Consider the following 127,530-nt stretch of genomic DNA (forward strand, 5'->3'; position numbering starts at 1 on the left):
CACTTTCTTCAAAATCTATATCATGCCATGTTGTCTGCATAAAATTTTTAATATCTTTGGGATTAGGACAATCTTGAGCATAGTGTCCTAGACCTCCACAGTTAAAGCATTCAACTTTCTTACCTTTAGAGGAACCTTTTCCTTTCTCGTTGGATGATTGTTCATTGGGTCTTTTTCCTTTTCTAGATTCTTGGTTCTTGTAGAACCTTTTATTCAATTTCATGACCCTTTTAATCTTTTTAGCTATATGGGCCAATTCATCACTTCTTATATCATATGGTATTTCTATATCTTTCTCCTTATTCTCAAAAGTCTTAAATGTAGAGTTTTTTGGCTTTTGGGAACTAGGGTAATCTCATATGTTTGAATGGAGCCTACAAGTTCATCAACTCTCATGGAATCGATGTCCTTGCTCTCCTCTATGGTAGTTACTTTAGGTCTAAATCTATCTGTAAGAGATCTCAATATTTTCCTAACTACCTTTGAATCTAGAATAGGTTCTCCAAGGTTAAACAAGGAATTAATAATATCACTTAATTCAAAATAAAAGGAAGAATTTTTTTTTTCTTTTCATGTATCCTAATATTCTTAAATTTAATAGCAAGCATTTGCAATTTAGAAATCTTTATAGTAGACGTACCTTCATGATTAGTTTGAAGTATATCCCATGCTTCCTTCGTACATTTGCAATTTGCAATCCTGCAAAATTCATTTGGACACTCCGTTAAAAATACTAAATAAAACCCTAACATTGGCTTCACTACCTTCATTGTTGGCTTTGTCCCATTTGTTTTTAGGTTTAAGTTCTCCTATTGAGCTTCCTTGAGCATCAAGGATTAATAATGGTCCCCAACCATATTCAACTGAATTCCATACCCTTTCGCTTTGCATTCTAAGGAAAAAAATTGTTCATGCTTTCCAATTGGAGTAATTATTCCCATCCAAGTATGGTGGACTATTCAAAAGAGCACCACTTTTTTATTGCTCCATATCGGACTTACAAGATCAATAAAAATTTGATTTTTATCTTATGTGATTAATAAAAATTTGATTTTTAAATAACATGATCAATAAAAATTGAATTTTTAATTAATAGGATAAAGAATCGATTATTTATCCCGCTTTGATACCAATTAAAAAAATGGTAAAACACTTAATACCACTTGAAAAACAACTGAGAGTCCGATAGGGAGCACCCAAAGTGGGGAGTTGAATGGGTGATTTAAAAATTTAAATAGTGATTTATATGCTATATGAAAACTTTATCTTAAGAGATATCAGGATGTCCCAAATAACTAAATGGTTATACCTAGGATCTTAAGGTATATATATAAAAAAAAATATATAATTTTTAACTTTTAGGGATTCCTTGTAATTGGTTAGGGATAAAAATAATATAATTGTTAATATCCAAAGTATACTTTAAGAGATGCTAGGGAAAACAATAATTGATTATAAGTATAACAACCATAACCTCCAAGAAAACCAACCCAACAATCTCAATAACTAACTAAGCAATCAATCAAAAGGTTTATCACTATCATTAACCAAAATATAAGCAGTAATAAAAAGATATGCTATGAGGTACAAGATTTTTATGTGGAAAACCCCTACAAATTGTGGAGATAAAAAGCCACGAGGTCTAAGACCTAGCAATCTAAATCCATTATTCGAAATGAAATTACATAGAATTACTTGGTGGCTTTACCCTAAAGACTTAGTCTCCAACACCTACAACTTGATTCACGTCTGCAATGTTGGAACTCCTTATTGCTCTTTAGTAGATCATTTGGCCACTTCGAAGGGATTAAGGCCTTTCACCCAAAATTCAAAGATCCAAATCTTTGAATGAGAGATTGAGAATGGTGTGGCTATTAGGCTTTCTCTTAAGGAGTCATTCTCTTAAGAATGAGAGGTATCTCAAATGATATATTTTCAATCTCCTTAAAAACTCCACAATCTCTAACCCTCAAGGGGTTATAATGAGGTATTTATAGACAAATACCAAAAGAGTCTTGGTATCTTAAGTTTCCAAAATAGAGTTTTAGTGAAATTAATGCAAAATTTGTTTCTAAACTCGATAAGACTGTCATGACCACTTGAGCAGACTTGGATTGCTTGAGCGGTCCTTATCGCCAACAAAAATTCAGAACAAACCACATCACAAGATAAATCATTAAAAAAAATATCAAGAAGTTAAATTTTTACATAAAAAATTGAGAAATAACTAAAAGGAGTCTAGTTTCTAGTTCAATTAGCCAAATTCACAAATCATATGTCAAATAGCACGAGCACTCAAAACAATCAAATTGGTTCAAAACAGGATTAGTGTACAGGGCATGTAAAAATGATTTTTTTTTTAAACCTATCTAGGATTGCCTAATATTTGAGCTAAAATTCATAAACAATATCTAAAATGTCTATTTCAAAGGGCAAAAAACACCAAAGCATAATCACACTTCTAACATATTTAAAATCAATTTAACATTCAGAATTTCCAAAGAAGAGCATGTGTATAAAGTACCTAAATATGAAATTATATCTTATGCTAGCAAAATCCAAATTAAGTGATACAGGTGCCTAAAAATAAATTTAGAGAGTGTACTATCAGGGAAAAATAAATATGAATCAAACATGTTATCTTATAATTTAAATTCACAGATCAATCTCGAGGATACAAAATAGAGCATTGAAATAAGCCATTACTTGAAAAAATAAGATTTTAAAACTTGAAAATGAATGTGTAGGGAGACCACTTCCCAATTTAATTTGAATGAAATTTTCCATGATTAAAGAACTCCATAAGAAGCTATGTCCAAATTTCATTGCCATGAAAAATCACAATTCATTTTGAAAACAATTTTGAAATGTATACCAATGCAAAAAGGTAGCCTTAATGTTTTTGAAAACTCATTTTGAGCCTATGGAACTAAGATGGTATTAGAAATGAGAATGACATTTTTGAAAACCTTAAAATCATTTTTGAAAGTCTTGAAAACAATTTTTCACAAACACATAACCAAACAAGGGAATCAAAATTAGTAAAGAATACCTATTCAAGCCAAATATGTGTATTAGTGTGTGAAATGTGAAGATCAACATGCAACTGTATCTAGCTTTATTAGTAACCTAAACATGCATCTAAGATTAATTCAAAGACCCTAAACATGTTACTAAATCACCAAGCAATCAATGACAACAAAAAATTCACAATTAAGCATAACACAATTAGTGTAGGCATGTGAAAGTGTCTTAATTAAATAGGAGGACACCAAGTGACATATCAAAATGAAAATTAAAAAAAAAAAATCACAATTTCAAAATAGACTTTAAGCCAGTTATCATTAACATATCAAATGGTTTTCTTAGGTAACATAAAAAATAATCTCAATCAATCAAAATTGAAAAGCTAGAATCCACTAAACCAAACAACAATTCAATATGATAACAATCAATCAATTTAACAAAAAAAATCAACAATTAATGGTGGCCTTTTCATCCACCCCAAATTTAAATCTAAACATGACAAATTATCAAAACAAAAGAGAAATTGAAGAAATAGAAGCATGTACATAGAATCAAAACAAACAAGATTAATGAGCATTCTTTGATGTCTTCAAATTTACCAATAGAGCAGCCAATTTTCAGCAATTTGAATCCAATATGCAGCCACAAATAATTCAGCAACAGTATCTTAAAGATCAGCACATGCAGCACCGAATTGATACTTGGAAAATTCAGCTCCTCGGTCACAAATGGAGCTTCATTTATCCATGGGTGAATTCTACATAACCATGAATCTTCTCTACTCCCTTCTCTTCTCTCCTCTTTCTTCTTTCTTTTTTCCCCTCTCAAGGATGCTCTCTCACCTAATGACTTCATACTCCCTTTAAGCTTCTTCCATCCCCTATTAAGTCTCTCCCTCCCTAGAGACTTTTTTCTTTTTCTCTCTATCTTCCCATCTCTTGCCCTTCAAGTCACTACTAACCTACATCACTTCACCCACCTTCTAGAGAATTTCTAACGTGGTCTCAAAGCTCTCCCTATCCTACACACTCATCCTACTAACCTACACACAACTCTCCCTAACCTTTACTCAACTCACTAACTTATACACAACTCTCCCTAACCTTCACTAACACTTAATCTAATTCTAACTAAAACTCTCTAGTCTCATCTAAGCTCTTAACCAAAGCTCTCTAACATATTATAAGACTCACTAGGCTAAACCAAACTCACTAAACTAATCTAACCTACTTTCTAAACTAAACCAAACTCAAAGATCTCTTCTAAACTAAACTAAACCAAATCTAAACTAAACTAAACTCAAAAAACTCTTATAAGCTACTACTTCTAATTAAACTAAACTCAAAGAACACTTCTCAACTAAACTCAAAGAGCTCTTTTAAACCACTTCTAAACTGAACTAAACTCAAACTAAACTAAACTCTAAGAACTCTTCTAAACTAAACTAGACTCAAACTAAACTAAACTAAACTCAAAGAACTCTTTTATACTAAACTAAGTCAACTCCAAACTTACTAATCCAACCTAAGACTTACTAACTGGAACTAAAACTCTCTAACTCAACCTAGGATCACCAAGAAATAAACAAAAACTAAATAGACCAAAACCATACTAAAAACTATGGAAAAGACACCCTAAATAAAAAGGACCACTAGGGGACTAAAGCTAAACACAACCTAGGATCTACCTAAAGCTAACTTAAGAGAAAGAAAACAAGGATGGGGGAGGCCTCTAATAGTCACGTTAGGACTTGAAATAATTCACTAATGGTCTCCAAAATGTAGCTAAAAAATCAATAATGAGCCAAGTAAACATAGACTAATGAGGGATAATGAAAAATTGAGCAAAAAGGGTTCCTAAACACGAGCTAAAAAAATAACATGGTGAGAGGAAAAATAATAATGATAATAAGTGCATGCTAGGGACAAAATACAGGGTCAACACCTGCATACTATAAATCTCTTTATTGTCATTAGTGAAGAAGACACCTTAACCAATAGGATGGTATGCAAGAACAAGATGCCTTTCACGACAATTGTATAATTTTTTTATTTATTTGAAATCGTGTAATAATGAATATATAATTCCATAGTATAGGGTGCCAATAATAAATAAATATATTTTCTTCAACAAAATCATACAACCACACTATAATCATGCTTATTGCTAAGAATCTAGCAAGACTCATGATTCTCTTAAAATGAAACCTACAAGACTAATGATTCTCTTGAAATGAAAAACTTGTTAACAAATACTCAAAACTTTGACATAGCTTTAGATAGGTGTGTATTGCATATTAAACTCATACTTTGCATATTAGTTTGTAATGTTGGAAAATAAGTCACAAATTGCCACCTAGAAAATAAAATAGCGCAAATAACACCATTTAAGCCTTGTCATAGTCATCATAGACAATAAAAAAAAAAAACTTGATTATTTGAGTTATCATTGTTTATAGATATATCAAACTCTCAAAATACATACTCAACAAATACATTAACATGGTTATCAGTTCAAACAAAGAAAAGTACATTGGAAGCCTTGGGAAATATTATTTGAATTACATGTTTATCAACAAATAGAACTTCTAATATTGTTTTGCTAAAAGAGAAAGGGAAAAAAAAAACTTTTCTCATATAACACGTTTGTCATAAATAAAATACCATACATCAATTGATAAAATGTACTTCAAATATTTCTAACATTTAAAAGATATAATATAATGGGGAAATACAAGAACAAAAGTTATTCTAAAACAATATAACATACTAATCAATAGCTCATAAAGAACTTTACTAATATTCGTATTACCAATTAAAATACGAATATTCACAACTTGAAATAAAATGATTTTTCCAATCATTAAAACCAAGACATAGTTATAATCATGACATTTATAATAAGAATCTTGAACGTTCAACCATAATAGAATAAGTTTAATTGCAGATGAAGAAGAAATTTGAAAACTACAATGCTATAATTCGATGGTTCAGAAACAGTTTTAGAGATAACACAAATAATGTACAATTTTAATCATAATCTACTTTCTAAACAATATGAAATACTGCATAATAAATGAAATTCCTCTTCACATCCAATATTTCTCTTGAACCTTTATCCATCCTCAGAATGGAAAAGTAATAACTGATTTTGTTTTTTCATTAACTCAACTTTTTATTAGGTGCTAAAGTATAGGCCTTGTCATGCGACTCAAAAATACACTATCATGTAAGGGCAAATTAAATTCCTTTCCACTTAGATCATAGATTATCATGTAAGGACATCTATTCCTTCCTCATGGTGATTTATGATCAAAACACCATAGAAACATGAACAAACTCAAAACACTCAAAATCATATAACCTTATAATGACTTAAAAAGTTCCATGTGCATGCTTTCTTATTAAAATCATAAGGACATATTTACTTTTTTCCCACGAAATTCTTAAGTAAAGGATGAAAAAAAAGTTACACTTACTGTTGTTGTCAACGGTTGAAATAAATGATCACTTTCCAAACCTACAAAGCCTAGAAATTTTTTCCTCTAAAAAAGAAGCTATAAGGAAGCCATGAATAGGATGAGAATATAATTTTGAGAAGTACAATGAAGAAAATTTTTTAAGAACCTAAACTTACCCAAGTTGATTTCAAAAAATTACATTAGTATCCCATTGATTTCACAATACCTCAATTTCCTTTCTAGCTCAACTCTTCTCACCCTTCATTCCACACTAACTCTGATTTTCTTAAGAGCGCGCCAAATGACTACCACAAAACCAAAAGGGACTCCTTTTGACTTTGTACAATCGGGGTTTCTACAAGTGTTGTTTGATTAGAAGCTTTAATAACTTTTTCTTTTAGTCTTAAAACCCTATTTTTTTTTAAAATATTCTTAATCTTCCTTTGTTTTGTTCTCAGGAAAATGTAGGGAAAATACCCAAAGAATGTTTTGGGTTGCATTTGAATTTTGCTGTCCTTCGTTTTGGGTTGTTGTACTTTCTCTAACATAAAGATGGACCTTTCTTTTCCTTCGTTTTTCTCGACAACCAAACGAAAGTAGCATCAATATATTATGCTTTTCCTCGACCACGAGCTCTATGTTTTTTAGGCTTCCCAAAACTGAAAATCAGCCAACCAGGTGCTCAATAGAGTTCACACTTTACTTCTCTTGGATCCAAAATGATGAAAATCTAGAAATTTTCCTAGCCTTTCTTGGCAAACAAACAAGAGTACCAATGTCTTGGTCACCTAGAAACCCAAAATAGGTAGTATTAAAAAAATATCATAATCTTTGTGTTTCCATTTTTCCTCTATTTTTTTTGGGGATAATTACCTTTCGGACCTATCTGGGCCCAAAAATTAAGATTTGGCCCATAAAAGTTGCATAATTGAGGGGAAAGATATAAAATATAAAAAAACCTATATACCCTTAAAACTATTATGATGTTTGACAAACTTTTTTATCTTAATTTTTTAATAATTATTTTGAAAATTTATTATTTTTAGAAAACTAATTTAAAAAATATATATATTCTAAAAATATATCATTTAAAAAAAATTAATTTTGATATGTTTTTAGTTATTTTTTACATACATAATTTTAAAAATATATATTTTCCAAGATGTTTGATTTTTAAATAATAATAATAATAATAATTTATTTTTATTTTTTTGGAAAATGGTGTATTTTTTTTTTTTCAAATCACAAAATTAAATTAAATTTTATTGAGGTTTATAAAAAGAATAAAATTTAAATTAATGTTTTTCTACTTGTTTTTTCATAGCCAACAAAGATCATTTTTGGAAAGATAAAAAATTCATATCCTTCTTCTTAATTTTCATATTTTTTTTAGGTCTTGAGCTTAAATGGTGAACTTATATGGACCAAAACTTAATTTTTGGGCCCAATTAGGTCCAAGACACAATTGTCCATTTTTTTTTCCAGGAACCAAACAACAAACTAAATTACAACATTTTACTTGGTTCGATACCGACAACCCATGAAGCAAAGCTCCCAAAAGTAACAATTCAATGAGAGATTTTAGGGATGTTGGTTGGATTTTCAGAACATGAACATTCGAGATTTGTAGTTTGAGAGTTTTAGGGACTTTAGGGATGTCGGTCAGGATTTGGGAGTTTGAGATATTTTAGGGCTTTCCATTTATATAAGGATTTTTCTATTTGTTGCTCCTCCTTCATGGTTATTAATGTCACATCAAATTTGGGGACTTTGCCTCACCTAAAAAAAAAAAAAAGTCTCTTAAGGGTATTTTAGGTATTTATAGTTGATACATTAGTCTTATATCCTCCATAGTAATCTCATAACTTCCTTTAGCTTTCCACACTACTTACTGCAAAGTTTAACCTCTTTAGAGCAATTTTCAGTTTCATCTCCCCCTAAAGCATAATTCTCCCTTTCTGCAATTCAAAGTGTCATAAAAAAATTCATGCCAATACATACATAACTTTTAATTATGAAGCCAAGGTAGACGTGGGAATATTTTTATGCTCGTAAGTGAAGCATTGGTGTTGTTAGTTTGATGGGAAAGAACAAGAGGCAACCAAAATGTGCATTTGAATGGCTGAATGTCGGTTTGAGGCAAGACTCACTTTTTCCAACGTCATTGAGAATACACAAGTGCTTATTAATTTTACACTCTAAGAAGGAAAGAAAGATACTGAAGAAATGCTGGTCAAGCATAACAACTTTATTCATTCATCCAAAGAGTACACAGAACCAAAAACATAGTGAGAATTAACTGCCACATGCATGGCCAGACCTACAAATTCAATTTTCCATCAGCAAGGTGAATTGGCCATTAAGCAATCACTACAGTGTTATTCATGATCTATCTATATGATGAACAGACAGGATGTGCCTCCAGTCCTCTGCTGCACCTCTAGAATGAAGGAAACTCGATGCTTGAACCACATTTCCCCTTGGGCATCACTGGACATTGGATAAAATTTTTCCCAGAAGTGTCCACGCAAACGTAAACCTGGTAGAGCTGTCTGTTACCCGATGGAGCCACATTGCACTGTATCCAAGGTATGAATCCAACTGCATCTTTTATAGCTTTTCTAGTTTTCTTTAAGCAGTATGATTCTCCATTTGGTTTAATTCCTGTCACGTTTATCTGTTTTCTTAGTGTTTTCAGAAACAGCTCGCCGTAAAGAATAGTGTAAAACATGTAAAGGAATGTGGTGAAAACAGATGCGTACCTGCTTTCTCAAGAATTTGGAGGAGATCTACATCTTTCTTGAGGCCTAGAGCTGCTTTAAAGTACTGGTGTTGGCTGAGGACGGACTTTGAGCAGGTCCCATGTTTGTTCCATTCATGTGCCCAGAACTTGGTGCCGTTGCCGCTTGGGCAGGCCAGTGTTGGCCAATTATTTTGCATTAGAATGATGAGGTCTGAGATCTACGTACACCATGATGATATACACTAGGATGCTTATTAGAACTACCAGATGAAAATATAGGCAAATATTATTCTCGAATTTGTTCACTGCAAATAAACTTTACACATTTGTTTCCCCATTGCTATCAAACTTGGTGATTCAATTAGTAGCCAAATTCATTATCACCAAAAGTCCCCTAGATCGAGGTGACTTTTTGTCTACTTATTGTAGGGACCCCTCCCCCTGATGACACGTGGCACACATTTCTATCCGGAGCAACTCCATCCGGATTCCCCCAAGAGGACACGTGACGCGCTCCCCTATCCGGACTCCCTCAGTGAGAAGCACACGACACTCGCGAATATCACACCCGGACGATAGCATATCCTATCCGGATATGTTGTCCGGATCATTGGCTAAAGTGAGCAAGCCTTGCTTCGTCATTCCGACAGCCTGACACAGCCCACGTTCCGCCGCCTGCAGAGCGAAAGGACAGGAATGATGGTCAGGCGCCTCCCACGATCTCTGACAGCCGCCCGTAGGGTGATGATGACCCTGCCACCACCTAGAGGCATCATGACGAGCCAAAAAGTCTTCCCATCATTAAAGAGGGAGGTAGAGCCTCTGACACTATATAAAAGGGCCTTCACACAAGGAGGAAGGTAAGCTTGCTATCTCTGAGAAAAAGACTGATAACTTAATCTCTCTAGCCATGGCTAACAAAACCATCGGAGGGTGTGTCCGGACACCCTGTCCGGACATCTTTTGCAGGGAAGACTGAACTAGAACTCAATCTTGGTTGAAAGCGTGCGTCCACTTAGCAGCTACGTGGATCATTGGGACGCAAGGCATCAACACTTATGTCGGCTCGGTCTTTTTTATGCTCCATAAAAGGAAACAGTAAGAAATGCTGAGCAAATGGAATATTCTGACAATTAGAAAAAAGACACATTCCTTATGTTTCTTACGATTTTTGTTTGTTTCTTCCTAATATTTAATGCGATAATGATTTGGAGGATCAAATTGAAATTAACGAGCAAGTTATTGTTCAATGGCTTGCTTTTGTAATCAATAATCGGCTATAACGCACTTAAAATCAAGGCTCTGTACTCAAAATGTGTTTGATAGTATTTTGATGTGAAGTACTTTTAATGGAAGAAGCACATATTAAGTGCTTCTATGGTTAAATTTATAAGTGGTTTTTTTTTTTTTTTAATTTTTTAAGAGTATTTTATAAATTTCGTTAAACAAACGTTTTTTTATATTCTAAAATTGTTTTTTTTTTTAAAAAAAAAAAACACTAACAAACCGACTCTTAGAGTTCATTTGATAACGTTTTTACTCAAAATGTTTTCAGTGAAAGGAGAAAGTAAATAGTACAAATGATATTTCAAAACTATGAGTAATTTTTCAAAAATTTAAAAGTATTTTCTAAATTTTATCAAATAATTAATTTTTCTTCAACAAGACTTAAGGGTCTAGAAATGTTTTTTTAAAAACACTACCAAACGGACTCTTATTAGTAAACAAGAGTTCTATGTGTTTGACTTTCCCTTTTTGAATGTCCCATTCTTTCTTTTTTGTTTATTATACATATTCCTTATGTTTCTTATGATTTTTGTTTCTTCCTAATATTTAATGCAAGAATGAGTTAGAGGATCGAATTGAAATTAGCGAGCAAGTTACTGTTCAATGGCTTGCTTTTGTACTCAATAATTGGCTATAATGCACTTAAAATCAAGACTCCATACTTAGAATGTGTTTGATAGTATTTTTATGCAAAATACTTTTAATGGAAGAAGCACATATTAAGTACTTCTACGGTAAGTACTATAAGTGATTTTTCAAAATTTTAAGAGTATTTTGTAAATTTTGTTAAACGTCTAATTTTTTTGAAACATTTTTTATACTAAAATTGCTTTGTAAAAACACCACCAAATAGATTCTTAGAGTTCATTTAACAATGCTTTTACTCGAAATGTTTTTAGTGAAAGGAGAAAGGAAACAATACAAATGATCTTTCAAAGCTATAAGTAATTTTTAAAAAAATTAAATTTTTTTTCTAAATTTTTTCAAATACCTAATTTCTCTTCAAAAACATGTTTTAGGCTAGAAATATTTTTTAAAATCACTACCAAACAAACTCTTATTAGTAAAAAAGAGTGTTATGTGTTTGGCTTCCCCTTTTTGAAATCCCCATTTTTTTTTTTTTTTGTTTATTACACACATTCCTTTTGTTTCTTCCTAATATTTAATGCAAAAATGAGTTAGAGGATCTAATTGAAAGTAACGAACATGTTATTGTTCAAGGGCTTGGTTTTGTACTCAATAATCAGCTATGATGAACTTAAAATCAAGACTTTGTACTTAGAATCTGTTTGATAGTATTTTATGCGAAATACTTTTAATGGAAGAAATACACATTAAGTGCTTCTATGGTAAGCACTATAAGTATTTTTTTAAAAAAAAAAAAAAAAAAATTTTAAGAGTATTTTGTAAATTTTGCTAAATGTCTAATTTTTTCAAAATGTTTTTATACTAAAACTGCTTTATAAAACCACTACCAAATGAACTCTTAGAGTTCATTTAATAATGTTTTTACTGGAAATATTTTTAGTGAAAGGAGAAAGAAAACAATACAAATGATCTTTCAAAACTATAAGTAATTTTTCAAAATTGTAGAAGTTTTTTCTAAATTTGGTCAAATACTTAATTTTCTTCAAAAACACTTTTTAAGCTAGAAATGTTTTTTTAAAAACACTACCAAACAGACTCTTATTACTAAACAAGAGTTCTACATGTCCGACTTCCCCTTTTTCAATTCCCTATTCTTTCTTTTTGTTTATTAGACACATTTTTTTTTCTTATGATTTTTGTTTCTTCCTAATATTTAATGCAAGAATGAGTTAGAGGATCAAATTGAAATTAATGAACATGTTATTGTTCAAGGGCTTGCTTTTGTACTCAATAATCGACTATAATGCACTTAAAATCAAGACTTTGTACTCAGAATGTGTTTGATAGTATTTTTATGTGAAATACTTTTAATGGAAGAAACACAAATTCAATGCTTTTATATATGGTAAGCACTAAAAGTGGTTTTTTTTTTTAAATAATTTTTTAAGAGTATTTTGTAAATTTTGCTAAACGTCTAATTTTTTCAAAATGTTTTTTTATACTAAAACTACTTTATAAAAACACTACCAAATGGATTCTTAGAGTTCATTTAACAATGTTTTTACTGGAAATATTTTTAGTGAAAAGAGAAAAAAAACAGTACAAATGATCTTTCAGAACTATAAGTAATTTTTCAAAATTGTAGAAGTTTTTTCTAAATTTTTTCAAATACCTAATTTTCTTCAAAAATACTTTTTAGACTAGAAATATTTTTAAAAACACTACCAAATGGGCTCTTATTAGTAAACAAGAGTTCTACATGTCCAACTTCCCCTTTTTAATTCCTTTTTTTTTTTTTTTTTGTTTATTAGACATATTCCTTATGTTTCTTATGATTTTTGTTTCTTCCTAACATTTAATGCAAGAATGAGTTGGAGGATCGAATTGAAATTAACGAGTAAGTTATTGTTCAAGGGCTTGCTTTTGTACTTGATAATCGACTATAATGCAGTTAAAATCAAGACTCTATACTGAAAGTGTGTTTGATAGTATTTTTATGCGAAATATTTTTAATGGAAGAAGCCCATATTAAGTGCTTTTATGTTAAGCACTATAAGTAATTTTTTAATTTTTTAAGAGTATTTTGTAAATTTTGTTAAACTTCTAATTTTTTCAAAATGTTCTTTATACTAAAATTGCTTTCTAAAAGCAATACCAAACAAACTCTTAGAGTTCATTTAACAATGTTTTTACTTGAAATGTTTTTAGTGAAATGAGAAAGAAAACAATACAAATGATCTTTCAAAACTATAAGTAATTTTTCAAAAATTTTAAAGTGTTTTTAAAATTTTGTAAAATATCTATTTTTTCTTCAAAACTACTTCTTAGGTTAGAAATGTTTTTTAAAAACACTAACAAACCGACACTTATTAGTAATCAAGTGTTCTACCCAAATAATTTTTGTTAGATTGAAATATTTTTTCTTAATGAACGAGAAAAATTGATGATGGGGGAAGACATTTAGTCTTTGTTAGCCTATATTTCTTTATATGGTATGTATGTGACATGATTAAGCTCAACAAATGAGCCTAATGTAGTTACAATATTGTTGAGTATATGAAGCCAAGAAGATAAGTTGTATTGCAAGCAAGTTAATTAAGCTGTAGTTTGAGGCAAGTAGTAGAGAAGTCTGGAGGGTTGGAGAATCATTTGTTTTCTGTTTATATTAGCCTTTTCTCTTGGTGTTTTCACATTGAAAAGACTATTGTAAACACCATGGGGATCCAAGAGCTAACAGATAACTGAATCCCTAAACTTGTTGACATTTCTTCTTCACATCACCTGCGTTTTGGTGGTATGTTGTCTTTTTAACCCAAAAGTTCCTCGTTCCTAATGTAATGGTGTTGATATATATAAAATATGGACAAAATAATAAGTGAAATGTCCTTTGTTTATGTAAAATAAAGGGAAAAAAATATTTTTTTTTATTGAATTATATTATTGAATCAGACAGAGCTTTATACAAGAGATTTCCTACAATCATGTTAATCATGTTAATCTATTCTTGGTAGTCTAAGTATAAAAGGCAACTAATCAAATATACAACTAACACAATATGGCTGGATATTTTTGTCAATGGAAAGCCAGATGTCATTGACCTTCTCAACACTCCCCCTTAAGTTGGAGAGTAAATGTCAAGAACTCCCAACTTGCGCATCATAGTTGAGAAAGCTTCCTTTCCCAATGGCTTGGTGAATGCATCTGCAAGTTGATTCTTTGAAGCAACATGTTTGGTTACAATTGAACCATCTTGTATTTTGTCATGAATAAAATGGCAATCCATCTCTATATGTCTAGTTCTTTCATGGAAAACAGGATTGACTGCTATATGTAATGCGGCTGTGTTATCACAATACAACAATGCTGGCTTCGGATGCAATATTCTCAAATCTATCAATAACGAGTGCAACCAGGATAATTCACAGCATGCACCTGTCATGGCTCTATATTCGGCTTCTGCTGAGGAGAGAGATACGTTTTTCTGTCTCTTTATCAGCCAGGAAATAAGAGAAGATCCTAGAAAAACACAATAACCTGTAGTGGATCTACGAGATATTGGACAACCAGTCCAATCCGAATCAGAAAAAGCTCATAAAGATAAATCATTATGAGAAGGGAAAAATAGACCTTGTCTTGGACTACTTTTCAAATAACGCAACACACGTAAGGCAGCAGCTTCCATGTGTGGTTTGCGTGGTGCATGCATGAATCTACTTAACATATGGATCGAATAAGTGATATCTAGTCGTGTAATAGTCAAATAAATTAAGCGTCCAAAAAGTTGTCTATACTGAGATGGATTTTTAAGCAATTCACCTGAATCTGAGAGCTTTATGTTTTGTTCCATGGGAAAGTTCACAGGTTTAGCACAAAAAAACCACCATATTTTAAAATTTCCAAAGCATATTTTCATTGTGAGATGGAAATACCTTTATTTGACCGAGAAACTTCGATGCCCAGAAAATACTTCAAATCACCCAAATCTTTAATCCGAAAATGACTATGAAGAAATTTCTTGAGTGCTAATATGTCTTTGACATTATTACCCGTAATAAGAATGTCATCAACATATATTAACAAAGCTGTAAAAGATTTGCCTTTCTGACACGTGAATAACTAGTAATCGACTTTGGATTGAGTAAATCCAGCAGCTTGGATAACTGTAGAGAACTTGGCAAACCATTTTCGGGAAGCCTGCTTTAAACCATACAACAACTTGTAAAGGCGACACACTTGATTCTCCCCCTGTCGCTGAAGACCAGGAGGTGGAGTCATATGAATTTCTTCATGGAGATCACCATGAAGAAATGCATTGTTGACATCAAGTTAGTGAAGAGACCAATTTTGGGCAGTTGCTAAAGCCAATAAACAACGGACAGTAATCATTTTAGCAGTGGGAGAAAAAGTGTCATGATAATCTAAACCTTCCAGCTGTGTGTAACCTTTCGCCACCAAATGAGCTTTGAAACGCTCAATAGTGCCGTCTGAGTGCCGTTTGATTTTATAAACCCAACGACAACCAATAGGCTTTTTACCAGGAGGAAGATGAGTGAGGGACCAAGTGTGGTTGGCGTCTAAAGCAGCCAATTCAGATTGCATTGCTTCTTGCCAATGGGGATGAGAGACTGCTTCTGTATAAGAGGTAGGCTCAATATTTTGACTGACAGTAGCAATAAAGGAGCGATGTTATGGTGAGTAACGATGATAAGAGGGCAAATGGGATATTGCGTACATTTTTCTGGACTTGATGACAAAGGCAACAAATGGTTGGGAGACGTCACTTGGTTGTAGACATAATCATGTAAAGCCGTGGGAGGGTGATGAGGTTGTTGAAAACGACATAAAATGGGACTAGTAGGTGATTGCGAAGACAAAATTGGATTCGGTGGTGTGGGTTGTAGAGCGCAAGCATCGCCATATTCTTGAGACAACTCAAGTTTTTCGTTTTCAAGCCCATCTTCCTTTACATTTTTGGGCAGAATGTGTTTTTACTGCTGTTCATATCATTAATCATTTGCCTACACTACTCTTTTCTCGTCAAACTCCTTTTGAGCGACTCTATGGAAAAATTCCTTCTTATTCCCACCTTCGAGTTTTTGGGTGTCTAGCATATGCTACTGATGTGCACGTTCCCCATAAATTCATTTCTCGAGCCAAACGTTGTATTTTTCTTGGCTATCTAGCTGGTCAGAAAGCTTACAAGCTCTATGACCTTGACACCCATAAAATGTTCACTAGTCGTGATGTTGTTTTTCATGAAACTATTTTTCCCTATGAGTCAATTTCTTCCATTTCCTCAAATTCACTAAGTAATAAAGTCCATCTCATTGTTCACCCAAACCAATCATCGTCCTCGTCATCAAGTCCTGCAAAATACACCAATGAGGGAAGAAGGTTATTGAACAATTGAGATCTCTTGTAACGTGACTCACAGACATTAAATCCACATTGAAAGATGGCACAACAAGCACATTTTTTAAAGTAATATTGGAATTCAAAGGTAGATTTCCAATGGATGTAATCGGAGCTTGTTCTCCACTTGGCATAGCAACTGGTGGCAAATAGGTGTTCTTACTACTGTTGACAAGCAAGGTTGGAGATGAGGTAATGTGGTCTGTTGCACCACTGTCGATAATTAATTGATGGAGATACAACAATGTTTGTAACAAACCTAAAGAAGTACCAATAGCATCAACTTTAGAATTGGCAAATTGTGTTGTTCTTTTACCCTGCATGATGGATAAGATTTGCTGAATTTGCAAATCAGAGAGCCCATTTGTCACCAATGGCACTTCCTACATCATTGGACCCTCCTTGACATTGTTTAGTGAAGGCTGATGGCTATTGTTGCACTTAAAATGAGTGCTTCTTCGATTGGACTTGTTTGATGCATGTTTAGGGTGTCCTGGCGGGTACCCATTCAGCTTCCAACATGTTTCCCGCACATGATGGTCACAGTCACAATAAGAGCAATGCAAAGGTTTTCGATTAGACAAGTTGGAACGAGAAGAAGAACCTTGTCCATGTCTAACAGCCATAGCCACCAGTTCAGTCATTTGAACAACCATGGCTGAGTTATCTGTTGTCTCACGTGCAGCCCCTAGGCTTCGTTGCTTCTCTTCTTTTACAATGGAATAGTAAGCCTTGGCAACATCAGGTAGTGGATTCATCAATAGAATCTGTCCTCAGATTGCATTGTAGGACTCATTAAGCCCCATGAGAAATTGTATCAATTTGCGTCTCTTATGATCCACCCCACAAGAGCAAATGGTGTCATTATAGGATCCTAGTTCATCCCATAATTTTTTTAGCCTTGTGTAATAAGTTGCACTAGTCATTTGATTTTGAGCAAGACAAGCAATGTCTCTTTCAATCTGAAAAATACGAGGGACATTACTTTGAGAAAAACGATCTCGAAGGTCTTCCCATACTTCCTGGGCGGTGGTTGAAAAAATGACACTGTCTACAAGATCCTGTGTGAGTGAATTAAGAATCCAAGAGAGGACCATATCATTGCATTTTTTCCATGAAACATAGTCATCTGGTTTGGTTGTGGCAGACGACATTGTGGTGGTCCCGTTTATGAAACCTAACTTGGATTTGGCATTCAAATAAAACATCATGGCTCTACACCATGTCGAATAATTATCCCTATTAAGAGGCTTGGAAATAAGCATCATCTCTGGATGATCAGAATGGTGAAGGAAATATGGATTGATAGCATCAAGCTTGCCTCCATTTGAATATTGCTCATTTGCCATGATAATAAGAAACAATGATAAAAAAAGAAGGCAAAAAAAAAAAAAAAAAAAACAGAGAGCTAAGGTATCATTCCCTGCTCTGATACCATGTAAAAAAAAGGGAAAAAATATTTTCCTTTTTATTGAATCAGACGGAGCTTTATACAAGAGATTTCCTACTATCATGTTAATCATGTTAATCTATTCTTGGTAGTCTAAGTATAAAAGGCAACTAATCAAATATACAACTAATACAATATGGTTGGATATTTTTGTCAATGGAAAGGCAGATGTCATTGACCTTCTCAATAGTTTATCAATCCTTTGTAAGATAAGGTATTGAATCAGTTGTATATCGAATTTTTAATTTAGTCCATATGAATGGTTGCTTAAAAAATACACTCATATAAATAACTTTTGCCAACGTTTGATTTTCAGACATGCTTCTGGCTTCCTACTTTTTATTCAACATTCTTCTTCATGCATGTCTTTGTTTTATCAGTTATATGGCTTGCTTGTTTTGTAATGCAAAGTGATTTAGTACCATCCTCTTTGTTTTTTTTTTTTTTTTTTTTTTATTTCCTCTTAATATTTAATGCAAACTAAGGGAGTTGGAGGATCGGAGTGGAGTTAAACGCTACAAAACACCATCTTTAACAAACTCTTGGTTCACATGCATTTTACTGTCAATGGAGTTAGTCATGGTGCATAAAAAAATTAGAATGAGTTTGGTACTGATTCTAAAAAGTGTTCTGGATTTTTAATGCTTGAAATTTTTTATTTTTCAAGTATTAGAAAAAGTAAAAACACCTCTTAAAATCACTACCAAACACACTCTAAATACACTAGATAGGATAAGACTGCATTTGAATTGAATCAAGTCCTGCCAAATAGTTCTTATCTCTAAATTTGTATAATAGTAGGTGTCATCAGCGGATAACACACATATACTATTAACCAATAAATTTTCAAAGTTTGTTTTTAATTATTTGATAGAAATTACAAATAAATAAATGAATAAAACAACATTTTTAAAGATATTTATGAAATTATAATTAAAATAATATAATTTATGATTAAGTATAGGAAAATTATTAATTTTCATCTATTTCATGGTTGTGAGTGAAGTTATTTTAGGGAAGTTATATTTAGTAAATGGTTACATTTGTATACATATATAAACACCCAAGGTAATACCTAGTGAAAGAGTAAATTGTACAAAAACTCAAAATAATAAAGATATTAGAAACAACATATATAGGTTAAAAGAATAAATAAATTGAAGGATAACTTAAAATTCTAATACAATATTTATAACTTGAAAGCAAGGAACATCTTAATAGTCTTGTAAGGAGAAGTAACCTATAATGAAGAGATATGAAATAATTGAGAAAACCTCAAAATTAATAACTAAGGAGGTTACAATATATTATTCGAGTTATGAATATTGTATTAGAAAATCATAATGATTAGAAAACATGAAAGCCACATCAACAACATATTTCAGCCTTTTGCATGCATTAAGATAAGATTTCATACTTTTCTACCTTTAAGCATAAGTTAAAAGATCTATAGCAAAGGTTGATAAGATTCTCCAACGAAATTACTTTTGCCTCAAACTCTTTTCAACTTTAGGTTAGAATTCCTAATTGCCCATATAAATGATGTTTTAGTTTACTCTTTATAATCCATAGAAGAACACTACAAATATCTTAATAAGTTTATTCAAACTATTAAGGAAAATGGTTTAAGTTTATAAGCCACTAAGATTAATCTTTTCCAAACCAAAGTTGCATTCCAAGGACATCATATTTACCAAGAGACTATAACTCCTATCGATCAGAGATCGATCCAATTTGCAAATAAGTTTCTAGATGACATTAAGATAAGAAATAATTATAGCATTTCTTAGGAAGCCCTAATTATATTTCAGAAGTTCTCAAGAGCATAAGCTAATTGTGTATATAATTAAGAAAGATACTCAAGAAGGTGTGGACCCTCTATAAACCCTTCATTTTGTCTTCTTAACACATGTAATGCTAAGTGTTTTCATGTACTTCACTCTTAATTCGTAGTCATCCATTGATGGCCTATTGATCTTCATATGATATATATTAGAGCCACTTTCAAAGGTCTTTTGTTTAGGGCTCATCTAGGACCTCCTTGTGACCTTGGCCACTCTTCGAGTTTAAGTTAGACTTCACGTAGGCACTTTTGACCTAGTTTATTTAAGTACTTTTTAGGCTAGGTTCCACTTGGTTGTTTTTCTAAGATAGGATCACTTAGACACTTCACTAAGCTTAGCTCACTTAGGTTTGTTTTCTTGATTTGTGATTGATTTATTTTTTATATTAGGTGAGTATTTGGTGTGATTTTTATTTTTTTGATTGCTCTAGATGAATTTTCGATAATTAATTATATGAGTTCAATATTTTTTTAATTATTATATATTGCATTAGTCGAATATCTTGTTTCTTTCAGTTGCATACACGATATTTGTATTTTGGCTTGTTTTATTTATTTGTTTATATTATGTCATATTATATCATATTTTTTTATTTCTCAATTACATGATTTCTAACTTATATTTATTTTCTTCTATTTTACATGAGGAAATGGACTGCATGTTTTGGAAAAAAGAATCAAGGTAAGAATTTTCTAAGGAAAAGTAAGCTCGACAGGCTTAATATTTTGGGAATGGAGAATCAAAATGGGAAGAAAAGAGTATTTGAAAAAAAAAAACATCTATGGATTGATCAAGTTGGGGGAATTCTTTTAAAAAGTCCACACACATGATTCTTGGGAGGACTTTCCAAAATAATAGCTTGGAGATTTCTAGGAAGATCTCTTCGAAGGCATCTTCAACAAGACATGGGGGGTCAGGTTAGAAGGGGAAAGAGAATGAGAGAAGAAAAAAAAGGGAAGAGATATAGTCTACATGCATTGTAGAGAGGAGGGGAGCATAATAGAGGAAAAAATGGGAAGAGTCCACATGCACTGTTTGAGCAAGAAGAAAAGAAAAACATTAGAGGAGAATAAGAAGCTAGTAGGGGTTTTCGCTGGTCTTGGAGGAAGAGAGAGTGCTTAAAGACGAGCACACCTTGCTCGGAGAAGAAACTTCTAGGTATGGTCATTATGATCTTCATGTCTTTCATTTTCTTTTTACTCTGTTTCACTCTCACTTTCAGTTAATTTTCTTGGCGCTATTTGTTGTTTGAATGATTACAAGAAGATTACATGATGTCTTACTGATTTTGGATTGATTGCAAACCTCACATTGTTTTATTCTTCTATTTCTTTTGGTTTAAATCTGATGATGAATTTGAATTAGGACTTATATTTGACACTATGTTTAGAGGTTATACCTAGTTTTTGTCTATTTATTCTGTTTGTCTCACCTGTTTAGACCTATTGATTACAACATGAAATGTGGTCTTGTTTAATTGATTATTTGGTTCTTTTGAGTATGCTTTGTTTCTTGAGACCTCATTTCTTGCTCTTGAAAAACCTCAATCATTATTTTATTTGGAAGTTTTGAGATAGTTGAAAAATGCATTCGACTTCAAATAGCTTTTGGAAGTGCTTGATATCCCTTGTACCTTTAGAAAATTTCCATAAGAAATTGTTGGAGCTTAGATTAATGGTCATCATGGTGGGGAAGTGAAAGTAAAAGATGTGGGAAAAAAGAAAGATAGGCCAACTTTAGCTATGATCATAGATGTAGAAAACAAAGAGTTGATCACTCCCAGGAAGGCTATGTTGATTGAGCTCACATAGAGAAATACAAGGATTAACATAACGTTTATGGCGACCATGAAAGGGTACAAGATGATCTTGACCACACTTTCCTACACAAGCTCAGAGAGGAAATAAGTATAGAATCTTTGGCAATTACAAATGATGGTGAATAAAAGCTTGCTCAATCCCACATCTAGATTGAGAACTATCATAGTGAATATCATTCCTTAAGCATTCATGATAATGATACTCAAGTGAAGGCTTTACAAAGTGAATTTTTTAGGGATAAGAGTCACTGATCCAAATCAAGGAGTAGTTTATGTTAAGGTTGAAGTCATCCCACATTGGAAAAAGACAAAAAAAAATAAGAGCTTTCTTGTCATATAAAAGAAGGTCTCCACCCTCTATACTATTCAGCCAAAAAAGGTTTTTCTTTCTTTTGTTAGCTTTTATGTTCTTTCCTCTTAATTGATAGAGAGGTTGTAATTTTGTCTTCATATAGTTGATATTTTTTTATCTTACCCCGTGGAGGTTTCCTTCTTAATTAAGAGGGTTTTACCATGTAAGTACTTTTTCTCATTATTTTATTTATTGCTCTATTTTTCTTTTTATTATTCTATTTTCAAATTATTGTTGCTGGTATCATTTCATAACAATGGTATCAGAGCCTAGATTTAAGACAGTAGATGGTTACTTGTGTGGTTAATACATGTCTAGGAAAGATATGTCAAAATCGTAATAAGAGCCTAATGAAAGCAGGTTTTAAGCGGGACCATTGTGACCCCTCTCATTTCTTGGGGATTTTCTTGGTGTATTTAACACAAGCACTTACTACTATTTTGGGTTGTTGTTCGTTGTAAAAGTGAAACAAATGACAATGAAATTTAAGATAAAAAAAAAATTCAATAGGAGCAAATTTAGGTTGTGGAAAATGAAAATGAAAGCCATCCTTAAGAAGGAAAATTGCCCAGAAGCAATTGGTGAAAGACCAGAAAATGTTGAAGACAAAAGTGGAAGCAAATGGATGGAGATGATATTGCTAGCTTACATTTAGCAATAGTAGATAATATATTTTCAAGCATCTTAGAATTATAGTCGGAAAAAGAAATTTAGAATACTTTGACAAACTTATATGAAGCCAAGTTGTTGCACAACAAAATCTTCTTGAAAAGAAAACTTTACACTGTTCAGATGTTAGAATCTACTTTGATGATTGAACACATCAACACCCTAAAAAATTTATTCTTTCAACTATAAGCTATGAAACATAATATAGAATAGAAAGAATGTGTTGAACTTCTATTCCAAAGTCTAACCGATTCATATGATCATCTCATCATAAATCTAACCAATGGTGTTTTGAGGGCAATGCTAGTCTTTAATGATGTTGTGACTATTGTACTTGAGAGAGAAAATAGGTGTAAAAATAAGGAAAACATAATATCTTCTCAACAAACTGAGGCTCTAGTGGAAGATCAATAGAATGTGGTTCTAGTGGGAATAAACCGAATAGGTCAAAGTCCCAAGGTAAGAAGAAAGTTAAATGTTATCATTGTGGAAAGCAAGGATACAAAAAAAAAAAAAAAGTATTGGTACTATAGAGAAGAGAAAAACATGAAAAAAGAAATAATCTGAGCCATCAAATACTCAAAGTTGTGTAGAAAGTACTTTAGATGAAGTTGAAATCTTATATAGTGAGACAACAACAATTATGAAGGGCAGAAAAGGATTTGTTGAAGTTCGGTTAATTGACTCAACAACAAAATGGCAAATGACTTCTCATAGAGAATGGTTTCAACAATATGAACCTATATCAGGAGAATCAGTGTACATGGGTAATGATCATTCCTTGGAGATTTTTGGCATTGGTTCCATCAAAGTAAAGATGGATGATGGTGTGATTCACACTATTCTAGAGGTATGACAACTAGACGTTCATTGGATATGAATTCCAATGATAAAAGAGCATAAATGGCACATTGTATATGAATATGAATTCCATATGACAACTATCAATAGGACAACTAGATGACATTGGATATGAATTCCATGATAAAAGAGGAATCATGAAGCTTATCAAAGGTGTGCTTGTGGTGATGAAGGTAGAGAATATTGTTGCAAATTTCTACATGTTGCATGGGAGGACATATTAGGAGTGGAGACTTCCATTGGAAATGTTGGAGTAAAATTAACAATGAGGTGGCATTGCAAACTTGGTCAAATGTTAGAAAAGGAATTGAAAATTCTAGTTGATCAAAAGTTGCTTCTTGGACTCAAAACTATAAGTCTACCATTCTGCGAGCATTGTATTATCAGTAAGAAGCATAGATTAAGATTCAATAGATCTACTACAAGAAGTAAAGGCATACTAGACTTGGTTCACTCTGATGTTTGGGAATCATCTATCACATTTCTTAAGGAAGCGAACTATTTGGTGTTATTTGAAGATGATTATTCCAAAAGATGTTGGGTGTACCTCATCAAGAGTAAGTCAAATGTTTTTCCAATATTCAAAGCTTTTAAAGAACAGAGCGAGCTTGAAATATGAAAGAAGATTAAATGTTTAAGGACAAACAATGGAGAAGAATTTTGTAGCTAGGAGTTTGATGCATTTTGTTGTCAAGAAGGCATACAACGACAAAAGACTATTGTTTACATTCCACTAAAAAATGGCGTAGCAGCGTAGACAAATAGAACTCTCACAAAAAAAAAGAGCTATTTTGAAGATTGCAATACTACTCAAAAAAATATTGGATTGAAGCAGCCGAAAATGCCTGCTATATAATTAATAGGTATCCATCAATAGTAATTGAGATGAAGAGACATATAGAGATGTAGATTGTATGCCAACGAACTATTCCTCTTTGCACATATTTTGGGTGTCCTGCTTATGTGATATATAATGACCAAGAAAGAACAAAACTAGATCCAAAATCAAGAAAATGCATATTCTTAGGGTATGATGATGGAGTAAAGGGGTATCACCCGTGGGATCTTACTACCTGCAAGGTTATCATAAAAAAATATGTCATCTTTGTAGAAGACATACTACAAGGGGAAGAATGAGATAACACCCTGATGAAAAATGCAGGCACTATAAGTTTCATTGGAAACAAACAATTAGAACAAGAACAACCATAATCTTTTGAAGTATTCTAGAGCATGAGGAATAAGTACCAATTGAGTCTGAGATACTTGAAATGCGGTGGTCAATCCGAGAAAGAAGAGAACTTTCCTGCCACTTAGAGTTTGTTATGGCAGTCAATGTTGCATATTGTCTTCTTACAAATGATGGAGAACCTTCAAATTATCAGGATGCCATAAACAGTTCAAATTCATCTTCATGGATAGCAACAATGCAAGAGGAGGTTGAAACCTTGCATAAAAACCAAACATCGAAACTTGTGCCACTACAACCTAGAAGAAAAACTATTTAAAAAAAGTGGGTCTATAAGATCAAACATGATAGCAATGACCAAGTGGAATAGTATCGTGCAAGACTAGTATGCTCAGAAAGAAGGTGTTGATTTCAATGAGATATTTTATGTAGTTGTTCAACTTACATCGATTCAAGTAGTCTTGGCTATGTGTGTTATATTTGATTTACACCTTAAGCAATTAGATATGAAAAAACTGTGTTTCTTCATGGAGAGCTTGAAAAAGAAATTGATATGCTTGATTACTACTCCAAAAGTGCTATTTGATAGCTTGTAATTAATCCTTTTAAAAACTTTTGAGTAGTAGTTATTGCCTTTTAACCCAATTAACATGTTAAAGCCCCTTTCAATCAATTTTAATCAAATTGCCTTAAGTTTTGGTGTTTTGATAGCTTTTTGATCACCAAAGCAATATGAGATTGAGGAGAGTTGTTTGGAATCCTTGGCAAAGCAATGGGAAGCTTAGAGGTATGAAGAACCAAAGCTTTGAAGCCCTTTTGCCATAAGCAAAGTGGAAATGCAAGGAGGGGAAGCAAAGAGAATCCAATCCTGAGGCATTCTTGATGACAGTCATTTCAGCCACTTTTGGAGCACTTCCTGGAGTCCAAATTATGCATGCTATATGTCATTTGAAAGCTTAGGAAGTCAAAAATCTAATGCTTCAAACCGTGTTCGATTTGGAGCTGAAATGAGGAAGTTACAGCCTTTGGAAGACAACTGCTCCAAGCTGAAGGAAGGCTTCAGAAAAGTGCTGCGAAATCACCATTTTGTTGCGGAATGATTTCGCAGCCTTTTTGTACAGTACCATGGATTTCCCCTGAAGCTTCACAATGCGATGGAAGCCAAACACCACAAGATGAAAGCCAACTTTGCAGAAGTGCGAAATCAGCTGGTTGCTATGAAGAAATTTCGCAGCCCTTGTGGTTCATCTGCGAAATTTCGCAGACCTCATTTTTCTCCTGCGAAATGGTGCTTAGTGCTTCCTGATATTTGTAACCGACACTTGGAGATATTTTTCATTAGATTTTTGTTGCCTAAATCCCCAAATTCTCCTTGTAAGCCACCAATTATATGATTCCTTAGCTTTTAAGTTAGGAATTTGGCAAAATATCCATGTAATAGCCATCAATGTAATTTTGGTATAAATATAGCCCGAAGAGCCTGTTCTGAGTGTGTTGAACCTTTTGTAAAAGTTTCAAAGGAAGTAAAATACGGAGCTTGAGCTCTGCTTTACCTTCTCACTTTGATTGTGTTTTTTTATTTTATTTACTAAGTTATGCACTCTTTGAGGAGTTTTCCCCAGAGAATGAGTAACTAAACCTTTTAGTTCCTTGGAGTTAAGGTTGCCGGGAAAGGTTCCAAGTGCAAGAATCAGAAGCTTTGTGGTTTCAGCTATGAATGAATAGAAAGTGTGTCCTATGAATGGTTTCTACGTTTTTAGTTAACTTAAAACGCCTTGGAGTCACCTAGGCCAACACTTGGTAAGGCAAGTGATCTCTAACCATGGAGATGCACTAGTTTACCCCTTGCGAGCCTCTGGTAGGTGACTTAAAGGTAGGATTTTCTAGAATTGCCAACACTTGGTAAGCTTTTGGACTCTAAGGAGACATCCATTAGTTATCTCTTGCGAGCTTTTGAAGGAAAGTCCAAGGTTAAAGATCACCTTGAATGGTAAAGGCTAGTGAGAGGCTCAAACCATTGCAAGTTGCATCAGCGAGAGAATTAAAGCTGAAATCCAATTGAGGGATGCATTTGTGCAGCACCTGTTAGAGAATTGACTTTATGTTAATTCTCTAATGTGAGGAATTGAACCAACTAACCGGAGCTATGCTATTGCATGAGGAAGCTCCCCTGTATACCTGAATCTCCAAGGAATGCTTTTCTTCTTAAGTAATTTTCATCACTTGTTGTGTTGTTAATCTCAGTCCAAACCTTTTTCAACCAAAGTTTGTGTTTTATTTCTTAAGCTATTCTTGAAATGAAACAACACCAATTCACTTTGAATTGGTATCATTTTTAGTTTGAGTACCCTTCCCAGTGAACGATCCTAGAGCCACTATGCTATAATAGCTTTTTCTTTGCTACCCTAGTTCATGGTGTTGTAGGTTATAAATTTTGTTGATTACTCCTGCCATCAAGGAGCACCAACTGGACACGAATCAGCTGAGACACCAATTAGGCATGAATCAATGCTCTAACCAAAAGGATTTGAAGAAAATGGGAAAGAGAACTTGGTTTTCAGGTTAACCAAATCTCTGTGTGGAATAAAACATGTGTCAAGATATTGGTACAAGAGATTTGATTCCTTCATATGGAGCCTTGGGTACAATGGACTCGGTTCAGATCAAAATAAATATTACAAAAGGTTTGAGAGTAATGATTTTATTATCTTGCTATTGTATGTGGATGACATGTTGGTTAAAAGCCCCAACAAAAATCAAGTCCAAGAATTAAAGCCATAATTGGCTAAGATGTATGAGATGAATGATGTAGGACCAGAAAATTAGATTCTAGGCATGTAAATTAACTGAGATAAATAAAGCAAGATGATTTGGCTCTCATAGAAAAATTATTTGAAGACAATTTTGCATCGTTTCAACATGCATGATTGTAAGCCAATTTCTACCCCACTTCCTATGAATTACAAATTATCCTCAAGTATGAGTCCTAGTAATGAAGCGGAGATGATGGAACTATCTCGAACACTGTATGCATCAGCAGTGGAAGGTTAATGTTTGTTATGATTTGTACAAGACCAGACATTGCACAAGTGATGGGAGTAGTAAGTTGATTCATGGAAAATCTGGGGAGATGACATTGGAATATAGTTAAGATGATCCTTAGATACATCAAAGGGACCTCAAATATTGCATTATGTTTTGGAGGATAAGAATTCATCGTCAAAGGCTATGTTGATTCAAACTTTGCAGATGATCTTGATAAGAGCAAATCCATTATAGGATATGTGTTCACATTTGCAAGAGGATCTGTGAGTTGGGATTCAAAATTTCAAACTATTATGGCTCTATCTACGATAGAAGCAAGGTACATGGTAGCTACATAGGCTTGCAAATAAGCTATTTGGATTAAAAGGTTATTGGAGGAGCTTGGGCATAAACAAGAGAAGATTTCCCTATTTTTTGACAGTCAAAATGCCTTGCACATTGTAAAGAATCTTGCATTTCATTCCAAGACTAAGCACATAAGCGTTCAATATCACTTTTTCCTAGAAGTGTTGGAAGAAGAAACCATGGAAATGCAAAATATCAATACGAAATCCAATCTAGCAAATGCCTTGACAAAACTAGTTTGTATTGATAAATTCAATTGGTACAAATCCTCTTATGGCTTGGTAGTAACATAAGCAGTATGTGATAGGGCAAGAGATTGAAGAATGACTTCAAGGAGGAGAATGTTAAGGTTGAAGTCATCCCACGTTGAAAAAGGATAAAATATATATAAAAAAAAAAGCCTCATTGTCCTATAAAATGAGGTCTCCACCCTTATACTATTCATCCCAAGAAAGGCTTTTATTCTTTTTTAAGCTTTTATGTCTCTCCTCTTAGTTGAGATAGAGGATGTAATTTTGTCTTCATATAGTGAATATTTTTTTATCTTACCCCATGGATGTTTCCCTTTTAATTAAAAGGGTTTTACCACATAAATACTTTTGCCCATTATTTTATTTATTGCTCTATTTTCAAATTATCATTATGGGTATCATTCCATAACAGTTTATGCGGTGAAGACAAATGAGACTGAAATGCATAAGGAACTCGGTAACAAGTTTGATTATGATGGTGTTTTTGGAACTGCACTTAATCAGTTTTGCATTTAGGCTATTGTTAGACGTCTACTTACTGTGTATGGAAAAGGGAGTGGTTCCTAAAGGCACTAAATTGGATGTGAATCATGCAGAATCAGTTAGATAGTCTATATTTGAAAAGAAAAAGTCGAAGCTCTTTTTACCTAGTTAAATAGGGAAGGTCATGTAAATGCTTGCATCGCAAATGATAATGATGCATTCCTTTTTGGGGTTAAATATGTGGTAAAATGACTCCAACCCAATTGCTAGGGCTAGAATACATTTTTGTGAAGGGGAAGGTTGAGAGGACTTGAATTTTGGTTGATGAGTCTCATGCACCTAAAGGTTGTTTTGAAAACTAAAAGAAAATAAACATGGTCAACTGAGAATAGCTTGATCATATTCAAACTACAATATGTCTAGAACCTTTGGAATGTTACCACATGTCAAATATTGAAGCTTACTCCTGGTGATCCTTATAGTACAACTAACAATGCACTTTTGAAGGTTTCGAGAGTATCTTATACAAGGTCAAAAATGGAGCCTACCCCAAGACAATTAGAAGTTTTACTCATTCTTTTTTACCACTTTCATAGAAAAGACTTATCTCTTTCATTGTAGGATGAGAGTAGTAATGTTTGGATGGAATCTTAGATTTGTTCATGGAAATCGAGGAGAAAGATTTTAGTAATAGTCATCTTGATAATGGGAAAATAAGAGCTATCACACAAATACTATTGATGCCATCGGGGTCTAATACTGATTTTTTTTCAGAAGAAAGCTTGCACTTGATGTAGGTGCAACTGGTCCTCAATATGTGAATGTTGCATTTGGTGTGGATAATCAATCAGTAAATGAAAACTTAGAATGACTTTCAAAATATGGACAAAGGTGAGATTCTAAAGGTTGTTTGGTTTTACTTTTTAGGTATGGAAGCTATTTCATGATCACCACAACAGTTCCAAAGACTACAAGTTGACAATAATTTTTTCAAGAGGACACTACAAGGATTGGTGCTCGACCTCATTAGGAAAACAAGTAATACCCATTCTGAGTTCATTTGGAGTTTTGTTGAACTGCAAGTGGTAAGAAGGACCAGAGAATAACATCATATGCAACCTACTCCTCTCACGTTGTCTCTCAGGCTAAACTTTCCTCACCCATCACCATCTCCACATTACCTTTAAAATCCATCTTCGGAATCCTCCCAAACTCTCTCAAAACCTCCACCTTACCTTACATTTCCCATTCCAATACCCCTATACTAGTTTGTTGAGGAAACCTGGAAGACATTAGTAATTTCTCCACACAACCCGATGTCCTGAGAAAGAAATTGGAAGCAAGAATCCACCTCATTTTCTTCAAAAATTGTTGTCCAATAATATTAGAAAGCTACGAGGAAAGAAGCTTCGTACCAAATGAATTTGGATTTCTTGCAAAACTGTTCCCAAACATTTACCAACAAACCCAAGATTGGTAATGTTCCTTCACAAGCTTTGATTATGGATTCTACATCAGAATCTTGTGACTGTGATGATGGACAGAAAAAGGATTAAAGTTGTGATTCATCCAAATCTAAAGAGTTGCTCAAAGCGGAGAGTATGGTTGTAGAGAAGGACTTGGTTAATCAAATTGTTGAATCGAGGTTTCCTAATGTACCCAATGTACAATGTAAGAGACATGGGTTGAATGATCAAATCAATGTTAATACACGAAAGGGACAGTAAGGGAATAATTAAGTCTAACTTTGTTATATCATGTCTTGCTTTTAGGGGCTCAATCCCAACATGAGATTGGGTGGTTCTTAGGTATTCTAAATCTATGATTATTCTTTATTTTTTCAAGAGCGTCATCAAGAGATACATCTTCATCCATGTTAGGATCAATGTTTTTTTTAGGGATATCATTAGGGCTTTCTTTTATGATCTCCAAGTCTTTAGGATTATCCCTAATTGATTTATGGGTTAAAATTTGACTCTCAATTATATCATGATCATACCCAATATCATTTACAACTACATTAGAAGACTCCTGGATAATTTTTGAATTTTGATTATAAATACTATAGAATTTACTCATAGTAGAATAGCCTAGGAAGATACCGAAATCAGATTTAGCATCAAAATTTCCAAAGTTCTCCCTATCCTTAAGTATATAGCACACTGCCAAAATTCCTAAAATACTTAAGGTTAGGTTTTCTTCCAATCCATAATTCATAAGATGTCTTATTTATTCTAGGCCTAAGAAAAATCCTATTGGCAGTATAACATGCCATATTGATTTCTTTTGTCCAAAATTGCATAGAGGTATCATGCATATGAATCATCGCCCTAGTCATTTCTTATATTACTTTATTCTTTTTCTTCAGCTACTTTATTCTACTAAGGAGTTATAGGGGCTGACAATTCATGTTTAATTCCTTTTGATTCACAAAAAAGGTCAACATCTACATTGTCAAATTCTCACCCCTATCACTCCTAATCCTTGCAATTAGATGACCTATTTCCACTTGTATTCTATTGAATAAAGACTTTAATTACTCTATGGCCTCTAACTTCTCCCTAAGAAAACTCACAATAGAGTATCTTTTGAAATCGTCTACCACTATAAGGACATATCTCTTGCCATCTCTACTTTCAGTTCACATTGGACCCATGAGATCCATGTGAAGAAGATCTAAAGGTTTAGCGGTCCTCATTTCCTTTTCCTTTTTGTGTGAACTCTTAGTTTGTTTTCTTTTCATACACTTACCACAAATGGGTTTAGGTTCACCACTAATTCTAGGGATACCTCTAACTTTTTTAGTATTCACTAAGTGCATAGGGTCCCTATAGTTTGTGTGATCTAGTTTTCTATGCTAGAGCTTAGTAGGATCAAGCTTTGCCTTAGTGCACATAAAGTGGTTTTTAGGACATTAAGTTTTGTTTATATGTTGATAATTTTGTTCTAACTTATGTTTGGTCATAGAAGTCTTTTTAGATAGTGACTTGCTCTCTATTGAAGATCAAGGGTAGCTATTCGTCCAAACAGAAAGTCACATGTATGTCTAAAAAGGTTTCACTTATGGAATATAAGGCTTTTTTGAGGTATAAAAAGGTTCAGTATCATTATAACTAAGCATTTTTACACACTCCTTTAATTCTTTTCCACTTCTTACAACATCATCTTTCTTTCATCGATTTCAACAACTTCAGATGACTTGGGAATGTTAAAATATGCATTGTGTTTCACTATTCCTTTTGCCTTGACTTTGTCAGAATACTCAAATGTTTTCAAAGCATGTGTCAATATATTATTTGGACCACTAGTGAGAATACCAAGCTTCTTGCCATTAGCAACCAACTCATCTTATAAAACAATATAACAAGTTAGCTTCAATATCATATTTCTAAGCATTATAACCTTGAATTTATTGAATAAAGTTCTAATGCCTAAAGCTTGTACTAATATTATGCTTTGTTTTCTTATCATAGTTGTCTTTTTTCTCTATGACTAGTTTTCATAATTTCCATCTAGGCACAAGTTTCCTAAAGCTATGTTTTTTAAATTGTTGCATAATATAATGACTTCGATAGGTATTACTATTGTACAAGTTTGATTGATATAAGATTCTAGAACAAATCATTTCTATTATAAGATTCTATAATATAAATAAAAAACAATTAATATATATATATTTTTTGAAAAAATTCTATTAGAAATAATTGATATATTTTTAATAGTTATATTTGTGTTAATTTTTTTTTTTTCTAGAAAATAATTATCTTTACATCCATTTTACTAACAATTTTTTTTTTTTTTTATAGTTTGTCTCATTAATTATAAAAAAATTCTCTATCACATCACACCTCATACATTATAATTGCGACATTAAATTTTCCCTACTTGGCCAAGCATAAAAGATAAAAAATGTATAAATCAAAACAAGTGTGACTTATCATATCTTGCTTTGTGATTGCATAATATTTTCTACTTAATTGATAGAGATAGATATTCAAAGACTATTTTCATTTTTATTCTTTGACTTTTTTTGGTTTGAAAGCTTATTCATGACTAATTTCCTTCATATCTACATCTCAATGTAGTTGTAATAAGGTGGGGGTTTTTTAAGGTGTTCAAGATCATCCTTCGAAGGCATAATATGGTATTTTGTAAGACAGTTTTTGAATGATAAGTTTTTGCAAGTGTATTATTCCTACTATCTTCAACAACCATGAATGCATTTTGCAAATTCAATTAGTTTTTGGTAAACATGCATATAATGAATTGAATAAGATGTAGAAATACTATTTAAATAATTATTTCATATTGAAAAATGTCTCATAGCTTTTCTTTTAACTCATTTAGCTCTACCTACCAATCAAAATAGTTTACCAGAACTAGGTTCCTTGCAAGAATTTGATCAAACTACTATATTGCATAGATTTTCAACCTTGAGAGAAAAATAGCTAGTGTTAAAATCTTCAGTGATTTTGATTTATGAATGAGATCCTAAAATGGTCATATATTCCCTATGAATTGGATCATTGTTGATTAAGGTATGTGATAATAGATATTCTCAAGGTAAACACCATAATATTTCATGATATTAAAACAATGTGCTCTTTTAGGTAATCCTAAGGACTTGTGATCATGAAATCAATGACGCTATAATAATTTCTTAAGTTAGATTTGATACATGTCCTTTTATGGACTAGAGTATATTAGTTAATTATATAATAGGAGGATTTGAGACTTGAGAGTGGTAAGGCAATCTTAAGAGGTTAATAGATTTTTTGCTTTATTAGATTATGGATGCTAATTCATGAAAGTCTACATGTGGTGGATAATAGGTCATATACCATAAAAATGATTAAATTGGATTTAATCAAGCTTTATCTCAATGTAATTTCATAGAATATTATAGTGTAGTTGACTTTTTTTTTTAGTGAAATGTTGAGTCAACTTCAAAATTGGATTATAAGGAAAATAAAACTTTGTTGGTACAAAGTTTTGAGGATTTATGGAGAAATAGGCATTAAGGCTTTGGTTTAATAAGAATTTATGATTAATCAATTTAGGTTTTTTTTATTAGTTTAATTAATTAATTAGAGTCCATTAAGACTAATTAAATAATTAAAGCCCAATGTGCTAGATTAAGTGACCTAAGCCCATGTTGGATCGGAGTCATTTAATCACATAGGAGAGTTTATATAAAACCCTTGGGTTTTAGTTTTAAACTCTTTCAAACTAGTAGTCTTCTAGAGACCTAGCCTTCATTTCTTTTTCTTTTCAAGGTATGAAGTCACTTCACACAAGCATCATAGATCTAAGAAGAAGCTATCAAAGGGGAAGATCACGAGGTTATTGAAATAACTGCATCAACTAAATTAGGATCTAAGAACATTTAGATCCAAAGGTATGATTTTTAATACCTAGATTTAAGATTATTTTTGTTTCTTTTGAGTTTAGACTAGTAGCCCTAAGATTTAGAGAGCATATAACCCTATGATCTAATATTCCAACATGATGTTCCATACAATTCTCAATCAAGCTGTTATCATCCTCTAAGATGAAATGGTATTTTTTAAGCCTTGATAGAACAAGACCATCTTGGATCAACTCGGTCTTCTACATAGAATACTCATTAGGCCTAGGTTGCCAAAATAAAAGGATCTAATTTATGTCCTATCTTTTTTAGATCAATTAATGTGAACTAAACTCATCAACTTTGGCACTATTCTTGTTGTCAACCTTATCACATTTAAAAACACACAAATCTTGAATTCAAGGAGTCCTTAATTGATAACAACTTAGGGAATTCAACCTTTAATTTTGATGCATCTATTTCATTAATAAATCGAGGGATTACAAGTACTTTAACCTGTTATTCCTATATGAAGTTGACCCACTTGATTTTGGGGTCAATATACTTCATATACATCTCCACAACTTCAATGTAACGATCCATGACCAACCGTGTAGATATTGTTCGTTCTAGGCCTAAAGGGACCTTCACGACTTTAAAATGCTTCTACAAGGTTAAGAGAAGTCCATACTTATATAGCGTTAGGAACTTTCCTCTCTATCCGATGTGGGATGTCACAAACATTCCTCCATGTAGACATAATGTCCTCGTTGTGTCCCATAGGATTGTGGGGCTAAATAGACAAGCACCCCCTTATGGGGCCAAAAAAACCCCACACTAGGGTCAAGGATCGACTTTGATACCATTTGTAACAACTCGCACCCAACCATGTAGATATTGTCCTCTCTAGACCCAAAGGGATCCTCATGGCTTTAAAACACGCCTATAGGGTTAAGAAGAGCCTCTACATATATAGGGTCAAGAACTTTCTCCCATATCCAATGTAGGACATCACAAAACTTTTGATATAAATTAATTTAATAAAGGTAAAAAGGTCTTTTCATATTTAAAACCCTAGGTATAAATTAGATTTGTCTTATTTTATCTATTCAAAAATCCCTTTTACACAGAGATTAGAGAGCGTAGAGCTAAAGGTTTGGAGGTCTAGGGTTTGAAGTCTAGATTTTCCAAGTAAGATTTTAACCCTTAATTTTATTTTATTTTTAATTCATTCATTAGTTTTGATCCATTTAAAAATTCTTTAAAATATTTCAATTTTAATTAAGGTTTGTTTATTTAATATTTTTAGGTCAAAAGATTGAAAATTTATGGATGCATATTAATTTATTGATGAAGATAGAAAAATTCTAAATATTCAATTGAATGAATAAAAATAATAATTAAATAAATAAAATAATTCTATTATATGGGCTTTAGATTAAAAAAATAAAAATAAATAAATCATTGAAGCTTAGTGTTTATTAAGAGGTTGTAGATAGAGCCCTTATAGCGGAAAATGATAATAAGGAGCTTTAGTAGTACAAAGAGCAACAAAGGAATAGGAGTAGGAGTGATGGTGCCCATGATAACCAAGCACCAAAAATGTTTGTTTCAACTGAGAATCGGAATAAAGGGGAAATAGTGCAAAATTTATATATGACTTATTCTATTTGTGGTAAGAAACATTAGGGTAAGCCTTGCTATAAACAGTCTGAAGTTTACTTTGGTTGTGAGAATCATGGACATGTGATTCGAGGTTGTCCAGAGAATAAGAAGTTTATAATTGGGAAGCCTAGTGAAGAGAATAAGGAGGATAAATAGAAACCCAAAGTCTAAGGGCGAATGTTTGCTATGACTCATCAAGATGCTCAAGCCACTTCTGATATGGTGACAAGTATCTTTTGTTCATTTGTTGGGTATGTTTGGACTTTGATTTGATTGATACTACTCATGTGGGACATTATATTGTGGACAATATAATGTTTGAAGGTTGTCTTGTGATGATTGGTTACGAAGAGATATCAACTGACTTAGTACTCCATAACCTTCAGGATTTTGGTGATAGATTTGTTAGTTTCCTGTTATGTCTATGTTGATTGTTTTAGGAAAAGTGTGACTTACCATATTTCTGGTAAGCTTGAGTTTAGTTTGAGGGAAAACATGTAGATAGACTATTGCATATGATCTCAGCCTTGCAAGTTAGTTCCTTACTCAAGAAAGAGTATCAAGAGTTTTTGGCCTATGTGGTGTGTGATTGAAAAGATACTACGTCCTATTATTGTCAGGTTGATAAAGGTCTAGTAAAGCAATCTTAGTATTCGAGAAGTCACTTATAGAGAAAATGATACAATAAAAACATCCTCATTTATGTCAAGACTCATGTATCTCAAGTTTAGAGGACTAAACTTCTATTAAGGAGGAGATAATGTAATGCCCCAAACCCAATTTAGGGGTAAAATTGTAATTTAAAAATTAAAAATTAATTAAATTAATTCAATAAGGGTAAAAAGGTCTTTTTGTATTAAAAACCCCTAGGTATAAATTAGATTTTTCTTATCTTCTCTATCCAAAAAACTCTTTTACACATAAATAAAAAAATGTAGGGCTAAAGATTTGGAGGTCTAGGGTTTGAAGTACATATTTTCCAGGTAAGATTTCAACCCTTAAATTATTATTTTTTAAAATTCATTCATTAGTTTTGATCCATTTAAAATTTCTTTAAAAGATTTCAATTTTAATTAGGGTTTGTTTATTTAATTTTTTTAGATTAGAAGATTGAAAATTTATGCATGCATATTGATTTATTGATGGAGATCAGAAAATTCTAAATATTCAATTGAATAGATAAAAAATAAATAAATAAAGGAGTTCAATTATACGGGCTTTAGATTAAAAAATAAATAAATAAATAAATCATTAATTGTGAGATTTTTTTTTTTTTGAAAAAGAAAAAAAATTGAATTATACTATGTCAAGAAGGAAAAGAAAATACAAATAAAAAATAACTATAATAATAGGGACGTGGAGTGGCAGTGTAGTGAAGGGTTAAAAAAAACATGGAACAAAGAAAAAGGATGTGTGTGCCCTAGAAAGGAAGTTGGGTAGTAATGATGACATGGGAAGAAACTTTGTTTTTATTTTGGGTTTTGTGTATACATTGAATTTGAAAATTAATAAAAATAATAATTATTATTATTAATAAAAGTTTTAATTTAGTTTAAATATATAAAAGAAATAAATTGTTAGAATTAGATTAGAAAGAAATATGAATTTTATAAAAATTGGAGAACTTATTAATTTAAATTATTAATGTTTAGGAAGTTGGATATAATAATAAGATATAATAATATTGAAATAGGAAATTAGTTAGGATTTTTAATACTAAATAAAATATTTTTAAAATTGTCAAATTTAGACTTTTAGATAAATAATCAATAATAAATGTTGTGTATGATATTATGTTAGGTGAGGAATAAATTCTTTAAGCTAAATTTTCCAAGGTTTTTAAGTGTTTTTTTTAGGTAAGGGAAATCAATGTAGATTTTATTAAAAAAAAAAAAAAAAAAAAAAAAAAAAAAAAATTCATTTTTATATTGTATTTTGAAATGTGTGGAAATATTATTTTTATTTCTATGCATGGATCAAATATATGTTTTGTATGAAAAATATGTTTGAACATTTTCTTTGTTTATGAAAAATGAAAATTGTGGAGATATGATATTTTGTTTTGTAAATTTGAATTAATGAAATGACATGTTTGACTTTGGTTTTCATGACCCTAGTCAACAGGTTATAATTGTTGATATATTCAGTCATAATCAATAGATTATAATAGTTGATGTTATATGACCCTAGTGAACGAGTTATAATAGTTGATTTTAAGGTCCTAGTGAATGAGCTATAATTATTAACTTTTGGTTTTGTTCACCTTAAATGAAACAAATTTGAAACTAGCCACTTATTTGTGGAATCCCACCTAACTGGGAACCATTTGTTAGTCGATAACCAGAGTAAAGATATTTTGAATGTATTTGATTTAGTTTTGAAGAAAAATTGTTTTGAAATAGATATGAGAAAGTTTTGTTGAAAAGTTTTGAATGTATTAGTACATCAATGTGGCTTAAAACACCAGGGTAGTTAAAGTTCCGTATGCCCTTACAATTCCTTTTAGTCATCTCAATTGACATGGATAAAAGCTCATCCAATATATACTTATGTTGGGAATTTTTATTATATCCATTGATTTTTTTCTTTTGGGAATTTATCCATATAATTTTTTCTTTTCATAATAAAGTTGTGTGTATTGCTGAGATGGTATTGGCATTCAAACTATCAGATGTAGATATTGTTGTATTCTTTCAAAAGCTTCTCAACCTAACATAAGAATTAACAACAAAAATAGAAGAAGAAAACAACAAAACAAAACAAAACAAAGATCAATATGAATGAACATATAAATCAAAAGTTGTGAGATTGTTTAAGAAATCAACATGGCTTTGGATTTTGAATAGAAAGAACTAGTGAAATTGCATTTGTCTTCCTTCTTAAACACAATATATGAATCTATAGGATGTGCAGCATTGTACTCAAAAGTACAATGAGAATCATAATACATCATTAAGATAAGGACCACTATTGTATGTTACCTATGCACCTGAATGGAAACTTAGGCAATTCAATATTATATTTCCTCTCATTCCCAAACATGGCCAAACATGTAAGTTTTATTCATGTGGAAATTTTAATTTTCAAAATTTAGAATTTACTTCAAGTAAATTAGCAAACACAAATAATAGCAAAATCTCCAAAAATTCTCTAATTCAACAACAACTCCTAAATCCATGTGAATATTTTTTTTATTTTCAAATCAGGGTTATAATACAATATTAAGAATTTTTATGCATAATTTAAGTCTAATAAGTCAATCAGATTCAATCCCCTCTATTAGTTTAATGTCTTATATGGTAAATAGTTGAATAAGACAAAAAGGCTTACAACTTAATATTAACTAATCCTAATTTAACATAGAATTAAGGTTAGCACAATTATGTACATTTTATTTATAGTATAGATTTATTCATAAAATGTTTAGAAAATAAATGGTAAGTTCATACAATATTTATTAATTTGAAATCAAAAAAATATATATTTACAGGATAACTGATTAAAATGGACAAAAATTCATCAATATTGTAAAACTAATCCCCTCCCCCCCCCCCCCCCCCCCCACACACACACACACTTTTAATAGCCTCCAAAATGATCCAAATTAAAATACCCCTCAACTACATCAACTCCTTTTTCCCCCCATTGTAATTTTATTTCCCTCCCTTCACCTCTTTTTTATTCTTTCTTCCACTTTTTTTTTTTTTTTTTTGCCTTTTCTCCTATTATTCCCGTTTATCTCTTTTCAGCAAATTTCTTCAAGTTTCACACATAGTTTCTCTTCAAATTTCTTCAACTTAAAGCGCTTAAAGTTGTGGCTAGATAAATAGTGCATAAAGTTATGAATGGATAAACATTGTACGTTTATTTTTTTTTTCCCATATTTTTTTCTTTCATGTTTTATTTATTAAATATTTTCAAACATTTAATGAGATGTAGTAAATATTTAAATAAGTTTGAAATTGTTATAATTTTTTTAATATCATTTACAACCATGAAAAAAATGGTTAAAAGAAGGAAACAATCAGCTTAAAAAGTGTAGTGTGGAGAAACATTGTCCATATGAAAAAATCAAATGATGGTAAGTAATAAAACTTATGGAATTTTATGATGGTTTTGGTATTATTTGCATATTTGTTCTTTATATAGATATAAAAATATTGTGTTAATAGGGTTTTGATATAATATATAAAGTTTTTTTTTTAGTAATATACCAAAACCTTACGGATATTAAGTTGAACTTGACGTAAGTTAAGATTATATATAGTTATTTTATAGTAACATTATATTATTGTTATTTTATTTAATTATACTCCATTTGAGTTGAATCATTTGCAAATTACCCTTGACATTAAATGAATTACAACATAACCAATCTTTTAGTAAATAAATATATTTTTATTGTTTAAAATAGTTGAGAGTTACAATATCTGAATTTATTTAATAACTATATACATTGTATTTCTATCACATTATTGGTATTATTTGAGGCAGTAAAGATGATTAATAATATTATTTATTTGTTGTTTATTAAAAAAATAAATATGTGTAATGAAATAATATGTATTTAATCATGAATGAGTTTTTTAAAATTAATACCCAGTTATTGATGGTAATGTTATGATGTAACTAAAAAATATTCTAATATTGTATGTTGATGCCAATAATTGAATTATTTTGTTATTTAAGTGGTTGATGAAGTAGGAATAATGCTTTTATATGAAGGAGAATGGGTACGAGATGGAAATGATTTCTATTTTGAAGGAAGTAAAGGTAAAGGCATTGAGGTCTCGAAAACTATATCATATAAAGAGTAATTAGCGGTTGTCCATTATATTCTGAAGCTAGATCCAATGAATTGTTTTTTTTCAATGAAGTATGTATTCAATGCCAACATACCCACAAGTCCTATACAACTAACTAATGATGGGGATGTGAAATTCTTTATTGGTTTAAATTGTACAAATGGTAAGTTGTCTGTTCCATTGTGCATCACAGTTGAAAAGAGAATTGATAATCATAATCATAAATCAATTTGAAATTCTTATTCCGAAAATCATATGTCTTCTGAGATTGATAAAGAATTGAATGGGGACTCAATGTTGATGCATAAAAGTACACACATTCATTGTGAGTCAATTGAAACTCTTACTGTTGATGGTGAAAATGGACTAAGATTTCAAAATGAGTCACTTGAAGGGTATAAAGTTCATGATTGGAACATGAATGAGACTGCAATTAATGAGGAGGATTATAGGATGGATATTAACCCTACTAATGATAAGCAAATGACCCAAATTGGCTCATTCAAAACTGGTTCAGTTCAAAGTGTAGAAATCTTAACCATGATTGATACAAATGATGGTTTCATACATGACAATCCCACTATAATTGAAGGTGTAGCAAATGAAGGACAAAACATGATGCAACAACCTATAGTTAGTGGAATTAGTGATGACCATCTAGAAGAGCACCAAATATACTCAAGTAAGAAAGAATTACAAAGGAAGTTGCATATGATGGCTCTCAAAAGGAAGTTTGAGTTCAAAACAACTAAATCCACTACTAAGTTATTGATTGTTGAATGTTTTGATAAAGAATGCAAGTGGCGAGTTCATGCTACCAAGTTGGGGATTTCCAATATGTTTCAAATAATGAAATACTATTCAACATACACTTGTCAGTTAGATATGATGTCTTGTGACAATCAACATGCAAGTAGTTGGTTGATTAGTGAGAGTATAAGAGAAACATATCAAGGGGTTGGTTGTGAATTTCGACCAAAAGACATTCTAGCAGACATTCAAAAGTAGTATGACGTTCAAATCAGTTATGATAACGAGTAGAGAGCCAGAGAACTTGCTTTAGGTTCTATTAGGGGATCACCTAAGGAGTCTTATAACACTTTCCATCCTATTGCTATGTTTTAGAGTAAAAAAAATCCTGGTAACATTACTGATATAGTTATTGATTGTGATAGTCAAATCAAACACTTTTTTTATATCGATTGGTGCATCTCTTGCTGGGTTTCACACATCAATAAGGCCTGTGGTTGCAGTTGATGAGAAATTTTTGAAAGCAAAGTACTTAGGGACTTTATTTATTACATCATGTAAAGATGGCAACAATAAGATATATCATTTAGCCTTTAGGAATGGTGATTCAGAAAATAATGCTTCATGGGAGTGGTTTTTACAAAAATTGCATGATGCAATTGGACACATTGATGATTTGTTTGTGATATCAAATCGACATGGTAGCATTGAGAAAGCAGTATATAAAGTATTTCCCCATGCAAGGCATGGTGTTTGAACTTATTACGTTGGACAAAATTTGAAGACAAAGTTCAAGAATCTTGCAATTTGTAAGTTGTTCCATGATACTGCCCATGCTTATCATGTTTCAGAGTTTAATTTTATATTTAGGCAACTAGAGATGATTGACCCAAGAGAAACAAGATATTTGATGGATATAGGAGTTGATCGATGGGCACGTTCATATTCTATCGGAAAAAGATATAATATCATGAAGATAGGGATCGTTGAAAGCCGTAATGTTGTGTTGAAAAATTTTAGAGATCTTCCAGTTTTGTAATTGGTTGAAGAATTGAGAAACTTACTTCAAAAATGGTTTGTGACTCGTCAACAACAAGCAATGTCAATGTCAATTGAACTTACCATGTGAGCTTATGGAGAACTTCGTTCAAGGTATAATATGTCAACAACATATCTAGTGGAACCTATCAACTCTAAGGAGTGTAATGTTAAATATGCTGGCATTAGTGCTCAAGTGAATTTAGACACTCGTTCATACATATGTCGACAATTTGATCTTGATCATATTCCATGTGCACATGCTATTGCCGCTTGTAGATTTTACAACATTTCATGTTACATTTTGTGCTCCCAATATTTTACTGCTAAAGCATTGTTATTTTCATATTCATAGTGTATTTATCCAACTGGAAATGAAATAGATTGGGTAATACTGATCACATTCATAACAAAGTTGTGTTACCACCTAAAACGAGACGGCCAACAGGAAGACCCAGGAAAGTAAGAATTCCTTATGGTGGAGAGGGTAAGCGTACATCTCGTTATAGTCAATGTGGTCAATATGGGCATAATCGAAAAAATGCAAACGACCAATCCCTTGATATCATGATAGCTTTGGCACTCTATGAACTTACATGGAATGAAAATTGTAATAGTGAGTTTTTTTTTTTTTTTTGGTACCCATGTGAATGGAAATGTAAGTTACTTTTTTGTATAAGGTGATAGGATAAGCACATAGATGAATACTGTAATAATGATCCTTTTTTTTTCATACCCATAGAAATGGAGATATTTGTTTCTTTTGTACATATATATTATGATGAGTTATGTATAAATTATGAGTGAAAATTGCATATTTATTCTCAAACTATGAACTCAATTGTCCTCACGTTTATTGATAAGGAACTTGACAATAGTTAAGTTCAGGTTTTGTCTTAAAACTGTGGACTTAACTATCTTCAAGTTTGTACATAAAACAACTTGACAATAATTAAGTTCAGGTTTTGTTTAAAGATTGTAGACTTAACTACCTTCAAGTTTGTACATAAAACAACTTGACAATAGTTAAGTTCAGGTTTTGTCTGAAGATTGTGAACTTAACTACCTTTAAGTTTGTACATAAAACAACTTGACAATAGTTAAGTTCAGGTTTTATTTGAAGACTGTAAACTTAACTACCTTCAAGTTTGTACATAAAACAACTTGACAATAGTTAAGTTCAGGTTTTGTCTGAAGACTGTGGACTTAACTACCTTCAAGTTTGTACATAAAACAACTTGAAAATAGTTAATTTCAGGTTTTGTCTGAAGACTGTGGACTTAACTACCTTCAAGTTTGTACATAAAACAACTTGACAATAGTTAAGTTCAGGTTTTGTCTAAAGACTGTGGACTTAACTACCTTCAAGTTTGTACATAAAACAACTTGACAATAGTTAAGTTCAGGTTTTATTTGAATACTGTAGACTTAACTACCTTCAAGTTTGTACATAAAACAACTTGACAATAGTTAAGTTTAGGTTTTGTCTGAAGGCTGTGGACTTAACTACCTTCAAGTTTGTTCATAAAACAACTTGATAATAGTTAACTTTAGGTTAAAATGGCAACTGGAGACACAACTTCCTATGAGTTTATACAATATCAACTTGATACCTGTTAAGTCCAAATTAAATATGTTATTCTGGAATAGACTTCAACTTAATATTTTTCAAGTTTGTTCAGAGTTAACTTGATAGTAGTTAAGTTTAAGTGTTCTCTTAAGATTGTGGACTTAACTACCTTCAAGTTTGTACCCAAAAAAACTTGACAACAGTCAAGTTTAGTTTAAAAGGTCAATTTTATACATAACTATCGAACTACATTCATCAAAATATCCAAGTATATCAAGTTGTCCAACTACATTTATCAAAATGTCTAAATACATATATCAAGCTATCCAATTACATATAACAAACCATCCAACTACATTATCAAAATGTGAAATATCAACATGAATTCATTACATAGGCAAGTATTTCATATCGAATAACTTTGCTGCCATCTTTTCCTGAAACCAGTCCATTCGAGCACTTGTTAATGACTTCAATGGATGGTTGTGCATTAAGTATTCAACATATTTGATAATAAACATGTCACAGTCACCACTATATGGTACACATATAATCAATGTTAGAGTTATTATTAAGGATTAAGTATATAAGATATGAAAGTAAATTTATGATCACTTACTCATGTTTCTATTGAGGAATATCTTGCAGTCATTCAATTTCCCATTCCTGGTAGTTAACTTTTGTGTCACCATGAAACCCATACTATGTTATGGCATTCAATATATGCGGCAACAATTTGGCTAATGGTTTAATGGCAACTTGCAATCTTGCATTATTATTGATGCCCATCAATGAGTCATATACATATATAATCCTTTGACAAAGGAGGACAACTCCTAATACTCAATGACTAGCCCGAACATTGATGGGGACATGCACAATGTCAACATCAGGCCATTTGACATAATAAAGAGGTTGTGAACCATTAACATAATCAATAAGAATGTCATTCTCTGGTAATTTGAATTGGTTCCATTTCTTGCCATGCTTAATCCATCTTGCTTGAGCATTTTGCTACATAAAATAAAGTTAGCTTGCATAAATAAATAATCAAGATCATAAGATTCATTATTACAAAAAATTAAAAAATGATAACTAAAATTCAAACTACTCATACCCAAAACATAATATCCATTGTAGTAAGCTTTTGGGAAAAAAATATGAGGATTTTCTATTCGCCGCTTCCGGAAAAAGAAGAAGGCAACATCAATGTGCTAACAATTACAATAAACTAAATTAGTTATATTATTTGATTGTAAGCTGAACATAATAATAAATAAAAATAAAAACAAAATGCAACATTTACAAACCGTGTCAGCAAACCATGAACCATGATTAGACAGTGATTAAAACCATTTTTTTTTTATCTATATGTATGTAGTCAATGTCAATTCTAACATTTGACATCAACGTAGAAAAAAACATTACTAATTTTATAACTTGTGAAGAACACAAATTTACAAGTATGGATTTATACAACTCACCCTTGGTCATCACTCATCCATTTTCGAAAGGACTCTAATGCTGCTTCAGATGTTGGACGCAAAGGATTAAATAAAGTTAATGGTTCCTTAATCTCTTTTCTTAGTTTCTTTCTCTTGGTGGGATTTGTAAAAGGGTGTTGCAAGATACGAGATTTTTTATTCTCACATCTTCGCTTAAAAATGGTAGAAGATAAATGGTGAGGTATGACATATACTGAAAACTCGTCCGACATAGTTGGGGTACCAAACAACTTGGCAATATCAATAACTGAATCATCATTAGAGTAATTGTTTTTCAACTATTTAGTCATGTGTTTTTCTGCAAGTTGAAGGTTTCTAGAAGCTTCCATGCTAATGTTCACATCCATGGGAATTTCATTCCTCTCCACTTCATCATCTATAACATCCTAAAAAATTCCAGTTTGGAAATCAAAGCCCATATTGTCATTTTCCTTTGTATTACATTTTGTGAATCTAGTGTCATGCATAACATGTTCCTCATTCGAACTCTTGACCTAAAATTGCATACAACACCCAATAATAATAAATATGAGAAAACACAAATGTCAAAACATTGAAGTATTAGAAAATATAAACATAGTAAACATATCACTAACTTCTAATAAAAGTTGCTTCAATTCATCCATCTACAAGTTGAGTCCTTCAATTTCTTTCTTTAGATGACTGAAATTTAACTCTGAGTTTTGTTTGAATTTCACAAACTTCATCTATAATTCTACACATATTGCACATAAATGAAATATATATATATATATATATATATATATATATATATATATATATATATATATATATATATATATATATGACAAGTTTGTTCACTTTGAAATAAAACACTTGTTAAATTTAGGTTTTTTCATGATCCTTACAAACGTAACTTCCTATAAGTTTATTTATAATGAACTTAACACTAGTTAAGGTCAGGTTCCACATGTTAATTATGGAGTGAACATCTGGTATTAAATAAAGTACAAAAAAAAAAAAAAAAAACATGCATGCATTATTTATGATGGCTAAGTTTAGGTTAAGTTACCTCTATTGATGGGGTAGCTGCATCATTTTTTGTTTCTTCTGCCATTGCAGCAGTAGCAGCAACAACATATGTAGCAGTGTCAAATGAGTTTTTTTCATGCCTTAAGTCATCCTTCTTGGCATCTTGTGAGGCATTTGATTGGTGCAACATTTCTGCTGAAACTCCTTGTTTATCTACATGCTTGTAATAGTCTTGGTGTTGCTCCTCTAAAGAGGGTGTTAGGAGCAAATGAAAAGTTAACTACAAAATCCAAATCAAATATAATTATTAATAAATAATAATACAATAATATTTATAATTGCATTTTTAAAATTTAAAGGTAAAGAATTACTTACATTAGGCTCTAGAAAGACCTTTTCATACCTCAGTAGACCTTGGAGCACTAGTTGCACTCCAATTTAATATTCGAGGATAGCTCTCAGATACACGAGTGGCATATTTCAATCCAATAAGTGGACTAGCCTTGTAAGCCCAAACCTGGAAGGTATATGGAAATCCAACAAGACTATATGCTTCAACTGCAACTTCTCCCTTTGCTTTCTTCTTATCTTGGTATTTGGATACCCAGTTCTCCAGAGCTCTTTGCAAACCAAATAGTGTTCTCTCATAAAAAATCCCCCCCATGGATACTTGTTAAAAGCCTTCAAATTATCAACCAAAGCAACCCGTTCCATATCTATTAAATTTTTTCCTTATTTCCCAAATAAAACATGCTTTAAAAAAAAAATACAAAAGTGCCAACTTTATCACCTCTTCATCTTTAGATTCTTTTTATTTATTTAGTTATTTATTTATTTATTTTTTTTACCTCTCCTAAAGAAATAAAACTTTCTCCAACTCATCATTACGCACCTTGTTTTCTCCTTTAAAGTATGTCTCTTATTCGTAATGATTTTTTGTCACATTTTGGAATATGACCAAAACTCAAGTCTATAATCAATGCAAACTCTTCTTTACTAAATCTTAAGCCCTTTGACTTTAATAAAATCCATATTTTATTGTCTTTTTTGGTTTCATATTGACGTAACAACGATTGATGAACAATTTGGGTTGAAAATCTAAGTTCGGGAAGGAGTAAAAAATGATCAAAACATGATTTTCTAAACATCTCCAATTGTGGTTCAGTCAATTTCTTCTTAATATTTTGAATGGCTACCAAGTAAGACAAACATGCAATTTTTCCAGGAAAGTACTCCTCTTTAGGTATTTTAGATATAAAAGATAGGAGAGGAGGAGGAATATCAATCTGCAAGATAATAACAAATAGTAAAAACATCAATATAAATTGAGTAAAATTATATTACCAAACTTATCCAACTATGTTAAATCCATCATTTCGTATTACTTCTTAACATAGACTTTATTTTCATATTATTTAAGGATGTCATGTCAAATGCTAATATTCTAAAGATATTATTTTACTAATGCAATTGAAGCTATTATATTTTACTAAGTTGCAGCTAAAAAAAATGCAAACATTGTTCTAATGTTTATTGAAATTTGAAACAAAACCAAGCCATTTTGAAATTGGAAACTATTGACAATGAACTTGATAATAGTTAAGTTCAGTTTTTTCTTAACATATATATTTAAATCAAAGTTCTAAATATTTGGATAAAATAATTTCATAAAATTATATTCAAATATGTTATAAATTCATAACAAATAACTTCATTATACAAAATTTCAAAACCTTTTGATGATGAACTTGATAGTAGTTAAGTTTAGTTTTTTCTAATCATTCAAATATTGCTTTAAACCTTGGACTATAACCTCACTGAGAAAATTTTCAACTTCAATTCCATAAAAGTTTTATTCAATTAGATTATCAATTCATGAAAAATAAATTCATTAAAAAGAGGATAATTGATTAAAAGGGTTAAAATTAAAAAAAAAATTAAAAACCAAAATTTCAAGTAGAAAATTAATGCTTACTGAATCAGTTGATTTCTTCTCATTTTTTTATGACGATGACGAGGTTTCAAAACCTTACTTTGTTTTACTTCCTTTTTTTCTAAAAATTTTATACCTCTTCCATTTCGCATTTTTCATCAGCGAATTTTCTTTTTCCACCATTTTCATAAACTAAATCAACACACAATATCAGAAAGATGAAAAATAGGGTTTGATTTAAAAAAAATAAAAGGAACCAAAATAAGACACTTAGGGTTTCTTCTCATTTCATCGATGAAGGCTCATATGTACAATTTGAAAAACTGAAAAAAAAAAAAAAAAAAAACAATTAAACTTACTTTCTGTTTTTTCCTTGTGTTGTGTTGTTTTTTTGTTCTCTTGCAATGAATGGAAAAGTCTTTCGTGATTTCTTTCTTTCAAGTTAAAGAAATTGGAGTTGGAGGGAAAATAGGCTAAAAAGATAGTTGAGGGGTATTTTTATCTGAGTTGAGTCATTTTTTAGACTTAAATAATTGGGGGGTTAGTTTGCAATATCAAGGTAATTTTATCCCTTTTAATATGTTATCCGTATATTTACTTACTTGGCACCGCTTGAGTTGCCCCTGTTTGAGTTGATATCATTGTCTTCACACCGAGGGATCATCGCCCGCCTGTTACTCAACCCACCAACCATTTTCCTTAATTTCCTAGAAGCAACTTCGCACGTGTACCAAACGACGCTTCAAACAAACCTCTGTTTGTTGCTCCATCACTTTCATTTTTAGTCCCTCCTTCAACCCCGCTGCTCTGCACCTGGTTTGTGCTGCACTATATTTGAAAATATTTTAATTTTAGGTTTTCTTTTTCCTGAATATCTAATAGATTTTTCAACAGAATTAGAATCTTTTAAAATTGCCCAGGTTGAATATGATATTTGTGAGATATGATTTCCAAAACTAAACAAAATTCTTAAAATCCTTTGGGTAAAATAACATCCGGTAATTGAAATATTTGAAAATATGGTTTATTCACATAAAACGCACACAAAAAATATGGTAATTGAAATCTTTGAATTAGCATTTTTTGTTGATGAATTCTCTTTGATTCAGAGAAATATACAAATTTATATCATTTTGGCTGCTGCTTTTTTGGTTTCCCTCCGTTTCCGCCAACTCTATAACTATCCAACATGTCATTCCTAGCGCCCAAAACCGTATGAAACATCCCATTCACGCCGTTATGTAATCCGTCCAAACCCTCCGAAAAAGTTTTTGTTGCCGTTGCCAGCTCCTTAACGGCGTCCTTCAACCGCTCCTTTTTGTCCTTTTCCGGATCTCCTCTCGCCACGTCATCAACGGCGTCACACACTGTCCGTATCCGCGTCTCCACGCCGTTGAGCTCTCCAATCTTCGACCCCTTGATCTTTTCAGAGATCGTCGTCTGGAGTTCGGCAAAGGAGTCAGCCCATGCGAACTCGGCCGGAATTTGGATGGCAACGAGATCTGGAAGTCCGTACAGAGAGAAGACCACAACTCCGGCGAAGAACACCGTCATCGCCCCGACGGTGTAGACCGTCCGGCGGACGAGTCCCTCCACGCTGGAGATCTTGCCACGCGGCGCATTTCCAAGCCCTCGCGCGAGATCGTGGATCAAAACCTTGACATCGTTCTCGAATCTCCGTTTCGTGAACCCTCGGGGACAGTTCGCCCAATCCGCTAGGGAATCCCTAGCTTTCTTGAGCTTCTCCGGGGCCGGACCCTCGCCGGAGAAGTCGAGCAAGTGAATAACAAAATTGATCAACAAACGGCGTTGGCGAAGGCGTTCGATCTCAGACGAAATCGAATTACAAACGTCTAAAAGCTTCACGCTATCATCCAAGAAGCAGGCGAGGGAGTCATCGGACGCAGACGGCTTCAGATTGGAGATCAGGCTTCGCACCTCCGCATGAATGGTGGAGAGGAAATCGACAGCGAGGGAGAGCCAAGAGAGGGTAAGAGAAGGCGGATTTAGAGCTTTGAGGCGGCGGATGAGGGCATCGTCGAAGGAGCAAGAAAGGAGTTCAAAGTTGTTGGGAAGAGAGCAATTTCTTGACCCGGAAAACGGGGAAAAAGCAGAGAAGCGTGAGACGCCCACCTGAAACATACTGAAGCTTATAACAGGAAAGAACCGGCCGGCGGACCAAGTTGGAAATGGAATTGAGCGTTGGCTGCTGCAGTCGTATGATATATATATATAGAGAGAGAGAAGAAGGGGGGCTTCCAAGTGGGCGAGCGAGGGCAGACACGATGAGGCTCGGAAGTTACAAAATCACCCCCATGACATTTGCCTGGGTTGTTGAGTTAGATGAAGCTGAAAAAGTAAAGGGCATTATTGGTAATTCGAAAAAAGAACGGACACACGGGAGGATGGTGGAAAGGACCGGGCCGTATGAAAAATAGGATAAGAGTGTAGAGGGGGAAAAGACGATGGGATTGCTGAATGGTGGGTGACGTTAGTTTGTTGGAATATTTTTTTTTTCTTTTTTTAATAAAGAATATTGAACTTTCATTTTATTCGCCAGGCCCTTCCTCGGGTGCGTGGACTGTTGTTGCATGCGGATACGGCGTTCGTGTTTCATACCTTTTTGACAACCTGAAAGCCTTTTCTTTTGGGTGGCAGCTGGCAAGGACAAGTGGATTGGCGGCGTGTTTAGAGGGCTGACAACCTTTTCAACTGATCATGTTTCAACAGCCCTCTATACTCATTCATACTATGTATTTCCATCTCCATCTCCTATACATTTCAAAATTAATTTCATTATGCTTGAGGAAATTAAAAAATTTTGACTTTTGCAAATGTAGTACCTGCAAATTTACCATATAAAAATATTTGTCATATTCCTTCTCATAATTTCTAAATCACACAAATAAAACAAAATAATAAAATTTACAAGTTAAAGAACAAACAAATATATATATATATATATATATATATATATATATATATATATAAAAGAGTAAATTGAAGACTTTGGCATGCATCATGTAGTCAAAGTCAAATTACATTCAAAATTTCCTTTAATGAAACAACAATCAAATTTGATTCCCTCTAGCTGGGGAAAGACACTGTTGGCTTCCCATAAATGACCTAAAGCCATCTTTCATAAAAATTTTAATAAAAATTAAGTTTTCCTCTTAACACTATAAATTTTCCAAATATCTTTAAAAATTAATTTTGAGGTGGGAAATCTTTTTTGATTTCTCAAATTTTTAAAGCTATCTTTAAAATTATTACTTCTATAATATAAATCTATTATTTAAAAAAAATAAAAATAAAAAAGGTGTATCAAATGGATACTAAAATTTAAAAATTAAAAATATTATTTTTAGAAAAAAAAAGTTTATTCAAAGGATACTAAATTAAAAAAATATTAATGAATTTTATATATATATATATATATATAAATAATTAATCTTGTTTTCATGATAATAAAACAAGACTTAGATGTAATGTTTTATATTTGAGTGTATTAGGCAATAATTATTTCCAAAGAAACAATCAAGGAAACAACAAATCCAAAGGAAATCAACTAATCAAGAAGAAAGAGAAGACGTAAAAGCAAATATTCATCATTTTTTTTTTTTTTTTTAAGATATCTATGTAAGGTTGAAGGTACATTATTTGTTAGGATAGAGCTCTCAAAAGCATTGACATGATGTAATATTTGGATTTTATTTTACATGATATCAAATTTTCATTCACTAACCTATTATGCATAATGATACATTTGAGTATATCAAGATTTAATCACTTGAATTGTGCATGGCTTCAATACATTGAGAGTTGTATAGAAGATTCAAATGATAGGTTCTTTACAAATTGATAAGTTTGTTCATATCTTATTCATGTACTTTCATAATCCATTAGACATTGTAGTGCACTACTTCCTAATTGATGGGATGACTTAATTAGGTTATTGGAATGATTTTTCCATGGTAGTTATACTAGTTTGTATGCTTATACATTGGATGAGACCTATAAAGTGTCTTGACTTATGATTATCAAATTGTCATATCTTCTCTAAACTACAATGTTGCATGGGTTCTCAACCTTGAGAGAATATTTCATTAGTGTTGAGACTATTAACTACTTTAACTTATGGGTAAGATCCTAGAGTGATCATAGATTCCCTATGGATTGAGTGACTAGTGATTTTAGGTAGGTGGTAACATATATTCTCAATAGAGGTACCATGATATCTCATGGATTTGAGACAGTATGTCTATTTGGATGATCTTAAGGATTCATGATCATGTAGTTTATGACCATAGAATTTCCTTTAGTGGAATTTGACATATATCCCATTATGGATAAGAGTATGTCAATTGAAAATGATATAAAAGGATATGAGACTCAAGAATTGAGAGGTAATCCTGAGAGGTTGATAGCTACTATTTTATTGGATTATGGATATCAGTTCATAAGAAACTTTCATGCAATGAATAGTGAGTCATGAACTTGAGAAATTAATTAATTTGATTTGAATTTAACATCAAAGGATACTGCAGTGCAATTGACTCTCTTTAGTAGAATGTTGAGTCTTAAGAGTTGGATTATGAGATAGTCAATATTTTTTTATGAGTTGCATAAGGGTGCATAAGCGTAAGCAATTAAGAGGTTTTGTATAAGGACAAGTTTGCATAAGTGGTTATGATTAAGTGATTTTAGTTTCTACTTGGGTTATTTAATTAATTGGAGTCTATTATGACTAATTAATTAAATAAGACTCATAGATGCTAGATTAAGTGACCTAAGCCAATGATGGGCCATAACTACTGAAGCTCAGTTGCACTTTATATAAACCTTTTTAGGTTTTAAGGCTAATTGACTTGATTCTATATTCTTTCATCTTCCACATTAGAGAGTAACAGAGTAGAAACCTTAGCCACTATTCTTAAGGAAGAGTAGCAACTTAACTCTAGTGCCAAGGAGAAAACAAACTATGATATTCTTAAACAGGATTGAAAAGAAATAGGTTATTCCCTTACCTCCAAGTATTGATATCATTTGGTAAAGTCCAAAGAGATCAACAACCTAAAAGGGCTCTAAATTATCTCGGATTCAAAGAAAGATTCTTTTTATCATAGTAGTGGAAGGTAATCGGTAACTCTTGATAGCCCTTCTTGAATAATTAGGTGGAAGATATATGGTCTACAGAATCACCTTCAATACTTGGAATTTAAGGTTTAGGAGCATCTAAACCTAAAGTTTAGTATTTTAACCCTAAAAATTCAATTTACAAAAATTGACATTGCTTTCGCTATGCATAGATCTAAGATGCCAACACTATGATTATAATATATGGGATTTTTCCTTTATGCACCTAATTCTTGAAAGTTCATCTAAGTGCTAAATTGGTTGTATATTTTCATAAATTGAATGAAAAAACTAAGTTTAAATTTGGTTAAAATCTTTCTAAAAGGTTTTTCAAAAGTAAATGAGATAATATTTATTATTTTTTGGTTTCATTTCAATCTTAAAACTTACATTTTCTTCAAACTGGTTAATATATGGGGGAATTGGTTGAGCTAATTAAGCCTAATCGATCGAGGGGGTTAAATGTCCTCTTTGGGTTTAGAAGGACTTATATCAATTGGTTGACTCCAAACTATACCTAAAAGCTAGTTTGGGTCTCCAACTCCTATTTAAAGCCTTAAAACTTCTAGCATTGCATGGGAATAGTTCTAAATCATTCTTGAATATTATTTACTATAAGGAGGTGTGTTTGGGTGCATATTGTTTCAAAACTTGCATTTCATCTTACTGCACTTCAATCTTAGTTTCTTTGTATCTAATTGAGCTAAAAATTGTATTCTAGGATCAATCCTCTTTCATATCTAATCTTATGAGGTATTGCCAAGTGTAAGATCACTTAGGGAACTCAAGAATATGGTAGAGGGTCCATTAAAACCATAATCCAAGGGTGATAGTTTGGAGAATTTCACTTCAAAAGTCTTATTATTGTAAAGGATTGCTTGAAACCATAATTTAAGTATAAAACTTGAGGGCTTTGGTTAGAAGCCTCATTAATGGAACCCTTAACATGATTGAAGTTTGAAGAAAGTGGATGTAAGTCAAGTTGCATCAAATATAAAATCTTGTGTTTGCATTTTTCTATTCCTTACCTCTATTTGCTATTATATGTAACTATTGTAGGGAATCTTGGATCACTCTATTCCCTATCCTAGGATTAAGTTAAGTTCATGTGAATCTTCATAGGTCTTTCTAAATCTTATGCACAACAAAAACATGCAATTGGAAAACTATTCTAGGATTTAAATATTAAGCTTAGTGTGCTTACCTTTGATTTAGATGTTCCCAAATCAAATTTGTGTGGTGAAGATGAAGCTTGAAGTCTCCGAAGGTCTTGAATACTCAAGATCTTTTTCTTGATGACTCTCCCTTATTCCTTAACACTCAAACGATGGGGAGTTTTGGGAGGGTAAGGTTAAGGCTCTCTCTTTTCTTTGGATGGTGGTAGATTACTAACTTGAAATCCTAACCCTTAAGGGGGTATTTATAGGGTTCCCTAATTGGGTTTAAGTAAGTAAGCCCACATGGGCTTGGGTTACTTAATTTAGTCCAAAATGGGTCCCAATTGATTAATTAACCCTATTGGACCATCTAGCCCCATCCAAAGATGTTGTTCATCAACCCCTATGTAACCTTGTGTAATTACTAAAATGACCTTATGCACAAAAGTGAATAAAAAAGGTAATTTAACCCTCATAGACCATGCTAACATGGTATATGAGCTCGAGCGGGGACCATTGGGACCCATTTGATAATACTAGCTTTCTCAGAATTCAATTTTGAAGTTGATTCAATATCCTACTACAAAGAATCAACTATACTTAAATACCTTATGTAAATAACAAGAAGACATTGAGTGCTTAGGTTCGTGACTTACCATCTATTGTATGCAGTTTCCTTATGAACTAGTATTTGTAATCTAATAAGGTAAAAACCATCAACTTCTCAAGACTTCTTGTACTATCCTTGAGTTACAGATCTTCCTATTGTGTGATCAACTAACATGTCTTAGCTTACAAAAAGCTTATGTCAAGTTCTACTTAAGGAACTAGTATGGTTATAATTTACATGAATACACCTCCTTAGGATCACCCAAAAGGGAACATTGTCTTAATCTCATGAGATCTCATACTACCTTTATTGAGAATACCTATTACTACTGATTTTTATCAATTGTGATCTAATACATAAGGAATATATGATCACTTTAGGATCTCATGTATAGGTCAAATCGTTGAGAAGTAATACAATGAAGCAGCTTGGTGAAGTCATGACTACTTGATAAACTCATGTCATGACTCATCATAGGTTTTATCCAATGTGTAACCATACACACTAGTGTACTCACCATGAGAAACCCATTCTGATAGCTAAAACCAATCATCCCTCCAATTTGGAGGTAGTGCACTACAACCTCTAATGGGTTACCTAAACCCATGAACCAATTGTGAACAAGTCATCTACTTGTAAGAAATTTATGTCTTGGATCTTTCGTGTAACTCCTAAAGCACCCAAATCATGTACAATACAAAATATGTAAGTTTGAATGCTTACAAAGTATAATGCATGAAATGAAGATAGATCAAAGTGAAATAGAACTTTATTAATAAATAATAAATTCCAAAGTTTAAATCATGGGTCTACAAGACTTCTAAGAACATTGATTTGATTCTTCAACACTTGGATTCAAGGTTTAGGAATATCCAAACCTAAATGTTAATGCTTTAACCTTAAAGATCAATTATTTAAAAAATTAGTATTGCTTTTGTTGCTTAGATCTAAGATGCCAATAACTGGTATCAGAATATAACGTTATAAGCAAGCTTAGATCATTGTTTAGGGTGTGCAAACCTTTTTTTTTTTTACAGCCTTGATATTATCCCATGGCCAAGGGATGCATGTATGTTTCTTTTTTATTATCATATGTGTTGATTGAATGGGATAATTGTTTTCTTTCTTTGTTTCTTCATAGATTTGGTTGTAAGCTCCATTATAGGAGCATAAGATTTAATTTTATGATGTAAAATTTTTATTTATTTTTTTATTTTTTAATCTATGGAAGGCTACATGAGGAGAATTCCTCAAGGATGTCAATAAAAGTCAATCTTTATTGGAGCATCATCTATGAAGAAGCAAGGAGTTTAATAGTTGTAGAAGAAATGATGAATCTTTATTTGAATGAATAAAAAAAAAAGAGTTTTATCTTGTAGATAGAGAGATCTATTCTCCATCACTAAAATATCCAATCATGGCCTCTCACAATATAAATTTACCTTCAACATTTTGAGATTAGATCAAGTTTTGTGGTAAAATCACACCTCTAATATGTTTAGATTATTGTCTTATTGCATTGATAGTAATGATATTTGGCATAGTGTGACCACTTATCCGCTTCCACATAGTTGAGTGGTATAAGCCAAATTTAATATTGTGCTAGTTGGGTATCTGCCTTAGCCAATGATATTAGCATCAAACTACATTCTAATGACTTACAAGATTGACATAAGTTGAATTGGCAATTAAGCCTCAAGACCATGTTCGGATGTGGGAAAACATATCAATCATGTTGTTGATAGTAAGGTAGCATTAAGACTTATTAAGGCCCTTTCATGCAGTGGCATCATTCCATCATAGATAGATTTTTTATTTGACATGCATTTTTTTATGAGTTAATGATTATTTCAATAATACTACTTCTTTGTTGCTTCTTTCACCTTTTTTTTTTTTTTTTTTGAATTCTAACTATTTCTTTAGATGTGTAGAGAAACAACATGGTAATATACAAGTTGTTTTATCCTTATGATCTATATAGAGCTATGAGACATATACACATGGTGTCAAACAAGGCATAGGAGGCAGTAGATCTATTGGCTTAGTTGAAAATTGACTCTTTGACTATAATTACTTCACATGTGCCTACTCAAGGGGATTGGGGGGGTGAGGGGGAGAGGACAGGACATAAGGAACTTACAATGACACAATAGTATTGTCTTCATACTCCTATAGCACCTATTATTTAGGACTAGAGCCATATTTAGGATTAACCATCTATATCATTCCATACTCTTATTTAGCTTCTCAGTACCACCACAACATATCATCTACTCCAAGTCTAGTTGCACCTAACAGAGACCGAGTGAGAGCATGATGCCAAGGACAAAGGAGAGCAAGTAGATGATGCAAAGGATGTCCATGTTCCTCCTAATTTGTAGTTTGATCTTGATGCTCACATTGCTCATAATTTCAACATTGCTCCTAATGTCATGTTTGATCTTAATGTAGAAGTTGAGGGACTCTTAGCTACAACATAGATATATCAAAAGCATCTAGCTCATAAAAAGAGATCTCACCACATGATTTATGAAAATTAGTGCAATATTTGATAGGTTTATATTTCTTTGTTTAATATGTTGTTATGCTTTTATTTATTTATTTTGTATATAGTTTTTGATATGTTAGTTCTTTTAAATATAGTTTAATAGAATAGTTATGAGGATTATGCATTATTAAATTTGAGTTGATTGTGCACATTGATTTTTATTAGTTAAGAATAAGTCCACTTGATCTACATTGATTACTTGTAGAATAATCACATAGGTTGAGTTCACTTGATTATTATGGATGACATGAGATTGAGCGATTTTTTATTTTTTATTTTAAATCCAAATCGAGTTAGAATTTTATTTCTCGAATATTGAATGTTGGATGGGTTGAACATTTATCTTGATTTCATTTGTAGATATTGAATTTTGGAGAGGTTAAGATTTTGTGATGATTTCATTTTATAGATGTTGAATTCTTCATAGATTATATGCTTGCAATAATATGTAAGTAAAATAAATTCCTCGTCTCTTGAGGACACGAGTTTCTCTTTAATTAAAAAAAAATTATGTTGGATTTGTGTTAAAGTTGTCAAAATTATGTTGGACTTGTGTTAAAGTTGTCTCTGGAAGAACAAGTTCAATGCAAGTGATTACTTTTGGTAAAACTAATATGGAACTCATCTATTCAACAAACAAGTTTATTTTTTTTTTTGTTTTTTTTTTTTTTTTTTTTTTATTTGCGTTGTTTCTCTATGCTGACATAAAATGCCAATTTTTTTTTTAAATGATTTTATTTAGTGTACCTGTCCATTTAGCCAAATGATTTACCATCAAACATACAAAATTAACCCAAGTGGTGAATGGTTGAGATTAGTCTTAATTCTGAATTGGAAAAGCAAAGAGTAAATAATGTTGGTGAGGCTTGTTGGAAACTTGTCTCAACTTGGAGCTTTTCATTTGTGAAACACTTTTTCTTGGGCGTGTGGATTCTTGTCACACGCATCTTATGATGCACCCCCCCACCCCTCCCACAATCTATATCTCCTTTTTGGGAAATGTCTGTTGCTTCTCCGATTCAAAAGAGGGGTTTCTTAGCCAACTTTATAAGAAGACTACAAGTGAAAATGAGTTGAAAATGAGATTGGTCCAATAAAATAAAAGTCTTACCATAAAAGCTCCCTCCTACCAATTTCCTTCATCAAATCCATCATCACCCCATATTGTCTTTTAAACAAATGTGTAGGGAGAAACAATCTTGGCTTGGTTCATCATCCTTTCCTCTGAATATCTTGGCTTGGTTCACCATCCTTTCCTCTGAATACCTTGGCTGATCATATATATTTACTGTTGTTGAATTGCCTACCCTACATAACTCATCAATCATCCATAACCCTTCAACTGCAAGGTGGCTTATACGGTTGCTTTTAGCTTTCAAATATGTGGTTCCCATGGCTACCTACCATATCATTTATCTAAGCTAATGTATTACAAGAATACCCAGAACATGGCTGGTTCTCAGAAGCACACTACGCACCCATCCTTCCAAGTGTGATTGATACTGCTTATAGGGTTGCTTCTCCAATTTGTTCTGTTTGAACATTTCCACAACATTCATGACATAAGCTAAGGTTTGACATTATGTAATTAATTCAATTAATATAATCATTTTTTTTAATAGGAGGTTTCTTGGGAAACTTAACAAGAGTAAAATTGAAATTGAGGCATGGGGATAAGGGTTAATTTTGGGTTACTTGGAAGGATAAAGAGATATTGTTTGTAATTGAAGCTGGGGTGGAAAGACTGAAACATATCCATAGTTTTATCAATGGCTATTAACACCTTTCCTGTTTTTATGGTTCAATGTTCTGATTGATAATGATGGTTTTCAATCTCAATTCTTGAGGTAGCTTCAAATTTCAGAAAAGAAATGTCTGTTGCTATTGCTTATGGGTTTCTTCTCCAATTTGCTTTTGAACATTCTTCTTATGTTTGAATATTTGAACCAATATTCATCATATCATGTTTGACCTGATCGAATAGAAGATGCATTGAAAATGAGACAATCCCTAAAGAAGAAAAAATAGATAAACCCTATACTTACCACAAATGAAACAATCTGGTGGAGATCTGACTTGGGTAGCAATGGGCTGAGCTGGGTGCAGTTTCTATGAGAACACCATAGACTCGATTCAATTACAGTAGGTTTACTGAGAAATTTGGAAGAGAAAGGGGTGTTTTTCTGCAAAATATTTTCAGTAACAATAAACATATGAAGAACACTATGGTTATGTTTGGTCCCGGAAAGTACTAAGAAAAGAAAAAAATTACTAAGAAAAATAAACCGAGAAAACTGTTATTCACATTCACATTCCCAAACATAATTTTCTTCTTAAAATAATTGCAAACCTATTATAGAAACCGTTTCTAAAAAATTGTTTCACACTTCTGCTTTGTTCCGGAAGAGCCTGGCTGCCACTACTAGTTATGGGTTGCTTCTCCAATTTGTTTTCTACGGTTATTGTTGAATACTTGCCAAGCTTTCATAATATCAGGTTTGACCAAGTGCCAATAATTTAAAATTTTTTGAGTACAACCTTGGGCAACTTGAAAAGATTACAACTCAAAATGGGTTGAAAATAAGATTTTCCCGGAAAAGAGAGGAACTCTATATTTGAGTAAAGAGGTTACCCTGGCAAGGAAGCCATCTTAAAGGGGTCCCAATGGTGACTACAACCTAGGAATCTTCTATTGAGACCCAAAAGATTAGTCTACAAAGAAAGCGTCTACCTATGAGCAACTGAACAAATGTGCAACTCTAATTTTATTGCCATCCTCTAGCTTAGTTGACCACCATTGCTTCCTGCCCGTGTTTTACATGATGTTAGCCCACAGCTCATGTTTTAACACTAGAGACTTCACAATGGGCACCAGATGCCAAACTCAACCTAAATGGATTATCATTCTTAAAAACCATCAACTGCTGGACCGACCTAAACACATTCGCCCTGAGCCAAATGCATACCTCTAAGATGCTGATTGTCTAACTTAACTTGAGGAGTTCTCTCCTCCTACACTGTAAGCTATATCTTTGCATGCTTATTATGCACTACCCTAAATATCGTATGAACGTATGGTTGCATCTCAAGTATGATAATTCCAAACTCATTCAAGTACCACATCAATACCCAAGTTTGACATAAACCAAGGTTTGAGTTCTGATGAATTTTACAAGTTCCCATCAGCCATTTCAAAAGTTTTCAACATCTAATGCTTATATCCTTTTAACCCATAGTATATACTTCAAAATCTGTTGAAGGCCCAGGGCTCCATTTTTCAAGCTTAAGTACTATTACAACAATGAAAACGAAATCTTAAATCCCAACTGGGGTTGGCTACATGAATCCTCAGTCTGCTATTCACCCCCTATCTGAGTTCTATCCTCTGTGAACTATTGCTCCGTTCTCTTTGCCTCCACCCAAGCTCTTTTGTATCTTCCCCTTACTGCTTGAGCACCTTTAACTTGAATCAAATCTCTCATCCTCACCGGGATTCTGTTGTACATGTTCAAACCATCATAAATATTTCTCACTGAATTATTTCAACTAAAACCCAGTCCTGCTCCTGCACACTTAAAAGATGGAATATATTTTTTATTTTTTGACAGAAAAATTTCCTTAAGTTCCCAAATTCAGGCACAGAGATCACTACCAAGTTGAAGTACTTAGACATATGAGGCAAATATACTCATTTCTCCAATTAGGCAAATACAGTCTTGAAGTTCAAGAAACCAAAATGCTATCCATCATGATCCGAGCCAAATACTGAAATGGGAAGACAAATTTGCAAGGAAGAGGTGGACCAATATAAATCAAGCATGAAGCTCATTTCATTTACCAAAATAAATAGTAAAGGTCCATATATGGAGTTTGTGTGCATATGACAAAAAAAATTTAATAATGTATTTACAAATATATGATGGTCATGTTTTAACTCTGGTGAAAAATGCATCTAAAACGCTAAGCCAAAATATTAAAATGGTACCTTGAGATTGATAATTTTCAAGGTACACTAAAATACAACCAAGATTCTGCCAGAAGCTCCGTTCGTTTAACAAAATCAATAGCAAAAGCCTATATATGCACTGCTTCTGCACAGAACATAAAATAGACAAAATATTACAAACATAAAAGAGCAACTTCTACTTATCTCTCTCTATCTTCTCCAGTGTTTGGCCGCTCTTTCAGAATTCCTATATGGGGAACTCCAAAGCTGTATAATGTTAGATATGACCCAAAGCTGTTAATTATCACCTCAATGGCCAATCTAACTGTCCCATATTATCATCAGTCATGTTCCAAGCTCCTTCAGCAATCTCATCAAATAGCTGGTCCCAACCCCAATTTGAAAAACCCACGAAAAACCAATACTCTGTAACAGATTCGTTTCCTGACTTCAGCCCTTCAATTTCCGAAACTGTGGCAGACTGATCAAGAAAGTAAACACCAGGTAAGACTTCTGGGTGCTGATCTTTAAAAACCCTTCGAGTTAAAGCAACAAGAGGCTTTCCACGTTTTACGACTGGGCCTCCAAAGGATAAAGGAGCCTCTTTCAGGTGATCTACACCTTCTGCCAAGTCATTGAGAGATTCCCAATTGATATGTTTGTTGATAATCAAACCATGAAATCCTGTAGCCTGATCTGCCTTCACAATGAGAATTGTGGATTTATCAAATGGATGGGCATCAAGAAGCTTGTCAGTAGCAACAAGGATTGAACCAACAACCACATGATAGGCTGCTTCATGTGATCTGCTTGATGTGTAAGATCTTATCCGGTTGTATTTATATGCTCTTTTTGGATTTCTGTTCTTCAATAGGACTTCATGCTGTTTTTCCTTTGCGACAGGAGCTTCCTTGTGAATTATAGTTGGGGATGCTTCCTTAAATAAATTCTGATTCCTGATTTTTTTTTCTGCTTTTGTCCATAAAATGCCTAGCAAAACCCAAAAAGCACAGCTAATAAAAAGAAGCAGAACTCTAATAAGCAAACATAAGTATACCTGTAAGGATTTAAAAAGAAAAAATATAAGAGAAAAACAATTGAAAGAATATGGAGAAGAATGGATGATTCCAGAAACCCCAACTCATCATGGTAAGCCTGCCATATAATTGAAAATTATGTTATTGTCCACATGATACCTTCACCTCTGGTTTATGCCAAGAAACTATTTTAATTCTCCAATTACATCATGTCCACATGGTAATTACAACATGCAATGATTACACTTTTTTATGTACTTAATATGAATAGGGTAGCAAAATGTTAAATCCTCATATGCATACAAGTGCTATTGCATAAAGGTGGAACTATTCAAAAAAACCAGTGAACATAACCAAGATGTAATAAATAGCTACAGCAGCATGACAAAGGTGCAATTACACAACCAATTAAGATTGCAAGTTAATTCATCTAAGTCAAGATGAAAATGAGAAATTCAATCATTCATTGAAAAAGAAAAAGAGGAAGGGAATGGAATTGCATAATGTGACTAGCAGGGGAAGTTGTGATCCATGCTTTCAACTTATAGAGTTCAAACTGAAGTTCGAAGTTTGTTTGAACAGCAGAGAAGCAGAATACCAAAGGAACTGAAGTTGAAACTGAATAGGAGCTTGGAACAGATGCAAAGAGTATTGCCAGAAAGGTTATTATGCAAATTTGATAAGGCATTTTATATTGTAATTGTCTTCTAGTACTTCTATATGCATCATGCACAAACATTACAAGTCATGGGTAAACAAGAAATTCCTGTTAACAGTTTCTAGATGGTTTGCCTACTAAATTGCAGAATGGAGATCTTAACTAGAGTGGGAAACTCATTCGGCAACACAACACCCATAACATAGGTTATGAAAAATTCTCTTTGCATAGAAGGCTATAAGAATTTAGAACTGCATGTATGTCTATCAGATATGATATGTAAACAAGCTAATCATCCACAGAAGGGGCAAAAGGAAGCAGAGCAAAGGAAGCAAAACATGTATGCAACAAGAGATTAGTAACAACAAAAACAATGGATCAGCAAAAAAGTCCAAAACCTGTTATTGTTATGATATCATTATTATTAGAAGTACACAGAATATACAGGAAGGTGTAAAATGTAAGGTAACCCCTAATCTTTTCTAAAATACCCATTTTGATCCAATCTAATTCTAATAAAAATTTATAAACAAATTCTAATTACCCTAATTAATTTCAATGTAAACTATTTCTAATTACTCAAAAATAAATCAATAAAATAAACTAATTAGCCATTAATTGAAATTAGAATGAACCCTGAATCTGACATTTAGATATGACCAGCTACCATTTTCATCATCTTCCCTATCTCCAAAGCCCTAATATCCAAATCCTGCCATTCATCATCTTCTCTTCACTTTTACTTTTCTTTTTCAAATTGTTTTTTTCTTTTTTCCCCTTTGTCAGACTTTGACTTGCTCTACAGTGGCAAACCATGCTAGCTATGGTCTATTTCTTTCATTTTATTCTTGGGAGAAATTTTCCCCTATTTTCAAAGATTATCTCATCCTATTAAAAAATTAACCTTTTCCTCATTTTCTTTTTGTGCCCATGTGTATCTGTGTGTTTGGTTTACCTAAAACTTCATGAAACCAAATCATCTCATTTGCTTCCATATTATTTGTATTTACTATATTATTTTCTCTTCAAGTTTTTTCATCTAAGGTTTTTTTTCTTTTCTTTTCTTTTATTTATTTGTTAATTTATTGTTGTTGTCTTCCCATGGCTGTGTGAACCTCTCCATTTTCCCCCTAACACTGTAAAACCTAATTTTATTTCTCACTTTACAGTCATTTTGTTGTAAAATGAGGCTTTGATTTCTTATCTAGATCCAACACCCTAAAGCCTTTTGACTAGTGCTAATTAAGTATATGTTGAATTTTCTGCATTTAAGCAAGAAAATTGTGATACAAAATTGGGTTCTTTTTTAAATTTAAGGATTTGAAGCATGCATTTGCAAAGGTGCTTCCAATTAAGATTTTTAAAGATGCAACATATGTCAATTTGTCTGAATGACCCTCACGTCTTTAGACCTTTCGTATATATAGGAACTATACAACAAGATTTCATAACGTTTCCGCTAATTACAATAGAGATTTTCTTCCAATCCCTTAGCTGTACATACTACTCCTATATGGAAAACCCAACTATACAAAATAAAGATAATAAAGACCTACTGCATATAGAGAAAAATAGGGCTTAAAGACCTACCACAAGCCTCAATGGGCTTGGGCTCAAGCTGCGGCAAACCTAACTAATAAGTTGCCACACATCCTATTAACATCACCCCTCAAATTGATGCGGGCGGATAAAAAGCATCAAGTTGTCAATCATGTATTGACGACGGTGCTGAGTAAGAGCCTTCGTGAACACATCAGCAGTCTGAAGAACGGTGGAAATATGAGGAAGAGTAATCACACCCCCATCAAAAGCTTCATGTATGGAATGACAATCCACCTCAACATACTTGGTCTGCTCATGAAAGATGGGGTTAGCAGCAATCTGAATAGCACTCGTGTTGTCAGCATGAAGCGGAGTAGGCTGGAGCTGAGGAAAACCAAGTTCAGCTAACAACCCACGAAACCATACAATCTCAAAGCAAGCACAGGACATAGCACAATACTCAGACTTTGTAGAAGATTTTGAAACGCGAGCCTGCTTCTTACTCTTCCAAGAGATAAGAGCATTTCCAAGAAACATGCACCACCCTGTGACAGAACGACGAGTGTCTGCACAACCTGCCCAATCAGCATCACTATAACCGGCCAGCAGAAGAGAAGAACCAACTGGAAAGAACAATCCACATCCAGAAGTCCCCTTGAGATAGCGAATGATACGTCGAACAACAAGAAGATGAAGGTGGCGAGGTGCTTGCATAAACTGACTAACCTACTGGACAGCAAAAGAAATATCAGGTCTTGTAATCGTTAAATAGTTTAAGCTCCCAACCAATTGCTGGTAGAATGAGGGATCAGAAAGAAGTTCCCCTTCCTCTTGTTGCAATTTCAAATTCACCTCCAAAGGTGTAAGAACCAAATTTTCGTCCTGAAGACCAGCCAAAGTAATCACCTCCTGTGTATACTTGTGCTGATGCAGATATGTACCTTCTAGTGTGGTTTAAACCTTAAGGCCGAGGAAATACTGTAGATGGCCAAGATCTTTCATATGAAAGGAAGCCTTGAGGTGCTGTTGTAACTGCTCAATCAACTGGGAGTCCATTCCTGTAATCACGATATCATCCACATAGACCAGAAGCACAACAATCCCGATAGCAGTCTTGCGAAGAAAGAGAGATGAATCAAAATTGCTTTGAACAAAATGGAAATCAAGAAGAGTGGAATGAAACTTATCAAACCAAGCACACAATGCCTGCTTTAAGCCATACAGAGACCGTTTTAGGTGACAAACATCCGAAGATGGTGTAGAAAACAGACCCTGGGGAGGAGTCATATAGATGTCCTCCTTGAGATCCCCATGTAGAAAAGCATTCTTGACATCCATTTGCAAGAGAGCCCAACCTTTAGAGGTAGCAATGGCTCCGCACCATAGTCATGTTAGCAACAGGTGCAAAAATTTCCTCATAATCAACACCATACTCCTACTGCTTTCCAAGGGCTACCAAGTGAGCCTTATACCTCTCTAAGGAGCCATCGGATCGGAACTTAATTGAATAGACCCATTTACACCCAATAGGTTTCACATTAGGAGGACAAAACACAATATCCCAAGTGCGATTGTCTTGTAGTGCATAAAGCTCTTCTTGCATAGCTCGTTGCCAACAAGCTTGAAAAGATGCCTGAGAATAAGAATGAGGCACGACAAAAGTATCCAAAGTCACAGTGAGTGATGTATGAGGAAAACCATACCTATCCGAAGGTCGAGTGACTCTACTAGACCGTTGAGGTTCACTATCCACTGGATCAGGTGGGGAATCAGTGGCAGGAAGGGGCGTTGTTGGGCATGGACAACATTGTTGGTACACAAAGCCCAGCTTAAAGCGTTCAACAACATGGGACACATCATCAAAATTGGGAAGCATGGCAAGATCAGATTGCGAAAAAAGGTGACTGAAAGAAATGTTGATTCTCAAAGAAAATCACATTTCAGGATACACGAAGTTTGTTAGCAGTAGCATCATAAAGCAAAACCTTTCTGCGCATTACTATACCCCATAAAAGCACATCGTGCAGATTGAGCAGTAAGTTTGTGACGTTCAATGGGTGGGAGATGGACAAAACAAACACACCCAAAAGTATGAAGGGACTGATACTCAGGATGATTACCAAACAAGTGGAGATAAGGAGAGTCATACTGCAAGGTTTGCATAGGCAAGTGATTAATCAAGTAGATAGCAGTAGACAAGGCTTCAACCCAAAATTTAGATGGAACGGAGGATTCAATTAACAAAGTACGAACAACATACAAGAGATGTCAATTCTTGCGCTCAGCCATCCCTTTTCTGTGGGGTGTAGGGGCAAGAGCGTTGAGAAAGGATCCCCTTCTATTGTAAGTAGTTCTGAAAATTGTGAGACATATACTCTCCCCTTGAATCAGAATGCAAGACCTTAATACAAGCTGAAAATTGTGTTTCAATTTAGAGCAATAAAGGTTTGAAACACAGAGAACACATTTGCCTTGGATCGACGAAAGTAGACCCAGGTGAAATGACTATAATCATCGATGAAAGTTACAAAATACTTGTACTGAGCATGTGAAATAACGGGACTAACACCCTAACCATTAGAATGAATGATCTCAAAGCATTTTGTAGCACGACTGCCATGCATAGGAAAAGGTAAGGTCTTGCTTTTGCCAAGTGTACAGGTAGCACAATCGAGACACAAACTAAGAGATAAAAACTGATCTTTATTCCCCAAATGACCATGTTTCGATGTGTCAATACTATAGAATTTGGATGGCCCAATCTTTTATGCCATACCTCACTTTTATTTGCTACTGTAGTGCAAGCCAAAGACATTAAACTAGGAATAGAAAAATGAAGAGGAAATAAACGTCCCACTTTAGGCCCATTCGTGATCATCGTCCCAGACACCTGATCCCACACAATACAACCACCACAAGAAAAATGAACATCACAGTTAGCATCCACCAATTGGCCGACAGAAATCAAGTTTGTAGACAACCCCAGTGACACAAAAACATCACTAAAACCATGACCAAGAGTGCCAACAGCAGTAATAGGAAGCGTACAGCCATTGGCAATCTGAATGTGTTGGGCACCTTCATACTTGCAAATACCATGTAACATATCTGTGCTGCCAGTCATATGATTTGAGGCTCCCGAATCCACAAACCAAGAAGGTGTGAGTTTCCAACTCTTACCTTGAAGTCCAAAAGCAGAGAAAGCTGACATAATCATTTGTTGCACCATCTCGGGTGTGAGTCCAAGTTGATTAATGCCAGCTGGTCCAATTGAAGTGGATGCAACATTCTGTGAAAGATCTGAAGCCACTGGTGGGATCTGAACATCCACATGAAATGCTTGTCCTGTTTGTTTTCGGGTCGTATTGGGCATTCCTTAATGATATGGCCATCTTTCCTGCAATAGTTGCAGAATTTCTTGCTGCAATTCCATGCAATATGCCCATATTCCTTGCAGCTGTAGCATTTAATTTTTGCCTGGTTTCTTCCTCTTCCCTGAGCAGCATAGGCCATGTTAACCACCTCGGAATGAATCCTAGCTTGAGTCATTCCAAGTTGAGTGGACAACCACTACTCCTCTCTTAACAATTCACTAAGACAGACATCCAATGAGGGGACAGGATCACAGCTTAGCAAACCTGCCCGTGTAGTCTCAAATTCTGATCTCAACTTCATTAGATATTGATCTCTCTGACTCTCGGCATGAACATCCTGAAGTGCACTTAGTGCTGCTTGAGGAACCTTGGCATGAACAATGCTCAAATACTCACTCCATAAGTTCAGAAATCCACCATAAAATTGTTCTAATGGACAGATTTCCTTGGTTGTAGTTAGCAATCTCCAATTCCAACTAGAACCTTTGAGCATTGTTGTCTTGATTGTAGATACGCCTCAGATACTCCCACATCTCTTTAGCAGTCGTGAAGCAACAAAGGTTATTCACCATGTGAGGCTCAATAGATCCCAATAGCCAAGAAACAATTCTTGCGTCTTTGTTCTGATACCATGTCAATTTGTCTGAATGACCTTCAGGTCTTTAGACCTTTCGTATATATAGGAACTATACAATAAGATTTCACAGCGTTTCCGCTAATTACTACAGAGATTTTCTTCTAATCCCCTAGCTGTACATGCTACTCCTATATGGAAAACCCAACTGTACAAAATAAAGATAATAAAGACCTGCCGCATATAGAGAAAAATAGGGCTTAAAGACCTACTGCAAGCCTCAATGGGCTTGGGCTCATGCTGCAGCACTTAAAGACTTGCCGCAAGCCTCAATGGGCTTGGGCTCAAGCTGCGGCAAACCTAACTAATTGGTTGCCGCACATCCTATTAACAATAGAGGCCTTTTTCATCTCCTTCTCCATTTTTTTTTATTATTTCCTGATGTCATAAGCATGACTGCAATCCTGGCAAGGTTGGGGTTAAGATAGAATTTTTTTTAAGATATTTCTTAAAATTTGGTTCATTAATTTTTGTAGAAAATAAAGGTTGGGATGGTTTTTGAATGAGATGAAACTAAGGAAGTGCATTTGAAAATAACATGTTGAAAAATGAAATAAAAAATAAAAAATAAAAATGGTAAGAAGACAGCAAAATGTGGTTGTTCTACTAGCATTTGAAGAAGATGAAGTTTGTCATTTTATACCTCCATTAATGAAAGTTGGGAGACAAAATCTAACGAGGGAGGTTAATGTTATTTCAGAAAATGTAGGGAGGTCCGTGTAATTATCATATAATAAGTGTAAAAAGGAAGAAGAGTTAATTGACTATCTGCCTCTTTAGTGTACCAAAGCAATAAACCTATGGCAGCTGGTTTTTTCTCTATTTGGAGTGGGCTTAGGTGATTCACTTTTCAGTAAGAGAAAATCTCCTGAGTTGACATGGAAAGAAGCAGAAGAAAGCTTGGAGTGTCACTCCCTTATGCATATTTTGAATGTTATGGAAAGAAAGAACTAAGAGGTCATTTAAAGATGTAGAATAGTTGGATCAAATAATCAAGTCTTCCTTTATGTGTAACGTTTTAGATTGGGCTATAAAGTGTACATAGATGATCATTCTATGACCATGATAAGTTTTGTAGATTGATTGAGCTCCAAGTAACCAGAGGAAGTTAGTTTTTGTTCTCTCTTCCTTTTTTCTTGTTGGCTGCTGCATATGACACAATGTGTGTACTTTGGTGTGTCCTTTCTCTAGTGCTTTTAATTTATTTTTAGGTTTCTATCATAAATATAAATAAAACCAAATGCATTAAAAAATAAAAACGCCACAAGAACACTCCAAATTATATAGGACATATACAAAAGGCGCCTTAAAGCACAAAAACAAGAAAAGAACCCCAACAACAACCCTCGCCCTTAACCACTCAAAGAAATCGAACAAAGACAAAGAATCAATCTTTATATACTGCTTTACCTAAGCAAACAAATTTCTAGAAGAGAACATCCTCAAATACTAAATTGAATGATCCTCATTCTCAAAGGCCTTGATATTTTTTTCCTTCCAAACCATCCAAAATAGAAATAAAGGAGCTACACTCCAAATATTTTTCCTCCTTCTACCCATAAAAGAACCATGCCACCTTAAAAGAGTCTCTTTTACAGTAGTAGATTGCACCCAATGAATACCAAAGAGATCAAATAGCACTTACCAACGGACCCTAACCAAAGAACAATGAAGGAGGATTTGATCTATGGATTTTGCTTCTTCTTTGCAAAGAAAACACTTATTGACCAAAGACCACCCTCTCTTCTGAAATTGATCTAAAGTCAAAATATTTCCGCAAGTTGTCTCCCACACAAAAAAGTTAACTTTCGAAGGGACTCAAATTCCAAAGTACCTGCCTTGGAAAAGACACAACTCCTCCTGGTTCCAAAGCGGCATATAAGAGTTTCACAAAGAAGTTATGACCGTGCAAGTTCATCCACCATCTTATCTTCCCCCTCTATATCAACTGCCTTTCCTTGCAACTTGACAAATAAATCCCCAATTGCATCCACTTCCCAATCATTCAAAGGTCGTGAGAAACAAGGATTCCAATGACCACTCCCCATGTTGTACCCAAAGATCTGCCACCCAAGCCTCTTTTGCAACAACTTAGGCATATAAAGAGGGAAAAGAAACACATAATGGTTCATCCCCACATCACTTATCCACACAACGTATACAATGAGCATCAAGAGGCAAAGCAAAAAACCACTCCCTCCCTTACCCAAACTAATATACAAAATCAATTAAAGATGTAGTGTTTTCATCAATGTACACATGAATCCACAGAGATAGATTGTTAAGAAAAGACCTTTTGAGTCTTTAACCTGATGTCTCCATCTTCAAAACACTCTTCAATTTCTTTCCTTCCAAATAGTCTAAACAATACATAAAGGAGTGGCTCGCCAAGCCTTTCACCTTGTACGCACAAAGGAACCATGCCATCCTAGCGTTATCATAATGAAGAAGAATGTGATCAATGGACTCAATCTCCTCTTTGCACAGAACACACCAGTTGACTAACGACCAACCACTTTTATGGAGCTGGTCCAAATTCAATGTCTTACCCCAACAAGCTTCCCAGTTGAAAAAGATCACTTTAGAAGGAATCCAAGAGTTCTAAATAATCCCTAAAGAAAAGGGATGACACAATCTAGTTTCAAAAGAGAGTAAAGGGGGAAAAGAGTCCCCTTGTCTCAACCCCCTAGAGCTTCAGAAAAAAAAAACCCGTGGGAGAACCATTAACCTAAACAAACAAACTGGCCATAAAAATGCACCACTTAATCCACTCTAGCCATTTTTGGCTGAACCCCATTTTGCCCATAATCGCTATAAAAAAACCTCAACTGACATGGTCATAAGTCTTTTCAATATCAAGTTTACACAACAATCCCCAGTTCTTATTCCTCAACATTGAATCAATAGCCTCATTTGATATTAGCACCACATCAAGAATTTGTCTTCCCTCCTTTAGACGTTATTTGTATACTTCCTATGTACTTTGTGGCATCCTTGGGGTGTTTTTTATTTTTTAATGAATATGATTTTTATTTATCAAAAAAAAAAAAAAAATTGTCTTCCCTCCACAAAAGCATTCTCATGCTTTTTTTGATAAGTAAGCATAGAATATATTGATAAGAGGCCAAAAAGCCACACGTATACAGGGGGTATACAAATTAGCTAAGCCTCACCACCAAAGAGACAACAAAAAACCCACCCGCCCTTAAGTGGAGGCTATCCACTCCAACGAGCCTATAAGAGACAGCGACCTCTCTCCACTATACATTCTCGCCCAACACCATAAATTACAGACAAAAGAATTTTTAAGTTTCTGAATATCTATCATCCCTCCCCTAAAAGCAAGCCTATTTCTTTCCTTCCAAAGGGTCCAAAAAATGTACAACGGTATAGACTTCCATATCTTTTTCCTTTTTTTCCCTACAAAAGAGCCCCTCTAGCTTAACAAGACCTCCTTTACAGTTTCTGGAAAGACCCATTGAACACCAACCAAAGCACATATCATATCCCATAGGACTTTTGCCACTATACAATGTATGAGGATGTGATTTACAGTCTCCTCTTCGCAACCACACAAGAAGCACCGATTAGGGAGGTGCCACCCTCTTTTCTGAAGCCTATCAAGCGTAAGCACCTTACCCCAAGTAGCTTCCCAAGCAAAAAACAGAATTTTTGTTGGGACTTTATCCACCCAAATGTTGTTCTTCGGAAAATTATTAGCCACGGTATTTACCACCAAGTTGTATGCTTCTTTTACTTTAAACTGTCCGTTTCTCCCCCCTTTCCAAAAAACAGCATCCTCTTCTAAAGTAGGCTTGAACCCCCTCAAAAAATGGAGCATATTACCTACCATTTCCAGCTCCCAATCATTGAAACCCCTCACAAATCTTAAATCCCAATCACCATGGCCCACAATCTGATCCCACATTTCTTCTACTGTGCCATTCCTATTAGCAGCCATCTCATAAAGGTGAGGAAACCTTTGGGACAGCACTGTACAACCGCACCAAGGGTCATTCCAAAAGCTGATTTTGGAACCATTCCCCATATTAAACGCCATGTTTTCCCAACACCAATCTTTTTCCTTCATAATTTCCTTCCAAACCCCTACTCCAAATGCCCCATTAGCCTTTTTGGTCATCCAACCAAGACCCTCTTGCCCGTATTTCGCCAAAAGCACTTGTTTCCACAGATTTTCCTTTTCACAAGCAAACCTCCAAATCCATTTTCCCAACAAAGCCTTATTTAGCGGGGTTAGCTTCCTTAGGCCAAGCCCCCCTTTTCCTTCTCCGTACACACAACCTCCCAATTAACAAGGTGCACTTTCCTTTCCAAGTTTCCTCCTCCCCAAAGAAAATCCCTTTGCACTTTTTCAAGCCTTCTCGCAACCGACTTTGGCATACGGAAGAGAGACATTTGATACAATGGTATACTAGCCATTGTGCTCTTAATAAGAATAAGTCTCCCACCTTTGGAGATATATTGACGCTTCCAATGCGCAAGTCTTCTTCTCATCTTCTCTTCCACCCCATCCCACACGGCAGCACTCTTGTTAGGAGCCCCCAAAGGCAGCCCTAGATACACCGAAGGCAAAGAGCCCACCTTGCAGCCCAATTCCGCAACCATCTCCTCCATCTCTTCCACCTCTCCAACCGGGATTATTTCACTTTTATCCAGATTTATCCTTAACCCTGAGGCGGCTTCAAACCAAAATAGAATCCAACTCAAATAAGTTAGGAACTCCTTCTTGGCTTCACAAAAAACTATAGTATCATCCGCAAAAAGCAGATGGGAAACATGCACAGGCTGCCTTCCTCCTCCTCGGATCCTACATCCCGACAAAAACCCCCCTTCAACAGCCCTCCTAATAAGATTGCTCAACACCTCCATCCCCATCACAAAAAGTAAGGGGAAAGGGGATCTCCTTGCCTCAACCCCTTAGAACTTGGAAAGAACCCAGCCGACACTCCATTCACCAACACCGAAAACTTGGCTGTGGAGATGCAACTCCACATCCAACCCATCCACTTAGGACCGAACCCCATCTTTCTCATGACTTTCATCAAAAATTGCCAATTTAAACTGTCGTAGGCTTTCTCTATGTCCAGCTTACAGATAAGACCTCTCTCTCCCCTTTTTTGCCATGCATCAATTACTTCATTTGCAATTAAGGAGGCATCAAGGATCTGCCTCCCCATTACAAAAGCATTCTGATCAGTTGATACCACTCTCCCTATCACTTTTTTGAGTCTATTGGCTAATACTTTGGCCAAGAGTTTGTACAGCCCCCCAAGAGACTGATTGGCCTGAAATCCGCAAGATCCTCTGCCCCCCCCTTCTTGGGAATCAAAACCAGAAACGTATTATTAATGCTCCTGATGAAAGCCCTTTGCTCATAGAACTCTTTGAAAAATTCCAGCACCTCCTCTTTAACCAGGCCCCAGCATCTTTGCCAAAAAGCCATAGTAAAGCCGTCCGGTCCCGGGGCTTTGTCCCCATTCATCTCCAACAGGGCACTATGGATTTCCTCCTCCGAGAAGGGGTGCTCCAAGTTCTCTGCCTCTTGCTGATTTAGTTGCTCTAACTGAAGCATTTCAATATCCGCCTTCCAATCTGAATTTTCCGTAAGTAAATGTTGGAAAGCATTAACAACCCCTTCTCTCACATCCTTCTCCTCAGTCATCCACACCCCATTTATCTTAATTCTGTCCATATGATTGAATCTACGATGGGCAGCCACCATGCGATGGAAGTAGCCTGTATTTTTGTCCCCTTCCCTTAGCCATAATTCTCTGGAATGCTGCCTCCAGTGAGTTTCCTCCAACGAAACCCACTTAGCAAAACTGTCCTTTGCTTCCTTTTTTGATATTGTTTCCTCCTCTGATAGTCTTCTCTCACATTCCACCATGTCCCAGTGATCCACTAATTGAAGGGCAGCAGCTTTATTGTCTTCCAATCTCCCAAACACTTCCCTATTCCACACTTTAAGCTCTTGCTTCACTGCTTTCATTTTTGTAGCCAACCTATAGCTGGCACTGCCTCTCACCTCCACTCCCTGCCACCAGCTATGGATTAACCCTTGGAACCCTTCAACATTAAGCCACATGTTCTCGAATCTGAACGGAGAAGGACCTCTTCTCACAGTACCACCCTCCAGCACCACCGGAAAATGGTCCGAAACAGGCCTAGACAACCTTTTTTGAGTCACGCTACTGAATTGATCTAGCCAACTAGAAGAAACCAAGAATCTATCCAACCTGGCCCAATACAGATTATTAGGCCCCCCACTCCACGTATAATCTCCTCCTTGCAACGGGAGATCAATCAGACCTAGCTCATCTATAACCTGAGCAAATTTCCTCATTGCTGCAGAAATTCTCCCTTGTCTATTCCTCTCATTTTGAGAAAGAATAACGTTAAAGTCCCCCCCTACACACCAGGGTTCTTCCCATAATCCTCTAATTGCCCCTAACTCATCCCACATACAGTCCCTTTCATTTTTGGTGAACGGACCATACACCCCCGTGAACACCCAGACAACTCCATCTTCCACCTTCCTAAAACGACAAGAGATAGAGAATTGACCCTCCTCCCACTCCAATAGCTCCAGCAGCCTTTTATCCCAACAGACCAGAATGCCTCCTGCCGATCCAGAAGCGTCCAAGGCCCTCCAATCCAAGAATCTTCCCACTCCTATACTTCTAACCACCCACTCAGACATCAATTGAATTTTCGTTTCCTGAATACAGAGTAAATCTACTTTCTGACTTTTCACAACGGCTTTAATTAATTTCCTTTTAGAACTATCATTAGCTCCCCTCACATTCCAACACATAATTTTAAGTTTCATTCACTTCTACAATTTGACACCCTCTGTCCTGTGAAGGACTACTCTGCTTGCTTCCTCCCCTCATAATTTATTGAGCATTCCAGCCTTTTCAACTCCCTTTCAAATTTTGTCTTCTCTAATACACCTCTACTGTATATCTTTTCTCTTCTTTTTCTGATTTTTGCCAGGAAATTCAAGATCTCCTTCTCCAACCCTTTTGTCGAGAAGCCAAAAAATTGGCTAAATTTGGCCAGATTGCAATCCTCCCATCCATTCTCCCTTTCCTCTCTAGCTTCTTGAGTCACAGCCAACTGTGACCCTCTCTCCCACTCCTTGTCGATATTATTAACAATGTTGACTTCGATCAAATCCCAGCTCCCACCTCCATTATCAGCAGATTTGCACCTACTCAACGGGGTGTCATTTTGAATCTCCTCACAAGCAACCCCAGAATGATCGTAAAACTCCCCCTCCGGAGCCCGATCAAAAGGAAGAGAGGAAAGAGAAGAATACCCCGAGGCCCTAACCCCCCTTTGAATCAGAATAGACCCATACCTCGATTCCTCTTCAATTAAAGCCCGATCAGTCATTGAATGAGACGGTGCCATTTGCTGCTTCCATCCGTCTTCCTTCTCCCTTACTTTGACAAAATCATCTTCTCTATTTCTTCCCTCACTGTACTCATCCCGCACCCAGAGAGAGACCCTCTCTAACTTACCATTTCTGCTTTCAGGCTGGGACGGGCTTAAATAATCCCCCACCAAACCATTATTTCCAACCAAATCTGGGCTTGCATCAGCCCACCAACCTGGCTTAGAATAGGATGGCCCAATCCCAGGCCCATCCTTCTCAATCACCACCCCTTTTAGCTTTAGCCCTTTTAGATGGCTCACTGTCATTTTTTCCCCTCCTTGGGCCTTAGGAGATAGCGGAACCTCATCAGGCCCAGCCCCAACAGACGCCACCCCATGCCGATTTGGAAAAGGGTTGGACCCATTGGACTCCTTCCTGCCCACAGACGGGCCTGACTGGAGAAGCCCATCCTCCTGACCCAGATCCGCAGGAGACCGAGCTCCAAACCCTGCTCTGGCCCGCTTGCCAGTCCTATCCCCACCCACTCCTCTGACTTGCCCACCAGTCGCGTCAGCAGACACCAACAGCGCCTCGGGCCTTGCACTGTCCAGCTCACCAACGCGCGGGGTAGCGCGTGCCGCAACTTCACCCCTGACCTCCTCACTGTGTTTTCCTTTCATACGGCTGCCCGGCGTCACCTTCCTCATCTCCGGCCTCACTTCCCACCAGAGAATAAGGGAATAACACACCTCCTCCACCACTATATCTAACCTGCTCGCAAGCTTCCATTCCTTATCTTGACACGGATGCGAGCCCATTCCAGTTCCACCATCTTCTCCGTCTTGGGATCCATGGCTACAAAACCTCCACACTTGTCCCCCACTTTCCGCAAGATGGACGGAACCCATAAAGAAACTGGAAGCCCTAGGATCTTTACCCATACTTCCTTCCTGCTCTCACCTTCATCCTCACAGCCACACTTAGGACTCCATCGTTCCAGCCCTAGCTGGACACCTCCCACCCGCCTGCTTCCAGAGGACAGAACACGATCGGCTTCCCCCTCAAACTGGAACTCCAAAAGAATCCTGCCCTTTTCCATCCTTGCCAGCCCTAGCTTACCCTGCAGCCCCCAGGACCTCGCCATTAACCATCCTAGTCTCTCCATATCCATTCCATTTTCTGAGCTAGAATTCCAGCTACCTACAAGGCAATGCTCCAGTTTACGCAGATTCCCCCTGATCTCCTCTTCTCTCACTTCCACTCTTATCACTTCCCCCTCCCTGCCATTCGCCCCCTTTACCACATCTGCAAACGACTGACCCATACTTGTTTTCAACATGACCCTTTCCTCCTGCTTATTCTCCTCTTTGCCATTGCTTCCTACCACCTTCTTTAACATCTCCGCCATGAGGTTCCACCCCCCTCTCTCGCCTCTCCCTTTTGGAATAAAAATATTGAAACTCCTCTTCTCCTGTTCAACCACCCCTAATCTAATGAAAGACCCTGCTTTGTTCTCATCCCGCACCATGGAATATACTCTCCCATTCTCCCTCCAACCCCTTTCCCATTTTCCTTTATCCTCTGCCTTAATACACTGGTTCAGGCTATCCAGGAGTATTTCTACACTCAACAGCCCCAAACGGACCCATGAAGAAACCCCTCCCTTGCTTTCCTTAATAACGATTTGGGTTTTGCCCTGTTTCTTCTCCACCCCGATCTCGAAAATCTTTGACTCCACCCCAAAACTCCCCTCTTTCCTTCTTCTCCTTCTTCGCTTTCCTTCGCGAAAACCTCCCTCATCGCCCTCGCTCTCTCGCTCCATTTTTTATCTTGCTGCCACCCAAGCCTTGAAGAGGGCAAACTTCATCAAAAGCATGCAACGCTTGGCTTTTAGTAAAAGCATTCTCATGCTTGGAGACCACCCTTCCTTACTATCATAATTAGGACCTTCTTATGTACTCTCCTTTATCTTTTAATGATCAATAACTCAAGAGCATAGCACTCTATCAAACTATTGTAATGCATGTATGATCATCTTATACTTGTAGTAGCTTGATGTAGTAAGCATACAAAAGAACCTAGCAACTCTAATGACACAAAAATCAACTTATTGCATAATTAATCAGGTCACCCAAATAGATGTTTGGAAATAAAAGCAGGTAGTGTTAGAAGATTAGGCTAAGAAATTAGCAATTAATTTTTCACCATATATAATTAATCTCCTACCATATTTTTCCCTTTCTTCTAAAAGTTGACCCATGATTTTTATACCAAGAATTTGGGTAAATTCCATATAGGAACTTTGCAATCAGATTGTTCGATTTCAAGGATCCTTTTTTGATAGGTAACCTAATTTAAGGGATCTTGCCGATCCTTCTTCTGTATATATATTGTAAAACAAAATGTAATGAAATGTATGGGAGATTATTTTTCATCATGGCATCTAAGTAGGAAGTTTGACACTACCAAGATCCACAGAGCCTTCATTGTTTAGTCACATACAACTTTCATTGTTGTAACTTGTTCGCTTTTTTTTATTATTTTTTTTTATTTTTTTATTTTAACCCACCTTTATTGTTGATTGCTTAGTTCCCATTATAATTCCCTCGAGGTTATCTCTTGTTTGCTCTAAAAAATCAAAAACCTTGTCATTTCCCCAAAATGTCTAAAACTAGAGAAAATACACCATCCTCTCAAACAACCCTACCCTTCAATGCCTCCTCTACATTCCAAACCTTACCACCTTTATCTACCATTCATAATGACAGCCCTACACTCCAAATCACCACTCAAAAACTCAATGACTAGAATTTCCTACAATGGTCTCAATCAGCCAAACTTTTTATTAAAAGTAAAAAAGAAGATGTGCTATATCACAGGTGCCAAATCAGAACCTGACTCCAATGATCCAAGATATGAATTGTGGGATGAGGAAACTTTAATGGTCATGTCTTGGCTACTACACTCGATGCAGCTGGAGATTAGCCAAACATAATTGTTTCTCTCCACCACTAAATAGATTTGGGATGTCGTCAATCAAACTTATTCCAAGATTGGAATAATGACACAAGTATATGAGTTGAAGTGTCGAATCCATGCTACTAAGCAAAGAAGTTGGTCCGTGACTAAATATTACAATAAACTACGAAGTCTATTGTTGGAATAAAGCATTACCAGAACACAGAAATGGTAATCACTGAGGACACTACTAAGTTGAAGAAGATAATGGAGCAAGAGAGAGTATTTGAATTCTTAACTGGTCTTAATCCTGAATTAGACTAAGAGTACAAATATTGGGGAAAGAACCTTATCCATCCATCTAGGAGGTTTATGCCAATGTGATTGGAGACAAAAGTCATCAAGTTGTGATGCTTGGAGGCTATACTTCAGAAATTTCAGTACTAACTAGTGCTGGAAATTTCAGGCCAATGGGATCCAGGAGAAGAAAGAAAATCAGATGATAAAAATTCACTTTGATGTATTTATTGTCACAAACCAAGACATACATGTGAATCTGGCCAAAAACTCTATGGCAAGCCTTAGTTAGGAGGTAAAGGGGGGAGCAATAGAGAAGAAAAACCCACCATAACATTTGGACAGGCGCATCAAGCTGCCACTATTGATGTCTCTTGAAAATATCCTTGCCACTAAACAATAAACTATTTTACTAAGCAAGGAGCATTATGAAAAGCTGAAAACACTTCTCAATCAGCTTGACACACGTGTCAAAATTCCCACTACAAATACAACCTCATTTTCTTTCCTCCAAACAGGTGATATTGAAGCTTTAAGTGCCTCCAAGGATTATTTATCGAACATTTGGAACATTAATCCTGGTGCTACAAACCATACTGGTGCTACTGCTACTGACCATATGACAAGCCACTCCAATTTTTTTCTAGTTATACAATACTTTCAGCTAAGCCAAAAGTAAAGGTTGTTGATGGTACTTCGTCTTCCACAATTGGTCAAGGCATAGCCTCCATCACTCCTTCTCTGACCTTGCAAAGTGTGTTCATGTTTCAAACTCGTGTTGTAATCTCTTGTTTGTCAATAAAATCACTAAAGACTTGAATTGTTTTGTAACATTTCCCCTTCCCATTGCATTTCTCAGGACCAGGTAATGAGGATGATTGGGTATGGTGAGAGGAAAGGTGGACTTTACTACCTCAATACACATTGGAAGATTGGTGATTCTATCCCACAAGCTCTTATTACCACCAACCAAGGTTTGAAATATTGGTAAATACGGATATATCGGTACTTAGATTTTACGACTATATCAAAAATATCGTAGAAATATCAGTGGATATTTTAACAAAAATATCAGTAAGACAAAAATTATTTAAAATTCATGGAAATATTTGGAGAAACTCCAAAAAATGATAAAATAAATAAAAAAATACACATGTTGAAGTTATTTTTTAAGTATAATTGACATAGGTATGATTAAAGAGGAAAATATCAATAAGAAAGGATATATCGGTATTAATAATTTATTATTTATCTAATCAAATTAATTTTAATTTATAAAATATTTGAACTTAATTATTATTTTTTTATATTTAAAAATTTTTTTTAATAAATTTATATTTTTAATATTTTAAAATAAAAACAGTCAAAATTAAAAGGATAAATATAAAAAAATTTAAAAGCGAAGTGAGTAATTTTTTAAAATAGGATTAATGATATAATGATAATACATTTAATATTAAAACTATAATTTTTTTAATTCAAATGCATTCAATAATGTAAAATAAATGATGATGCATATATGAATTTTTAATATTTATATTTTTTATATTTAATTATCATATAAATGATATTAAAATATACTTGTTAAGAAAATTATAATGGTAGTTTTTATATATTTATTAATTAATTAAATAAATTTTAAAATAACATAATTAGAATTAATTTATTTATTTTTTAATAATGAACTTTAACATATTTATTATGTATATATATTAACAAAAGAGAAGATGGCCCAATGGTAACTAAGCTTGAACCAAAGTCTTTTGGCCTAGGTTCAAATCCCTGCAATAGCATGGGCTAAAAAAATTTCAGCTTTGTGGCAGGGGGTTGGGCGCTGCAAGCAAAAAATTGAAATGGAGGGCACTGCAGGCAAAAATTGACGCATTGACTGGAGGTGGTTGTTTGACTTCCTGAAATATCGGGAAATTTCCCAAAAAATCAGCAGAAATGCCTATAAACGCTGATATTTCGACGAAATTCCAGAAAAATCAGTTGACCGATAATCGGTATGGAATGTCATGTCGGCCTGTTTGATAAGCGAAATTTTGTCAATATTTCGAAGAAAAATCGCAACATTTCAAACCTTGCCACCAACAATCCCTCAAAAGTTGAACAAATATGGGTATGACACAAATAGTTGGAACACCTACCTTTCTTCCTTTTGGAAAATATGTTTCTCACATTGTTCGACAAAACTAAATCCCATGATTTTCATTATGAGGCTTGTGAGCTTGCAAAACACCATCCTGTACCCTTTCTAATAAGAAAAAAAAAAAAAGGAAACGTCTCCTTTTAGTTTAATGCATACAGATGTTTGGGGATCCTCTAAAATTCCAAACATTTTAAGTTCTAGATGATTTGTTACATTCATTGATGGTTGTTCTTATACCACTTGGGTTTATCTCCTAAAATCCAAACCGGAAGTTAATTTTATTTTCCCAATGTTCCACAAATTGGTTTGCACCCAATTTGGTACTGAAATTCATACCTTTAAGGTTAGATAATAAAAGGAAATACTTCAACCATAATCTTATCACCTATCTCCAAAATGAAGGTATTGTGCATCAATTTTCATGTGTAGATACCCTACAACAAAATGGGGTAGTATAGAGGAAAAACAAACATCTCTTAGAGGCTTTTAAGTATTTAATTTTTCAAATGAATGTCCTAAAATCATATTGGGGGGAAGTCGTTTTGACTACTACATTTTTAATAAATCGAATGTCTTCTTGAGTCTTAGACTTTAAATCCCTAGTTGATGTACTTTCAAAGTCTTTTCCTAACTTTAAGGATATTGGAACACTTCCTCCAAAAATATTAGGGTGTGTATCTTTCATTCGCATTTCCAAATAATCTATAGGTAAACTTGACCTAAGAGCTCTTAGGTGTGTCTTTCTTGGATATTCTCCCAATCAAAAGTGATGAAAGTGCCATCATCCACCCACAAAAAGGCCATATATCACCATGGATGCTACCTTCTTTGAGTGTCAACCATTTCACACACACTTATCTTCAGGGGGAGGTTGGAGAAATTGAAGATAAGCTATCAGAAATTTTTCCTAGGAATGGTGAGAATGGCAGGGGTGTCCTTCAACCGGTTAATGTGCCAAATGTCTCTACCTCAGACACTCAATTTCCTCTACTGTCCAAGATGTTTCAACCCCAGAATTCTAGATTCTGCACCAATACTCCCTATTATTTCAAATGTTCCAACCTTGGAGTCCTCTAATGAATCAGCTAGTGAACGTTAGAAATTCCAGCAGACTTTTAATGAAGAGCTAATTGTAGAAGATTTGCCCACTGAAATTCCAACCACTGAACTTGAGAATCAGCTCAAGGAAAGGTAATATATGTTCCCAGCAAACAGCTCCGAACTAAAAGTGTATTCGAGGAAGGGAAAATCTATAGCATCCTTTCATATCCCATTATCCAACCTTGAACTAGGTAATGAAAATACTCATTCTAGTGTGTATAATGCTTTGTATTGGCTCATTGCATTGAGGAAAGGCACTAGAAAATGCAATCAGCATCCTATTTCAAATTTCACCTCATTAAATCGTTCATCATCTACATACCAAGCCTTTATTACCCAAATGTCTTTTGTTGAAATTCCAAACACAGTCCAAGGGGTACTTAGAGGATGAGAATTGGAGGAAAGCACTTAATGAGGAGATGCAAGCCTTACAAAAAAAGGAGACATGAGGTATAGTTGAGCTTCCCAAAGGGAAGAAAATAGTAGATTGTAAGTGGATTTTCACAATTAAATTACAAGGCTGATGGGATAGTAAAAAGGTATAAGGCTAGATTGGTAGTCAAGGGATTCACACAAACTTAAGGTATTTGACTACTAAGAGACCTTTGTACCAGTGGCATAAATGAACACTATTCATGTTCTATTGTCTTTAGTTACTAATCTTGATTGGCCCTTATAGCAATTTAATGTGAAAAATATTTTCTTACATGGTGACTTAGAAGGAGAGGTACACATGGACACTCCACTTGGGTTTGGTGACAAGGTTTGGAGGAACAAAATTTGCAAACTTAAGAAGTCTCTTTATGGACTTTAACAGTATCCAAGAGCATGGTTTGCAAGATCTACAAAATCAATGCTAAAAATGTACTACCATCAAAGCCAAGGGGACTAGACATTGTTTATCAAACATGACTCATCTAGTAAGTTGACTGCCTTGATAGTTTATGTGAATGACATTATTGTTACTGGAAATGATGAGGGGGAAACTCAAAGGCTAAAAATTGATTTGTATAATCAACTAAAATATTTCCTCGGGATTGAAGTGGCACATTCAAAAAGGGGAATATCTATTTTCCAACAAAAATATATCCTCAATTTGCTAAAGGAGACAAGGATTTATCAAAAATAAAAAATAAAAAAAATTCTAAAGGAGACAGGGATGCTTAGATGCAAACCAATAGAGACTCTAATTGAGCAAAATCATAAATTAGGAGGAAAATAGAAGATGATATGGTAGACCACGACCTCTATCAAAGATTGGTGGGGAAATTAATTCATTTATCTCCCACCCGACCAAACAATGCATATGTTGTAGGTGTTGTAAGCCAATTCATGCATTCACCACATGAATCTCACATGGAGACAATATACAAAATCCTATGTTACTTAAAGTCTACACCATGCAAGGGAATCTTATTTCGGAAGACAAGAAATATGGAATTGGAACAGTGACACTAATTAGATTGGATCAATAGTTGATAGAAGGTCAATTACTGGATATTGTACATTATTGGGAGACAATCTAGTTACTTGAAGTAAAAAACAATCAGTGGAGGCTAGATCTAGCGTAGAAGTTGAGTTTACAGCCATGGCTCAAGGGATTTGTGAACTACTCTAGATAAAGATCATTCTTACTGACCTTGACATCACTTTGAAAGGACCCATAAAGCTATATTGTGATAACTAACCTACTATAAATATAGGCCATAACCTCATTCATCACGATCGAACCAAGCATGTGAAGATAGATTGATGTTTCATCAAAGAAAAGCTTGATCGTGGGCTAATTTGCACTTTGTATGTCCCCTCTTCTAAACAGTTCACAAATATACTAACAAAGGGCCTACCCAATTCAATTTTTTATGCAATCTTAGACAAGCTAGGAATACAAAATATCTTTGCATCAACTTGAGGAGTGTTAGAATATTAGGCCAAGAAATCAACAATTGATTTTCCTCCATATATATTAGATTTCTCCTACCATGTTTTTTCCTTTCTTGTAAAAGCCGACACATGATTTCTATACCAAGAATCTAGGTAAATTCTATATTAAAACCTTTTGCAAATTCCTTGTAGACCCTTGCAATCAGATTGTTTGATTTCAAGGATCCCTTTTTGATAGGTAGCCTAATTAAAGGGATCTTGTTAGTCCTTCTTTTGTATATATATTTGTAGACCCCCATTTAGGTCATTCTTTGCTGCAGCTGTTTTTGCCACGTGGAAGAGCCCCAGCGAGCCACGTGTCGCCTCCTTAGTGGCTATAAGGGAATCAACCTTGCTTTTTGGGAAGCAAATCAGAGGTTGACAGGTGGCATGAGGTTCTGAAGGCTGTTAGAGGGGCAAATCCGGGAGAGAGAAAAGGGATTCTGCGGATTAGTGGTGCTTTTGGGGTAGCTGTGGTGGCAGAGGCTGTTAGGAGGGCAAATCCGGGAGAGAGGAGAAAGAAAGAAAAGAAAAGCTGCAGGAGAAAAAGAGAGGGCATTGGTTTTTTGGGGGGGGAGTTTTTTTAGAGAGAGAGGGAGTTTTTCTGAGAGCTAGAGGAGAGCTCAGAGGGAAAACTAGGGGGGAGTTTGGCTAGAGAGGGGAGAGATTCACATCCAGAGAAAGAGCTGTACGTTTAGAGGGTAGAGGAGGATCGACTGGTTCATCATTTTCATTGGTTTTATGGGGAAGATTCAGAGTATTTGAAGCTGAACGGGAGTTTGCCACAGAGGGACATTCTCAGGTATGGATGCCAAAGATGTATTGTTTGTTTTGGATTCCTATTACTGATGCCTGTTTTCTATTGATATTTGAATTTTGGTTGATTTGCTTGGGGTGGATAATGAAGGCCACTCGATTGCTTGTTGAAATATGTTTTAGAACTCCTCTTTGCTAGTAATCTCAGTTTGTTTTGCCTCCATTTTGAAATAACCGAGATTCATATCCGTTGATGCATTTGGTGTTGTTACTCTCACCTAACCCAAGGGTTCACTGACAACCCATGAAGTGAATCCTCTGAGGACATTTTTATTTGTCTTTCTTTTGTGTTTTGTTTCCGTGAATTCATCTTTGCTGTGGCCACTATTTGTGCCCGAACCCTGTTCAAAGCAATGGAGGAGAGAAAGCAGATCCTGTTTGGCCGTGCACTCCTGCAAGGACCCAATATGGTGGGAATGGATCAAGTTTGGATGATGAGGTTCAAGAGAGGCTCAATATCACCACCCAGAATTAGTTGATATCCTATTAGTGTGTAGAAGAGGTGCTCAGTGGGTCTCCTTATTAAATGTCTCCATTACAGAGAACTTATCAGACAAAGCTACTGTAGAATATGCCAAGAAATGCAGAGCAGATGAGCAGAATTCCACCTGGCCAGAAACTAAAAGTTCCGCCTCCATCACTGCGTATAGTGTGAAAGCCATCTGTTCGCTTCAAAGAAATCATGGTGGGTAACGGGAATTTAATGTTGGATTATAACATTGCCATTCCATCAGAGGACATGCCGGCGGGAACAGAGGTAATGGCTCATACTGGGGTACCTATGTCTATTGATGAGGAGTTGTCAGGAAAGACCATCTGGGTTTATTCCAGCTTTGATGCAGAAAATGATCCTATGAGGAGGTGAAGTGCAGATGAGGGTTCAGCAAGGGATGCAGTAATGCAGTCCAATTTTGGAATCGTGGGCCCGCATGTATGGTTGTTATTTGCATGGGCACTTTTCCTCATCGCTCTTTTGAACCACTGTACCCATGAACAATTCCAATACCCTTCCTATATGCATGTTCCTATCCCATCACCCATTCCATTAACTCCATGCCCATAAACCCACTTCTCTCTCTACAAGTTGGCTTACCCCAATGCCTTATTCTCCACAGGTAATATACCTTATGTCATAGCGTCCCTTGTCGATTGTTTGCACCACCCCCATGCCATCTCTCCACTGCTCTTACTCACGAGACTTCATCACCCTTCATACCCGTATCCCCATGCATATTACCATACCCGTCTTCTACCTCACTACCATATCCCCATCTTTGGATACCCATTTCTTGTAATATACATAGTCACTGCCGCCATAACTTTCCTCTGTGGACCTATAGCAAATTGGCTCGGGCGCTATCCTATGTTGACAATCCTATCTCATTCCTCATTTACTGTGCACGGGCTCACTCAGGCGTCAGAAGGCATGATTGGCAAATAATCAAAAGGGTATAACGAAAGATAGATGGATATTCATCTATGGCACTAATGAGGATACTGCAAGTGGACGCAGGAAAAGATTTCTGAGTGGCATATCAGATGACGTAGGATGATGAGATTGTATTCGCAACTCCTCACATGATGACTTTAGACGATCAAAGGACTCCAACACGCTCCCAAGTATCGGTCGCCATCAGTTGTCTCGCTAGTTGCATACAGCAGAAGTAGCCAACGCTGCACCAGCTTTCAAGATCGAATTAAGAGCAGTTTTCTTGGATGAGATCAGAATGGTTAGCATACCTCGTTCCAGATGCGATGTCGAGCAGCTTTGAGAGTATTTCTGCGACAGTCACGGCAGTTTACTACTGGTTTTTTATGGCAAATAAATGACGGGGAAGTTCCATCGTCTGAGATGTTCAGAGGCATTCGTTTTGTCATTTGAAGTTGCTACCGTGGTTTTCAAGAAGCTAAAGACGGGCATGACTTGCTTATTGGATTGAATTCTGGGGATGTCTATTCTGTTTCTCTGAGGCATCAATTGCAAGATTTTGGTAAGAAACTTGTCGGCGCCCAGCATTATAACAAAGATGGTTCTGTTAGTACCAGTCGATGTACTAGCATTGCTTGGATTCCTCAAGGTAAGGGTGTTTTTGCTGTTGCTCACTCTGATGGAAACTTGTACGTGAATGAAAATGGTAAGGACGGAACAGGTGATTCTTCCTTCCTAGTTATCAAGGATCAAACTCAGTTTACTGTTGTACATGCACGGTCCAATAAGAGCAATCCAGTTGCTAGATGGCATATCTGCCAAGGTTCAATCAATAGTATTACTTTCTCATCTGATGGGACATATTTGGCAACTGTTGGTAGAGATGGTTATTTATGAGTATTTGACTACTCAAAAGAACAACTAATATGTGGTGGAAAAAGTTATTATGGCTCTCTTCTGTGTTGTGCCCGGAGCTTGGATGGTAAATACATTTTGACTGGTGGTGAAGATGACCTAGTTCAAGTTTGGAGTATAGAAGATCGGAAGGTAGTAGCATGGGGCGAGGGGCACAGTTCATGGGTGAGTGGAGTGTCTTTTGACTCATATTGGTCATCACCATCGTTAGGTGGCACTGGGGAAAGTGTGATGTACCAATTTGGTTCTGTTGGTCAGGACACTCAGTTGCTTCTATGGGACTTGTCAATGGAGGAGATTGTAGTTCCACTTCGCAGGTGTCCCTCTGGTGGTTCCTCCACATTCAGCAGTGGAAGCCAGTCATCTCATCGGGATATCATTTCTCCAGGGGGCACTCTCCAACCTGCTCCAAGCATACAAGGCTAGAGCACCCCCTTGTGCAGCCATCAGAAGCTGACCCAAAACGGCAGCGTAATTGGAGAAGTATATTGATGGAGCGTGCAAGTACATCAGCAACCACAGATGCTGCTACTCCTACACCAGCAGAATCTTCTCAGGAGAATATTGAAACCACTAAGGGTCCTTCCCCAAGCAATCAAAGTATAGCCTCAACTGCACAAGAAGAAGATTATCCTAATCAACCTCAATCTCCTCCACATGCACCAGAAAATTTATCACCAACCTTCGGGGCAGCATCGTGTGGTGCACCTGTAGATATTTCCAGAAATTTTCGAGGCGCTGCCTGTGCTTCAGTCATCTGGATCCATATCTCCATCCCATGCAACTGCAGCAACTTATATGACTTCAGTAAATCCCTTTTACCCCAATCTGCTCCTCCATGCGTAAGATCCTATGAGCTTTCCTATGAAATCTTGTGCTGAGTTCAAGACTGAACACGTCATGTCAAAGGACGAAATCAGTGGGGAAATGAAGGGGAACTTAAACTCCGTATTGGATGAGAAGTGAGAAATGGGGTCGAATAATACTGAGATCTTTGAAAGGACAGCTACAGGATGAAATGGGGTCACAGGCTTTGAGATGTTTTCATGATTGGAGGAACATGATTCCGATACGTGGCGACAGCGGGCACGGGTTGCTTTTGACAAATTCAATGTGGTTAAGGATGGGTTCATAATCCCAGAGGATCCTTCCTACTCTAGAAGATGAGATGAGGGTGGGGATCGTGATGATAATCCTAGGGTGACTCCCGAAATAACCAGGGATTTTTGTTTATTGGCTAGCATGATGGCTGCTAACTTATACTATTCCCAGATTTGATCATCACATTTGCCGTCCCTAACCCAAATGCAGAAGGATGGGGGCAGATCATGGAATCCAATACGTCAAAGGTCCTGAAAGAGGATGATGTGGATCTGATGATGATTGCTAGAGGAACTCCTAGGTTTTCAGGTGCTGATATTGCAAACTTGGTCTACGTTGTTGCTCTCAAGGCAGCAATGGAGGGCGTTAAAGGGGTTACCATGGCTGATCCGGGGTATGCGAATGACAAGATTGTGATGGAAAGTGAACACTGATGAGAGCCTTTCTATTGCAACACGGAAGAGGTGCTCATGTTCATCTGAAGCATGCTGAAAAAGCCCGAACTTTGGTCAGCAAAATTCCTGCAATGACAGAGGCGTTGACTTTGAAAGCCAAAGCTTGAGAAGAAGAAAGAGGGATCGAGTTCTCATATGATGGTGTTCGACTTCTTTCTATGCTTGATCAGTACAACTTCTCAAGACAAGTGAAAGAACAAGAACATTAAAGGCAGAGAGAACAGCAGAGAACTTCAAGAAGCCTTCTTTACAGGCAGAAATGGAATGATACGCAGTCGAATGCTCCAGGTGCCCTAAGCTTGGAATCCCACTTCTTTATGATTTGCATGGTCTCATTGGGCCAAGTTTTATCTTAATTTTCTTAATTTTTTATTTTCAAAATAGTTTTTCCAAATCCTTTTTTTTGAAATAATCTTCCTAAGCCCTATTTTGTAAATCATTCCTCCATTTTTTTTATTTTTATTTTTAAATAATTTCAAATCTCCAAAATTTCCATCCTTAGAGTTTTTAGGTCCTGAAAATCACTTTTAATAAAAATTTGCTACCATCTCCTATTCTCTAAGCAATCTTCGTGTTTTCTATGATTTTTTAAAAATGTTTTAGAATAAGCGTGGATTATTTCTGTAATTCCAATTAATGAAATTTACAAAATTAATTCATGCAAAATAAAATGGGCTTTGGTGGGGGCCCCACATATGAGATTTCATGATTTCATGATTATTTGGTTGACTTGTTTGCCATGCATGACTGACTTATTTCTGTTCCTTGACATGCGCATAAATTATATATATTCCTCGTTCACTAATCCTACTTCATGATAGCGCCTTTGTCACGGGAGATCCAGGTACGCATCCACTCCTACCTCGGTTATCCTCTATTGCATATTCTGATACTCATATGTGCATGATTGATTCGAGTATTCATTGATTTTCTCATTGGTTGTCATCTCACCTTCATTTTATTAGTAGAGACCCGACTTTAGGGACTTAGAGGGGTGCTATGGTTTTTACCGTACCTTCCCGATAAGTAACCTGACCCCCGAACCCGATCCGGTTTTTCACAGACCGCCTTTTCCAAAATAAGGAGTCACACTTAGGGTTTTTCTTTCTTATTTTGTTTACCCTTTAAAAATAAAACAAAAATAAGTGGCAACTCCAAGTCATTTTCAAATAATCAATAAAAATCAATTTTTTAAATAAAAATCGAGTTTCGCCATCGAGTGGGAAACGCATTGAGCCGAAATGCGGGGTCCACAATATTGTAAAAAAAAAATGTAATGAAATATACAGGAGATTATTTTTCATCAAGTAGAAACAAAGTTTGGCCCAATAGATGTTTGAAAATAGGAGGTAATAACAAAGTATTAGTATTGCACTACTTTAAATAATGAATAATGAAAGTTAAAAACTCAAAAAGATGCAAGTGCTTATAATAAATTCACTGGTTGAGGAAAAAATACCATTATCTCCCATGAGATGATGAGAATTACTTCCATGACCGGCTATAAACTTGATAACATCAGTTACTGCCATATCCCCTTCATACGATAGAGCATTCTTTGTTTCAGCAGGAAATAAAACCAGAGCCGGATATATTTCTCTCTGCATGATCAAAATACCAAAAGAATACAACATAAATGCCCCACACAACACTTGGATAGAAGAATTTTTTTGCACAGCAATGGTAACTGGAAAGTGGCATGAGAGCTTGTTAATAACTGAAGTCCATATATAGATATACAAATAATAGAAAATAAAGTAAAATAAAGACCACTTGTATATAGGTTGTTGAATGCTGGGCACAAGCCTCTATCAGACTATTGGAGGAAAAGATGCTAGTACTACAGAGTTTTAATATTTCTGCAGCATCCAGAGGCAGAATCTTTAACTGCTAAAATGAATGGCTCCACTGCATGCATAGAGTGGCCTTTCTGGTTTTGACTTACTTTTTTTTTTTTTATAAGTAAAAGGATATGCATTAATAGAGAGGCGAAGCGCCACAAAGCATACAAGGAGTATACAAGGCGGCTAGGGCCTCAAAAAACAAAGACAAAAAGAATCACTTCCCCTTAAGTGGATGCTACCCACTCCAGGAAGCCTATAAGGGAGAAAGCCTCCTCACGTAAATACAATTTGGCCTAACTCCACAAATTACAAACAAAAAAAATTCTTTAACTTCTGAATATTCAACACACCCCCCATAAAGGCTAATCTATTCCTCTCCTTCCAAACCGTCCAAAAAATACACAACGGAATGGAGTCCCAAATCTTTTTCCTTTTCTTCCCCACAAACGAGCCCCTCCAGCTAATTAAGACCTCCTTTACAGTTTCTGGAAAGACCCATTTAACATCTACTAACCCAAGGACAATATCCCACAAAGCTCTAACCACTATACAATGTATAAGGATATGATTTACATTTTCTTCTTCACACCCACACAAAAAACAACAATTCGGAAGTTGCACCCCTCTTCTTTGAAGTCTATCCAAAGTAAGCACCTTCCCCCACGTCGCCTCCCACGCAAATAAGGCGACTTTAGTTGGCACCCTAGCCACCCAAATACTTCTTGAAGGAAATCTTGTATCATTAGAATTGGTCAACAAGCTATAAGCTTCCTTGACCCTGAACTGACCATTTCTTCCTTGCCTCCAAAAGACTGAATCTTCCTCCAAAGAAGGCCTATGACCCCTCAGCATATGGAGTAAATCCCCAACCATATCTAGCTCCCAATCATTGAAGTCCCTCAAAAAATTTGGGTTCCAACCTCCTTGACCAGAATTTTGGTCCCACATTTCCTTAATCGTTGAGCTCATTTGGACAGCCATACCGAAAAGGTGAGGAAAACAATGGGACAGCGCTGTATCAGTACACCAAATATCTGTCCAAAATCTGATCTTGTTGCCCTTCCCAACTTGGAATATCATGTTATCCCAGCACCAATCTGATTCTTTCCAAATCTCCTTCCAAACCCCTACTCCAACCGCCCCATTATCCTTCTTTGGCCTCCATCCAAGACCGTCTTGCCCATACTTCACCTTAATCACTTGTTTCCAAAGATTCTCTTTGTCACAAGCATACCTCCATATCCACTTGCCAAGTAAAGCTTTGTTCAACATGACTAGCTTCCTAAGGCCTAGCCCACCCTTTTCCTTGTCTGTACAAACCACCTCCCATTTAACTAGATGAAATTTCCCCTCCATATTTCCCCCTCCCCACAGGAAGTCCCTTTGCACTTTCTCTAGCCTTCTAGCAACAATCTTGGGCATTCTGAAGATAGACATTTGATAGATTGGCATGCTAGCCAAAGTACTTTTAATTAAAGTGATTCTTCCCCCTTTAGAGATATATTGTCGTTTCCAAAGCGCGAGTCTCCTCCTTACTCTCTCTTCCACCCCATCCCACATATAAGGAGCTCTGTTAGGAACCCCTAGGGGAAGACCCAAGTACTGAGAGGGTAAGGACCCCACCCTACAGCCTAGCTCAACAGCCAACTCTTCAATCTCCACCACCTCTCTAACTGGAATTATTTCACTTTTGGCTAAGTTAATCCTTAGACCTAAAGCCGCTTCAAACCAGAGTAAAATCCAACTTAAGTGAGTTAGATGCTCCTTACTAGCCTCACAAAATACAATTGTGTCATCAACAAAAAACAAATGGGAGATGTTCAAAGGGGATCTACTGCCACCCCCAATGTTACACCCTGATAAAAATCCCCCCTCCACGGCTCTCCTAATAAGAACATCTAGCACTTCCATTCCCATAACAAAGAGATAAGGAGATAAGGGATCTCCTTGTCTAAGGCCCTTAGTGCTAGGGAAAAAGCCAGCTGGCACCCCATTAACCAACACTGAGAAATTGGCTGAGGATAAGCAACTCCACATCCACCCCAACCACTTAGACCCAAAGCCCATCTTTTGCAGAACCTTCAACAAAAACTTCCAATTGATGCTGTCATAAGCTTTTTCTATGTCCAATTTGCAAATAAGGCCCTTTTCTTTTCGTTTCTGCCATGAGTCTTATCACTTCATTTGCAATTAAGGAAGCGTCAAGAATTTGTCTTCCCCTCACAAAGGCATTCTGAGAAGTGGAAACCACCTTTCCAACCACTTTCTTCAGTCTGTTAGCTAGCACTTTAGCCAATAGCTTGTAGAGCCCCCCCCCCCCCAGAAGACTAATAGTCTAAAATCTCCAAGATCCCTAGCCCCGCTTTTCTTGGGAATCAAAACCAGAAAAGTATTGTTGAGGCTCTTGAGGAAGGAGCTATGCTCGTGGAATTCCTTTGTTGAATATAATGTATTTATAGTGTATAACCTTTCCTTGTTAATATAGGACACATATATGGTAGACACATGTATGGTAGTTAGGACTCTTAGCCTTGTAGGACTCTTAGCCTTGTATATATATATATTTCTCAATTGTAAGTAGATCTTTACATTAATGAGAATCAAGGTCTTTCTTCTTTCTCTCTCTCTCAACATGGTATCAGAGCCAAGGAAGAAAACCTAATTCTTTCCTGTTTCCCGTGTCATCAACTCCGGGAAACCTTCCGGTGACCGTGTTTCATTCCGGTCACCTTCCCCACCTCCCAATACTTTCCGGTCATTCGGATCGTTGACAGAAACCACTCACCGCCGGCGAACTTTTCCGGCGACGTATTTTTCCGACACCGACCATACCAGAAGGAGCGCCTGGAGGAGATCTCCAACTTTTGTGAAGGCACCGGCACCAAAAGAGCCTCCACGCGCCGTCCACGCGCAATTTTCCGGCCGGCGGATGCATCTCACGCGCCGGCGCGTGAGGGCGCGTGAGGCCTTTTCCGGCGACGCGCCTCCTCCTCCAGCTTCGCCTGACGCCGACCAGCCTCCGTACCTCCCTGGTTCTCCCATCCGAGCCCTGCACGTACCTCTTTTGGGGATTTTTGTCTCTGTCGGCCCTCCAAACAGTCTTTCCGGTGAAGCTCCGACTACTTTTTCTCCACTCCAATCCCTGCACGTGCCTTGGAAGTGTTCTTCTACCTTTCTGGTGGTACCACGCCGCGATCTGAGGCCATCTCCCTTTTTCGGTGGTGCCACGCCGCAATCTGAAGCCGTATTAGGGCTCTCTTCGATCCAAACATACTTCATTCTCCAGATAAGTAGATATGACTACTAAAAATTCCATTTTTTCCGCTGTTATATCTGGATCTCCTATGATTACTTCGGAGAAATTGGTTGGCAGTGACAATTATCTTTCCTGGTCTGCCTCTGTTGAACTTTGGTTTATGGGTCAAGGATATGAGGATCACTTGATTACACAGGAGGCAGATATCCCTGAGGTTGACCGCGTACAGTGGAGGAAGATAGATGCACAGTTATGTAGTGTATTATGGCAATCGGTTGATCCCAAGATTCTTCTTCATCTTCGGGCCTACAAAACTTGTTTTAAATTTTGGACTCAGGCCAAAGGATTATATACGAATGATATCCAGCGTCTTTATAAGGTGGCTTCTGCTATTGTCCATCTCAGCCAACAGGACTTGGATCTATCTACTTATATTGGCCAGATTGCCTCTCTTAAGGAGGAGTTCTTGACTGTGATGCCTCTTACTCCTGATGTTGGGGCTCAACAAACACAGCTTGACCAGTTCTTCATGGTTCTTACTCTTATTGGCCTCCGTCCGGATCTTGAGCCTGTCCGCGATCAGATTCTTGGTAGTTCATCAGTTCCGTCCTTGGATGATGTGTTTGCTCGCCTCCTCCGTATCTCCTCCACTCAGACTTTGCCATCTGATAGCACTTCAGATTCTTCTGTGTTAGTTTCTCAAACTAGCTCTCGAGGAGGCCGCAGTGGTACCCGAGGTAGAGGTCAACGTCCTCATTGCACCTATTGCAATAAACTTGGCCACACTCGCGATCGTTGCTATCAGTTACATGGACGACCTCCTCGCACTGCCCATGTGGCCCAGTCCTCTGATTCTCCGCTGCCTCAGCCTCCGAGCTCTTCCGCATCTCAGGCTTCTGTTGCCTCTGTTGCCCAGCCTGGTAATGCCTCTGTCTGCCTTACCCACACATCTTCTCTTGGACCCTGGATTCTAGATTCTGGAGCTTCTGATCACTTATCTGGTAATAAGGATCTTTTCTCCTCTATTACTACTACCTTTGCTTTACCTACTGTTACCTTAGCTAATGGTTCTCAAACTGTGGCTAAAGGTATTGGTTTGGCCCTTCCTCTACCTTCTCTACCTCTCACTTCTGTCCTTTATACTCCTGAATGTCCTTTTAATCTTATTTCCATCAGCAAAATCACTCGTACTCTTAATTGCTCTATTACCTTTTCTGATAAATTTGTGACCTTGCAGGACCGGAGTACGGGGAAGACGATTGGCATAGGACGTGAGTCTCAAGGCCTCTATCACCTCACCTCGGATTCATCTCCTGCAGTTTGCATTTCCACTGATGCTCCTCTCCTCATTCACAATCGTCTGGGCCACCCTAGTCTCTCCAAGTTCCAGAAGATGGTCCCTCGTTTTTCCACTTTATTGTCGCTTCCGTGTGAGTCATGTCAGCTTGGGAAACATACTCGTGTCTCGTTCCCAAAGCGTTTGAATAATCGGGCAAAGTCTCCTTTTGAGCTTGTCCACACTGATGTTTGGGGTCCTTGTCGGACTGCGTCTACTTTAGGATTTCAGTATTTTGTCACTTTCATTGATGACTATTCTCGATGTACTTGGTTATTTTTAATGAAAAATCGAGCTGAGTTATTCTCTATTTCCAGAAATTTTATGCTAAAATCCAAACCCAGTTCAATATTTCTATTCGTGTGTTACGCAGTGACAATGCCAGGGAATATTTTTCAGCACCATTTACTTCGTTTATGTCCCATCATGGAATTCTTCATCAGTCTTCTTGTGCTCATACTCCTCAACAAAATGGGGTAGCTGAACGCAAGAATCGACATCTTGTTGGGACAGCTCGTACTCTCCTCCTCCACAGTAATGTTCCTTTTCGTTTTTGGGGGGACGCTGTTCTTACTGCTTGTTATTTGATTAATCGTATGCCCTCCTCTGTCTTACATGATCAGATTCCTCACTCCCTTCTCTTCCCTGACCAACCACTTTATTTCCTTCCTCCTCGTGTCTTTGATTGTACTTGCTTTGTTCATATTCTCACTCCTGGACAGGACAAGCTTTCCGCCAAAGCCATGAAGTGTCTCTTCTTGGATACTCCAGACTTCAGAAGGGTTATCGTTGTTATTCCCTTGAGACTCATCGATACTTTATCTTCACTGATGTCACCTTCTTTGAGGACTCACCATTCTTTTCCACCACTTCTGAGTCTCTTCCTGTTTCTGAAGTCTTGCCTATTCCCATTGTCTCCCCACCTGATGCTATGCCTCCTCGACCACTTCAGGTTTATCATCGTCGCCCTCGTGTCGTTGTTCCTCTCCCTTTTGCTGAGGCACCTGCTGACTCACTTCCTATCCCTTCGGCTTCACCTACCCCGGCTCTGCCTTCTCCTAATGACTTACCCATTGCTGTTCGGAAAAGTACTCGCTCTACTCGTAATCCTCATCCTATTTATAATTTTTTGAGTTATCATCGATTATCTTCACCCTATTCTGCTTTTGTTTCTGCTATATCCTCTGTTTCTTTTCCAAAGAGCACCCATGAAGCTCTTTCCCATCCAGGCTGGCGACAGGCAATGGTGGATGAAATGGCTGCTCTGCACTCTAATGGCACTTGGGATCTTGTTGTTTTACCCTCGGGTAAATCTACCGTTGGCTGTCGTTGGGTCTACGCAGTTAAGGTTGGTCCTGATGGTCAGGTTGATCGCCTTAAGGCCCGCTTAGTTGCTAAAGGCTATACTCAGGTTTATGGTTCTGATTATGGTGACACATTCTCTCCTGTTGCCAGATTGCTTCTGTCCGTCTGCTTCTCTCCATGGCTGCCATGTGTTCTTAGCCTCTTTATCAATTGGATATTAAAAATGCCTTCCTTCATGGTGATCTTGCCGAGGAGGTTTATATGGAGCAACCTCCTGGTTTTGTTGCTCAGGGGAGTCTGGTTTAGTATGCAGGTTACGCCGTTCTCTATATGGCTTGAAACAATCTCCTCGAGCATGGTTTGGCCGTTTTAGTTCTGTTGTTCAAGAGTTTGGCATGCTTCGCAGTACAGCAGACCATTCAATTTTCTATCATCATAACTCTTTGGGGCAGTGTATTTATCTGGTTGTTTATGTGGACGACATCGTCATTACAGGCAGTGATCAGGATGGTATTCAGAAACTAAAGCAACACCTTTTTACCCACTTTCAGACCAAAGACTTGGGGAAACTCAAGTATTTCTTGGGAATTGAGATAGCTCAATCCAGTTCTGTTGTGGTCCTTTCCCAAAGGAAGTATGCTTTAGACATCCTGGAAGAAACTGGTATGTTAGACTGTAAACCGGTAGACACACCTATGGATCCGAATGTCAAACTTGTACCAGGACAGGGGGAGCCTTTAGGAGACCCCGGGAGATATCGACGGCTTGTAGGTAAATTGAACTATCTCACCATTACTCGTCCAGACATTTCTTTTCCTGTGAGTGTTGTTAGTCAATTCCTACAGTCACCATGTGATAGCCATTGGATGTTGTAATCCGCATTCTTCGATATATCAAAAGTACACCAGGCCAAGGTGTGTTGTACGAGAATAGAGGTCATACTCAGGTTGTTGGTTACACAGATGCAGATTGGGCTGGCTCACCCACAGATAGACGTTCCACTTCAGGGTACTGTGTTTTTATTGGAGGTAATCTAATATCTTGGAAGAGTAAGAAACAAGATGTAGTGGCCAGATCTAGCGCTGAAGCCGAGTATCGAGCTATGGCTTTGGCAACATGTGAACTCATATGGTTGAGACATCTTCTTCAAGAGTTGAGATTTGGAAAGGATGAACAGATGAAACTCATATGTGATAACCAGGCCGCATTACATATTGCATCTAATCCAGTCTTTCATGAAAGGACCAAACATATTGAAGTTGACTGTCATTTCATTAGAGAGAAGATCGCATCAGGATGTGTTGCTACAAGTTTGTTAATTCAAATGATCAACTAGCTAACATCTTCACTAAATCTCTCAGAGGTCCTAGGATTAAATATATTTGTAACAAGCTTGGTGCATATGACGTATATGCTCCAGCTTGAGGGGAGTGTTGAATATAATGTATTTATAGTGTATAACCTTTCCTTGTTAATATAGGAGTCCTATACATGGTAGGACACATGTATGGTAGTTAGGACTCTTAGCCTTGTAGGACTCTTAGCCTTGTATATATATATATTTCTCAATTGTAAGTAGATCTTTACATTAATGAGAATCAAGGTCTTTCTTCTTTCTCTCTCTCTCAACATCCTTGAACATTTAACACAATCCACAAACAAAACTTGAAAATGACATGAGAAGGTAAAAGGTTTAGAAACAAAGAAACTTCTATGAAGGAGGAATTTCAAATAAAAAACTTCCTAAATTCTAAATGAAATTTAAATATCAACCACTAAAAAACTGAAAAGTTACCTAAATACCTTTGATAGAGTAATTTAGAATTTCTTTATTTCCTTTCATTCCTTTCTTAAGTAGATCTTAAATATTCATCCCCTTCAATTTTAAGTTCAATCATATTTGTTTCATAACACAGTAATGACTAAACCTATACATGACCGATTTAACTATTAGATCATGTGAACATAATTATGATTCGATCTATATATAACCTTTTTAACCTATAATTTTTTATTGGGAAAAAAAAGGAAAAAAGAAAGGCCTAGACCACAAGAATGAGGACTTCAAAAATAACTCTTCAAGTCATAGCTCTTTCAAAATCCTCCTATTGCATCCTTGCAATGCCAAAAAATAAGGCAATGTAATACCCACAAAGATCCAATCACCTCATTAATGGAGGATTTGTGATTTGCATATTCCTCACCCCTGATGACACAAATACCATCAATTCAACATAGCGCTTTCCCTCCTTATTAGCAAATCTATGGTGAGAATCTATTTTCTAAATAGTTTTTCCATGCTTTTTGTAAAAGTAACTGTCCTATTGCGTTTCCTTGAGCTAATTTTATTTAAGGAGCTAAAGCTCCTCCTACAATTAAAGCCTCTGCATAGCTAATTGCCTGTGAAAAGATTAATGCTAACAATTGTTATAAAAGGAGGCTTATTCCCTACGCCAAAATTCAAGCCGAGATCTTGTTCTCAGCATATTCCCCATGAAGATACTAGTTAAGGAATGGAAGACATCCAACCTTTCCAAATTGCTTACCAAATGTCATAGCCTATCAAATCCCTACCTTCCCTTGAGCAACAACCCCCTCCTAACTCCCAAAATTCTCCTTGATAAAGAATCTGCACATGACTTATGCAGCTAATGGAGGATATATATTAACCAGTAAACTATGTAGCATCACTATACAGAAATTAATCAGTACTATGTTTGGCTGAAAACCAAATATTGCATCAAAGACCAAGCATGAAGGACTGATAACATGATAGCACACTAACACTTCATAAAGTATAAGGTACTTCAAAGAGGGGTGGGGGGAGAGGTGGCAAAAAGGATAGATGACATGTAGCAAACTCACTTACAAAAAGGTCTGGTGATATAAAGTTTGAATTTCAGAACTATTTTGATATGGCTCATAAAGTTAAATTAAAGGGCTATGTTAGTATTCAAGGTCAACACTCATTGTTATCAGTGTAAACTAAAACTCCCTCACACCTCCCTAAATCTTTCTCCACTTATATGTATTCTTGAACAGGATGGACCTCAAGTGAGTACTTAGAATATGCAACTGGAATTTAGACGTACTGCTGTGGCAAAGCTAGCTAACAGTAAGTTAGATAGGCTCAAAGACCTTATATATATAATTCTCTCTTTCTTCTGATTACCCCTCCCATTCTAGATTTTTCTTGGAATGAAAACATCGTTAGAAGCATTAACAAGGCTAACAGACAGTCAAGGCAATGTCCAAACAGGTTCAATACAACAAAGACTCTCTTCATCTCTCCCATTGCACCCCCTTGATCTTTGTTGACCTTTTTATGAGAGTTTGTTTGGTCCATTCCATCCAAGAACAAATATAAGTGGAGAAAACTTTAGAGAGTTGGGCCTATCTAACTCACTGTTAGCTAGCTTTGCCACAACAGTACCTCTAAATTCTGGGTGCATATTCTAAATTCTCACTTGAGGTCCATCATGTCCAAGAATCTATACAAGTGGAGAAAGATTTAGGAAGGAGTGAGGGAGTTCTAGTTATCACTGATAATAATGAGTGTTGACCTTGAATACTAACATAGCCCTTTAATTTAGCCTTATAAGTCATATCAAGGTAGTTCTAGAATCCAAACTTCATATCACAAGACCCTTATATATATAATTCTCTCTTTCTTCTGATTACCCCTCCAATTCTATATTTTTTCTAGGAATGAAAACATCATGAGATTTTAATATGCAGCAGTTAGAAGCATGAACAAGGCTAACAGACAGTCAAGGTAATGTCCAAACACATTCGATTTCCTCTCCCATTGCACCCCCTTTTCTTATTATCAACATTACCCCTTTCACAACATGCCTGTGAATTTTTCTAATTTTTAAGAAAAAACGTAAAATGAATGTGTTGTGTCCTTTCCATGTGTCAATTCCCTTTTCTTTTTTTCAAGTTTTCCAAGTTGGCCTGTCCTTGTTGTGGTGTATCTTATATCTCTGTTCGATGTCCATGTCAAACTATGTATTGCACTACAAATCTGAGTAACTAATAAGTAATGAAATTCCTAATTTTTGATAACTAGTAGTTTCTCTCTGCTCGAGTCCTTACCCTATTGCACTACATGCTAGGCAAGAAGCTTTGTGGTATCCTATTGCATTTTTTATTTCTTTTTTATTAGAAATATACTGATTCACTAATATGATTGTTTAAGTACAAATGACTGAAGAGAAGTGCTTCCAAAAAGATAACTAATTGAACAAAGAAAGAAAGTGAACTTCTCAAGTAGGAACAATAGGATAACATTACATCTCAAGAATATAACACGACCTTGTACAAGTTAGAGCAACTCTACACTCCTTAAGGAGTTAAGAAATCCTCTAGAAGAGAAGCCTGAAGCTAGGCTCCTCGTTTTGCTAAATGATAGACAACACAATTTGCTAAACAAGGAGACCAACAGAGGAGCAACCCAAATTGCTAGCAACATCTAGAATTTGACAAAGCCACCCATCATATTTCCAAGTGCAATAGTAGAATCCAAATTTTTAACAATATTTTATTCAATCAATATGCCATCCTGTTTTACTCTTCTTTATAAGGGAGGTTTCTTGTCTGCTACTAGCAGAAAATATTAAGTTGTTTCCATATAGAGGTGATTGGATGGTGGATTGTTATCCTAGGCAATTGAAATGCCTAGAGAAATTTTTGGCTTGGCAATGGTTGACCATTGGTGTGGTGGGGCTGACTTTTTTCTTGAGGATGAAGGTTTCTATTAGTAATGGTTGTCAAATTTTGGCTTGGCCATTGGTGTGGTGGGGAGCTTCTATATGAATGTTTCCTGAGGTTATTTAATTTTACAGTCCATAAGAAGACTTGGGTTTTAGATTATTGGGTTGGTGCTTAATGGAATCCAAGGATAAGGAGAAACCTTTTGGATAGGTAGGTGACTTTGGTGGACTCCTTTCTACATTTGCTGAGCACTTATTCTGTTTCTAGCAGCCTGGAAGACAAATTTACAAGGAAGATTGCTAATAGGAACTCTATCACAGTCAGATCATATCATAAGTCCCAGGTATTGGGAGACCTTCACACATTCCCTACTAAGTTGATTAGAAACTCAAGATGCCTTGCAAGTTCCATTCTTCTAGTTATCACTGATACTAAGTTGATTGTTAATCGGCTAATGAGTGGAGGTTGGAGTATGCTTAAGCTGTCTTTGCAATCAAGATTTAGAGTCTGCTGATGACATCCTCTTTCATTGTAGTTGATTAGTCCACAGTCCATGGTGTTCTCCTTGTTTGATGTTTCTTCAATCTTTCCTTGTTCAATTAAAGTTTTTCATCTTAGTTGGTTTGGTGCTTTTGTGGGAGCCAAGGGCAAGTTGATTTGTAAAGTGATCCTCTATTTATTTAGATCCATCGGGAACAGGGTAATGACAGAAGTTTGCTGGTGTGAAGAGATCACGTTTGATAGTGAAGATGTGCTTCTAAACACGTTTTTCATGTGGATAACAGGGGGCATGTGTTAGCTACCTGGCCTTTCTATGAGTTTGATGATAGTATGAGGACATTAACTTGTACTGTTGTAGGTTTCTTTCTTTACCTTAGTGTGCTGCCTGTGTCCTTCATGTATACATATGAATAGAACCCCTTTTATGTTAGGGGCTCATTCTAATATACTTTCCTATTTGCCTAAAAAAATGGTTTGGAGAAAATATTACATAAGCAAGGTCCAAGAAGCAAAAGGAACCAAACAGTGGCTGAGCCAGTTGCAATGCCTAATAGAGCCTGGGTCATGAAAAACCCAGTGCGTGAACCCATGAATCCACAAAAAATCCTAGGAAAACAAAGCAAACAAAGGCATAAATACTATATAAAATAAGCAAAATGTGGATTCGACAAGATGCACCTGATCATTTGATTTTAGAATCAAACTACATTCATTCAATGTGCAATCCATCAAGTAAATCAGTGGGAGCTTCAAAGTAGCATCCTTTGAGTTATCTGTGACATAGGTAACCACTTGTTAGGTCATAAAATTTCTAGGAAGTTTTTTCTTCATTCTAACATTTCTTCCATCAATAGTATTAGAGAAAAAAGATTTTCTTGAGTTCAAATATTAAATTAGGAAAAAAAAAATAGCAAATCATATTATGTCTAAAATCATGCAGTGTGTACACCAGATCAATCACTACTTCAATAGGAAACCAAAAACTTCATTATTAACAAAAAGGGAGCAAAATAGGGAAGGATAAGCCATCCTTTGAACAACAAATATCCCTGAACACCCTCCATTTAGAACTTACAACAATATAACAAAACCAACAGAATCCGCACTCATGCAGCCATTAGAAAAGCCTCTGTCAACGCACCTTAAACCTCTAGAGAGATAAAAGAGAAAACCAAGAATAAAACTTCCAAGGTTCACTCTTTCCTTGTGAAGCCCATAGAAGCACCAGTGTTGAATCCCCCTCCACTATAAAGGCTTTCATCATAACAAGGATTTCTACTTCAATAACTAAGTCAAGACCTGCTGATCTAGAGAATATTGCCCTCATGGTTCCCAAAAGAAAGTCTTTCTGTTAGAAAAACACAAGTCTAAAACTCTGTCCATGTTAAAATAAGATTTTCTTAAGCAAAAAAAAACTGTCCCTCAGCATATGTTCAAATGAGACAAGTTAGCTGATTACCATTCTCTTTAATGAATATAATAAATAACAAAAGAGGGAGAAGCCCCATTGGCACAGTCAAAAGTATAAAAACAAAGACTCAAAATAAAGACCTGATGTAGGAGCATTCAAGAAATATGCTAAGACCAAACTACCTTAGTGCTTTAAAATACAATTGTTTTAGCACTAGAAATTCACTTGAATACGGATTCCAAATATTTAAGTTTTTTATTCTAATTATGATTTCATCATATGGAAAATTACATTAACCTCCTCTGAGGTATGGCAAAATTACATGCAGCAATCCTTTCTTTTCAAATATTATTACACAGACCTTCCCTAACATTTCAGTCAAACACTTTGATCATCAACTGTCAACTGACCTTCCCTAACATTCAAGAAATTCCAAGATTGCTCCTCTTTACATATATTAGTAAGGCTCAACAGTAACATAAAAACCAATAAAAAAGAAAAAACAACCTTAAATATTGCAAACCCGGTTCGTATTGCAACCCTGTCATCTTCATATTCTTATCCCTTATCTTGTTTATAACATTTTATGTTCATTATTTCCGATGGAACAACATTTATCACTTAAGACAAATCTCATCCACAACAACCTCTTCGTCCATCTCATTTCTTTCAACTTGACTCATACCATCCTCATCTCCATAATCTCTATCATTTTCATCATTTTCTACAGTTGGATCAAACTAGGATCCCTACTGTCCAATGATATGAGGCATTTATGTAAATTTTATCTTTGAACTTATGAATCATTCTTGTTCGCTTTTAGTGAAAACGAGTGAACATTTTTTGGGAAAAGAAAAACAAAAAAGTGCAAATTTGCATCGGGGATTCAGCTTTTGAAAATAAGGGATTAGGGTTTTTTCCAGTAATTTTTTTTAAATTTTTATTGTTTTTAAGAAATGATTTATGTTTTCATAATTGTTTCCCCTACTAGACTTTTTGTTTATAATTATCATATTAACAAAAATCATCTTTATTCAAAATTAGCTCATCTTCATCCATTTTTCTTTGTCAATCTTTCTTCTTTTTTGAGATTTTACTCAATTATTCATTCAATAAAAATGGTTATTAAGAATCTCTCTTTCAAATTTTTTTCCAAGAAGGGATTTTACTCCTTTTTTTTCACTTTTTTCTTATCTTTTCTGCTGAGTTAAGAACCCAGCTAAGTTTTAGGGGGGCTCCAATTTTTCTATTGGCACCAGATTTCATGCATCTTAAACCTTTGCAAAGAAAATAAAGGGGAAGAAAGGCAAACAAAAAATATTTTAAGGAGAATCAGTTCATTCAACATAGAAATTGGAGAGAGAGAGGGGGGGAGGGTGGGAGGGGAGCATTCATGAGGCATGAAGTTCAAATAAACTTAGCACATTAAAGATAATTGTTGTATCATTAGAAATGTATTTAGATATATTTTTATATATTTTATGTATTCATATTAAGAGTATTTGATTAGGATTGTTTTCCTATTATATTTAAGTATTCATATGTGTGTGTGCATACATATGTATATATGCATTTACATGTAAGTAAAATAGAAAGTACAAGAAGATGAGAGTGAAGGAAAATGGACATAATTTACAAACAGCTGGAAGATGAGAATTGTGCAGCCTATAGAACCAAATCCATTTATGGCTGAAAGAAGCAGAATATTGCCAGATTTCTCTGCTAAACAATGTACCTTTCCATAGAGTTTCCTTTCCCTCTTTGCATATGTGTCATTTTAACAACAGCATGACAGTCATTTCTATCTATAGCATTTTTGACATTTCAAGATGGAAGGAGTAAGTGGGAGACACAACATTTTCAAGAGTGTTCTCTAAAAGATGTTAATAGCTCTTTGAAAATTGGGTTTTCCAGATGGAAGAACTCATTTTGGGGTTGCAAATATAAAAATATCTTCTCTTCTCTCTTTTGGATTTGAATTTTTTATGGATTTTTTATTAATATTTTTCTTTTAATTCTTCTAATAGTGGTCCATGAATTCTGATTTCAATCTGAAGGTATAGAGGCCATCAATAAATTACATGCATCAATGCAGCTATCAACCATTGGATTATTATGCATGACATGGCATTGAGAAAGATTCTACAGCTTACAATTACCAGAATGAGATGGATATACCATGATTTAAACAACAGTGAGAAAATATAAAGCAGAAAAAGATGCATTTACTTGGAATGCCAATATAAGCAAGTGAAGGAAAAAGAATTAATAAAAAGAGACAATAAACTTCAGTAATTACTGACAGAAGAAAAAGTACTTACTGCTGCTAAATATCGATTGTCCATTCTCAGATCCACTCTTCAACATGTTCATGTAGCCCTTTATTGCCTGGTATATTTCACGAACAACCAGTTCCATTCTCAGGCAAAATCCACACCAATTGTTGGTGAAAAGGACCAACACATCTTTCTTCCAAGCATGGCCACCATATTGACTGCTAGATTTGTTAAAACCAAGAACCAGCTCCGAGAACGTATGGGTTGTAACTCGAGGGATAAAATCCACCTCATGAAAATCTAGATTAACAAATGGTGGACGTGGGGCCTCCCTAGGGCTTAGAACAACAGAATCAGAGTGTTGATATGGAAGAAGGCTTCCATTACAAAAACCATCAAGAAAAGTAGCCAGTGAAGAATAACTAAACAATGTATTTTCTGGAAAAACATAATGCTGCTGCAAAATAGGATCAATTATTACTGCTGATGGAATCTTTGAACCAGAAGTTAGAGCTCTAAGTAACCTGTAGCCACCATCAGAAAAGAAAAAGGAACCTTTAAAACCCTGAGAGTATTTCTGTTGTTTCCCTAATTGGTCTAACTGTGAAAAACCTTTTTCTTCCACCTTCAGATCTTCAGTTATTGCAAGTTCATGACTTGCAAGAAATTGGGCAGGTTCTATAGATGGTGACTGTGTGCTTGTAACAACATGAGTTGTCCTCTCTTTGCCATGCTCAGAAGAAGGTTCAACAACAGTAGTTTTAGATTCTTCAGCCATGTTCACAGCAGATATGCCTGCAGTATATAGTGACTGATCCTTGTCCAAATCAGCACTATTTTCAACAAGGCCTTCCACAGACAGTTCTGGTGAAACTTGACTAGACTGAGGTTCAGCCTGTGATGTTGATGTATCAGCTATTTTGACATCAAAGTCATCAGATAGAAGTTGGAATCCTACCTCCTTCGCGAGTGAGCTTAATTTTGCCTTTTTCTTATGCTGAAGCAAGTATCCCAAGATCTCATTCAAGGAACTACCTTGTAAATCTGAAGTTATGCTATCCAAACGTTTACCCTTATTTATAACCATGACAGATATCTTATCCTTTGCTTTCATCTCTTGACTTGTTGGAGATACCGATAACTTAGGATGTCCAAATTTACTCCCTGATGCATGATAAACTTGGAGAGAGGGTTTATCAGGCTTATTGTCACTTTGTCCGCCCATTTGAAATGATATCTGATAGTCCAGTGCTAATTCTCTAAAAGCATTCAGAGCTGCCTTACTCTTTCGTCTAATTCTTGATGAATCGGATGATCTATCCACAAAAAGAACAACTGATGGCTCACTCAAAGGTAAAGTAGGCTCAGTATCATGCCCATCATCTTCCATCTACAAGATAGAAAGACAGGTGAGGAATCAAAATACAGAATAAAAAACACACTAATTAATCTAGAGAATAAGAGAGAAGAGGTAGAGGCAAAATGACAAATAAGGAGGCGCCTCATGGATCAACAAACATTAGAATCTGTGGATTTCATAATTGGCATGTCATAGTCATAATTGGCACAAATGGAAGTCATACTTGGCAATCTGTAGCTTATCTATACTGTATTATAAGAAATGAGTGTCATGAAAAGGGATGGCTTGTCGCATGTAGATGATATTTTTTTCTGAAATCATTACCAGCCAAAAACATGTTTTCATGCTGAAAATATTAATCAATTATTATTTTAAAATACCATGGCCCAGCAAGATCATTGTATTTCCTACAACCAAGATAAAATTATTCTAGTGCAGACTGTAGTTCTTGAAAGGATGCACTGTGATCTGCATACAAAGATGCATCAAAAAGCAACATCCAAAACAAGCGAGAACCAGATTAAATTGAATCATTCTAATAAGAGAGACAGGGTATTGACTATATCATTGGAAGTTATTGAAAGATATGGCCCTCTATCTATAATACACTCTGCTGTAAATGCATATGCAGGATTTGATCAATTATGGGACAACCATCAGGTTCAGCAGATGTACCTTTTCAAGAAATTTACAGTTATTTTTTGATTGGAAACGCCACAAAGATATATTAATATAAAAAGAAGTACAAGAAGAAGGATGAGAAATCCTCCCACCAAAGACAACTAAAATACAGGAAAAAACACAAAAACAAACGAACTCCCACTAAGGACCAATCCCTAAGGAGAACACACCGCTATCCAATCCAACTGAATCACATTAAGGGGGGTCCCCTTAAATGCCTTGGAACAGAAAGCCCAAAGGGAAGCAAGGAAAGCTATAGAGTCCCAAAGGGACTCTGAATTCCTTGCTTTATCCTCGAAAATCCTTGCGTTTCTTTCCCACCACACAACCCGAATTAGAGCTATGCTCGCAGCTTGCCACAAGACTACCCCTCTCTTAGAATTACCGAAGCCTTGAAATTTGATGGACATCATGTCATATATGCTCCTTGGAGAAACCCAATCCATCTTAGCTAACTGAAATAACCTGTGCCACAACCCAATCGTCAAGGAACAATGCAGAAAAAGGTGATCTGCTGATTCCCCGTGCTTCATGCACAGGATACAAATATCAGGACTAAGGGCCTTGTAGGGTCTTCTCACTTGCAACATGTCATTAGTATTCACCTTCTTGTGTGCCACTAACCAGACAAAGGACTTCACTTTGAAAGGAACTTGAGACTTCCACACGAACTTTGAAGGAAAGTTCTGAGGAGATCCAGAAGATTGAGATAATGCTAGAAAAAAGGATTTGACTGAAAAAAGCCCTGAAGAGGATAATGGCCATAATCTAGCATCTGGGACCGAAGGAGAGAGATACAAATCATCAAGAGAGCGCATGAGGCCTTCTAAGTCCTCAATCTCAGAATCTGACAGGTTACGGCGGAAATTCAAATTCCACAAGAAAGGCCGAGATGGACCGAGAACTGAAGAAATAGAAATGTTTTTATCCACAACTACTCTAAATAGTCTTGGATATTGGGTTCCCAAAGGTTGGTCCCCCCGCCACAAATCTTCCCAGAACCGAATTCTTTCCCCGTTTCCTACCACGAACCGAGTAATCAAAGAAAACCCCTGAAAGACTTGAGCAATAGCCTTCCAAGGACAGCGATGTGACCATCTGACTAGAGTGTTAGCATCCCAACCATTAGAGTGTGCACCATAAATGCTTAAAATGACCTGATGCCAAAGAGCTGAACCCTCTCTAGGGTACCTCCATAACCATTTCCCTAGAAGAGCGAGATTCCTCCAAGAAATATTCCCCAAACCCAAACCCCCTATTGTCTTCGGTTTGCACACCACATCCCACCTCACTAAATGATCCCTTTTGCCTTCCCCAACCCCTGACCATAAAAAATCCCTTTGCAACCTCTCGATTTTTGCAGCCACTGAAGCGGGAATTTTGAATAAAGAAAGGAAGTAACTTGGCAACTGGGTAAGACAAGATTGGATAAGAGTTATCCTCCCCCCGAAAGATAAGTAGGCCTTTTGCCACCCATCTAATCTACTTGAGATTCTCTCAATCACTGGATCCCAAAAGCCATGCGCCTTAGGGTTCCCACCCAAGGGGAGACCCAGATAAAGAATAGGCCATCCAGACGCCTTACAATCGAGCATCTCAGCCAATCTTGAAAGATGAACCTGATCAAGATTGATGCCATAAATACTACTCTTGTTAAGATTGACCTTGAGCCCAGAAATGTGCCCAAACACTAACAAAAGACTCTTCAGAGTCTGCAACTCTTCCTCCCTTGAGTTAGAAAAGAATATGGTGTCATCAGCAAATTGCAAATGGGACACCCCTAGTTCTATTCCTACCCACCCTGAAACCCTCCATCAAATTTCTTTCCTCAGCTCTCATAAGCATCCTACTCAGTACATCTGCGACTAAAGTAAACAAAAAAGGGGATAAAGGGTCGCCTTGTCTCAATCCTCTTGATGCCTTAACCCACCCTTTAGCACTACCATTCACCAAGATTGCATAAGATACCGAAGATAAGCATCCATTCATCCATTTCCTCCATCTAGGACTGAACCCCTTCTTTTCTAACACGTGATCCAAAAAATCCCACTTCACGTGATCGTATGCCTTTTCGAAGTCTATTTTGAATACGACACCTTCCTCCCTTGACCTTCTTCTCTCATCCACTATCTCATTCGCTATAAGAACCGCGTCCAATATTTGCCTCCCTTGAACAAAAGCGCCTTGAGTATAGTGGATGGTCTCATGTAAAACCCCTCTTAGACGCCCTGAGAGCACTTTGGCTATTATCTTGTAGAGACTAGTAATCAAACTAATGGGTCTAAAGTCTGATATTCTCTTTGACAGACTCTTTTTGGGTATTAGAACAATGAAAGAGGCATTAGTGCTTTGATTGATAATTCCACTCCTATGAAATTCCGCGAACACTCTCACCAAATCCTCCTTAATCACATCCCAACTCTCTTGGAATACGGCAATAGTAAAGCCATCTGGCCCCGGAGCCTTGTCCCTATCCAACTGAAAATGGCCTTATAAATCTCTTCTTCAGTGAAAGGGGAGTCTAACCTTAGCGCACTCTCATTCGAGATAGGGGACCAATCTAATCCTTCAACACCCCAAGACTCTCCTGTAGGATTTGTGTAAAGCTTTTCAAAGTACTGTAAGATCTCCTCTGTGATACTCTCGGCGTTCTTCAGCACTAAGCCCCTCTCATCCTCCAACTCCTTGATGTATTTCCTATTCCGCCTGCCATTAGCCACTTTATGATAAAACTTAGAATTGCAATCCCCTTCCTTGACCCATTTCACTTTGGCTTTTTGTCTCCAATGAATTTCCTCCCTCAATATTAATTCCTCTAGCTCCCCTTTTCTTGAGGCTCTTTGGCTTAACAAATCAGGATTGAGACCCCCTTCCTGCTCAATGGCATCAAAGTTAGCTAAATCATTGAGAATACTTTTTTTCTTTTCTCTAAGCTCTCCAAAAGAAAACTTATTCCACTCCTTCAATTTAGCTTTAACATATTGAAGTCTCCTCATGAACTTATGACCTTCCCATCCGTTTCCTTGAAACCCACTCCACCAATCTTTAAAGTTCTCCTTGAATTTAGAGTGTTGTAACCACATATTCTCAAACCTAAAAGGTGTTGGCCCCCACATAAACGGGTTGGTATCCAAAACAATTGGCCAATGATCCGATGTCCTTCTGATTAAGGCTTCTTGAAGGCCTTGGGGGAAGAGCATCCCCCACTCATTTGAGTAGAGAAAACGGTCCATCTCTTACACACGGGAGACTCTTGCATATTCGACCAAGTGAATGAAGCATTCCGAAGAGGCGGGTCAAGCAACTCACATTCTCTAATAAAACTATCAAAGTCCCTCATGCTTGGAGTTAGGCTAGAACCCCCCATTTTTTCTGAGCTTCTCCTAATGACATTAAAATCACCGCCCACACACCATAGCGGGTAAGTTAATCCATATATGTCAAAAAGTTCCACCCAAAAATCCTTCCTAAGTGAGGGACTATTTGGACCATAAACAGCAGAAATCCAAAGAGGTCCACATTCGTCCAAAGAGAACTTGACTGAGACCGAGAAAGATCCTATTACCACCTCCTCTCTACACAGCTTTTTTGAATCCCAGATGATCAAAATCCCACCTGATGCCCCAGACGCCGGGAAGAGCGACCCAATCCTTATTTCTGATCGTCCAGACACTTCCCACAAACTTTCTATCACACTTCTCCTTCTTTGTTTCCTGAATCATCACAACATCCGGATTCTCTGACCTAAGAAAATCTTTAACCATCCTACGCTTATTCCTAGAACCCAAACCCCTCACGTTCCAGCTTATGATTTTCATGGGAAAACACGAAGACCCTATCCTTCCGAGCCAAAACCAACAAGTCTCAATAACCTGTGGGGCCTCTATTCTTCCTCCTAGAATACACCTTAATGTCAAGAGAACATAATACCTCTCGCACTTTGGCCATTTTCCCGGGGGACAGGCCATCAATAAGGAAATCCGAATCCTCCTTATGCGACCTGACAATAGATTCCTTAGGGGTACAGCACTCGGTCATCTGGTTAGATAAAGCACACTGGTTCTCCACCTCAGCGCGGTCAGGGATGTCACCAGATTTTAAACAGTCAACACCACCTTTTTCATAAAAAAAATTTGAGATGCCTTGATTTTCCGTAGGAGACTGAGGAAGAGGGACTGAATTGGGAAGAAGAGGACCAGAGGGATTCATCAATGGAGAATCCGGACTACAGAAAGGAAGAGAAGGAGACTCGGGTGGCTGAGAAGAAAAGGGCTGACATACCTCCAAGATTTTGGCTCCCGGAATTTCACAAATCCCCTCAAAGTTTGGTCCTTTACCTCTGGTTATTGACTTAGACGGTGAAACCATGTCTGAATAGCCACGAGGATCAGACCCCACTCGTCCCATTAGCCCTCGGTTGACTTCCACGCAGCTCGCCGAGGTGTCCTCCTTCGAAATATTGCCAGTCAGAGGACATCTGGAGAGAGGATTCACTATGATTCCTCGCTCCATCTGAAAACCCATCCCAAACTCCTCTTCCATGATGCGGTCTTTACTTGACGACGACGATCCCCGTATGATAATAGGCTCACTGCGACACTGAGCTCCCTGTCGTCGATCGGCGCTTGGAGGGAAGAGGATAGACCACGTCTTCTTTGAGATTGCCGACTCTTCCTCCTGCGTAGCATCTCTCGTGTGAACCGCGGGGCTTTCCCCTTCCTCGCTTCGATCTCTTCCCTTCGCGACGAGACTTCCATATCAGAGGACTTCATTCCTCCTAAGATTTGGCCCAAACCCGATGGGCCTTTACACTTACAGCCCACGGTGTTGTCTGAAGATGGCCTAGGGTTGGGAAGAGACTGGGCCTTTAGCTCAACGGCCCGACCTTCTTCTCCAAATAAAGCCTCGGCGCCGGCCCTTGCATCATCTAGACTGAACTTCGCGATCGCCTTTGTAGGAGAAGCATCTCGCTGGGGAGAAAGGGACGACGTCGATGCAGACTGATGGGCTTGAGGTTTTGGGTCACCTTGAAGCCCACTAAGCCTCATCCCACTTTGGGCCCTAACCTTGTGGGCTTTAGAGGAGGACTCATTCTCAGGCCCAATAAAATCAGCTGACCCGATCTGCTCCATCCTCCTCCTATCTCCCCCTTTCTCTGCCAAACGCATCCTTGATTGCCGATGACGTGCCCGGGGAAGACTCCTCTTTCTGTAGCACTCGATGTCCCTAACATTGCCTCGTAGCCTTTCTGCAACTTTTGGCAACTGAGAGACGCAACCACCCACTCTCACCCACTCGTTCCTGCTACGGTTGATTTCAGACGTGACAGCGTCGGCATCGTCGTCTTCTCCGATGACTGAAACTGCTACTGTATAGGACCATTCTCCATCTTCCACCTCAAGCATCGCTGGTAACACGACGTTTGGAAGCATCTCCACCCACAGCTTCACCCTCGTCAAGTCCACCAACTTCAAAGTTTCCTTTGCCACCTTCGTTACTCTCCCCCATTGCTTCAAAATGAACTTCAACTGGATTTCATCCCACAAATGGAAAGGGAGACCTTTCAGAACTATCCAGCCCCTCCTGAACTTTCCTTGAACCACCATATTTCCTTAGGCGACCATTTCCTTAGCAGAATCGTTCTTCCTTTCACTAAAAGTCTTCCCTGATCGTGAACCCTTTCCGCTCTCCTTGTTGAACTCACAAAGAAACATCCTTTAAAAGCGGAAATGGGGTTAATGGACACCATTCCTTTCATCCCCATCATCCTCGCAATGGCTCTTCCTTCGTGAGTCCAGTCTTGGACTTTTTCTTGGCTTTCACATATTACAGCTCTGGCCCATATTCCAGTTGACCACGTACCTCCAGTCCTCAAACCAGCCTCTGCCACCACTTCTGCATATGACCGTCCTCCTCTGAAAGTGTCCCCATTCATCTGAATATCACCATTCTTCTCCTTCGAAGCTCCTCCGTCTCGTTCATAATACTCTTGCACTGATAGAATTGCCTTCCTAAGATCTTCCCATCCTTTCCCATTGACGCCCTCGGGGACGACAAGAAAGAGAGGTTTCCTTTTTGTAACAAGTTCTGTAATTCTCATGAACCGCCCTCTGTTATTGAAGCATATCTCCATCAAGAGGGTCTTAGTCTTGCCCCTGATCTTTCGTACAAAACCCCTGGAAGCCTCCACCTCCACAGCTTTCTTCAAATGCTCCATCAGCCAATCCAACTCCTCCATGTCAAATCCTATTGAAACTACGAAACCTCGGCTCCTCTCTGTTACCGATACCCACGTTCCACCATTCGAACCTTCAAACTCTACCTGAAAAGATTTTTTCTCCACGATAATCCTTTCAGCTTTGCACTTCATTCTCATCGATGTAGAACCAGTAAGAAATTTACAGTTATTGAGGCCATAAAAGCAATTAACTATACAACCAGCAAAGTGTCCAGACAGGCAGCTCAGCTGGTTGGAGATGTGTATCATGGTATATAAGATAATCCAAAGACTGCAATCAGAAAAACGTAATTACCTTGGAAATAGACACTTGATGATATTGAGCAAGGTGCAGGATATCAGACAAGCAATACATGCCCACCACAGTCACAAAGATATTGCAACAGTCTAGCCATGCAGTTAACAGATCCACATATGATAAGACGAAGATACATATGATACAAGCCTCATCATTTAACTTGTATGAGATGGTGTAGTTCAGGTAATGGTCCAGATTTCACAATGAGTTAAACATGTCATACATCTAACAAGATATGGGCATACAGGATTCTGGAAAAAGACAGGCAGTATGATGCAAAGAATTCTCATGCACCACTTAGATTAACAAAAAGATTACTGCAAAACAGGTAACTTACCTCTGCAACAAGTGAATTTTGCGTCTGTAAAACACTACGGAGGTCATCCCCTTCCTTCAGAATCTTTGAACAAGAGGGACATCCAGCAAAGTAAACCATTGCAAACCATGAACCAGAATCTCCAATATCCAGAGATGAAAGCAGAGATCTATTAGAAACTAGACCAAATCTTTGCCGTTCTAAGGGCAGGAAGAACTCTCCTGCAACTGTCATGAACTTCGAGAGAAAAAAATCAAACTGCTTAAACTCTTCAATGGTACAGGACAACTTAACCCCAGGTGTTATATTCTCAGTTTCCAGGTAAGGATCACTGTCATTTACTCTGCTGAAATCTCCAAGCCAAGGAATGTCATTAAACCCATTTTCAATGCCACAGTTCAGCTTTTCATTTTGCATTCCCTGTTTTTGAGAAAAAAGGAAAATATGAGGAATAAATTTCCAAGACATGCACCTCCATTTTTATTCCAATCAGCCTTGTAATGAAGTGCAATTAGAAAATATCATCCACCTTCTGGTTTTCGTTCCCTCTTGGTTCAAGTGTTATATTTGTCTCTCCCTTGAAATCTAATCCAAATGGAACCCCTGCAATGCAAAGCTTTCGTCAATGTCATAAATGAACAAAATGACAATGCAATAATTATATTCAATCTTGATGTGGACTGAGATACTGAGACTAAGGGAACATCAAGTTCTCATCTTTCCAATAATAACATTTATTTGGTAAAAAAAAATTATTTAATAAAAACAATATAGAAATATAAAATGAAACTTTAAAAGAGATCAATAAAAAGTAAAAATCATAATTTAAATTCAAAACATCATAAGCTAAATGTGTGCACAATATTATATGATGGGTAGGGTGTTAAAAGTAAGTGCTGCTAAAGATAAATATATACAATTCCAACATATATACTGCCATATGATTTAAACTATTAAATAACATACAGTGTCCAAAAGCAACTTATTTACACATTAGAACTGTAATACAACCAGACCAGTACCAACTACCATTGCTACCTCCACCTGGAGAAATATCAAAAGAGAGATCTCAACTGAAGAGATCTCGAGACCTGCAGAGAAGAGAGATCTTGATGGATGCTCAACCAGTTTTGAGAACATTAAGACCATGCATGCAACATCACCTATATATCGGGAATTCATATATTAGGCAAACTTCATTTTGTGTGACCAGCAGACTGTCCATTACTTTAGTTCATGTGGAGACACACACATGCTTGCTAAGACACAACAGGATCAGCAAACTAAGATGTGTCACTCAAGCATAAATAGGAGGAGAAAACACCAAATGGAGTTCAGACCAACTAACAAAATCTCATCATTCACAACAAAATTTGTCCTATGATCTCTTCAAATATTTCCTGCTCTATAATTGTATTATATGGTATATCCCTCTCCACTAAGATTTTATTACTAAAATATACATGTCAGGGCATATTGATATTGCAGTAAAGGAGTAGTGTTCTTCTAGGCTCTCTTACAACATACACAAACAAGAACACAATACAAGTAAAGCATGGAAGCTAGGCAAAATCTAAACAAGCTCCAAGCAACATGGACAATTAACATATGCGTTGTCCAACCATTCGTTTGAGTTATACACCAAAAGGGGAAAGGGACAATTAGCCATAAAAAGCATTCTGGATAATATTGAGCTTGAATTTCATTCAAGCTGATGTTAAGAACCACACATGCATAACAGATGCATTGGATGAAGAAAAAGACTTAAGTTCCAGAGTTTGAGACACCTTGTTCACCAAAGGCATCTTCAGTTCCATTGTTCTTCCCCTTTGCCAACAATCTGGGGGTCCATCCACAAAATTCCAGGAGAAGTAAAGCTTTGTCAGTTGATTCAAGAAACAGTTTCAATTCCTCGTGAGTTTTTAGGGGTTTGAGGGGAAGTTCTTCAGGAAAAAATGACATAAGAGAATAAGCAGAAGATAATATGTTTTGTGGTCGAAGTCTTCCTTGATACTTATAAGGCACAGAATGGTGGTAGTTTAGAATTGTTATTTCCTCCATAGCACCAAGGGCATCTGCCAGCACCTTTTCACTATTTCTGTATATAAGCATCAGTTTTATGGCACCAAGTTTCTCTTGCTTCTCAGTAACTACATTAGCTAATTCCTTCATAAGGGATTGAGCCTCACCAGACCCTGCATATCAAACATCAAGTTTATCAGCATTATCATAAAGAATTCTTTCAAATGGTAAAATATCTAAAGCTTACAACTAGCTAAAAAGTGTAGATGCACAAGAATAAAATAGTATGTTGATATAGAGGGCAAACAGTTAGCGCTCAAGAACACATAATGATAAAAATAGTACCCCAAGCCACATTGTCTAGCAACCAAAGAAAAAGACTTCAAACTTGAGAATCATGTATATAGCCATATACATGATTCCATTTATAAGCCAACTTCATACAAACATAAGTATACAAAAATATTGAGAAACAATAACATATAAGAAAACCTAGGGGGAGGATAACAAAAGTTATTGATCATGTAAGATAATGCGATTCTACTGTTAAAAAATGAAAATTGTGAACTGAGGCCCTTTGTCCCACTACACTAGGAGGTTCAGATTGTATATGTTACCGCCACACCCAACTTTGTCCCAAAGAATTCCCCTCATGACGCTTTTCCATTACCCCTTCCCATGAGAGTAGCTCATCTCTTTTAGAACACAATCACATTCATCCACTTCATTTTTAACAACATAACTTTCCCCCACAATGATATATGACTCACCTCTCTCAAATTATTGAGTTCAAGCACGCTCCTCTCCTAGAAAAGCCCCTTCTCTCAAAGTTAATCAATCATATGGTTTCTTATTCCACTTGACCAAATGGAAAATTTCCCAACCCCATGTAGATCTCCCAAAAAATGCCCCTCTCAACTTCTCCAACAGATTGTCGATTGAAATTAGGATAACCAACAGACATGTATTATTATAACAAGAAAACTTCAGAAAATGCTTGTGATGGGGATTAATGTGCCTCCTTGTGATACATCTTTTCTTTTCCAGGTTGCCAATATTCTTTTAAACATCTCCCCCCCCCCCTCGACCAAATGGAAAATTTCCCAACCCCATGTAGATCTCCCAAAAAATGCCCCTCTCAACTTCTCCAACAGATTGTCGATTGAAATTAGGATAACCAACAGACATGTATTATTATAACAAGAAAACTTCAGAAAATGCTTGTGATGGGGATTAATGTGCCTCCTTGTGATACACCTTTTCTTTTCCAGGTTGCCAATATTCTTTTAAACATCCCCCCCCCCCCCCCCCCCTCCCCACACATAGGTTGCAAACTGCCTAGGCTTGAAATTGGCCTCCTAAGGAAGTCCAAATAAGTCAATGATAACTTACCAAGCTTGCAACCCAAAACCTCAGAGAGTTTATATCCCACCAAAGTGGCTTATAGATCACTTGGTTCTTGCACCCTAAATCCCAATTCATCCACATTTGCAACAGAAATGAATAAAACCTTTTTTTCTAATACATGATCCACAGGGCCCCAGTCCACATTATCATAGGCCTTTTCAAATCAATCTTCAAAATCATATAAGCAAAGACAAACAAAGTATTGAGGCATGATTATGGAGAGCCTAGGAGGAGGTTTTGTGAGATGGAAAAGAAGATTTTGATGTAAGGCTCAAAGGAATTGATGGGGGGAAGTGGATTTCAATCACAGAAAGAAGTTATAGCAATATCTTCTCTTTGGATTTTGAAAAGGAAGAGATTTGTTGGCTGTTGGAGCAATTGAAAAATGCATCTGAGCAGGAAAGATCCTTAGGTTTCATCAAGAAATTCAGAGGAAAAACATAGACACATCATCTAAAGGTATGCTTTAATAGAAAGGAAGGCTCATCACGTTGTCGAAGTTTGCAACAAATCAAAGAAATATCGTTAAGGTGATTTCAAAGAGTGTTAGAAGCAAAGGGTGGGAAGGTTTAAGGGTAGAGATATCTTCAATGGCAAAATTCCCTTCCAGTGCATTTTTGGTGAGTCAAATAGAGGTAATGTTACCTAAGAAGTTAGCAAGTTGTGGTCATTGTGGTGTAAAGTGATCCTATGCAAGTATTGTTCAAGAGGAGGGCCTAAGGTGCTAATGTCCCAATCGAAAAGTGGACTAGAGTTGTGGTTTGAAAAGCAGTATTAGGATGGAGGATTGGTTAGAGGTAGGAAGAGCTATTGCAAGTATTTTGGATATGAATGGTATGGTGTCCATTACACCATTCTCGATCTTCAAAGAATTGTTCTTCATGGATTCCATTGAAAAAGCATGTTGGCTTCAAGAGTTAGGAAGGGTATCAGTGAAGAGAGGTCTTGCAATAACTTTAAGGAGATTATCATTAAGGGCAAACACTAAGTACTCAGAATTTAGGTGACATTGGATAGAACTAGAGGCCTTCCCTTCCATTTATGGTCCAAGAATCACTTGCATCATTTGACGAAGGGTCGGGGAAGAGTTACCAAGATAGATGATGCTTTTTAAAGCTAGTTAATCTTTCAAAAATCAAGATGAGAATAGAATTGGAACCATACATGGTGTTACCAATGCTATTAAAGGTGAAAGATGGATTCTGATGTTTCACAGTGTCCATTTTAGTCATCAGAGAGGAAGACGATTGTGTGAAATATTAGCCTTGTGGATGCTACTTCCTATGTCTTTATGATTCAATTCTCTTTATAATGTCACCATGAGAGGAGGACAGTGTTGGTTTACAATGGATTCAAAGTCCTTTGATCTTTCTATAGAGGAGGTTGGTGGGAAGTTGAGAGGTGTCATTGTGGAATGAGGCAAAGGCTTTTTAGTCTAGGTGAGATTCAGGGAGCTCAGTTTAGGATGCTTGTTAGAAGGGGTGGAAGCTTCTTTTGAGACAAAGAGTTGCGAAAGTGGAGCAAATGATGGAAGAAGGGAGGTAGGGAGTTCAAGCTGGAGAGTCAATCAAATGGGGGCAAGGAGGTTCATTTTCTGCTTTGTTATCATGGCAAATGCAAAGTGGTTTGCCTTGATCTTTCTAGAAGGGAGGGGTCTCCATGGGGGTTGGTCCATTTTGACAAAGAAACTTCGTTCGTTAGGGGTTGTTCTTGCAACTAAGGCCAGGTAAGTGGTCATTCCAACAGAGAAGAGGAGTAGCTCTATGGTCATCTGGAAATGAGACTTTCGCAAATGTAGTTAGGAAGAATATGGGCTTGGTGGGAGATGCGGTCTAGCTCCAACTTGGGGAGAGTGAGGAGCAAAGTAGGGAAGAGAAGTTCAAGTTTGTCTGGTTCGGAGGTTCGGAGGTTTGGGAGTTATTTTGTACAACACGTTCTCTTTTAGTTTCCAGTTCAAATAACGATAGTGTTATCATGCTATGGCACTATTGTCAAGGTCATCCAAGTTTAATGTATCTTAAACAGCTTTTTCCTTCATTATTCAATAAAGATTCTAAAGTGTTCCAATGTGAGATTTGTCAATTATTTTTTTTTTTTTTAATAAGTAAAGAGGAATTTGAGATTTGTCAATTATGAAATCATGTTCACAGTTCTTATCCCCTTCAATCATATAAATCATCTTATCCTTTTTCTATGATCCATAGCAACATTTGGGGGTCCTCTAAAATAAAAAATGTGACAATTTCTAGATGGTTTTTTTTTTTTTTTTTTTATGGATGATCATACTAGAATTACTTGGATATTTCTTATGAAGGAAAAATCGGAAGTGGATCAAATTTTCAAAAATTTTAATAACATGATTCAGATCGAATTCCATGCAAAAATTCAAGTGTTGAAAACTAACAATACTAGAGAATATTTCAACTCCATTATGGGAGATTTCCTCTTAAGCGAAGGCATTGTTCATCAAAGTTCATGCATTGAAACTCCTTAACAAAATGGGATTACCGAGAGAAAATAGACACCTTTTAGAAGTTACTAGGTCTATAATGTTCTCCACCAATGTTCCCAAATTCTTTTGGGGAGACGTTGTACTTATTAATAGAATGTTTTCTCGTGTCCTCCGTTTTCAAACCCCATGCCAAGTCCTTCTCAAATCTTATCCAGATACTCAACTTCTATCCACTATTCCATCAAAAGTGTTAAGTAAGCTCAATCTTCCAGCAATCAAGTGTGTATTTCTTAGGTATTCACTAAACCTGAAAGGCTACAAATGTTACTCCCCAGTAACCAGAAAATTCTATAATAACTCCATGGATGTAACATTTTTCGAAAATCAATCATATTCTAAATCTGATATTCAGAGGGAGCATACCACTAAAGAATATCAATTTTGGAAAACAGAAATCACAACCAGCAGTCTTCAAACACTTGATTCTCATTTTCCCCAGTCCCATATCCCTCGTAGTCAAAGTCCTCCAATGATTGAGTCTTTAGACACCATGGTTGAGCCACCTAGAACTCGTCCTCATTCAATTCACTCACAACCTGCCAACAACAATGACTTCATTGTCTACTACAGGAAGAAGACTCAAAAGGAAACAGAGCAAAGAACATACCCCGAGCAAGTTCATGAGGCAGAACCGAATTCAAACCACAGTGAAATTTCCCCAAGTAACACAAATTCTGACCCTGTCACTAATGAGTTACAGAATGACAGTCTTAATCTGCCATTGCCAAGAGGAAAGGAGTATGATCCTGTATAAATCATTCGATCTATAATTTTTTATCTTATGATGGATTGTCACCTGTTTTTCAAGAGGAAAGGGGTATAACCTTGTATAAATCATTCAATTTATAATTTTTTATCATAAGATGGATTGTCACCTGTTTTTCATGTCTTTGTCATTAGTCTTATAGACGTCCAGATTCCTAACAACATCCAAGAATCTCTTTAAATCCTGAATAGATGGCTGTCGTTGGAGAAGAAATTCGAGCTCTAGAAAAGAATGGGACATGGGAAATTATGAATTACCCAAAGGGAAAAATCCAGTTGGGTGTAAATGGATATTCACCATAAAGTACAAGGCAAATGCAAGTGTGGATAGGTTCAATGCTCATTTGGTTGGAAAGGATTCACCCAGACCTATGGAATTGACTATCAAGAGACATTTGCTCCTATTGCCAAGCTTAACACTATCTGGGTTTTGTTATCATTGGATGTTAACTTAGATTGGTCTCTCCATCAACTAGGTGTCCAAAATGCATTTCTAAATGGCTACTTGGAAGAAGAAATGTATATGGAAATCCCTTCAAGCATTAGACAAGATCAAATATTAATAAAGTTTATAGGCTCAAGAAATCCTTGTATGTCTCAAAAAGTCTCCACCCACTTGATTTAACAGATCTACAAAAGTTGTAAAAAGGTATGGATAGTCTCAATATCAGTTGACCACACATTGTTTGTTCAAAACTCTCTCAAGGGGAAAGATGGCCATTATCATTGTATATGTAAATGATATCATCCTAATTGGAGATCATGAGGAAGAACTATGCAAACTTAAGAATTTTCTTGCTAAAGAGTTTGAAATCAAAGATACAGGAAAATCTCAAATACTTCCTTGGAATAGAAATAACTAGGTCAAAAAAGGCTTTGCAGTCTCTCAATAAAAGTATATCCTTGATTTACTAAAAGACGAGGATAACTCAGATGCAAGCCTGCAGATACTCTTATGGATCACAAATCAAACTAGGAACTAAAGAACAAAGTGCCCCTATGGATAAAGAAAGACACCAACGTCTTGTGGGATTTTTACTTTTCTCATACTAGACCTAACATTGGTTTCTTAGTCAGTGTGGCAAGTCAATTTGATGCAGCACGCAATCATCATTAGTTTCTTATTTTAAGTTTATTTGCTTTACTATTTTGTTTAAAATTGATTTCCTAGTTTTCCTAATTTTCAATTATCTTCATTTCTTATTTCTAGGAATAAGTTTCTAATTATCTTAATTTCCTATTTCTAGTTTCTTATTTCAATTATTTCCTTTATTTGCATTACAAACATTTATTTAAAGGTTTATTATGATTGTTAGAATCAGTTCAATATAATTTATCAAAATTATTCCCTAATTTTTTTTTTTTTTTTGATAAGCAAACACATTCAATAAAAAAAAAGGCTGAAGAGCCCCAACGTATACAGGGTGTATACAAGGCAACAAAGGCCAAACAAGCAAAAAGCCAAAAAAACAAACCACCCTTAACTGGAGGCAAACCACTCCAGGAATCTATAAGGGAAAGCGGCTCCTCTACCATATACAATTTAGCCCAACCAGAAATTACATACAAAAAGAATATTTAAACCTCTGAATTGCTAAACCCCCCCCCCCCCCCTAAAGGCTAATTTATTCCTTTCCTTCCAAACCATCCAAAAAATGAATAACAGAATGGAATTCCAGAATTTTTTCCTTTTTTCCCCACAAAAGCACCCCCCCCAACTATATAAAACCTCCTTTACAGTATTAGGGAACACCCACTTGACCCCAACTAAACCCAACACTAAGTCCCAAAGCACTCTAGCCACTGCACTCTAACCTCCTTTACATTATTCCCTAATTTTCAGATCCTATTGTGATCTTTGTGTTTGTTCTTGAGTGTTTTTCCGTTTTGTTTCCAAACCTTCCGCTGCACCAAAATTGGTATCAAAACAAGTATTTTTACCTCAATCTGATGGTTGACAACGATTCTAAAGGGAAACGAACCATCAACGACAAATGGAAATTCGAAAAAATCAAGCAACAACTCGACGGGATCGATGAAACTCTTCGCAACCAAACATAGATGGTGGTGTGTTGACTGTCGAAGGGAAGCACAAACCCATGGAGCGACTACCAGACCAATGTGGCAACCAGCAGGAGGGCAGCTACGAAAACTAACACCAACCACAAGTCGGGGCACAAATCGACGACGGAGGCACGATTCACACCGGTCCAACTGCGAATCGTAATTTTCACGAGCCCCTTCCATTACAGGTGTATGAGTGTCAAAATTAGGGAGCTCCTAAGCAGTGTGACAACAACAACCTCCAACAAGGGGTTTCAATCGTGACAACGGCAAGTTCGTGGTGGCTTTCACGAGCAGTTACAAGGGTTTTTATGAACAAGATGAGTTTTTTTCCACCTTTTCAAGATACTGATGATTTTCGACTTCCACAGCGGAGGAATATTCAACAAAGGTAGCAACGGAAGTTGGATAGTTCATCTAGAGAGAAGATGATTTTCATTTCGATTATCGGGCTAACAATCATGGTCAAAATAACCAAGAATTTAAGATGAAGATGGATTTACGGAGTTTCAACGGTCGATTACACATTGAAGACTTTCTTGATTGGGTCCATACCTTCAAAAACTTTTTTGACTATTTGAATATTTCAAAAGAAAATCAAATAAAACTCATGACGTATAAGTTGAAAGGTGGAGCTTTTGCATGGTGGGAACAACTTCAATATAATCATCAACGGCAAGGAAAACAACATGTTCATACTTGGCCCAAAATGAAGTGGTTGTTACAAAGGCGATTTCTCCCTCCAAATTATGAACAATTTTTTATCAACAATATCAAAATTGTCGACAAGCCAACCACGCTGTAAACAAATACACGGAGGAATTTTATCAATTAAATGTCCATTGTCCACGTTAATTTGTCTAAGTCGGAGGATCAATTAATTACTCATTATATTGGAGGCCTAAAGCTGGTTATTTAAGATCAACTGGCTCTTCAAAGGGCTTAGACCATGACAAATGCAATTAATTTGTTGATGAAAGCGGAAAATCATATCAATAGGTCCACGACGCGTGCTCAAAGTAACTTTCGGCAACCAACCCAAAAAGCTTCTTCTACTCCAAAAGGTCAACAACTTCAGGCATCAACAATGATAGCAATAAAGATGCCCCTTCCACTCAGAATTCGGCGTTAGAATCGAATTGAAACTTCAGCCTCTATTCGATCTAATACTCAAGGTCGAAACCAACAGCAACAACTAGTCAATAATGACCCTTATGCGCATCCAAATCTTAGGAAATGTTTATGATGCAACCAGTCAGGCCATATTTCAAATAATTGCCCGAACAGACGATCCGTTAACCTTACAAAGAAGGAAGCGATGAAGAGGAACAAGTTCTCGAAGAAGATATACATGAGGGTGTTGAGTTGCAGAAGGAGATGTAGGAGAAAAAGTGGTGTACATTATCCAACGAGTTTTGTTTACCCAAAGAAACCAAACGACTCTCGACGACACTAAATATTTTGGATTCGATGCACTATTCGTAATAAAGTGTGCAACATGATCATTGACAGTGGAGGTAGTGAGAATATTGTTTCCAAGGTTTTGGTGAAAACACTAAATTTAAAGATTGAGAAGCATCCTTCTCTATACAAGATTGCAGGATTATGAAGGGACCAGTAGTTCAGGTGCTAGAAGTTGCAAGGTTCTTTTGTCAATTGGAAGTATTATAAAGATGAATAATATGTGACGTGGTGAATATGGACGTTTGTCATATTTTATTGGGAGGCTATGGCACTATAATGTTGATGCCACTTATAAGGGTCGAGATACTACTTTCGTTTTTTGGTGGTTTGACAAGAAGATTGCTTTGATGTCAGAGTCTCAATCATCAGAAAACAATTCAGTTACTTAGGAAGATCAACCGCTATTCACCAACATAACAGGCCCAGATTTTCTTTAAGCAAGTCAAGGAGCCGAAATTTGTTATAGCATTGGTAGTTAAGGGTCAATCTGAAGCAACTATTGATATTCCCACCAAGGTTCAAGAGGTACATGTTGATTTTCCTGACTTATCTCCTAATGAGTTACCTCCTATGCGAAATATTCAACACCATATCGATTTAGTAACTGAAGCTAGTTTGCCTAACTTGCCACATTATCGTTGAGCCCAACTGAGCATAAAGAGTTGCACTGACAACTTAACAAGTTGCTTGATAAGGGCTTAATTCGTGAGAGCATGAGTCCTTGTGCAATCAAGTTTTACTCACCCCAAAGAAGGATGGTAGTTGGCACATGTGTGTGGACAATCACACTATCAACAAAATAATGATCAAGGATCGCTTTCCTATCCCACGTCTTAATGACATGCTTGATAGGTTAGAAGGTGTTATGGTGTTTACCAAACTTGATTTACAAAGTGGCTATCATCAAATTCGTATTCGACTAGGCTATAAGTGAAAAATGGCTTTCAAAACTAAAGACGGCCTTTATGAATGGCTAGTGATGCCATTTGAGCTATTAAATGCACCAATCACATTCATGTGGTTGATGAACAAGTTCTTCGTCCATTCATTGGAAAATTTGTGGTGGTTTATTTCGATGATATTCTCATCTACAGTAAGAATGAGGAGGAGCACTTATCACATCTCAGGAAAGTTCTCTAGCCTTACGAGCTAATAAATTGTATATCAATCTTAAGAAGTGTAGCTTTATGACTAACCATCTTTTATTCCTTGGATTTATAGTGGGAAAGGATGGTATTCAAATTGATGAGATGAAGTGACAATAATTCAGGAATGGCTAGCTCCTAAAACCGTGCGTGAAGTGCAAAGTTTCCACGGTTTAGCCACTTTTTACAGGCGTTTTCTTTGAGGACTTAGTACAATCATGGAACCTATTACCAATGTTTGAAGAAAGGCTAGTTCCAATGGGAGAAAGCGTAAGAAGACAACTTTGAATTAAATAAAAGTAAAGTTTGCACTACACCAGTGTTAGCACTCCCCAATTTTGAGAAAAGTGTTTGAGGTTGAATGTGATGCATCAGTTTTAGGAATTGGGACTGTCTTATCCTAGAGGGTCACCTAGTGAATTTTTCAGTGAAAAGGTTAGTGAACCTCGACAAAAGTGGACTACTTATGAGCTTGAATTTTATGCAGTTGTTTGAGCCTTAAAGTATTGGGAGCTTTTTGTTTCAATGAGAGTTAACGCTATTTGCGGATCATTAAGCTTTAAAGTTCATCAATTCTCAAAAGACAATGAATTGAATGCATGCTCGATGGATTGACTTTTTTACAGAAGTTCACTTTTGTTATCAACATGATCCTAGCCAATAGAATAAAGTAGTTGATGCATTGAGTCGACGAGCCTCTTTATTAGCTACAATTAGTACTAAGGTGGTGGGTTTGATTATTTGAAGGATACTTATACTATTTATGAGGATGTTAGTGGCAATGGACATGATGCAACAATAAGGAGTTGTTACTGACTATTCAGGATTGATTTTTATTTTGGGGTACACAATTATGTATCCCTCTTTCTTCTTTGCATGACCATTTTATTGCATAATTGGATGTTGGCTGATTAAGAGGACATGTTGACCGAGATAAAGCAATCATCTGGTAGAGGAGAGATTTTATTTGGCCCCAACTCAAATAGGATGT

The 127,530-nt window shown here is 36.0% G+C and overlaps 3 protein-coding genes, 1 long non-coding RNA gene and 1 pseudogene across 4 annotated transcripts; 1 reads left to right on the forward strand and 4 right to left on the reverse strand.

Annotated features, from left to right (window-relative positions):
- Nucleotides 1–8,927: 8,927 nt before the first annotated feature.
- On the reverse strand, nt 8,928–9,568 carry LOC117920641 (extracellular ribonuclease LE-like). The gene is made up of 3 exons (XM_034838245.1): nt 9,548–9,568; nt 9,250–9,448; nt 8,928–9,151 (listed from the first exon to the last, which is right to left on the reverse strand). The coding sequence occupies exons 1-3, from the start codon at nt 9,566–9,568 to the stop codon at nt 8,928–8,930; spliced, it is 444 nt and encodes a 147-aa protein (XP_034694136.1).
- Nucleotides 9,569–44,897: 35,329 nt separating this feature from the next.
- Nucleotides 44,898–47,023, reverse strand: LOC117907666. Its single transcript, XR_004650033.1, has 3 exons — nt 46,902–47,023; nt 46,539–46,778; nt 44,898–45,014 (listed from the first exon to the last, which is right to left on the reverse strand). It is a non-coding gene; the product is annotated as an uncharacterized LOC117907666 (long non-coding RNA).
- A 2,536-nt stretch (nt 47,024–49,559) lies between these two features.
- LOC117920660 (UPF0496 protein 4-like) lies at nt 49,560–50,573 on the reverse strand. Its single transcript, XM_034838258.1, has one exon. The coding sequence runs from the start codon at nt 50,571–50,573 to the stop codon at nt 49,560–49,562; it is 1,014 nt and encodes a 337-aa protein (XP_034694149.1).
- An 11,117-nt stretch (nt 50,574–61,690) lies between these two features.
- On the reverse strand, nt 61,691–121,691 carry LOC117910835. Its single transcript, XM_034825010.1, has 8 exons — nt 121,465–121,691; nt 116,948–117,355; nt 115,690–115,763; nt 115,182–115,580; nt 106,313–107,657; nt 103,259–103,353; nt 91,082–91,223; nt 61,691–62,818 (listed from the first exon to the last, which is right to left on the reverse strand). The coding sequence occupies exons 1-8, from the start codon at nt 121,544–121,546 to the stop codon at nt 62,133–62,135; spliced, it is 3,231 nt and encodes a 1,076-aa protein (XP_034680901.1). The 5' UTR covers nt 121,547–121,691; the 3' UTR covers nt 61,691–62,132.
- LOC117925824 lies at nt 86,405–88,492 on the forward strand (annotated as a pseudogene).
- Nucleotides 121,692–127,530: the final 5,839 nt, after the last annotated feature.

Source organism: Vitis riparia, chromosome 1 (assembly GCF_004353265.1).
Source record: "Vitis riparia cultivar Riparia Gloire de Montpellier isolate 1030 chromosome 1, EGFV_Vit.rip_1.0, whole genome shotgun sequence".
NCBI classification, from domain to species: Eukaryota; Viridiplantae; Streptophyta; class Magnoliopsida; order Vitales; family Vitaceae; genus Vitis; species Vitis riparia.

Bases quoted from the DNA above. Each gene is read 5' to 3' on its own strand.
- LOC117920641 (XM_034838245.1), bottom strand. From the start codon at position 9,568: ATGGGGAAACAAATGTGTAAA. The intron at 9,449-9,547 runs GTTTATTTGCAG...TGGTGTACGTAG, and splicing joins TGGGGAAACAAATGTGTAAA to ATCTCAGACCTCATCATTCT. The intron at 9,152-9,249 runs GTACGCATCTGT...TAAACGTGACAG, and splicing joins CCAAATTCTTGAGAAAGCAG to GAATTAAACCAAATGGAGAA.
- LOC117920660 (XM_034838258.1), bottom strand. From the start codon at position 50,573: ATGTTTCAGGTGGGCGTCTCACGCTTCTCTGCTTTTTCCCCGTTTTCC.
- LOC117910835 (XM_034825010.1), bottom strand. From the start codon at position 121,546: ATGGGACTGGGGAAAATGAGAATCAAGTGTTTGAAGACTGCTGGTTGT. The intron at 115,581-115,689 runs GTGGATGATATT...TCTCAAAAACAG, and splicing joins GAGGGAACGAAAACCAGAAG to GGAATGCAAAATGAAAAGCT. The intron at 107,658-115,181 runs GTAAGTTACCTG...TCTATCTTGTAG, and splicing joins AAAATTCACTTGTTGCAGAG to ATGGAAGATGATGGGCATGA.